The 121,896-nt window shown below is 37.6% G+C and overlaps 3 protein-coding genes across 6 annotated transcripts; 1 reads left to right on the top strand and 2 right to left on the bottom strand.

The window, feature by feature from the left end:
- Positions 1 to 426: 426 nt before the first annotated feature.
- LOC127649040 (WD repeat-containing protein 47-like) lies at positions 427 to 31,980 on the bottom strand. The gene is made up of 15 exons (XM_052133926.1): positions 31,841 to 31,980; positions 28,139 to 28,305; positions 27,789 to 27,872; positions 27,523 to 27,607; positions 21,566 to 22,356; positions 20,414 to 20,531; positions 15,361 to 15,542; positions 10,882 to 11,124; positions 10,705 to 10,765; positions 9,466 to 9,623; positions 8,097 to 8,266; positions 7,707 to 7,877; positions 5,613 to 5,744; positions 4,663 to 4,881; positions 427 to 2,434 (listed from the first exon to the last, which is right to left on the bottom strand). Exons 2-15 carry the CDS (start codon positions 28,294 to 28,296, stop codon positions 2,292 to 2,294), a joined length of 2,715 nt encoding a protein of 904 aa, XP_051989886.1. The 5' UTR covers positions 28,297 to 28,305; positions 31,841 to 31,980; the 3' UTR covers positions 427 to 2,291.
- A 3,278-nt stretch (positions 31,981 to 35,258) lies between these two features.
- Positions 35,259 to 113,255, bottom strand: LOC127648837 (calmodulin-regulated spectrin-associated protein 2-like). Of its 4 annotated transcripts, XM_052133611.1 has the most exons (20): positions 112,611 to 113,255; positions 85,215 to 85,474; positions 76,924 to 77,085; positions 63,578 to 63,655; positions 60,505 to 60,646; positions 58,926 to 59,065; positions 54,378 to 54,468; positions 54,202 to 54,286; positions 54,056 to 54,081; positions 53,862 to 53,931; positions 53,406 to 53,654; positions 49,696 to 51,538; positions 47,029 to 47,165; positions 46,480 to 46,700; positions 45,951 to 46,047; positions 45,667 to 45,732; positions 44,702 to 44,814; positions 39,721 to 39,839; positions 36,905 to 37,204; positions 35,259 to 36,536 (listed from the first exon to the last, which is right to left on the bottom strand). In XM_052133611.1, the coding sequence occupies exons 1-19, from the start codon at positions 112,762 to 112,764 to the stop codon at positions 36,908 to 36,910; spliced, it is 4,350 nt and encodes a 1,449-aa protein (XP_051989571.1). In that variant the 5' UTR covers positions 112,765 to 113,255; the 3' UTR covers positions 35,259 to 36,536; positions 36,905 to 36,907. The 4 variants fall into 4 exon arrangements, with proteins under 4 accessions (XP_051989571.1, XP_051989570.1, XP_051989572.1 ...); XM_052133610.1 differs by having other exon boundaries at positions 35,262 to 37,204; XM_052133612.1 differs by having other exon boundaries at positions 35,262 to 37,204; positions 53,862 to 53,928.
- Positions 62,752 to 74,135, top strand: LOC127648836 (sterile alpha motif domain-containing protein 9). The gene is given in 7 exon segments (XM_052133609.1): positions 62,752 to 62,826; positions 68,938 to 69,013; positions 69,172 to 70,465; positions 70,467 to 71,714; positions 71,716 to 71,946; positions 71,948 to 73,636; positions 73,638 to 74,135. Coding segments are annotated over 5 exon segments (4,959 nt in total). The 5' UTR covers positions 62,752 to 62,826; positions 68,938 to 69,013; position 69,172.
- Positions 113,256 to 121,896: the final 8,641 nt, after the last annotated feature.

The raw sequence follows: 121,896 nt of genomic DNA, 5'->3' as shown, positions 1-121,896 counted from the left end.
ATGTGTGGGCTTGTTTACATTTTAATTTTTGAAATTTGGAGTTTGAATTAACGTGCATTGTTTTGGCCTATTTGGATATTCCCTTAATATAATTCAATGGGATTTTTCAGATTTTGAAACAACCCTAAACAAAGTTTCCAAGCCAACATAATAAACACTGATTTTACTTTCCAGTTGGAATTTGTTTAGTATAACAAGGAGAGGCAAAAGTTCTACTGTGACCATGTTTCTCAAATTTGGCCACCAGAGTATCATGCATTACTGTGGAAATTATGAAAAGCATGACAATTTTACTGCACATCAAATATTTCAGGCTAACAAGCAGTATATTAAGATTTTCACCCAATTAATCAAGGGTGAAGGAACTAAAAGACTTTAATCAACCAGTGCTCAAATGTATGCACAGATGAACAGAGCTGTGGTAGAGAAGGACTTGGAGTTTTTATTTCACAAAACAGCAGCAGACATTTCCCATGAGCCTTTACTGTGATAGTCCCTTAAGTATGATTTAATAAAGGATACAGAAACAACATTTCACAACTGTATTTGACTTTAGTGAGAGCTGTTTTGTCACCATAACTATTTAGAATATGACAACAACATTTTGTTTTTGTTTGGCTTTGATTTAAAACCTATTTGTAACAGTAAAACTAATTAGGATTAAATAATAAAATCTACATCATTACAAAATATACAACACAGACAACCAAAAACAAAGTGCAATTCAAAATAAGAAAGGAATATAAGAAACAAAAAGTGCAAGATCATAGTGTCAAATGCCAAATATTTCACACAATAATTTGTGTATGTTTAACTGAATTTGCATAAATGCCCAAAAACATTTAATTTAATTTGTTTTCAGCACTATGTATATGTAACGGGACCTCAAGAGGTGCACTAGCGACTGACGCTAGAGGCTGTAGCCTCCTTGTAAGCGCACCCGCCTCCCACGCCGGTTCGAGTCCCGTTCGGAACGGGGCAATCAGGACCGGTTACAATGGTGCCGTGACCCGGATGGGAGTGAGGTTTAGGGGGGTGAGTGTGACGGGAGCCAGCTGGTAGATAGCTGTGCAGTGTGTAAACCTCACTCTCCTGACCTCAAGAGGTGCACTAGCGACTGACTCTAGAGGCTGTAGCCTTTAGCCTCCTTGTTAGCGCACCCGCCTCCCACGACGGAGATGCCGGTTCGAGTCCCTTTTGGAGCGGGACGATCAGGGCCGGTTACATATAGACTGAAGTCTTTATAGGATACTGTAATGAGGAAGAGGAAGCGGCCTGTCCGTGAGGATGCACGCTCGGCTTCAAATTGTACTAGTCGGCTAAAGACAAGCTGGAGGCGCCAGTTTGTGAGAGAGAGACACACATGCGCACGCTTATGTCATTAAAGTTATGTTGACTGTTCAGCCGGTTCCCGCCTCCTCCTTGCCCAGCTTGTGATCCCCGTTACACATACATATTAAAATACTTTGATCCATGCCATCAATTTAAGAGGCACTCACAAAGGCTGCTAACCCTTTTAAGCAAAAACAGTGAGATTCAAACATAAACCACTTAAAATAACAGACTTAATTGACAGCATTTACAAAGGCAGTTTACATGGGCTTTGCTTTTGATATTTGCACAGCAAGCAGCTGAAGTTTGATACAGTATTTGCAGGAGTTTGTATAATTGTCATATTTCAGCCAAGCACAAACTTTGGACACCTACCACTCAAACGCGCTCCATTCATAATGTTTGCATTGAGCGGGCATGTTATGCATTAGAAATTAATAACTTAAATAATAAATAATGTAGGACACTAAACATTACCATTTATTTCCAGAGGCTGTATTTAATCAGCAAGGTATGGATGCGCTTTGATGTGGATATGAATGCAGGGTGGACAAAGAGGCATTTTAAAATCCAAAGAAGGCCACAGTAGCACATGAAACCACTGCGTCTGTGTTTAACCAAGCGTTAGAGGTTAATGGAAGTACATGAATAGCAAAGGACACTATAGAATCAGATCCCATTATGGATCAGCGCCATTATAAATATCAGACATAGACACATGTACACACACAGACTCACACAAGTGGCACTGGCAATCAGATCCGATAATATGTACATTAATAGGGTTTACATTGAAGATCTCATCCATACATTGTGAAACAGAACACAAAATAAATCCATACTCACAAACCTATGTTTACACAGTGCCAAAAACATATGTACACTTTCACATTTCCATTCCTTCAGACTTCTTGCAGTGTATGTGAGCGTGTTGTCTCCCTCTAGAGTCGGTGCTTGTTCTACGTGGCCTGGGTCCAGAGTGTGACAGTGCGGTCAGCGGAGGAGGACAGAAAGGAGAGGTCGTGTGTGTGCCACCTGCACTGGATCACCTTATCAGCATGCTCTCCCACTACTGTCAATGGCAGCTGCTTAGTCAGGTCCCCTGCAATGCAAACACATAAATATTTACCAAGCTTAAAGCTGAAGTGTTTCATTTCTATCGCCACCTAATGGAATTATAAAAAAAAAAAACATTGTTTTCAAGCAGCTTTCTGAATACACTCTTCGTCTGCCTTAGATTTAACTAACAAATAGTCCCGATCTCAGTCCTGGATCACACAAACAAAAACAAACAAATGGGGCATTACTGAAAGAGCCAGCGATTATGCATTTTGGAGACATCTACCAACGAATGGTTTACAACTAGCCCTGCATATTAAGGTGAGATAGGAGAAAGTATCTGAACATCAATAATATTACACAAATTAGATTTGGAGTGGTGGTGGCATAGTGGACTAAAGCACATAACTGGTAATCAGAAGGTCGCTGATTCGATCCCCACAGCCACCACCATTGTGTCCTTGAGCAAGACACTTAATCCAAGTTGCTCCGGGAGGATTGTCCCTGTAATAAGTGCACTGTAAGTCGCTTTGGATAAAAGCGTCTGCCAAATGCATAAATGTAAATGTAGATTTAACGATGTCAAAATATATATTCATATGGCAATAGCCTACAATTTGCTTTCTATGCATTGCTTCTGGCACACTTAAAAGTATGTGGGAAAAAATAGGAAAATTATGCATTATTTAAATATATATATATATATATATATATATATATATATATATATATATATATATATATATATATATATAAAGTACTCTTTGACAGTTGATGCTAACTCATGAAGTAGACTCATGAAGAGACACATTTTTTAACAAGCATGCCCTTAAGTGCTTCCATATTCTATCGTACAGTATTAGGTTCAAACTCTGTCACTTTTCTTCCTTTGTAAAGACACTTTAATCATTAAAGAAAAGTACATAGCACATAGACTATTTAGCCCAAAACAGAGCATTTGAATTAAAATTAGTGCTATCAACTGATATATATATTTTCTTTTAATCGTAGTTAATTGCCAAATGTTTCGTAGTTAATCGTGATTAATCACAGATTTTGAAAGTGCTGAAATACTTATTTTCCTGTCAAACATGTAACAATATAATGCTTTCTTAACATTTTCCAAACAAAGCCTTCCACAGTATAAAGATAGAAATGCTCTAAAATAGCACCAATTCAAGTAACATTAAACGTTTCCCAAAGTCTAAGTGGGAGTTTGCCTAATTGAAAGAACTAGTCACCCCATAGGCTGTATACTCCACAAAATTAATTAGCCAGCAGACTGTGGCTATTCTCTTTGCTTCAGCAATCGTAAAGCCACATTCCCTATTTGCGTCAGGGCGCCAGCGTCAAGCGGCGCTTTGAAATCTACATGAAAAGCGCGGGCAGACAAAAATGTCTCATTCTGCATTTTGGTGAAAGTTAAGACTTGGCGTGCGTCTATCGTAAATAAAATGTGACTTATTTAGGCTGAAAAATACTTGATTTTTGTCACGTTCCATCTAGTCTTGTTTTACACAACAAATATAGATTAGAGCTCCTTTCCCCATCACTGCACACTGCAAAGGTTCCACCCTTCCAACCAGTGTTTATGCTGATTTATGCTAATTGTGTATTAATTGTAAATGCGCTAATCGCGATTAAGAAAAATGTATGCATTAAACCTTTTTAATTAAATCACATGCATCACACATTAATTTTGACAGCTCTAATTAAAATGAATTGGGAGAAATTTGAACACCCAATATGGTGAGTGTAGAAAAGTTACACGAGTAGTTAACTCAAATTGTGTTTTTTTATCTGAGCTAAAGCAGCACAATTTATGATACTAATGTTTTCAAATTTTACTGCTGATTTGATTGAAATCTTCACCAACCGTTTTCCCCATTCAAGTAGATAGGAGCTTGACTTTTATACTACTCAACTGACTTGCCTTGAATTTTTTTAATAATGAAACAAATTTTGTTATTTTTTGCACCATAATATGCGGAGGTTTCAGCTCCTGTAATGCAAAATATTCTGCTTTAATAAAAATGTATGTAATTTTTATCAGTTTAAAATAAGTATCTCTTGTTTAGATTATTTTGGTATCTAATACAAACCCATTTATATATATTTTTAGTGTGGCTTCAGTGTCATAATCCGTTTTGGGGACCACTGTGTATGTACCCCACAACTTTTTGTATTGATGTTCTTTGTGGGTGTTCAAGCTTTCATTAAGGAAGTCAGAGGCCAGATTGTGATTCACTTAATGGGGAGCTGAGAAATCACCTTGCAGGTCAGTGATGATGACCTTGTTGTCGTAAGATCCTGTGAGCAGGTAATGGGCTCCGGGAGAGAAACGCACAGATCGGACATCACTGGAGTGCGGTTGGTACGTCTGAACCATGCGTCCACCTCTGATGTCATACAGCATACAGGAGCTGTCCTCCTGCCCTGCTGCCAACAGACGCCCGCTTGGGTCCACTGCCACTGATGCAACGGGGCTGCCTGTGGCATCACACACACACACACACACACACACACACACACACACACACACACACACACACACACACACACACACACAATATACACAACATGAGCAAATATTCACAGAGACTTACTTTACAATTTTACAGCACCGCTGACCAAAACTAATTACACTGACGGTAAATGTAGTGAGAACATATATGTTGCATGTTGAATTAATGCTGAAACCTAAAGAAAAATTCTAACTTTCTGAATGGGGCAGAAAGGAGAAAATATTGTGAAACATTAGGTGTTGAGCAGCAAGTGAACATTGAAATATTAATATATAAAAAAAGGAATGCGCATTAACCAATTAGCACATGTTTGGAATAAAAACAACTGTTTGGCAATTTGGCACTTAACACATGTCAAATGATATAACTTAAGTTTGCACATTAGTATGTGATGGCCACACAATGTTCTTAGTGATCCAACTCATATTTAAAGTTTCCCTGCACTTTTTTTTTTTTTTGGAACATGTTGGCTGGTTTGTTGCTGGTCCATTTGACAAAAAGGGTCTACCATGTCAGTCTCTGCACCACCGGCTAATCGAGACCAGTTGATCAAGAATCTAATCCAGTGTAATCCACCTAACAATCAGCTTGGACCAGTAAGAAACCATGTAAAATCAGAAGTGGTTTATGGCTGGATTTTTCAGGCGGAAAGTGCTTAAAGAATAATATGATGGCAGTGAAGGATGTGCAGCCCACCTGAGCCTTGGAAGGCCGTCCCCACCACTCTCACACAGCTGGGCACCCGCAGGTCCCAGAAACGCACAGTCTTGTCCTGAGAGCCAGACGCTATCATCCAACCCCCCCATGTGTACAGAGACAGGATATGACCTGGATAAAAGTCACACACACACAAAAAAAACTATTTATGACCATGTGTGTGTTGGAATACATCGGAGCCCCTTAGGTGAGAATTCCTTTTCTGAAATAGTTTTGTCCTCGCAATAAGTTTTGCATTCCTCCCAATACGTTTTGCGTTCCCTCGAAATAAGTTTTGCATTCCCTCCCAATACGTTTTGCTTTCCCTCGCAATAAGTTTTGCATTCCCTCCCAATAAGTTTTGCGTTCCCTTGCAATAAGTTTGCGTCCGCTTGCAATACATTTTGCATTCCCTCCCAATAAGTATTGCGTTGCCTTGCAATGTTTGCGTTCCCTCCCAATAAGTTTTGCGTTCCCTTGCAATAAGTTTGCGTTCCCTTGCAATAAGTTTTGCATTCCCTCCCAATAAGTTTTACGTTCCCTTGCAATAAGTTTACGTCCGCTTGCAATACATTTTGTATTCCTCCCAATAAGTATTGCTGCTTGCAATGTTTATGCCCTCCCAATAAGTTTTGCATTCCTCCCAATAAGTTTTATGCCCTTGCAATAAGTTTATGCCGTTGCAATACATTTATGCTCCTCCCAATAAGTATTACGTTGCTTGCAATGTTTATGCCTCATACTTTGCATCTTCAAAATAAGTATTTGCATCCTCACAATCAATTTGTATTCCCAACAGCTTACGCTCCTCATAAGTTTTGCCTTTGCAATAAGTTTTTGCTTAGCAATACGTTTCGCTCCTTTGCAATAAGTTTTATGCCTTTGCAATAAGTTTCGTCCTTTGCAATAAGTTTTGCGTTCCTTGCAATTGTTCGTTCCTTCAATAAGTTTTATGCTCTCAATAAGCTTTATGCCTTCGCAATAGTTCGCTCTTCAATAAGTTTTATGCCCTCGAATAAGCTTGTCCTCGAATACGCCTTCTCTTGCAATAGTTTGCGTTCCCTTGTGATAAGTTTTGCATTACTTCGCAATAAGTTTTGAGTTACCTCACAGTAAATTTGCCATGGTTTTACTATAGTAAATATATTTTAACCTTAATTTCAGTGTAAAACCATAGTAATATTACAGGGAATTTAAAACTATGGTAATAAAAATCATAATTTTGTGGTTATATTTTTTTTAAATATAAATACCAAGGTATTTGAAGTAAAACCATTGTAAACACAATAATTACCATAGTTAATCTATAGTTACACCATGATTACTATATGGATACCAGTATACTGTTTTAAAACCCTGGTTTCTGCCAAGAAACATGGTTACTTAACTTAAACAAATACTACAAATATTACTTTAGTAAAACCATACTTAAACTATGGTATTTGTATCATAAAATATAATAACCAAAAAATTATGACTTTAATTTCATTTTCCTGTATTATTTCTATGGTTTCACTATCATGGTTAAAATATGGTTACTGTAGTAAAACCATGGTAAATGTATTGCTAGGGAATGCAAACTATTGTGAGGGCAAGCAAAACTTATCGTGAGGGCACACAAAACTATTTCAGAAAAAAAATCCTGCCTTGTCCTCTAAGGGGCTCCTTAAAATACAGTTATGATAGATTTCTTGATCAGTTGAGGACAAGGCGGGTACAGGTTAACAATCCACCTAAGTCTTTATTAATCATGCTTTTCAGCTTTACACATACAGTCTTGCTTTTCAGCCTACTGACACACACACACACAAACACACACTCGGCTTTGTGCGTCTCTCTCTTTCTCTCTGTCTCCTCTCCTTAAATACTTAAATCCAACAGTGCATGAATCATGAACAAATTTATGGTACTTTTCTGTCCTTGTAAATCTGTATGTTTGTGTGTGTATATCGTTGTATAAAAAAGCAGAAAACAAAGTGAGTATATATTTTGTCATTTTGCAAGACTAAATGTAAATTTTGAGGTGAACTTAAAATTTTTGTTTGTTTGTGTGTGTGTGTGTGTGTGTGTGTGTGTGTGTGTGTGTGTGTGTACCTGTGTGTCCACTCAGCGCATGCAGGCCCTGTCCTCGCTGGCAGTCAGTTGTGTAGATGTTACAATCTCCAGCTCCTGCACTGATTAAAATGGCTCCTCCACTCTCAGGACCCTCCATAAATGCCAAATCTCTGATGGTCCCATCATGCATACTAAACTCCAGATCAGGACCTGAAACAGAGTAAGAGGTTCCTTTAGCGTAACTGCTAGACACTAACAAGGTCATGGGTTCACAGCCTAGGGAACACACTTACTGTTAAAATATACAAGCTTTGGATAAAAGCTTATGGTAAATGCATAACTAAGAGAGGACATGAACATACTCCAATAAATGCACCAATTCATTTCTATTGACATTCATATTCTCTTCTTGCTTACAATCTCTCTCACCTGTAGCATTGCAGGTTTCTGGGTTGAAGGGCAGCACTTTGACAAATTTGTCATTAGAGCCAGTGGCCAATAACTGACCACAGTGACTCCAGGCCACACAATATATGGAGCCTTTGTGATGCTTGTTCCTCTTGAAGCGGATTACGGGAGGCTTACTTGCACCAGAACCACTGAGAAACAACAAAACCATAACACACATATCACTCTCCCATCACATCTACTACACAAAGACATCATATTATTCATCTATAATTTAAAGGACTTTTTCCCTTTCATCTTTTTGTGTTAAGGTTAACGTCAACATACTCTAAAATGGTATTTGAGTTATATTTGATATTCAGTGAGAAAAATAATACAATTGTGCAGGAATGTGTATTACGAAAGTCAGTTTTGATTCTTTGTTTACTTAAATGCTCACTTTAACTTCCCTAAAGAAAAACTACTTTGGTGGTACTATGGTATGGTATGTAACAAATGGTTACATCAAAGCAAAGCATTAACATGTTTAATGTCCAAAAACATGGTATTACGATGGTACCATGTCTGCAAACCATGGTAATATCATGGCACTTTTTGTAAGTGTTAATAAATAAAAAAGGAATAGCAGATGGCATAACTGTCAAGAGTTCAGCCACTTATGTTGATTGTGTTTTGTTGTTGTTGTGGCTGAGCTCTGACACTCTTGCTTAGTGTCTTGTCTAGTCTACTGTATATGAGAGTCCATGGCTTGTCCTTTTGGTGCTGTCATGCATTCTCTTGTCTTGTTGTTTATTGGCACAAGTGCATTGCTCTTATGTAATTTGTGGCAGGGCGGAGGGCGGGGCCGGGTCGTGATTCCGTACACCCGGCTCCTAATCAGAGTAATTGGCCTGAGGAGCCTGGCCACCTGGAAGCAGAGGAACGGCCACCGACCACGAGGGGAGGAGGGGCTCCCAACCAACCCTCTGGAGTGGTTACTGCTGCCAGGGGTGGGGGAGACCCCTACCGTACACCAAAAACGCGGTGGGGCGCTCCGTCCCTCGAGAGAATTTGTGTTATGTTTGTTTTCCATTTTAAATAAAAGCTCATTGATGCCATCTGTGCTTGGGTCCTTCTTTAAAACACCCCATTCTGTGACAATGACATCTGCTTTTTACCTTATTATTAGCATGATAGTTTGGAATGATGAATTAATGCACTTGCTTGTGCCACATTATCTGTAACGTGTCTGAGTCCAGTAATTCAAGCAGGTTTTAAATGGACATGGGAGTTTTACAAACTCAAAAGTGTTCTTAGGGCAGATAGTAACATTTTTCAATTTTTCATATACAACACTTTGGATTAAGTAAAAGGCCAATGTCTGTTTTAATGCAGTGTGAGGGCAGCTGACCTCATGTCCAGTGTATCAGGGTAAGCACACACACGGAGTGTCTTAGAGTTGGAGCCGACCACGTATAGTGACCCTGTGGGATGGAAGGCCACGGCGCGCACAGCCTGTGTATCCTCCAGTGTGTTCACCATCACAAACTTAGCTTTAGACTTCTCTATCTGAGACACAAACAAATAAACAAAGTATGCATGTGAGAAGGTTCATTTACAGATAACACCAGCCATGTATTAACGGCTATTTAATCCCAAATAATCCTGTTCAACAAATAGCATCTGTCTGGAGTGTTTGAGCTAAGAGGTTAAAAACACTGATTAAACCCACACTAAAGCCTACAGAGAAAGGCAGAGAGAGAGAGAGAGAGATGGAAGAAATGAAAGAACAAATATAAAGAACACATGGAGAAAGAGAGATTCGGCTTTGAACAATAAATGACAATTCACTCTCATTCATAGGAGCATTAAATCCCACACAAGTCATATACTCCATTTAAAAAGCAGTAAGTCACACAGATGTATGTGTGTTATTAGTGTATGTTAAAGGTGCACTCAGTAACTTTTGTCTTTGTCTCATCTTGGACTTGCACTGACACTTAGCGGCTTGGATGCAGCATAATTTTAAATCAATAGTTTTCATTTTCAGATGCCATTGCAGAAATTCTGTATTCACAGTCAGCCATGATTACTTTAACCAATGAGTAAAAGTGTCAAATAAAAGGATGATTACTGAGATTACGCGAGTAGTATTCGCCAGGTCATGTGATTCTAACATGGCAGCCCCCATAAGCTTTTATAAGGTTACTGATATGACTGGAGTCTTCACTTTAATGTGAGTGGTCATGATTTTCTGCATATATTGCAAAATTACAATTAATGTCTTTTAGGAATTAAACTTTTTTAATGAGGAAATAATTACTGAGCTGAAGTGTGTAACTTTTTCCATGTTAAAATAGTTTTTCTCTCCCAGTTTTTTATGCAGAGACCCCTATAAGTAAGCCATTTGTAACTTGATTTCCTCTAAAATTCCCAATTATTTTGAGCGACCTGTCCAGCCGACACAACAACATTGACTAAACCAATGGAGTGAGTTTGGGGTGAGACTATCTGTTTGTTTTATCCACGACAGACCATGATAGTGTTAGAAACAGCTGTTTAAAAACAATGTTTCTTTTTCCAATTATCTTTGGTGACACTAGTGCCACAGAAATCACACACTTCGGCTGAGCTGTAGAGGGCACTGTACCTCTGGGCCTTTAGTGGAGTTCAAACTGTCGTCATTCTCTTCAGTCTTGTCTTTCTGAGTGCTGCAAGAGGAAAAAACCCTCCTTAAGACCGCCCACACATCAAACACATGTGGATCAATCCCGTAAATAATCACTAGAACAATTTATTACCGAGCAGAATTAAATCCAGCTCTCACCTCTGGAGCAGCACAGGGGACTGGCTGGGTGGAGGGAGGGCTTCTTTCACTGCAGACATCTGAGGAGTGCTGTTGACCACATCACTGGATCCTCTGCCTCCCTCCTGTGTCTGTGGCATAGGTGAAGGATCTCTTGACACATTGATGTTATTACCACCTCCATTACACTGCTGAGAGAGAGCCTGCACCTCTTCTCCCAAATCATCCATCCCCACATTGAGCTCCTCCAGTCTTTGAATAGACCTGCACACACACAAAAACTTCAAGCTGGTCTCAAGTCCACGGATTGTGCTCTGACCATCTGATGCATACTGCACATAAAAATGGCAAGAGCTTTCCCAAAATCGTTAGCTCCAATTCTAGCTGGCTAACTTAGCACCTCAGTGCCCCCTCACCTTTTCAGGCATCTTGGTTCTGCAAGTATTTTCCCCATGCAATTTATCCAAAGGAATTTCATAAAGTACTTCATTAAAGAATTCTAAACCATGAACCAAACCAACCAGCTCTGGTGAAACACACAATTACAAGCTTCAATTTGAAGCCAAAAACTGTTTGTAAATCAGACGAAAAGACAAAAGGTGAAAGACTGTATACTTACAGTCTTTAATGAAGGAATGAACTACAATCCCAAGAAGCATTGTTAATGAATTGATCAAAATTATACAGTGCATCATGGAAGAGGATGGTCGCTCTTTTGCTGAAGTTTGTTTGCCACGACTCTTCATCAGGACTTCTGCTATTAAAATTGATTGTTTAAAAATGTAAGTTGAAATAACCTGGAGTGATGGCTTCAGCAGAAATATATACCATCATTTAACAAACTCGGATCTTATGGTAGGTCTGTCTTTAAAGGTTTACAAACATAGAGTAAATAATTGCTCTTCATTGTATATTCCACTTAGCACAAGACTTTTCCAATTTTTCACTTAAACATCAGTATTTTGGTCATGTAACATGTCACTCACATGGACCCTTCCTTTCTAAGTGGGAAGCTCTGGGCCAATAAACTGCAATGCAGACCATATGTTCCAAAAAAAAAGTATTTCAGCTCTGTAGGTCCATAAAATGCAAGTTAATGGTGGCCAGAAATTTGAAGGTTCAAAAAGTGTTTAAGGGCAGCATAAAAGTATTCCATATGACTCTGATGGTTAAATCCATATCTTCAGAAGTGATGTGATAGGTGTGTGTGAGAAAGAGATCAACATTAAAGTCCTTTTTTACTATAAATCTCCACTTTCACTTTTACTTCTTCTTTTGTGTTTGGCCATTTGCTTTCTCTGTGCATATTGTCACAGGGAGGAGAATTTATAGTCCTTTATTACTATAAATTCTCCTCCCTGCCCACTATATAGTAAAAAAGGACTTAAATATTGATCTGTTTCTTACCCACACCTATTATATCACTTCTGAAGATATGGATTTAACTAATGGATTCATATGGATTTATGCTGCCTTTATATTTAATTTATAACATTAGAGTTATTGTTCAACACAATTTTTAGTATCAATCTGATTTACTTTCTCAGAGGGATAAAGGTCGACCGAGGATGGCAGCGTGAGAGAGAGAGAGAGAGATTTACGGACAGCTGTCTGACACCTGTGTGTGTTTTTGTCTATAAATTTTTTTTTATAGCATTTTTTAATTTAGCATTTTTCCCCTGTTGGAATTTTATTGATATAGTGAACATAAATTATAGACCTATTATAACATAATATCTGATAGAAGCTTTTTGTTAACAAAATGTTATTGCTTGGCCCACATGCCCCAAATGGTTTTTTTTTTTCATCTGGCCCACTTGTCTATAAAGTTGAATAGACCTGGCACAAAGGGTGAGTAAATGAAAACATTTTTTTTGGGTGAACTATCCCTTTAACCTGTTCTTCTCTCTCACTCACTCACTCACTCTCGCTCACTCGCTCACTCGCTCACTCACTCGCTCACACACTCACACACTCACACACTCACACACTAAAGTTCATATAGCTAAAATATGTATGTTTGATTTCCTCAGGGATTTCTCCACCCACTTCAAGTTCTAAGGCTGCTGGTTGCACCATCTGTAGAAGAGTGAGGTTCATCTCATTAGCATTTTATTTGCTATTCACCCCCAACCCCCGTCCCCCTTAATTTCTGCCTCCCTCATTCTATATTAATAAAACACCACCCATCACAAAGATTACCACAACTGGTCATTTCCTTTTAATCAAGGGTTAGTCAAAATAAAGCAAGTTGCACAAGGCCAGTGTGAATGAAGAATCAACAATCATTTGTAGCATCATAATAAACGTCAAAACTTTTCCTAACACTGATATCTTCAAATTAATATCCTAAATTTCTGTAATAACTCATGACCAATAAGGCTTCTCTTGTCTGGCTCCTCTAAAAAGAACAATGAATGTTTCTTCTACTCTCCCCTCCCACACAATGCATTATTTATGGCTCTAGCCTTAATGATGACATCATCAGTGGAACTGCATGGCACAGTTCCAAAAGCTTCCTTTGTTTTGATTCTGTTTTGAAATTTTAACATTGCCACAGCAATAGAACCATAGAACAGTCAAAGCTGAGGAAGAGAACGGCTCTATAGTTAGAACTAAGCTGTCTGATTCCTCTGCTGTCCCATTCAAAATATGTAACTTTTTACAAACGGGGAAAACAGACCGCAATTTAAATGATAGCTCAAACAATTTATAAATAATGATAAATATATAAATAATACAGCCTTTCAGAATACCCTTCAAAAACATTTACCATTGACACTGTCAGGATTCGTGCCCACCAAAAAAAATAATATGCATACTGTATATTTGTTAATAAACATTCATATGCCATATTAGTCAAAAGAAGCTCAGCAGTTTAGGAGGGGTCATGGTATTGGCCTGTTTCATGTGACATCACTTATTTTTGGGATGTTGAAAAAGTCGGCAAAATCTTTTATTCTATTAATAAATGATACATGACCAGTGCCAAAATTCTTATTCTTTCAATAAAGTTTTATCTTTTAAGTGACGGCTTCATTTTGCCAAAGTTAAAGGGGACCTATTATGCAAAATTCACTTTTACATGGTATTTGTACACAACCACCCTACAATGTTAATAGTCCACCCACTCCTCTTTCTTATATTTCTATTAATCAAAAAGTGTCAAAATGAATGGTTTTCGCTTCAGGCCTCGCACCACGACTGATGACGGACTACACCCTCCTCCCCTGAGTGATCTACACACAGTCAGCCATTATATTCGGTGCTGGAGCAGATACAGTGAGAAGAATAATGTCTCAGCTTCGTAAGCATAATAAGTGTTCTGTTGTTGGCTGTAAAAGTGAAAAGTGTCTTCATGTACTCCCGGCATCAGAGCCACTGAAGACGCAGTGGACAAACTGGACTGGTAATCTGGCATAACGGGCATTTTCCCGGTGGGCCGATGCACTTTAGTGCTGATCAGGGGCGTACTGGCAATTGGAAGAACCGAGCCGGTGGGTTGGCTGTGAAATGGGCTGAATGGGCCGCGACGCACTAAAATGAACTGCCGCTTTATGCAGAACGGACCACAAAACGGCACCGCGATATGCAAAAAAATAAACCGAACAATGAGTCAAGCTGCGCTTAAATACATACAGATGAGATCATCACAGATGTTTTGTAATATTTTGACCAAATCAGAGCAGAAAACAACAAAAATATTTATAACTTCTGAATGTGAGATGTTTATGGTGATGTCCCGGGAGGCATGTGCACTCGCTGGTCACACAACAGACTCGCTGCCATACGGAGGTAAATCGTGGATAAAATATATTTAAATGTCTGCGAAAGTCAAATTTGGCAATATTTGTGCTGACCTCAGACCTGTATACACATTTCCAAGGACATGACATGGATAAAAAAATATTTTGAGGTTTTTCTTTGTATCTTGTAATGGGTGTTTTTCCATTCACCATCATTGTTTCCACCTGCTGATGGTCACATATATGGCGGCTGAGGGGGAAATGTGACATCATTGAAACAGGTCAACAGCCTACTAGTCAGGCTGGAGGAGTTGGGGCTGAGGCTCACTCATAAAAAAAAATGTCCTGGATCCAGTAATTTCAAGCAATGGATTGACCTGGTACTAAAACACTCACTATGCAAATGTGTTGCCAGCACACATATGTAAAACAAGTCTCAGAGCTTGTGTGTGTTCTCCTTAGGGATTTCTCCACACTTCCGGTTCCCTGGAGCCTCGCTTCACCATCTGTACAACACTGAGGTCATTCTCATTTCAACTCATTAGCCTTTCATTTGCTATTCAACCTACCTTCCTTTTTCTGTTCATCCCTCCTTGATTTTAGCAGGATCAGATTCCAACTTTTCTCTGTGTCTTTAAATAAACCGAAGATGCATTACAGTACGTCAGTGCAGGTCTGGTTACCACTAGTTCAATCAAACACTGACTTCTGACCTTGAGTTGTGATGTTGGAGGTGATGTGGCACTTGACTGACCTGGAAAGGAAGGCCTCTGTGAGATTGTGCTTGGTGGTGGGTGGTGCTTCTTGCTGCTGGACTCCGCCCTCTTGCAGCATCTGCTGGTAGAGTTCCCGCTGCTGCTGCTTCTGTTCAAGGTGCTGCTGCACACGCAAACGCTGGCGGTAGAATTCCTGAAACTGCTCAGTAGACTCACGTAGCTATACAGACAAACAAAAAGAGAGAAACATAGGGGACAAAGATGTTTACACCACTATATAGCATTGCAGAAAAAAGATGAACATGAGTGAACATGAAACATGAATAAAAGTGTCATTTCTTGACCACAAGCGAAACCAAAAAGAGTTGTAAAATGAATGATGTTTTTCAAACAGGTTTCCGGAACACAGGTGGAAGGCAAACAGATGGTCCTGCCCCAAAAATCACACCATTGGTTGAGGCAATGTTGCTGTTTTGGTCTATATGGTATGCTCAAACAAACAGAGCAACGTACTGATTGCGTCACCTTGGTGGATGGATTTCACACATCACAGCTCTATACTGATAATCATGGATTAAAAACCCAGCCAGGGAATTGCAAGTACAGAAACTGAGTGCGCGTCCTCACAGAGTTCACTGCCTCTGACTCACACTCACACATATGAGGAACTTAAAGCTACAGTAATCTAGTCTTATGCAAGCTCGGATATCAACTCATACAGACTCTGGACCACTCACAACAAACTACAGATTTGTTTTAAAACATCAAACCAGTCGTCTGGAATTAATAGCTTTTTAAGAAATACTGCAATCAAAGACCCCTTCAAAATAACTTATTTTACCCATAGATTCTGATGTGATGTTTTGAGCTTATTCATGTTTTATTTTGTAACAATTATTTTCTGAATAATTTCCATGAGCTATATATTTGAGCATATAAGATTAACTCATCCAACAGTCATGGAGAACAAATCTTGGATTGACCTCAGGAATTTCTTGTAAAACAAGATATGGGATGATGCACAGCAAGTTCTTTTGTCATAACTCATAACTCACATTATCCAGTGTGTATCTGTGCATTAGTGTGTGTGCGTGCACACATGAGTGTGTGTGTGTGTGTGTGTGTGTGTGTGTGTGTGTGTGTGTGTGAGAGAAAGCAATTGTAAAAAGAAAGAAAGTTGGGTGGGTTTCCTGATGGCAAGTGGCCTAATAAGGGTTGTTTTAGCTAGAGTGTTTGTGTGTGTGTGACATGGCAAACAGAGCAGTGTGAAAGTGTGAAGCTGATTGGCTGGTCCTTGTTAGTCGTCCTGAATACAGACAACTAGGGTTGTCATGATACCAACATTTCAGTATTCGTCATCGATATTAGTACAATTTCACGATTCCCGATACCAATTTTAATACCAAAATGGGCAATATGCTATTAAACACACTTTTAGTCTTTTAGAGTTAAATATCAATGTAAATAATACATTATAACAATTGCAGGCTTCCTTCAAGTGTTTCTTAATTAAGTAAAAATTCCATTCATGTTTTGAAGTCAAAAATGGTGTCTAATCAAATGAAAAATTAATATTTTTTATCAAAAGAAGTGCTTCTATAAAGATATTGCTTAAATATTTGTATTATTATTGTTATTATTAACATTTATAATAATAATAACTGCAACAAAAATAATAGTTTCCTATAACAGTAATATTACATTTTACTATACAGTAGTAATTTATTTCTGTTGCAAGTTAAATCAAGCTTTTATTTTGATGTTAAAAGGTGCAATATGTAACAATTTTCATGTAATATTCACCATTTTTTGCAAATGTGTGAACGGCTTGTAACGCAACTTCAAAAAATTGCCCATCCCGGACTACCTAGGTTGCCTATTAAAGCCTGTAGACTGATTTTCATGCGAAGGAATTGAGTCGCTTTTGCTGGGAAAATCCAAAGGATGAGAGCCTTGCCTCATTTCTTCCGCTATTCAACAGCGACAACCAACAAATTGCAACACTAGGTAACATTATCTAAGAGATGGAATCAAGCAAACGGCCGGCTACCAGCACAACACCAACTCCTACACATAAGCAAGAAAAAAAAATGTTTCTACTGAATCCAGTCTAGCTAAGCGGGAACATGATCGTGGTCGAGTGAAAACAGAGTGAACATCGGCAGGGGATTTGATTCCTTGAGGGACCTTTGTTCGTTTTGGGGATCAAAACCGACCCTGAATTGGCATTCTTCTTATTGGACAGCCAAGCTTATATAACTGCAAAGCATGTGAAATATAGTGCCATAAGGATTGATCTGTATAATTTTTACAAATTTGATCTTGCCTGCTAACGCTGACAAATTGCAAGCTACCTTACTTCGTAATTTTTTAAATAATTTAAAAGATCTTCTCTTTATAATAAGAGTCAGGTATACAGGATCAATTTATGCAAATATGTTGGTTTCTTCATAATTCGTAGTAAAACAAATTACATACAAAACATACAATAGTGCAACACAACAGTGCAACAGTAAACTGTCTGGTATAGTTCGGTAGTACGTAGCTGTATGTGTGTATCAGTGTGCTATGTTAGCTGATAAGTAGTTTTAGTTTAGTCTCAAAGTTTGTAATAAAACCATCATGTGTGTAGTAATTATGCTACCTCATCTGCCAGCATGATCCCAGTGAATCACGTTCAACCTCTTTGTACGTTACGTCATTGTTTTTTGGTCGATGCTCACTCGCGTCCCTATGGAGTGTGTGCACGAGCACAAGCAACAGGTAGCTGGCTGCAGTGGACTTAACGGCTACAGGTGTCATTAAATAACAAGGGTTTCTGAATCTTACAGTTGGTTATATGGCCTAGTGTGATTATTAAAGCGCAAAATGCTGCAATATAATTATATAAATAATATATAATCTGCAGGTGCTACATGTTTTACAGTGAATGAGCGCTCTGTTCTGTCATCAACTCCAGCAACAACAACAGAGCAAGTGATGCTCATGATGTGGTGTTTTCAGCGCTAGAACAGCTTCACACATTCACTGTGAAGCATGCAGTACATGCAGACAGTGTATTTATTCAATTAAATTGCATCCTTTTGCCGTTTAATAATCACACTGGGACATATCACGATTTTAATTTGATTACTTGTGCATACATTTTTCCCCAAATATGTCAAATTCGAGTGTGATCATTTAAAAGCAGTAATATATCATTCAGACAGCTAGCAGGTATCAAATTTAGTCTGTACTCTGTACTACCAGAATTAAAGAAACACTGGTGTCATGACATCTTTTAGTATCCACTTTGTACCGCAGTACTGGTACATTTGACATCCCTACACACAACCAAATTCACAATGTAATAATAGAAGTTGTGTTCAGCATAAACAAATACCTTCATAGTCTCAATTTGAGAACACTAATCTGACATCAATTACTAGAATTATACTGATAAATATTTGAGAACTGTGATTAAACTAAGAACTTCAATTGCTTAATATTCTAGAACCATTTAAACAAAAACATCTAGGAGGTCAACATTCTAAACCCCTTCAAACAAAAACAACATCTAGTGGTGGTCAACATTTTAGAGCCCTTCCCTTTAAACAAAAATAACCTCTAGTGGTCAACATTCTAAACCCTATTAAACAAAAACAGCCTTTTGTGGTCAACATTCTAGAACCCTTCAAACAAAAACAACCTCTAGTGGTCAACATTTTGGAACCCTTTAAACAAAAACAACCTCAAATGGTCAACATTCTAGAACCCTTTAAACAAAAACAACCTCTGGAGGTCACATTCTAAAACTCTTAAGTAAAATCAACCTTTAGTGGTCAATATTCTAGAACCCTTTAAACAAAAACAACTTCTAGTGGTCAGCATTTTAGAATCCTTCAAACAAAAAACAACCTCTAGTGGTAAACATTCTAGAATCCTTCAAACAAAAACAACCTCTAGTGGTCAACATTTTAGAACCCTTTAAACAAAAACAACATCTAGTGGTAAACATCCTAGAACCCTTCAAACAAAAACAACCTCTAGTGTAAACATTCTTGAACCCTTCAAAAAAAAAAAAAAACTACATCTAGTGGTCAACAATATAGAACCCTTTAAACAAAAACAACAACTAGTGGTCAGCATTTTTTAATCCTTTAAACAAAAACAACCTCTAGTGGTAAACATTCTAGAACCCTTCAAACAAAAACAACATCTAGTGGTCAACATTATAGAACCCTTTAAACAAAAACAACATCTAGTGGTCAGCATTTTAGAATCCTTTAAACAAAAACAACCTCTAGTGGTAAACATTCTTGAACCCTTCAAACAAAAACAACCTCTAGTGGTCAGCATTTTAGAATCCTTTAAACAAAAACAACCTCTAGTGTAAACATTCTAGAACCCTTCAAACAAAAACAACCTCTAGTGGTCAGCATTTTAGAATCCATCAAACAAAAACAGCCTCTAGTGGTAAACATTCTAGAACCCTTCAAACAAAAACAACCTCTAGTGGTTAACATTCTAAACCCTTCTAAACAAAAAACTATCTCTAGTGATTAACATTCTAGAAGTCTTCTTAGAACAATCAGACCACAAGCACATTACTAGCAATTCAAGCTTGGCGACAGCCAATCCAAGCCCTGTGCAGCTACACAGGGAGGTGGCTGGCAATAAATACAAACATTCAGCCTAGACCAAATTTGAGAGTGCGTCTACAAAAAAACAATACACAGACAGACTAATTAGAATGCATGTTCATGGTAACAGCTGTAAGCACACATCAGCACTTGCCACTAAATAAGGAATCATAGTGAATGTTGAGCTAAAATTTTACTATTTCTGTGACATATTGAATGTGCATCAACTGTCAGAATTTAGAACTAAATAGTTGGTCATGATGCCCCTCCAACTATGGGGCAGAATTATTTAACATATCTATACTATATCATACAGTGGCTTTTAATGGCAAATTCAGTCTAGAAAATATTTGGGATGCAGTTTAAAGCAGTTTATTTTAATGAATAAAGAATTTAACTCCTAGATATTTAACAAGTGCTTTATTCAAAGTTCAAACCATATTGATGGCTTTATAAAGTTAAGAAGTACCTCATTCTTTTCTGCAGAACCAGGTTCAGTGGCATCCTGACCTGGTGCAGAGACTGGTCGTGAGTTTTGAGGAACAGGTGAGCTCATCATTTTATCAGATGGAGTTTCAGTTCTAGAGCTGCAAGACCAGAGAGTCCACATTACTGTTATAGGCACACACCTGACATTTTGTAATTGCTTTGTTCTGAACAGATTCTGCTTTAAAGTTTTTTCTGCTGTGTCTACATATCCATCACAATTACTGAGAACCTTGAATGTGCAAACCATAAAGTTAGCATCCTACACAATGGCATATTTTCATAGGGTGTTTCAAACAATAACATGTGGGTGCTTGTTAATTATTTTAATACAACAGTAGGTGCCATATTAGCATAGTTAGTTTAGTATTAAGTTACATCATAAAGTGACATCTTTTAAATTCATGCATCTAGGGGGCCTGGATAGCTCAGCGAGTAAAGATGCTGACTATCACCCCTGGAGTTGTGAGTTCGAATCCAGGGAGTGCTGAGTGACTCTAGCCAGGTCTCCTAAACAACCAAATTGGCTCAGTTGCTAGGGAGGGTAGAGTCACTTGGGGTAACCTCCTCGTGGTTACTATAATGTTGTTCAATCTCGGTGGGGCATGTGGTGAGTTGTGCATAGATGCCACGGAGAACAGCGTGAGCCTCCACACGCGCTATGTCTCAGCGGTAATGCACCCAACGAGCCGCGTGATAAAATGCGTGGATTGACAGTCTCAGACACGGAGGCAACTGAGATTTGTCCTCAGCCACCCGGAATGAGACGAGTTACTACGCCAGCATGAGGACCTAGAGCGCATTGGGTATTCCAAATTGGGGAGAAAAAAAAAGTACCAAGATATTACCATGTTTTTTTAAATATGGTACCATTGTTATATCATGTTTTTGTGGGCATGTACCATGGTAATAAAACTGTATTCTAAGTGCCTTGGAGAATCATGTAAATAGCATGGAATACAAATATGGTAATTTTATACTGTGGTATAACCTAAAGTACCATGAAATTACCATTTGATACCATCACTGTGCCATGGTACCTGAACAGTACTTTTTTGTAAGGGTTCTTTTTGAGTAAGCCAGCCATCTGGGGATCCAACAATGCAGATATTCAGGTTTACCAGTTGATGTTTACCTCTCAGGTGACTCCTCAAAGATGCTGTGACATCCTGAGTTCTCCATCATCATACTGCGGTTCAGGTGCTGAAAGTTAGCAAACGAGTGCGACATGGATGAGGTTTTCCCCCCATCTGGTCCTGCACCTCTCTTCTCCTGCCCAGAGAGGCCAAAGGAAAGGCCATCCAATGCTGGATTCAGTGAGCGAGACATGTATGTGTCTGCAGACTGTGGGCGTCGCAGAGGGGAGGCGGGGTAAGGGGAGAGCTTGCTGATCAGTGGAGTAAGAAGGTCACCATATGCAGCCTTAGCAGGTTTAACAAGACGATCTACATGAATACTGAGCATCTTCTGCTCAAACGCACAGGAGAAGACATTGGGAGACAGATTCTGCATCCAAGAGAGCAAACTGAGGTCCAAATCATCACAGCCATTCCCGCACAACATGTCTATGCCCAGAAGAACCTCACTCTCAGTGATCTCCTCTTCTGTAGCTTTGCTCTGACAGAACTCCACACAGCACTCGTAAAGAACGCCTTTAATGAGCAGCTGGAATAGACGGTTGGAGCTGGCACGAAACCCCGCCTCGCTCAGCTTTCGGTCAGCCGGAATAAACTCTGCCACCATGACGCACGCCTCCTCGAAACACTGCACGCGTGCCGTACTGGGGTTCCAGTCCTTGAACTCGGCGTGATTGGTGAGGCGGGGTAGGGTCAGGAGTAGACAAAGCTTACTGTAGTCCTCTTTAGATGGGCAAAACTCCTCCAGAGAGTGTAGACACTTCACAGCCTCCTGCATGGTCAGCTCCAACTGAACATAGACACAGAAATAGAAAAGGTTTAGAAAGTTTGGCAGAGCCATTTGCAATGAAACACTTATCTGTTTCTGGATCGCTCACTTTAAGACCCCCGACTCTCTCAAATGAGCTGGGTAAAAAAAAAGATTTTCAAATAAATCATAATTTGAATGATCTTGATAATGATTCTTTAAAACAGACAGGGGTGCTCATTAAATCGATCGCAAAATTATTTTGACCATTTCGTTAACAATCACTTTTTATTTCATTATGTAGGATCCCACGCCCTGTGAGACTGACTGAAATGAGAGGTGGCTTATGTGAGCATGCTATAATCGTGTATGTGCTCCGAAAGCTCTCACAGAGCTGCGGTAACACTGATATGGGCCTTCACGTAAAATACATTCCAAAATTCAGTGAAAATGCTCGTCTTGGTGAGGTTTAAATGTAAGTCATTTAGCATGTCTAAAGTGACTGTAATAGAACAGAAGGACAAAAACTCTGATTTGTATCAGACTAGTGAAATTGTAGCCCAGTAGACCTTCCGCTGTCTAGTGTGTTGTTAATATTAACCGAACAATAACAAGAAAATTAGAAAACCACAAACTGATCTTGGCATTATTATACACTGGTGGCCAAAAGTTTGGAATAATGTACAGATTTTGCTGTTTCGGAAGGAATTTGGTTCTTTAATTCACCAATGTGACATTCAACTGATCACAAAGTATAGTCAGGACATTACTGATGTAAAAAACAGCACCATCACTATTTGAAAAAAGTAATTTTTGATCAAATCTAGACAGGCCCAAATTCCAGCAGCCATCACTCCAACATCTTATCCTTGAGTAATCATGCTAAATTGCTAATTTGGTACTAGAAAATCACTTGCCATTATATCAAACACAGTTGAAAGCTATTTGGTTCATTAAATGAAGCTTAGCATTGTCTTTGTGTTTGACTTAAGGCCAATATTAGGTCAAAAATGGCACAAAAAGAAACTTTTTATGACAATAGAAACAAGTCAATCATTGTTTTGAGGAATGAAGGCTATACAATGCTTGAAATTGCCAAAAAACTGAAGATTTCAAACAAATTTATACACTACAGTCTTCAAAAAAAGGACAACTGGCTCTAACAATAACAGAAATAACTTGGAAGAATTGCAAAAAAACAGACATTGGACAACAGATAATTGGAAATGAGTGTTATAGATCGTAACCCTCTGGGGTCGATGGATGCGCCGGCACTTCCTGCTGGATTTTTTCATCATTACAGCGGAACAACATAAAATTCTCCATCATTTTGGGGCATACGGATAAGTGTAAGGCATCATTAGAGACTATAAAGGGTCTACTTTTATTTGTGTACACTCACAATAACAACAAAACCTTGTGCTTTTGTAAAATAAAGAAAATAAAAAGGGTGAGCTGTAAGCAGTCTCTGGGTTTGCGAGCATATATCTGAAACACGTCACAAAAATTAACTGAAACTCCGCAAATACTTATCACACAAACATGAAACATATGTCTAAAGAAAGCTTAAAATGTCTAATTGTGTTTCTCCTGGCTCAGCAAATTTTTCCTAATGTGATCACAAACATGGGCAGGGGGCGCTATTCATACGCTAATGTGCTGAGGCGATCAATGCAAATGGTACACGCCCCCGACTGTGCCGTAAAAACAAAGTTCATTCATTTTCTGCGCATTTGAAGAATTTGTATTTTGAAGAGAGACTTGATCCAGCAGAGGATACAATTTCGGATGAGTAAGTAATTTAGGTTTCATTAGTTGACATGCTATTTTATATAAACATGTACATATTTTACTAGTGGGACTGTTTCCAGACTTGCCAGCCAGGATTCAGAATATTGAAATGTGAAATATGTCCTAATAGGCAAGTTTTAGTTACAGTTAAATGCTGTTTTGGCTAAAGCAGGTATTTAAATTGTATGCTGTATGACATAAATATGATATAAAAATAATATGAATGTTTAGATTATATTTTAACTAGTGTTTATGCTGCCTCATTATCATCAACAAAGCTTGAGTAAAATGCACTTTAAATATGCTCATATTAGAAAATCAGCATATTATAATGATTTCTGAAGTATCATGTGACACTGAAGACTACAGTAATGATGCTGAAAATTCAGCTTTGATCACAAATTGCATTTTACAATATATTCAGATAGAAAACTGTTTACAATATCACTGTTTTTACTGTATTTTGGATCAAATAAATGCAGTCTTGGTGAGCAGGAGAGACTTCTTTTAAACGGTAGTGTACGTCTAAAAATAAGTAAAGTCTTTATGTAAAGAAAATGTATAGTCAGATTACTTCTTTTAAATTAAAACTTGATTTTGATCATTAAGTCTCCTCACATGCATTCTCTTTCTGTCACATTCCTCATTGATAGGCCCAGGGGAGGGGTCTTTTGTCTCCTCAGATGTGAATTACAATCAATATTCATGATAATTCACGCCTCCTCGCATATAAAATTTCTAACACTAAAAGTGTCTTAAAAAACTTAAATTACTATATTGTTTTGCATGAATGAGTGATCAGGATGGTTTTCACATAATTTTGTAGCAAAAACTCTAGGCGACAAGATCCAGTTCTTAAAAGGCTTGTGGACAAATGTTTAGTATGTGTTATATGGCCTTATTTCAATGACTTAAAAAAAACTAAACCATGCATAAATGTTATTTTCTCAAAAATACAAACATGTACACACATGTTGCTCACATATTATTGTAGCCCAGATTGTGTTGAATACAGTGTTATCAGACTTTAGCCATTAATGTGTTTTTAAGCAACTAAGAAAAGCACAAATGTCAAGGCATGTCAAAACTTCTCCAGGGCCCAAAACACCATCAGACCCCAGAGGGTTAACCCTGTTGAGCTTTTGTGGGATCAGCTAAGTGAGTGTAAGGTACGTGAGAAATGCCCGACAAGACAGCCACTTCTATGGCAAGTTCTGGACAAACTGACAGCTAGAATGCCAAGGATCTGCAAAGCTGTCATTGCAGCACGTGGAGGATTTTTTGATGAGAACTCTTTGAAGTAGTTTAAGCCACTAGAGGTTTTTTTTTTTTTTTTCAAATTGTAATCATAATTTTTCATGTTATTAATGTCCTGATTATACATTGTGATCAGTTGAATGCCACTTTGGTGATTAAAAGTAACAATTTCTTTAATGTGCAAAATTTGCACATTATTCCAAACTTTTCGCCGCCAGTGTATATAGGCTATTATAATCATACAGTAAAGATGAGTAATTTAAGTACATTTATGTTACATTTCAATAATTATTTTTCATTATCTGAATATTTACTTGAATACTTGATACTGCTGTTTAAAACGCGTTCAAGCATTGCTCTTGATTTGTTCTTTGTTCTAATGTTTTATTTGTTTATATAACTGTATAATTGATTTGTTTCTTTGTTCTTATCTTATTTTTGACTTATCTTATAATTAGTTGAGAACTGAAACAATCTTTCCTCATTTTAGTTAGCATTTTCTTTGATATTGAGAATAATTTAAATGGTTTCATATGCAAGCAAAATGGACATTAGGGGCTCTATTTTTTTTAAGTTCGCAAAGAGCAATGGAGGACCAAATGTTACTAGATTAAAAATAAATAAACAAATAAATATATATTTTTAAAGAAATTTCAAAAATGAATAAAGTGTAGATATACAGTAAATAAATACTTTTTAAAACCTGATATAAATTAGTTTTTGCACTTTTATTTCCTTATTTATTTATTTCTACATTCATTTATTTCCTAATTTATTTATTTATATGGTAATGAGGGGGCGTGCTTTCTACTTCAGGCATAACAATCGAGCTCGGAGCGCTCTAGAGTGAAGCTTGGAGGCCACAGTGACAGCTTGTGATTGAAAAAATTAAATACCTCAAAAATAGCCAAAGATGGGTGTGGATGTGCATTGAGAAATTGTAAAATGTACCTGTGAGAAGAGCAGTTTGAACGGGAAATGAATTATTGCCTAATCGATCTCTTTTGGGCAGGTCTGAAAGAGCCCATTAGATCCATTGTCCCAGAACGTGGTAAGGATGCAGACTTCCAATCCTCATCCCAACCCAAGGACATGGGTACCCCTCACACAGAAGTGGACACCTCTGCCAAGCCCACTGCTGCTGATCACCAGGAGGCGAAGGCTGCTATAGCAACAGTGACTCTCACCGCCCAGAAGAGGGTCAGTCTGGGTTTTTGTCTGACAGGACCATGGCATTATCATCCCATGTCTTTCTTGTGTTTCATTGTCTGCCTTTTGTGCGAGTGCACAGTTTCGGTTGTATTCCCTGCTGTGCGCTCTTCTGTCCGTCTTGTTTCATGTCAGGAGCACAGTGTCTGGATCCTGACTTCCTGTCTGGTTCGGTTTCAGTCTGTGTCAGCATCCGGAAACTTGTGCTGCATGTCTGTCTGTTACTGTCGGGAGTGCATCGTGCTCATGACATCTGGAAGCGTGCGATAGTTTGTCTGGCTCTGGCGAACACGGGTGTGCTCGTGCCATTCAGGTGTTTTGTGGTCTTCCGAGAGCACGTGGCTGTCGTTTCTGTACCGCTGTGTGTCTCTCTGTCTTATGTCATACCCTGCCTCCTTGTTTGCCCATTATTTGTTTATTAGTCACACCTGCCCTGTCTTGTTATCCTGCTGATTTCGCAACCTATTTTAGTATTCTCATGTTTGCCGTCTAGTAATAGTTTGTCTTGTTTCCAGTCTGTTTGTTCCTCTCATGTCAGTCCAGTCAGTCAGTCTGTTTCCTCCTACCCTGGTTCCTGTAGCCCAGTCCGGTCGGTCCTGTTCCCTGTTTCCCCTGCCTGGATTATTTACCTTATGTTTTTCCCCTTTGGGTAGTTTATGTTTGTTTTTTCCCCATTTGTGGGAGTTTTAGTTTGTTTTTGCTCCTTTTTGTTGTATTTAATAAATCCCTGTTTTTGAACTCCGCGATTGGGTCATGTCTCTCTGCATTACGTAACAGATGATTATTATTTTTTCACTTGTTCACTTGTTTATGGAACTCACGCACACATAGAGTCACAAACAGGGAGATGTTTCTAAAAACGAATAAAGCACTGTCCCATCACATGTGACAACTCATCTGACAACATTGCTCTGTTACGCAGGCTGCCATGGCAACGATGCCATCACTTACATGCTGTGGCTCATCTTCAGCAGACATGGCGTTGTTCACACACAAAGCTTCGAGAAACTTCTGTTTATGAACAATGTACCGGAATCTAAGAAGACAAAGATAAAAATCAGCACAACAACCAACAATGTCTAATTTGATTAAAATTTGCACATAACTTGGAGCGCTCTTCCTTTTCAGCTACTGTTTTATTCCTGCCTTTTCATCAAAATTCAAGTGAACTCCTATTTGGGCATGACTTCTGGCTAGATTCTGAATTGATCACTCACCTTTTACTGTCAAATTTATCCAGACACTCAAGAGGCTGAATAAACTGCAACACTTCATCCCACTGCCCATCCAAAATGAGCTGTCTGCAGGGGGAGAAAGATTTTAAGAGAGAGAAAGAGGGAAAGAAAGAGTCTAAACTGGTTAAGTATAGCCCGACACTTCTACTAATAGTGTAATTAAGATATCCAAACATAATAATGCAGACAAATTTAAACTAACAATAAGTACCACCATTAAGAAAGTCATATGGTGTTATAACAACACAGGGGTGAGTAAACAGTGGGTGAATTTTCATTTTTTGGGTGAACTAATCCTTTAATTTCTGAACCTGGTGTGGAGTGTAGTATACCTGAGGAAGAGCATGTCATCTGAATACAGGCCGTTGATGACTCCGCTCTCTTTCTCCAGGGCTAGCATGCTAATGTGCAGCTTACGTGAGTTCAGGAAGTCAAGGATCACCTTGATGATCTCCACTTCCTTTACATTTAAGATCTCCATAGCCGTCATGATGGCAAGCTTTCACAAAGAGAGAGAGAGAGAGAGAGCGAGAGAGAGGAAAAAGAAAGAAAGCAGACATTTATTTTAGTGCCTTCTCATGTGACCAATGGCTATAGCTTATGGATAATGTCTTGCAGGGTTCAACCCAAGGCAGTTGCTTAAATTCATGGGGCCTGAGATTTGTGTACCTCCCCCTGATGTTGACCTAGGTTCGACTCAGAGAGCCAAAATAAGAAGTAAATGATGTATGGAAAATAACCATATATCCAGAAAACACGTTAACACATTAGATTAATTAGAAAAGTTTAAAACATAAATAGTTTTTATTTGCAAATAACGCATTTACCGTTAATATGGCATAAACCAGCATAAACACTAGTCGGACCAGGGCAGAACCTTGTGATATTGATGTGTCTGCCCAGAGTTATTACACTGACGCACACACTACATGATTCTGTGGTCGACCTATGCGGCCGACAAATGCGACCTCCGGATGATGCATCCTTCCAAACGACACACAGCACTGTCAAAGATCAAGTGATGGAGAAAGAACCTCTTAAAGCTATTTGTTGTACAAAACAAGTCCAGGTAGGACTTGTGACAGATCACGTACTTTTCAGCCCATGTTATGTGCCACTTAATTACCACAGAAGCATGTCAAATCTTAACTATCAAAAAACCTCAGTCTGCAGCACTTTTCATGTGGAGTTCAAAGCGGTGCTTGACGCTGACGTGAATCATGAAAGCGGCTTTAAGAATGCTGTAGCAATGCGGATAGCACAGTCTGCTGGCTGATTAGTATTGCGGAGGACGAGAGTTTAAGACATTTAATGCCCATATCAATAAATAGGCAACCTATGGAGTGGCTACTACTTTTAGTTACTTGAACTGGTTCTATTTTAGTGCATCTTTATACTGTGGAAGGTTTTGTTTGGAAAATGTTAATAAACGATTATGTTGCTACATATTGCTTTGTTTTCTTTCCGAAAAAGCAAATAAATGAATTTTTACAGGAAAAGAAGTATATAGAGTCAACTACTTGCAAAACCTGCGATTAATTGCGATCATCTATGAAAATGTATTCGATTAATCACGATTAAAAAATTTAATTGACTGACAGCACTAACAGAAATAACCAACTGATATAAAAAGTGTTCATATTTGTTATATAAAAAGTAGGAATGCACTGAAAATTTCAGCCAAAAGTTAAAAACAAAGGCTGAAAATATTGGCCGAAAATTTGAAGAGAAACGGTTACTTTAAGATCTGGTAACAGAAACACTCACATTATGAAAACACATAGTTTATTTTGCACATTAAAATCCACATCCCAGAAATGATATCTCTTGGTCATTAGTGCATAAATGAACACCATTCATTTTTTCACAGTCTGATATTGTTTGTTATTGTTTGTCATATACGTTACTGTCAAGCTCCACTATAACATTAAAGAATCACGAAAGCAGCATTTAAATAGTTATTAATGACTCGTGCATTATATTCAAAGTCTCTTGAAGCCATTCAATCGTTTTATGAATTGCAAAGGATGGATTTAATAATTAAGAATAATTTATTATAATAATTCAGTGAATGAGCGTTGCTCTGTCAAAACACGCACAGGCATGGCTCATGAAGCGCTACTGTTTTTAGCACAGCTCAATGTTCTTATAACTTGGCCAATATAACTGGCTTCATGTTCACTGAAGACTGAGGTGACTTGACATTCCACGTACAACAAAAATAGCCTGTTCACCTAAAACTATTCCATGCAATCTTACATTAAGTACCTTGAAGACGGTTTGAATGATCATCTCATCATTACATTTTTCATAAAAAGTTTAACTCGATTCAAAAAGTTACAATGTAGGTCTAACTTAAATGTTTGCTTTAGACAGAAGTCCTGACAGCTAGCAGAATGAGAAAACTATTAAGTAATATTAATAATTATTAAAGAAATAATATTATTCATTTGAAGTGTGATCTTATTTGGGATAAAGTGGGTTAATACCTTTTACAAATGTGTTACAATGGCACCCCACCACTGTTACAATCTCCCTTTAAGTTATGTACAGTATTTTCATGGTAATATTAGCTACTTTACATTTTACATTACATTAATGCATTGGGCAGACGCTTTTATCCAAAGCAACTTACAGTGCACTTATTACAGGGATAATCCCCCCAGAGCAACCAGGAGTTTAGTGCCTTGCTCAAGGACACAATGGTGGTGGCTGTGGGGATCGAATAGTCAACCTTCTGCTTACCATTTCTGTGCTTTAGCCCACTACATCACCACTCCACAGCTACTGTTCAATATGTTTTGACAAATACATGGGAAAATGTTCTTTATAGAAAAGCAGGGTATATATATATTTGTGGTAGTCTGTGAGTTATTAGATAAAAATGCAACAATTGCCACTGCCCCCCCCACACACACACACACATTTGTACTACAACAAGACTCACCTCCTGGGACAATGGTTAAAGGAATATTAGTTTCATTACAAGTTAAGCTCAAATCAACAGTATTTGTGGCATAATATTGATTACCACAAAAATAATTTAGACTTGTCACTACTTTTCTTTAAAAATAAAAAAAAGAGCAAAAATCAAGGTTACAATGAGGCATTTACAATGGAAGTGAATGGGGCCCATTTTTGGAGGGTTTAAAGGCAGAAATATGAAGCTTATAATTTTACAAGGCAGGACTTCTGAATTCTGTATTATTTGAGCTATAAAGCAGTCTAAATTGTTGTTTTTATGGTCGTTTTTGGATTTATAGCCTTACAGTACATCGTCATGGAACCAAAGGTTTGGATAAAACTTTATGCAGAAAAAGTTAGTACATGATTTTATCACAGTTAAATCATGTTAACAGGCACATTGTTTACGTCTTATGTATTTTGATAGTTACAGACTGGGCCCATTCACTTCCATTGTAAGTGCCTCACTGTAAACAAAATTTTGCTCTTTTTTCCCCTTTTTTTTTTTAAGGAAAAGGAGGAACACATCAAAAAAATGTTTTGTTGTAATCAACATTACGCCACACATGCGGTGGATTGAGTTAAACTTGTATTGAACCCGGAATATTTCTTTAATAGATACCTTGCTTAAGCGGACAATGATGGCAGATCATTGTTCCTTTTTGGGTTTAAACCTCCAGCCTTTATATTACCAGCTGATCTTTAAACACTAAGCCACACCTACCCATAACCTTCACTGTGGGAAACAGATTGCTTTCACATGCTTTCTCTCCACTGGACCTGCATGAGTTTATTGCAAAGCATCTATCTGAGCCTGGCATTATTAGGGCCGCACACACAGATCACAGATCACATCCACATCAACCACATTGTATATCATCAGGCTGTTAATTTACAAGCTAATAAACAAGCCGCGGACGAGGCCATCTTCTCAGATCCACAGTGGGCATATTTCGTGACCCGTGGGGGGAGAAGACTGTGTCATCCAGGCTGAGCAGCAGCCGCCTCCCCGGCCTCGCCTATGCTCAAAAAACGGCAATAATCGACGCGAACAGCGATTTAAACCTCACCTGGTAATCTCTACATGTAAGCAAAGTGCAGAAATCCTATTTGAGTCCGCCGAGGGTGTGTTGACACGGACCGTCTAATGGTTTATATTCCGTGGATCCGGGCGCGATCGGCTCTTGTTGTCCCTGGCGCTGGCTGGTTGTCAAGCACGAGCTTCCTCTGCGCGCACACGCACATCCCTGACTACCGCAAAACCCACCCCGAGCTGACCCGCACATATCTGCGTGTGATTTAACAAACTGAGGCTTATGTGGATTTGTGATTAGCAACATTGTATTCACATTATGCTGCATGTTCGTAAATAGATACTAAGCCGAGAGAGTGGCGCGAAAATGTTTTAGGTGTTAAACACGGCTTTGTTTTGAAATGGCAGGAGTTAAGTTTAAGTCTGTTGTCACGCGTCAGTGAATTGCAAATGAGACAACAACCAAAAAAAAAGAAATAAAAATGAAAATAAAATCAGGACCATATGTGTCATGGACATGAGTGATGGTTATTTTATATCATTCATATTCTCTGCTGACAGCTGGACAAAAGTGCCTTTTAACCTGGGAGGTTATATAGTTCAACATAGATGAGAAATCGATTTAGTAAATAGACTAATATATATCTGTATTACTGATAAATATGATATATCTATACAACTGACTATATTAAGGAAAAAGTGTGCAATGTCTAAAAGTTTAAAATGTTGCAAATATATTTATTTAAATGAGAATCCCTGAAATATCACATTTATTTTGCAAAAAAAAAACTTTTTGGTTTCAGTGATCAACAGGAATAGTTCACCTCAAAACAGAACATTCTCTCATTATTTACTCACCCTCATGCCATCCCAGAAGCATATTACTTTCTTCTGTTCTGCTGAACACAAATGAAGGTTTTCAGGGAAATATCTCAGCTCTGTAGGTCCTCACAGTGCAAGTCATCTGTGACCAGAACTTAGCAGGTCCAAAAATCACATAATGGCAGCATAAAAGTGGTCCAAATGACTCACTGGTTGAATCTATATATTCAGAAGCGATATCAAAGGTGTGGGTGAGAAACAGATCAATATTTAAAAGGGTCATGAAATGGAAAATAACATGTTCTTTAACATTTAGACATATAAGAGTTTGCTGCACTATAAAAATGTACATTTCAGAACTCAAAATCAGATTAAGGGTAAGTGAATAATGGGGTGAACTATTCCTTTAAGTTACACAGAAGAACTCTATTTACTTCAATAAACTAAAGTTAACTACATTTGATTAATCTATTGATATTTTGCTGAATCAAGTAAAAATATCTACTTTTGTCCAAAACTATTAAGCTATTGTAGTTTAATTATCCTAAAATCAAGATTTTCACTTCCAACCAAAGCAAACATTTAAATTTTGACTGTTTATTAAATTAATTATGCACTAACAATGTTAACAAAAGTAACTTAAGTAAATCTTTACAGCCTTATATTGTGAATTCTACAATCCTTTTGTGTCTTGTTAAATATATTGAACATTTATTTAATTATCATTGAATCATGTGCAGAAGAGCCTAAGTTCAAACCCCACTCTTTACCATAATGGTAACCCCAAAACTCCAGTAACAGAAATGTTTCTACATTTCACCGTAATTAAATATTAAACACTAACACTATCCTAGCACTTCATTTTAGCATATACTCTCCCTATCAAGTCCCATGCAAAGCATGCTGGGAACTAGAAATCTCATGCCCATGTGTTTTCCATTTGCACATGGGCAAATGTATCACCCCCTGATGATCGGTGTGCAGTTTTATAGAAGCCACACAACTGTTTCATTCACCCAACTGAAGATAGCACGTAAATACAACAACAATCTTGTCGAGTCGAGTGGAGTAGGGGTGGCGTAGTCGACCACCATGAGCAAGGCACTTATCTCCAGGTTGCTCTGGGGGGATTGTCCCTGTAATAAGTGCACTGTAAGTTGCATTGGATAAAAGTGTCAGCCAAATGCATAAATGTAAATATAAAATGATCTTTCCAGTTGTTCATTCTCTTCCCAGTGAGTTTCAAATATGGCTAAATTTGAGGTGCTGCACGATGTTAGCCAATCATAATAATGGCGTTTACATTGATGTCAAAAGAAGACGTGGAAGCCAAAATCGAGTGTTTCAGTCAGAGTGCCAGAGACAGGGTTGAAAATCATCATATATTACTAAATTAGGACTGTTTTGGTGCAAAAACCATTACTAACATTATCAGTTAACCTCAGGGAAGATAATACAATTATTAAAATATAGCAATTCATGACCCCTTTAAGTCCTTTTTTCTAAATCTCCACTTTAACTTTCAGATATTTCTTCTTTTGTTTCCGGTGATTCACATTATTTTGCATATCACCACCTACTGAGCAGAGAGGAGAAATTATAGTAAAAAAGGACTTCAATATTGATCTGTTTCTCACCCACAACTATCACAGCACTTCTAGATTTAACTACTGGAGTCATATGGATTACTTTTATGCTGCCTTTATGTGCTTTTTGGACCTTCAAAAATCTGGTCACCATTCACTTGCATTGTATGGGCCTACATAACTGAAATATTCCTGTAAAAATCTTCATTTGTGTATAGCAGAATAAAGAAAGTTATACACATCTGGGATGGCGTGAGGGTGAGTAAATGATGACAGGATTTCAATTATTGGGTGAACTGTCCCTTTAAAACAAATGTTTTTCAATAACTGTTCAATAAGTGAAAGTATGAGGTAAAAAGCCCCCCTTGTTGCAGGGGCTAAAGGCCCCATAAAACACCTTTTTTTTCTTAAGTGTGCGAATAGATTTGTTATGAAGAATGTTCAAAGTGGGCACACATTGACTGATCCAATCACAAAAGCATTATTAATTTGTTTATAGAATACTTGAGATGTTATGAAATTCCAAATGTGATTGAAATGAACAGAAAATGGTGAATAAGTATTATTACAACCTGCTGTCTCAAAATAATATGCATAAGTTGACACATTTTGCCCTATATCTATTGCCCTTATATCAACACAATTGTACAATAACCCCACATCCAACTTACATTTAAAAAAAATCAAATCAACCTTCTTTTATTATTTATTTTCACACAAATGATGTTGCTCCATCAATATTTAATAAAAATACATTTATTTTTTCTTGATGTACTTTCCAACCAGAATAAAAGGGCACATTTTCCTTAAGGTGTGCCTATAGCCCCATTGTACCCTATGCTATATATTTTTACAGATTGCATTTATGTTGTGTCATGAGTTGTTTTATGGTTTAAATATTGCTGAAAAGCCATTGCATAGCATTTGCCTATTACACTTTAAATACAAAACATCCACGTGTTGTGTATGGTGGCTTTTTGTACTGTTTTAGTACTATTTCCTAATTCAAAACAAAGGTATAATATTCAAATTAGTGCCAATAAAAAGCAGGTTCCTATTGTGACAACTTACCCCATGTGACAACCCACCCTAAAGGCTCATGTGTGTTTAATGAACTGTCTCTCTTTTTCCTAGGCAATAAAAATGGGAATGTTCAGAAGCTTTTTTTGAAGTCAGGGCAAGCTATGTGTATACAGAAATTGGCTTTCCAAAATAAACGTAGTAATAAGTACAGTAGCTCATACTAAGAATAATATTTGTTGTTGTTGACAAGTAGATAGTAATATTGGATCATAACAGAGGAGAAAAACAGCTCAGATAGGACAAAGTTTGGATGTAAATCTGTATTTATGTTGAGGTTAACATTCAAATACAAACAGACAAAGAGTGTGATGACAAAAACCAGCTGACATGACCTGGAAAAAAGATTAAACGGCATGTGGATATTAACAACTCTCAGAACAGCTTCCTTCTGCTCTCATCACTTGGGCCTTCTTATAGGACTGACCCATACTGTTAAACATCTTTTTCATATGAAAAATATCTGCAATACTCAATGGCTTAAGAAATATGCTTAGTATGTAAAACTATATCTGTACAGCATCAATAAATCCAAACAATGATTTACTTCACTTAGTAAAAATAACAAATATCTTTCGATTCTTTTGCACCAGACGAAAAAAATGTTACAATACTCTGCCTGCCAAATGTCCCAGCTCTTTAAAATGCACTTCATAATTAAAAATGAGTTACATCATTTAGCAATAATATGCACCATCTCTTTGAAAGCTTCATTATATGATATTCAATAATGTTTCCTCTGTTATATTCATACAGTATGTAAATTTACTCTAGTCAAACAGTCAGCTTAGCTGAACTGCCTAAAATGTATGTTTCAAACATACGCGGTACCCCAATATTTTGGGCTGTGATTCTACAAGTGATAGCAATATATCTAGGAATGTATTTAATAAATTCTTAAGCGAAAATGTTTCATTTTGGTCCTCAACTTCATCAGTTAAAGGCCCCATCATTACATATACGTCACAGATACAGAGAGACATGAGTGTTTTGTAAAAAGAGTCGTTTCGCACAAACTACTCTAACTGTTGCTAATTTTACACACACACATTCCTCCGGAGCAGCTGATGTTCAACAAGCATTACGAATCCTACCCAAAATATAAATGAACTCGGACATTAAATAAAGACAAAGACAGTTTCTGAGGTTCCAGTAAATGCTTATTCAGCTTCATGACCTTCTTTAACTTCTTTAGAGCAACGTTAGTCTTCAAGTGTCGTATGTCCCCAATATTGACCTGCATGTCTGCAAACACAAAAGCAGGTTGTGCATCTTCAAACAATGCAATGACTTGCTATTAAACTCATTAACTGCGCTTTAAGCATAGCATAAAAAGACAAGACAAGACAAGCATAAGGCCACACAAGTTTAACATCTAAAATAAAAATTTTCTAGAAGCATGTCAGTCAGTGCTGCAAACCCACACACATGGAATAATGTGTGTGTGTGTGTGTGTGTGTATTCTTGAACACTGGATCTCAAATTTGCCACATATGAACATCAAACAAAACCTGCATAAGTGTTTTCGTTACATTCAGGTTGTGCATCACAAGGTCCAATAGGCAAGTACACTTTGCAATTTCAAAACACTGCCAGTGAGGTGAGAATTTTGCCTTTTATTTGAAGAGTCTTTTGGGCGTGCTTTGTTTCTTGTTTTGCCAGAGGTGGCTGTAGATGGTGATGGCATCCACACTCGCAGACATAGTCTTGGCTGGGATCTTGCTGAACTGTTTCTTATCAGAGCTGTATTTATATAGGTTCTCAATCATTTTGGGCGTGATGTTCTTGGGCCCGATTCCAGCCAGCTTGATTATCTCCTCCGCCTCTGGGTAATATGTGTACAGAGAGCGAAACTGGCAGCCAGAGTCCCGAAACAAAATGAGGAAGCTGTTGGCTTCTGTTTTCTCCATTTCCTGTAGAAGTAAGACAAATACTTAATAATATGAAATAACAAAGTTTTCCTTTTAGTTAATAACAGAAATTCTAGGTCTCTCCATTAAGTTCATCAAAATAATTTATTTTATTTATTTTGTTTAAAAGGAAGAGGGCACCAAAGAGGACATTGCTCTTTCATCGACAGAAAGTTCAAGGAATATTCTATTGAATATATATAACTGAATATATAATATAATTTAATATATAGCTTGTATTGAATGTTCAATACAAGTTACACTCAATCGACAGCATTTGTGACATCATGTTGATTACTACAAAAATATATTTTGATGTGGCCCTCCTTTTCTAAAAAAAAAAACAATCTGGGTAACAATGAGACACTTACATTGAAAGTGAATCTATTGTGTTGACTGAGCTTAACTTGTTTTATACCAAGAATATTCCTTTAATGTATATATACATATAGTATATACAGTACATACATATCAGCTCAGAGTCTTAAATGTCTGTTTAAAGTAATTCTTCATAAACTGTAAAAAAAAAAAAAAAAAAAAAAAAAAAAATTAGCTTCATGTGGTAACATCTAAATATACTGGTTTTGTTCATTTCTAAAATATTATTTAATATACCTGAATCAATCTGACTACATTGGGTTACACTAACACATTTTTATTTTTTTATTTAATTTAAGTTTACTTCGATATTGTCTCTTTGTCAAATAGCAATGTCAAAAGTAAATCAAGTCAATCACTAAAACATCAGTGCCACCTTGAGTAGGAAATAACATGTATATTATGTATGTGTATACGCATAAATGCTGATAATTCACCATTGTTGATAGTTAATTGATTTACAGAAAGTAAACGAGATATAGTATTTATTTGTATGAATATAGTACTAATTTATCTTGTAATTCACAAAGAAATATATATCTTGTTATAGTAAACTTAATAAAAAATGTAAATAATTATTTAACAAAAATAATTTATGAAAGTGCAAAAAAAACAAAACAACAACAACACTTACATACCTTGGGTCTCTACTTTTGGTACTTAAACCATTATACATTTAATTATGAATTTTTTTGTTGTTGCAATTTTGGCATTTTCTGTGTGTCATACAAATAGTAAGAAATAAATTGAGGAATACTAAAGAGGTGTGGGCACAAACTCAAAAAATGGATTAGGTACAGGGGGTGGACTGAGGTCCCAGGTTTCTAAATACTGGAGGTATAAGGTTAAGGGTTAATAGGTTAGATCAAGTAAAAATAGATCCTTAATCAACTCTCGACTGTTGCCGGGTCCAAAAGGTGGCGCTATATTGTGAAAAAATGTTACGCTCAAAATCATTTTAAAGCTTACAATCTGAACTTTTCATAGATAACCATAATTTCTGCATTTATGTTACTTAAAATAACAAGTTAAGGCTTTAAAACATCAGGGTCGCAAATAAGCGCCACACAGTGGTTATGTGGTAGAAATATTAAGATTAATTTAAAAGTCTTTAAAATAGCACTTACGTAAATAGACAAATCATATATCAAATGAAAGCTCTCATTCTCAGAGATGTGACTGTACAGTTGATTTTAGTTGCCCTAATACCACCAGATAACTGCTGCTGTAAACCACAAACAGCTGAAAAATGTATATCTGCTTTCACCTTAGCCAGTTAAGCCATGTTTACTTGTCTGTGAGCTTGCTTGTTTGAATAATCCAATGTTATATCTTAGACGTCCAGAACAAAATATTCAATAATGCAGAAAAAATCATGCTAAACAAATCATCATAAATATATGTTATCGAATATTAATGATAACATGTTATACATCATCGCAAAGGGGAGGATCTCAGCTTTCTAATGCCAAAAGAGGTAGATTGAGCTTCTAATCCACTCAGAGGCCGAGATATTCTAAAGAAAATGAGGGTGGTGCATGAACTGAAAATTAGACTGAATGTCCATGAGCAAGCACATCTGTGAGGGCTAAAATGCACTATATCACCACCAACATTTCAGATTTTGTGATGGAAGGTGATATTTACTGCAATCTAGTGGAATAAAATAAGATTATTCTGAGGGAGATGGAGTGAACAAAATCAGAATTACTTGCTTACAAATTTAGAAAAACAAAACAAAAACAATTTTTTTTAATTCTATTCATCTTAAGATTGTAAACATACAAAATTTGACAAATTTTGGCAGTTAGTCCACAGTATGTGTTAATGGTGAGCTTTTAAATTTGAGCGTGAATAATTGCTGCCAGCAGCCCAAAAATGCTCCAGAGTTGTTTAAGTTGACAATTGCACATTACCACATTTTAAAGTCTAGTATTGCATAGTCCTGGGACCATTTCTGTGCTATTTTGCACAGTTATTTTAATATGCACTAAATTCAATTTATTCTGACATGCTGAGTAACAAATTTAAGTCACTTCCTCAATATAGTTTATTTTGAACCTGAAATGCAATTGACCAAAACCTCACAAACATAAATATCAGTTTCTATAGCTACCACATTTCAAAGATCTTCTTCTCACCTCTAAGATCTTGCTCTTCTGTCCCTCATTGACTCTGCCTGCAAGGCAGCAATGAGCCAGTGCGTTCTGGATGATGTATTTATTTGATTTAGCACTGGGCTCCTTGTACAGCTTTGGCCCTGGAGAGAAAGATACAACAGAATAGATTGACAAAAAAACCCCCAAAACAATCCTATATGTCAGTGGTTTTCAAGTTTTGTTTTGGTTAAGACCCCTTTGAAATTAGAAAAACTTTTGGGAGTGGTTCACGTGGCGTCATCGGATCGGATGTGTGAACGGTGAGCTCTGCGCACTTTGCTAGTTTTTAATACTTTAGATTTTTTTGTTTTTAATCGGTGAGATTGATACACTCTGTTCCATAACTTTTCTATGAAGACAAAATCCTTGGGCACTGGAGACATTAAAAGACAAATACGTGCTCAAGCTGACATCCCTTACAGGGCCGCAGACCAGGGACTCAGGGACCGCATTTTGGACGGTGCGGCGGTAGAGAACTTGCATCAACTGTCGAGCATGTCGGCAATGCTTTGCTGAGTTTGTTACAAGAATGCGGGATGGCGAGAGGTAGATCGATTATCTGGAGTCATCGGAAAGGGAATTAGCTGCTAACCCGCTAGCGACCATGACAGACTTGGATCCCATTTGGGAAAAGTTGGAAGATTTGTTCATCCGAATTGTTGAAATTCCTAAGAATGAAGAAGGACGAGATATGGTGAAATTCCTAGACAAGCTCTTCCCGAGTCTGCTCGACATAACAGGCCATAAGCTGGAAATCGAGCAAGCTCAAAGGGTTCTGGCTCAGAGATCCACGGAAAGAGACAGGCCAGATCAATTCTGGATACTAATAGATACTAAGGATGGCCACAAAATATTTACATGCCCACAGCAAGCATTGTCCTTCATAAAGTCAAAGGAGTGAGTAAGTTATTGTGTGATGCTCTTGATACAGCCAAGTGGACCTGACTCACTGAACATTCACTTGACCGTCCGAGGAAACTGGGCACCGTCTTTGTTTCTTTTTGTGTTTCCGCCAAGCAGCTGGTGTTTGTTTTGTTTTGTGGAATAACACTCCTTCGGGACAGTATGCAGATGTATCTGCACATTCTTTATGCTTATGCCTCCTATTGGATGGAGCTTGTTTTGAGAATATTTCTTGCAAATCATTAGAGTGATTAGGACATCTAGTCCACTCATGTAACGGCCGAACGGGCCGTCTCACTGAACATTAGTTTGACCGCCCGAGGAAACTGAAAGATATTTTTTTTGTGCTGGTTCCGCTAGCGGCTGAAGTTTTTTGTGTGGACTGGATGGTTATGTGGATGATTCTACATGTTCTTTGTTTTTATGCCTCATATTGGTTGGAGTGTTCTATAGATAATTTTCTGTTGTGTAATTCTGTCTCACAAAAGATGTATAGAAACACCGGACTCGAGCACTCTGACGGCAAAGTTGTACAAGTACATGGACTGTTTGAGTTTAGAGGGATGGATGACAGTTAGACGAGTGTGGGCTAGGATAAAAAAAAATAATTAAGTCTGCATCTAGAGATGCAAGGGTTCACCTTATGCAATTCAAGATTTTGCATATATTCTATTGGACCCCCTCTAGGATGTATAGGCTTGGTCTTAAACACACCCACATGCTGGCGATGCCAATCAGAAGACGGAGACACAACCCATGTCTTTTGGGGATGTGTTAAGATTCAAGAATTTTGGTTGAGAGTTGTTTGTGTGATGTTTTGGGCACTCAAATTGTACTTAGCCCCAGACTCTGTATAAACTCTGGATAAACATATAAAAAAATTGGGTTCTGACCAGTATCATGATTGGCAGACAAATTATTTTAAGGAGTTGGAATTAGGATGGAGTGCCATCATTTCCAGAGTGGTCAGCGGAGATGGGGAGGGTGGCAGCTTTCGAGGAGGTGGCAATTAGAAGACTGGGGTTTGGGGACTTGTTTGTTAGGATGTGGGGCAGTTATTTGGCGTTTGTCTCTCAGGCAGTGGATGTGGAAAGAGAAGTTTAGTTTAATTATTTATGTTACAAAATTTTTCTTAAAAGAAACGTCCTCTCACTTTCAACTGCTTTTATTTTCAGTACACTTAACATGTGTAAATATTTGTATGAACATAAAAAGATTCAATAACTAAGACATAAACTGAACAAGTTTCACAGACATGTCCTACTGGTGTGATATTCGGATGTACCGATCCTGTGCAGGTGTTGTTACATGTGGTCTGTCACTGTGAGGATGATCAGCTGTCCTCCCTGTCTCCCTGTAGTGTTGTCTTAGGTGTCTCACAGTACAGACATTGCAATTTATTGCCCTGGCCACATCTGCAGTCCTAAGGCATGTTCACGGAGATGAGCAAGGACCCCGGGCATGTTTCTTTTCTAAGATATTCATAAGATATTTAGGCTTTTCAGAGAATGTATTTTTAACATGTGTATTTTGTCTTACTGTACTGGCAGAGTTTATATAGTCAAAATAAATGAAAAAATCTACCAGTGCTGAAGAAGTAATCCAAAGTATTTAGATTATGTTACTGACCTTGAGTAATCTAACGGAATACGTTACAAATTACATTTTACAACATGTATTCTGTAATCTGTAGTGGAATGCATTTAAAAAGTAACCCTCCCAACCATGATTATATGTTTATGAAGTGGTGCAAGCCTGCTTATCCTTGAGTAATCATGCTAAATAGCTAATCTGATACTAGAAAATCACTTGCCAATATATCAAACACAGTTGAAAGCATTGTCTTTGTGTTTGTTTATGATTTGCCACAGTATGCAATAGACTGGCATGTCTTAAGGTCAATATTAGGTTAAAATCGGCAAAAAAGAAACAGCTTTCTCTAGAAACTTGTCAGTCAATCATTAAGGAATTTGAGGAATGAAGGCTATACAATGATTGAAAATGGCAAAAAAATTATTTCATATAAAGGTGTACACTATAGTCTTCGAAGTCAAAGGACAACTGGCTCTAACAAGAAAATAAAGAAATGCGGAAGGACAGATGTACAACTAAACAAGAGGATAAGTGCATCAGAGTCTCTATTTTGAGAAATAGACACCTCACATGTCCTCAACTGCTCAACACCAGTTTCATGTACAACAGTAAAGAGAAAACTCAGGGGTGCAAGGCCTTTAGAGATGGCAAAGAAACACAGACATTGGACAATAGCTAATTGGAAAAGAGTGTTAGGGTTCTTAACCCCATTTAACTTTTGTGGGATCGGCTAGACTGTAAGGTGTGTGAGAAGTGCCCAACAAAACAGCCATATCTACAGCAAGTGCTACAGGAAACGTGGGGGGAAATGTCACCCGAGTATCTGGACAAACTGACAGCTAGAATGTCAAGGATCTGCAAAGCTGTCGTTGCTGCACGTGGAGGATTTTTTGATGAGAACTCTTTGAAGTAGTTTAAAAAGTTCTGAATTACAAAAAAAAATGACATTTAATAGTAATTTTTCACATTATTAAAGGGCACCTATTATGCCCCTTTTTACCAGATGTAATTTAAATCTTTGGTGTCCACAGAATGTGTCTGTGAAGTTTCAGCTCAAAATACTACAGATAATTTTTTATACCATGTTGAAAATGCCAATTGTTGTGTGGGAATAAAAACAAACTGCTTGTGTCTTTAAATGCAAATGAGCTGGTGCTCTCCGCTCCATATCCAAAATAGGGCGGAGTTTTGACATCTCTGCTTCGGATAACTAGACATCAATAGCAATATGACTGACAGTGAAAATAGTGTTGTTCAGTCCTATATGTTTGAACCGGAGTCAGACACTGATGAGGGAGAGACTCTGTCAGAAGTAACAACTTTGAAAATGAACCAGGAAGTTTCCGAATGGTTATTTGATAAATGTATTTATTTGTTGTAGAGTTTTTTCAGCAGGTTTGCAACGATGGATGAGCAACACACACACACACACACACACACACACACACACACACACACACACACACACACACACACACACACACACACACACACACACACACACACATGTTGGTCTACCTATCATTATGAGGACTTTCCATAGACATAATGACTTTTATACTGTACAAACTATAGATTCTATCCTCTAAACCTAACACAACCCCTAAACCTAACCCTCACAGAAAACCTTCTGCATTTTTACATTTTCAATAAAACATTGTTTAGTATGATTTTTAATTTAATCTGCGAACGGCTTGTACTGAGACAGTGCTTATGATTAATGGGGATTAAAAAAAAAGACTGGGTGGATTTTTAGCATTATAAGTTGGTTGTATACACACACTGCAAACACACATTTATGTTCGAACACAATGTAAAAGTGAATTTTGCATAATAGGTCCCCTTTAATATCCTGACTATATATCGTGATCAGATGAATGCCACTTTGGTGAATAAATGTACCAATTTTTTTCCATAAGAGCAAAATCTGTACATTATTCCAAACTTTTGGCCGCCAGTGTACAGTATATACAAGATATTTATTTATGAGAATTAAATTGCACTTGACCCAGCCCATTAGCGCTTTGCGTGCGAAACTTCACCAAACCCACTTGTGACTAGACTTCTCGCATGCTTGCACAAAAATACCAAAACTTCATGGCGATGCCCATTGACTTTACATGTATGATTTATGGCAAAGTGCTGTGCATAGAGCGAGTGCTCTTAAAATAGGGTCCTGTATCTTTTGATCTGATTTGCTCACATTGCTTTTCAGATAAAAAAATTAAATATGCCAGAAACTAGCCAAAGACCAAAGAAGATTTTTTTACTAGTATTTGGCAAATGTTAATATAGGACCACGCTCCAAAGCATTAGAACCTCATGACCAAGACAAATCCAAAAGGACAGAATCAAATCCTACAACATGAGCGAGGCATTTTCTCTAAAATGTAAAAAGTTGTTCCAAATCCACCACAATTGTTCCTTCCTGAGTGTGTTTAATGACACAGTAAACGGCATACTGCACCTGTGTATTCTGTATTGGACGCTGCAGATGATGTCGTCGATTCTAGTTCCCAGTTCTCCCCATTACCACTTACTGATGGACATGGTGACAAACAGCCCTCTGTAGTCTCTGGCCTGAGAATAAACATACACACACACACACACACACACACACACAAGTTTTGAAGCTCCAATTTGATAAAGACTGAGGGACTAATTTAGCAGGTGGACACTTTTTTCTACTGGAAAAAGACTCAAATATAAAGTACAATAAAGAGCACACTGTAATGCTGAGAAGCTGAAAGCTGGAAAAAACAAATCACAGAAGCAGAGCATGGATGAAGCAGCACAAACATATTCATTACACCATGTCCTAACTTGGTCTGACACGACAAATGATTTTTCTGTACACACTGCAAGTGAAAGTGCTGCACAACAACACAAACACAGCCAATGAGGTCATACTTCTGGACCAATGAGATTTCTCTGAGGGCGGGGCTAGCGATGAGCAACCAATGCGAATGACTAAACGTCTTGCCGCTCATTGCTTGTGCCAGTTGTGGCTGGTTAGGACATGATGTTACAATAAGTCTCATAAACAACATGTGACATTCTAAAGCTCATTCAAGTTATGGTCTAAATGATTAGCCATTGTCTGTTGATGTTATGATATTGTATTAATTAAATTCTGCAAAAAAGGTTAAATAATACAAAAATAAAATACGGTAAAAAGAATATAAAATGAATACAACAAACAAAACATGAACAAAATTGTGTAAACAAAGGCATGTTGTATTACATAAATAATTCAGATAATTTTTAAAAGATTATTGTATTACAATTTGGATTTGTGTGCTCTTTAAATAAGCAATGAGCTGATTTAATCATAAACTGATGTCCAAGCATATGAGTTTGACTTGCACCCAAGCTAAAAATGACAGCCTTAAGCACCTTATGAGGTAATGACATGGGTCTCTGCAAACTGACCTTCCCTTTCTTCCTTTAGAGGAGTTGAGAAAGAAACACAGACTGCCAGGTGACAGTCTGCTGCCTCTGAGCAACCAGCACAGAGAAAAGACAGAGATACCATAGACAGAGGGAGGCAGAGGGTTACGAATAAGACTGGTTTCACAGCAGTTAATGTGAGTCTATTATTAATAGGTCTGAATATTCATATAAAAGCACGTTTGTAATCTCGACAACTTTCTGTCTTTTTGAGCAACCTCTCACATGGAAGATAACAGGGGATTGAAAAGGAGAAATGGTCTCACCTGGATGTCCTCTTATCTGATTGGACACTCTCACTGTCTGCCAAGTTAAGGGAGGCGAGTGACAAGCTGGACACGGAGTATCCACGTGGCCGTGACCCTGGACACACAGATAGACACATCTGCATATGCATAAACATGATTTGCATACATTTTCTTTTAGAAGCCAAGAAACAGTACAAAACAGATTGGGAAACAACAAATTGTATGTTTCTATAACTAAAAGCATTGCGATTAAGTTGCATATTATATGCTCCAAAACCTCCTAAATTTAAGTATTATCTGAATCTTGGTTAGAATATTTTCAATGCCCGAACTTGCATTTCTAAGCATTATTCAGAGATGTTTAGACTAAGCAATCAGTAGTATGCAGTTTCTCTAGATTTAATTTTATATACGTAAAACTCAAGGAATATTTCTCATATTTTTATTAAACAAACTATACAGTCGAAAAAGTGTTTTCCAAATGGAGTTATGTAGAATTCACTGAAGAATAAACTAAATGACTGTCACCATGGCTGAATCAGTATACCTGTGGGTGTCCGTGCTGGAGGTTTTGGAGACTCCATAATGTCTCTGTGCATAGATTTGGGGCGTGGCTTTTTTAGTTTGACACTTGAAGAGCGGGGCTTAATGACACTGTCCATGTCTTCCATCAGTTTGAGCTGCTTCCTCCTCAAATACTCATTTTTTATGTAGTCCCGTCTTGCCTTCTCCTCCTCTTTCTTCTGACGTTCCTCCTCCACTTGTAATCTGATCAAGTAAATAAAGAACACATGCATGTTCCTTTAAACAAATGCAAGTTGATGTTTTAAATGTATCGATCAGCTTTAAACGCAGAACTTTCTATCAGTATATCTAATCATCTACCAGAAGTCCATTTTCATGTATAGTGTCTTCATGATAAAGTACTAAAGTTCACAGACCACAGGAAAACCAGTCATTTTATAATTTTCTGTTGTAAACATCACAGTGTATGTGTTTTCTTTGAATATGTGGCATGTGATTTGTGAGGGTATCTGTTATGGCCAGTAGATTTTTGTTGTTTTCTCAGTTTGTGAGGTGTTATTTCTTTAAATACTTTGCTGCTTCTTTCTTCTGTTCCATCTCAGCCTCCTGTTGCTGTTTCTTGTTCTGCATCTCTCTCTCCCTCTGTAGCCTTTTCACCATCAGAGCTGCTTTCTTCTGTGCAATATCCTCCTCACCCTTCAGGTCATCCTATATCACAGCACACACAAATACATTAATAATTAAAATATAAATGCTGTCATATTTTTAAAGCACAAGCACAGGCATCACAACATATGCTGTGCTCCATTCAAGTCGTATTTGGGATATTCCTACTAGATATCTCTGATCTCCGACCATAAAGGCATTCCATTGCCAGATGCTCAGAAGGTGACATGTAATGAAACAAAACTGTAATGCCCCCAGGTGTTTGACTGTCACCAGAGACGTCTCCTAGCAACACAACTGATAAACAATGCTGCAACGCTAGCATTTGTGCTACACTTGTACCATTTTGAAAAGATAGTATAATATCCCATGTTTTATCCACCTGTTTCTGCAGGTGTTTGTTAAACAAGGTTTATTATCATGTTATGTAGGAACTAGTGTTGTCAAAATATTCGGTACTTCGGTACCAAGTCGGTACTAAAAAAAAAAAAACCTCTCGGTACCAAGTACCAGTGGTACCGAGTACCCGGTCAAAGTTCGCGCATGCACGCACAAAGCGCGTGAAGTTGCGTCCTCCTCATGAAAGCGCTGAGACATGGCGACCGTCGGCGCTGCTGTGGTGACTGCACTTGTTGATAAGAAAGGAGGAAAGAGCCATGTGTGGAAATATTTCGGATTTGCGGCTGATGACGAGGGGAACATCATAGATCATCAAAAACCAATTTGCAAACGATGTCATCGAAGTTTTCTCTCAAAAGCATGAAACACATCAAACTTGATAAAACACCTTAAAGACCGACACCCGGAAAGAGTTCAAGCAGGTAAGTTTCAAATTAATTTCAAATTTAGATGTTCTGTTTTGAGTTATATACCATATTTTAATTTGAATGTCGGATTGAAATAAACACAATGTTAGCCGTGTAGTAAATCATTAGCATAACGTTACTTGGTGCAGCTAACGCAAATATAATGAGTGTTAGAATTAAGCTTCTTTATTAACTATTTAATGCTACTATACATTTTATTAGGGTTAAAAAAAAAACAGGAGGACATGAAGGTTTTTTTTATATGACACACCAGAGGTTTTTTTAAATGACCTTTTAATTTATAAAAATGTTTAAGTTTATAAATATAACACTGAGTGTTTATTCAGTCATGGCTTATTGTTGTGTTTTTTAGGTGTGTAATTTATTTTCATTTATTAGTTGTGGAAAAACTTGAAACACAATTTTAAATAAGTATAAAGAATGGCATTGTTTACCTTTATTAATAAAAATAGTGTGTTGTTCAATTAGCATGTTTTTGTGTTTTGCTTTGGTACCGAGAACCATGGATTTTTTCTTGTAAATTTAGTCTAAATTAAACTTTGGTTTGGTACCGAAATTGGTACCGAGAACCGTGGATTTTCACTGGTATCGGTACCGAATACTGAAATTTTGGTACCGTGACAACACTAGTAGGAACATTGACTCATATATCGATATTACTTAATAAAAGTGAATGTTTATAAAAAAAAATCGGAGTTTGAAATTTCCGCATGAGTTTCCCAGTTGGAATTCCGACTTCCAGTGGCATTCTATTGCACTTGTAGGAAGTTGGAAAATTCAACCTTCCGAGTTGAATGGAACGCAGCAATAGGACGGGTATTTTAGAGCTCCTTGGACAGTATGCATACACACAAAAGTAAAAAAAAAAATCTTCAAGAATGATGCGTTTGCAGGTTAATGTACGTAACTGATTTAACTGCATAAACTGAATGATTAGAAAAAATTATGCAATTTCTCTTTATATCTTTGAAGAGGTTTCTTTCAAGCTGTCAAACCACAAAAAGACAAAAAACATGTAACTGAAAATACATTGTCTAGGCAATATGAAAGATGCATATATACAATATATCATCCACTGATGGCTAGAGTAAATAATCTTTGTCCTTTGATAATGATTTGGGTCGAATTTAATGGAAACTATGCGAGTTACGCTCTGTAGCACTGCAAATATTTTAAGCAGCCTAGAGTGTCGGCAAGCCTGCAGTGTGTACATAGATACCTTGATAGAATTTTTTTTTTTTAATTTTAGTATGTGCCCTGTCGACCGCCAGACAAGTCCAGAGTGCAACACCCTTTAATTTAAACTGCCGGTCATGCTTCAACAAAGTTGTGTTGAGAAATATGTTTGAAAAGACTATTGTGCAAAGGGTAGCCCTATTTATATAAAAAAAACCACATATATATATATATATATATATATCGATAATCATCAAGAAAATCTTCCAATTATTGATGCCTGAAAAAGGCATCGATCCCAAGCCTAGTAAACATGGATATAGACTTTTTTAAACATCAAAATATTAGTTTTACTTTCTTTAGGTTTCCGTATATTCTAATTACTTTAAAGTTTTTTGCCGTTCATCTTTAAATTCCTGTGTTCTGATAAATATTTTAAGAAAAAAATAGTACAAATATTGCTTTGACAAGTTTCAGTTGTTTAAGCAACTTACAGTATCTCTAAAAATATATATGAATGCAAGTGCTCTCCATATTTCTTAATATAATAAGCATAATATCAGTCTCACCCTGTAGAAGAAGCCACAGCAGATCTTCTGGTCTGGTCTGGATTCTGATCCAGTCTCTGTTTCTTTGCTGCTCTCCAGGTCATGTCCATCCAGAGGCTTCAGCACAGAGAGTGGAACCTCAATCAGATACTTCTTCTCTTGTGACTTGGCTTTATTTGTGTTCCCGATGGCCATCAAATGATCTGCTATTGTCTGAGAAAACAACTCAGATTCCATCTCTGTATTCTCTCCATCTTTGAATTCCTCTTTCTTCTGTCCTTGCTTCACCTCAGCAGATGGCAGATTAGCAGCTGTTTGGTTTTGAGTGTTTGCATCAGATGATGGCTCGTCTTTGGACTCTTGCTTGTGTGATTTCCCTTTTGTTGTGTTGCCCTCACTTGAAGGTCCCTCGTCATGTCCCAGGTAGGCAGAAGAGCTTGTTTGAGTTTGGCTTGGCAAGAAGCGTCTAAGTCGAGGCAGGCTGTCAACTGACTGCGGGGTGTTGAGCATGCGGCTGAAGGGGGTGACCTTAAGTTCATTGGGCCTTGGCGTTCTTGGAGTCCTGACATGGAAGGAAGCTGACTTCCTTTTTATGGTCGATGGAGAACGGTGTGTTGTGCGTGGGGAGCCTGTGGACGACATGATGGGGGAGAGTGACCCCACAGAGCCACGGCCCACCACACTGCTGCTGCGCAACTCACGAAATGGTTTTCGTGGCGATGGATCTGGTGGAGAGATCACCCAACTCTGCTGGTCACGCATTTGCATGATGCATTCTTGCTGCTGGGCCAATCGCTGCATCTCTGTTTGCAGGAAGCTCAAAGATGTATTCAGGCGTTCAATGGATCGCGTGTAATCTGATAGGTCCACCTCCAAGCTGGCTTCCTCCAGGGGTGACTTTGGAGGTGCACCGTCTGGTCTACACCGTTCCAATGAAGAACTGGTGTCCATTGTATTTGATAGAGTCTTTTGGGGTTGAGGGCCACTGGCCCTCTTTTCTCGATCATCTGGGCCCTCGCTATCGCCCCCAAGTGGTGACACGACCCCTTTGCGTCTGACCACATTAAGAAAGGCTGTCTTGCCCATGCGCTGCCTGTGATGTGTGAAAGCTGCTTCTACCTTTTTCTTCTGGGCCTCAATAGCTCTGCGTTTCTCCTCCAATTTCATCTTCAACTGCACCATCTCTGACGCCAGAAGGTGTGAGGGGTCGCGGGGTGACGCGAGCAGAACTGGGCCACGTGCATCAGGAGTAACAGGGCGTGCTGTACCAGTCGCTTCCATATTTGTGACATTTATCTCGCCACTATCAGGTGTGTTCCCACCACTTCCACTACTGCTGCCATCACCGTGGTTCAGTTTACGGAACTTCTGCTCAGCAAAGCTGGTCATACGCACTGCAGAACCCAAAGAGGAGGCCATACTGGTTGCCAGAGAACGCATTCCCAAAAGGCTTAGACATGGACTACCGTCTGTCTCCAGAAGTGGACAGGAACGAGCCTCATAGTCTTGGTCCATGTCCGAGTAATCCTTCAAGGATGAATCCTCATCTTGTCCATCTTGAATGTCCTCAGTACGGACGTGGATTCCAGTATCCATGTCAGTGGAGGTGGAATTCAGGTCAGCGTCATCTACTCGGGCCTTGGAATGGGAGTCCTCTGGATTATTTGCGTCAGCAGCAGCGCTGTTGGGGGACGTTGGGTTGTGCAAGAAAAAGGTGCTGTCCCCAGATGGGGGCTGCAGGCTGCTGTGGGGTCGCTCTGAGTCGTGGATGATCTTCAGGGCTTCTTCTATACTAGGGGTGCTAGGCTGAGGGCATGGGTCATAGGGAGGGCTGGGGTTATCTGTCAACACACCATTTGAGTACCTGAAACATGGAATATTCTTTCAGTGACCAAGAACCCTTAAGATAAAAATGTGGATAATATATATTAAATAAAACAGCTTATAACTAAACTACCATGTTACCAAATTACCAAATCAAAGAAAGCAGTAGGGATAGGAACTGTAAGGAATTTAATGATTCTGTTTCAGGTTCTGATTACATCATGATTCCATTATCAATTTATTAAAACAAAATTCTGTTCTGATTGTGTATATTTACCTACACACCGACATACTATATCAAATATCAGTAATTACACTGATTTAAGTCTTACAAGCATTAAGTAAACAAAACACAGTTCACAGTTCATAGTTCATTTTTAATCAGATCTGACTGAAGGTGACTTGTGGTTCAGTGAGTGAGTCAGATGTTAATTCAGGAACTGCTCTGACTGATTTAATGAGTTAGACTAATTCAAACTAACAACATTTGAGTACAAGATTTATGAGGCCTTTGACTGATTCATTATAAAGGACCAGCAAACAAGAGTCATTAATTTGCAAATTGGACTACAATGATTGTGCTGTATACTTATTTATTAAAATTTATTTTTTTTTGCTGTAGATTTAGTAGTGGTGCAGCAAACACTATACTATATAACAATGTCAGAATATTTTGGTTGTGGTAGAGTTTCGTCCACATCAGCAAAAGAATGCAGATCATCAATAATCATTAATGGAACTGAACACCATGAAAATCATTCCGTTTATGTATATTTTTTAAATAAAGCAGAATAAATAAATCTCAGAAGCTGATATGCAATGGAAAACACAAATGGCATCAGACCAATGGCCTAGTGCAGTGGTTCTCAACTGGTTTTGCTTCGGGACCCAGATTTTACACTGTACATCAAATGGCGACCCACCATAGTAAAAAAACATAACCTGTATTTAACGTATACTGGGTCACATTTTCTTTTATCTCGCATAGTTTTGTTCATGGTTTTCAAGGATAAATGCATTCATCAAGTGACATTTTTTTGATGCTGATGTCAACAACAAAAAATGTTCTCTTCCACCTCTCTTCCATCAAAGTTGATGAGTATACTGATGAGCCCATTATATTTATTTTTCAGTTTATTTCCTAATAACAAACATCATTCTAACAGAACATACAGTATATTACACAGGAGGAAAACTTTATTCATAATTTGTCCACAAGTCTTGGAGGTCCAGACTTCAAAGCCATTTATGTATTTGCCCTTATATTTACAGTGTAATGATATATTAGCACAGGCATAAGACCATGATGGCCCCTCATCACTATGGCTATAGGTCAATGTAGCTAGTTTTTCTAATAATAATAATAATATAATAATAAATTATAGTGTTAATGAAAAACTGGCTGTTTGAGAGGTTTGACTTCCTCCATAGCGATTTAAACTAGAAAAAATCTCACTAGAATTCAAATGGCCGTTGAGGCGTGGCATGTGAACTAGATTTACAGTGGATTAGAGAGCAGATCATTGGCGCGAATTGTTCCAATACACTCGAGCGAAAAACAAGCTTTAATACCACTGTGAAAATATCGCATTGCAGATGATAAGCCTTTTGCATTTATAAAGCGCTGAAATTTTACTTAGGCGGCTGGCAAAAAATGCTCAATGGGAGAATCATGCATGTTCTTTCCCTGCTGTCCGCGACCCAGTCCGAATAGACCTGCGACCCACCAGTTGAGAAACACTGGCCTAGTGGTTAGCATACATGGCATTCAGCTGTGGTGCTCATGTGGGCTATGCAAGTGCCTTTCCTCATTACATTACTCCTTGTCTCTTCACTTTCTGTTCTCTCTTGCCTGTCATTAAGTGTCCAAAAATTCCAAGTAAAAAAAAAAAACTCAAAAGATGTACCCAGTGTAGTTTCCCTGGCGATGTCTGCCTGGTTGTCTGTTGAATTTCTCATCATCTTCCTCATGTAATCTGCTGTGGGTATTTCCATTAATTGGCTGGAATGAGAGGTTCCTCCGCACGCCTCGGGCCGCGTGGTGAACTTTAAAACCTAAACCTTCAGTGCTCGCAGATCGGCTCATCCCACGACCTGAAGCTGGACTCAAGTTGTCATCAAGAGGAATTTCAAAGGATATCCCATGAGCTGAAGACCTGTGGTGAAGAAGAGGAGTTATTCTGGAGCATGAAAAGCATTGAAACTGGAGAGGAAATTTCTGCTAGTGGACATAATCTTACTAGTAGAAATATTCCTGCAAAAATATATTTAAAAACAGCCTTATTTTCTCAGTTACAACATTTTAACATCTGACCCGATCTGATAAAACAATTAAATATTAAGAGTTAGGAGAGAACACAAACCGTTTCTCTTTTGGCCATGTCCCCATACACCCGTCCACATAAGACATGGAGGATGGCCGCCTGATAACTGCTGTGAGAGAGGAAAAACACCAATTTACCTTTACAAAAAGCTCCCAATAGCAAATATTTATAGTTATAAGGGCCTTCTCTTATAACTTTCTTTTAATAGTGCCAGGCTGCATTTGAACTCTTACCCGAGTTGTCATTTGTAGGTTGAGAACTATGGGAAGAAAATTGAGAGTTTGAAAAACTGTATAAAATCAGATTCAAATAATCTGCCACATTTCTTTATGATAAATGATTTAAAAAAATTATTCATTGTGGAACTGTGCTCACAAACCTTGACTGGTCTGGACTTCCTGGTCTGTGGATCGGGTTTTGTTTGGTTATGGGTGCCATTGTATTGGATTCTGATGGGTTGGAAACTACAGAAAGAGGGATATAAATAAACTTGGTGTTAGCAAAATGCAAGACATATGTCTCAAACATAATTGGATGACTCAATATGAACCTCACCTTTGGTATTGACTGTGCGGGGCTGAACAAAAGATGGTTTCACAACTTCACACCACCAGAACAGCTCTGCCATAAACACAAGGTAGTTACTCTGAAAGCACACAAACACACACACACACACACTTACATGAATAGGGAGAAATGGTACATAGAGCAAAGACAAAGTCACCTTGAAGAGACATTCATGGATACAATTTGGGTACTCTCTCTTGAAATTCCGCCCCTAGGAACTGAGGGGAAAAACTAACGAAGCGTGTCATGGAAGAGAAGTAGCTCTTCTCTTGTAATGTCTCACAATAACCACAAGGTTTCTCTGTTCTCTAGATTCAGACAGCCTTTTCAGACCCTTTCAGACAGTTAAGAGTTGTTGTTTGTTTGTTTGTTTTTTTTTTATTCAACAATTGCACAGTTTACAGGAACGTTCATCTCCATTATAAAAATAATACATTGTGCAGTTTCCAACATTGCGGGTGTTTTAACATAAACAAAACATAAACAAAAGACTCACATCATCACATTTTGCCAGGGATGTACGGATTTACAAAAGATATCAAATTGTTTACACACATTCACAGTTTTTGTTGCCTTTTGATTAAGAGAATACTTAAGCGTGTTGACATATTGCTTGACCTCATTGTTAAAAGCAATAAAAGATGTTTTGGAATCGCAAACTTACATTTATGAATGTAAAATTTTGCCAAGAGAATAATGAGATTAATAATGAAAGTTTCATTAGGCCTAGTCTTAGTTCTGTTGAGGTCATAAAGGCCAAAAAGAACATCCTTCCAAAACAACTTGAAATCTTTCTAAATTTTTTCTGCAATAAAATTACAAATATCAGACCAGAAACTTTGGACAAAAGGGCAGTGCCAAAACAAATGGGTAACTGTTTCAATACTCATAGAGCAGAAAGTGCACATTACATCAATGTCTTTTTCATTTTTAACAATATGATCATTAGACGGATAAAACTTATGAATTATTTTAAACGATATTTCTCTAATTTTGTTGGTCAGCAAATATCGGTTGGGTAAGAGCCAGACCTTCTTCCAGTCAATGTTTTGCACAAATTAATTCCAGTATGGAACCACATATGGGACTGTGGTAATATCTGTTTTGAACAGGGCTCTAATTAGTTTATTGTTCTTACCATTGTTACAAGAATTTGTTTTTTTTTAATGCCATGCCAGCTTCTATGGCTATTTCCATGGCGAGAAATGTGTAAGGAATTCTATAAAAGGTTTAAAAAATATATTTTTGACTGTTAAGAGTAAGAACAATTAAAATGTTTGCAGTGATGCTTGCAATAATAAGATCCTAAAAATTGTGCTGATGAAGATGTTAAATCAACAGGTTGAAAAAGACTAGACACAAAAATATAACTTGTCATTATCAGGAGCCTGGATATGGCTGGATGGTTAATACAGTCCTGCTTACTGTCATTTGTCTAAATGACAGTCCTGCTTACTGTCATTCAGAAAAAACTGACCTGCACCATTCTGTGTTCAGCAGAAGAAAGAACGTCATACACATCATGGATGGCATGAGGGTAAGTAAATGCTGAACTATCCATTTAAGTCTGTGTTCATTAATATAGTCCAACTGCAAAACACGGCTGGTCATGTGATCTCAACATGGCAGCCATCATTTGGCAGTGACTTTCCTTATTTAAAGAAAATAACTAGAGACTTAATCTTCTGTGAAAGTCATAATTTTAAAATGTATCGTCAAAATTACCATTAAGTGTAAAAGGTTACTTTATGCACATTTTAAACTCTCAAAAGCATACATGACTGATAAATACTGTTTAGGTTGTCTTTGACAGAAAATAACACAAGCACAAGCTTAAGCTATTGAAATGCCATCATATCTGTGCCAAAAGGAATTGATTATACTTAGTGTATAAAGCTTTAAAATTTACTGCATTGAAACCAGTGGCACAGCAACCTTGAGGAGAGTCTCTTTCTGTAGAGTGCATTAAAGGGTTTTCTGACCTGACAAGAGCAACAAAGCAGCCGGGATTGGCTGACACAAACAGAACAGACCCAGCACTCTCTTTTTCTGCTCTCTGGTGAATTATTCGGTCCTGACACCTTTATTTCAGCACAGTCAATGGCTGTTACACCTCGTGAAAAAGGCCTCACATAGCAATTACACCACACAAGGTCTAAATCACCAGAGAATTCATCAAATGTGACTTTGCTTTACTGGAAAGCAAATGATTGGCTGAGGCAGCTTAAAAGCATTTTGAAAAGCTGAAACACATTATAATTTAGTTTACATAATCACCCACAGCAATTGTGCTTATCTGAAATTATAGTAACTCACTGGCTATAAATCCACCCTTGCTAGTCTGAAAAATGTAATGCATTTCACCCCAAAAATATGCTCAATAGCTAGTGTTATGACCAGTGGTGGTCTGTCAGAGAAAGCAAGGGAGGCTTAAGCCTTCTGAAAATGTAGCTTATTCAAAATTAAGCCAACACTTTCAGTGGTAAAATTAACTTTTGTTTAGTAATTACAGATTAATGTGCATAACTCGAATATGTACGTACACCTACATATTATTACGATCAAATCAGCCAATATTGTGGCAGCAGTGCAATACATAAAATCATGCATATATGAAAATATTTTATCTCAGTTATTTGGACCGTGGCATGATTGTAGTTGCCAGATGGGCTGGTTTGAGTATTTCTGTAACTGCTGATCTCCTGGGATTTTCATGCACAACAGTCTCTAGAGTTTATTCAGAATGCTACCAAAAACATCCAGTGAGTGGCAGTTCTGCGGACTGAAATGCCTTGTTGATGAGAGAGGACAACAGAGAATGGGCAGACTGGTTCAAGCTGACAGAAAGGCTATGGTAACTCAGACAAATGCTCTGCAAAATTGTAGTGAGCAGAATAGAATCTCAGAATGGACAACATGTCGAACCTTGAGGCGAATGGGCTACAACTGCAGAAGACCACATGTGGTTACACTTCTGTCAGCCAAGAACAAAAAGCTGAGGCTGCAGTGGGCACAGTTAAAGACTGGAAAAGAATAACCTGGCCCGATGAATCTCGATTTCTGCTGATGTACACAGATAGTAAGCCCACAGCAGCCACTGCATTGTGAAAGTGTGTGTGTATTTGTGTGTGTATATATATATATATATATATATATACACACACACACATGAATGCCAGAGGAAGATGAAAGTATAAAGTCTTCACTTATGTAAGAAATTAAAATGCCATAATGTTATTTGCTACTGTCCTAAATGCACCCAAAATATCAAAAGGGAGGCATAATTAAATTAGCATTCTTCCACATAAACAACCAATCACATGTGTATTTGGCATAATGAAGGAATGGATGATGGAGTTCCTATAAACATACACGATTAAATGTTAGATAGGGGCCCTCTATTCATTTATAAATGTTTGTTATGTATTTGGTCATTGTCAGTAAATGACACTGCATGATTTGTTATATTTGTTTATTATACTGACAAGTGTTGGGTTGGTGTTCAGAAAGATTATAACCGCCACATAACTGTTGGTGTGTGTGTGAAGTAATGGCTACAAATTTAGGACTGTTTTTATCTAAAGAAACCACACTGCAAACATACAGTAACTCACAACTCTGTCAAAGTCGGCCCACTTGGCAGCAGCTGGAAGAGTGTTCTGGTATACAATCCAGACACACACATACACACATGCACACACAAACTATGACTCAGTCATCCCAAACGGTCAGATTTAAAACATGCACTGGTCATTTTTCCCTTCCTGCATCAACCCCGCTAAAGTTCACTGAAATACTCCAGTAATCACTCATTCAGTCATGGTTTTGAACTTGAAGGTTTTCAGTGGAAAATCACCATAAAAGTGCAATTCATCCCACAATCTGCATCATAGGAACCAACACATTATGTTGAAACACTGAAGACTCTCTCTTTTATAAAACAGTGCAATAAAATCTGTACACAAAAATTTTTGTTTTTCATTTCCAGAAGAAAATATGGTGTTTTGCTGTCATGTAATCATCCCTTAGAAAAGTAAACAGCACAACAACAAAAACAAGTTCCACAATTTGTGGCATCATTCATGTCCGTACTGTAGCACAAATAGTTCAGAACGAGATTCACATGCATTTACCCATATTTCCCTACAAAGGCAAAACACAGTAACTACTCAGACACTGCACCTAAGAAAAATGGCTTCAAAGTTACTTAGTTTAAGTGTGAATTTCTTTGCTACTGCGATTTTCAAACTCCGTTTTCTCTGAATCTGAGTATAGTTAAGCCAAACCAATCGGTCACAGCACAGATCATAGTCTTAAGAGACCTGAGATTTCTGTCATATCTCAATTACGACAAAATGTGAAGTTACTGGGATGTGTCTTAACAGGGCAGCATAGTAGCAAGTCTAGATATACAGTCAAGACATTCATATAGAGTACCGTATCATGCAACATACAAATCTCAAAACAAAGCACCTTACATCACGGCTCTTCAAAAATGAAATGGTCAGAGATCAGAATGTGGACATCAGGCTTTACCTTAATGGTGCTGGAGGCATAGAGCATATCCTCCAGTGTGAAGTGACAGCAGTTGTTGAAATTTTCTCTGCAGAACTCCTGGATCAGCTGAAGATTGTACAGACTGTCAGCCAATGACATTGTTTCTTTGATGCAGATATCTATAAGGGGAGGGAACAACACAAGTAGAAGCCAATCAAGTTTCATAAATGTTTGTAGGGGCGGGAACAGAATGTGTGATGTAATGAGCAGACTCCCTAGAGTCATGGGGCGGGGATGTGTTTGTTTATGTTTGAACAACTGCTCCACTTTTCTCACTCAAACTTCCATTCACTCACTCCTAGTTTGTCTTTTCCTTTCTCTAATGTTGTCTTCCACCCTCACATACTGTGAATACTTATAATAGCTCTCTTTCTTTCTCTGATTACACAAATGTATTCTCTAAACTGAGCGTCTCGGACTCAGCAGCCTAATGCAGCATTCCATTCAACTCCATTCAAATTCCATTTCCAAATTCCTACTAGGAAAAATGCAATGGAATGCCACTTGAAGTCTGACTTCCAAATTGGAAACACATGCAGAAATCTTAAACTACGATTTCGCAGAATTGCAGGTGTGTGAAGTCACACAAACACATCGGCACCCAGGGAGATGCAAAACATTAATGATAAACATTCACTTTTATTAAATAATATCGATCAATGAGATAAAGTTCCTACATTACATGATATTAAAGCTTGTTTAACAAACGTTTGCAGAGACAGGTGTAGAAAACATGGTAAATTAAACTAACTTTTGATAATAGCTTCATTGTTTATAAATTGGGTTGCTAGGAGATGGCTCTGGAGACAGTCAAACACTTGCTGATTTGTTTGCTTGTATGTCAACTTCTGAGCATCGGGCAATGGAATGCCTTTATTGTCGGAGATCGGAGATATCAAGTCTGAATTTCCCATATCCGATATTGAATGAAACGCACCATTAGCCAGTACAGATTTGTTACTTCTATAAAACAGACTTACAAAGACTTACTGTACCTCTAAGTCTATAAGTTCACACAGTAAAAGTGTTTGTACAGAAACAGTAGCGGTTTTAACCACCACGCAAACCACGCAATTGCGTGGGGCCCCAGAAGTCAGTTCTCACCCTGTGGACTGTGTAGGTCCTAATGCCCCAGTATAGTGATGGGTACACTACACTGTAAAAAGTCACTGTCCTTTGGATGAGATGCCTCTGAGGTCCTGACTGTCTTTGGTCATTAAATATTCCAGGACACATTTCAAAAATGAAATTCCTCCATTGGCCCATATCAATCATGGCTTCCTAATAATCCCCATCCATTGAAGTGGTTCTATCACTCCACTCTCTCCTCTCCACCAATAGCTGGTGTGCAGTGGGCATACTAGCACACTATGACTGCCGTCACATCATCCAGGTGGATGCTGCACACTGGTGGTGGTCGAGGAGAATCCCCTGTTCACTGTGTAAAGTGCTTTGTGTGTACTGTCAAAAAAGTGCTATTAGTGTATATTTACATAGAAAGATCCATATCCATATCCATATCTCCCAAACCATAAACAAATGCTTCCTGCAACAATACCTTCCAGTGGTACTGCATCAGGACAGTAAAAGTGAAACAGCGCAGCCAGTGCACAGCCATCTGTGTTGTCCTTCAGTAGATTTTCCACCAGAGGGAGACAAAGAGCTGGGCGTGCTTTAGAGTCCTCCCTCTTGACCCACTCCTGTGGATTACAAACACAGCTCAGTTGCTATGACAGCAAAATTGTTAAAATGGGAATGCATCATAACAAGAGCCACATGAGTCTCACACACACATACACACACAAAATGTTGGGTTTCTGCATTTTATGGGGACTTTCTAGAGACATAATGGTTTTTATATTGTACAAACTTTATATTCTATCCACTAACTCTAAACCTACCTTACCCCTAATCTATCCCTCACAGAAAACTTTCTGCATTTTAACATTTTCAAAGAACATAATTTAGTATGATTTATAAGATGTTTTCCAGATGGGTACCGCCAAAATGTCCCCACAACGTCAAAAAGGTCGGGTTTTACTATCCTTATGGGGGACATTTGGTCCCCACAAAGTGATAAATACACGCTCACACACACACACACACACACACACACACACACACACACACACACACACACACGTTGTGTTTCCATGTTTTATGGGGACTTTCCATAGACATAATGGTTTTTATACTGTACAAACTTTATATTCTATCCCCTAAACCTAACCCTACCCCTAAACCTAACCCTCACAGAAAACTTTCTGCATTTTTACATTTTCAAAAAACATAATTTAGTGTGATTTATAAGCTGTTTTCCTCATGGGGACCGACAAAATGTCCCCACAAGGTCAAAAATTTCGGGTTTTACTATCCTTATGGGGACATTTGGTCCCCACAAAGTGATAAATACACGCTCACACACACACACACACACACACACACACACACACACACACACACACACACACACACTCGCTGATTTCCCTGAATGGACACATACTATAGACTTATATTGTTTTTAATATAAAGCTAACAATAATAACTATAAACTAACCCTAACTAACACCCTAAATCTAACTTTAGATCTAACTTTTTGCATTATTAAAATAAAAAAAAAATCATGATTTAATTTATATATGGACTATTTTCTCGGGATGATAACGATGATCCCACAATTCAGCTCACTTTTGAGTATAAGTTTGTTCCCAAATTAAGCTAAGCGAGTACACATGTGCACACACACGCACACACAATTACAGAACACAAAAACCCTTACACATAAAGTGATGTATACCTCTCCCACACAAGGCATGCAAGTTCAGAGGATGTAATCTTGTTTTTAGTCACTCAAACATGACCGAATTCAAGTATATTGTTCACAAATAAAATTCACTAGAGCTATAAAAATTGTAAAGTTGATCACAACCTCAAAATACTTTGCAATCGCTCCACAATGGAACTGTATATGTGATAAACTCAGCCTCATATTTCCATAAATATAAAACAATAGTTTTTAGCTCTAAGCAGAAGCATTTGTCATTGTTGTGATGGATGTCTATTTATTTGTAAAGGTATTGTTTATATACTGGCATAAATTGACAATCTAAAGAGAAAGAAAAGCTCCCATTTGTTTTTATGATATCTGAACCTGTACAAACACACACAATACATGTAAGTTTATACAGTGTTTGTGTAATCTTGTTTTTTGTAGTCTCACTCAAACATGACTTTTGGCAAGTACATTGTAAATTAATAGATTTACCTAAGGAAAGTTTCAGCTGAAGTAAATGTTGAAGTAAAAAGTTGGTTTGAGACCATATATATTCATGGTAGGACAAAAAGAGCAAAATATAATGCTATGATGCATCAGCCAACCAACAACATTTGTTTTTCTTTTTATGATTCGTTCTTTCTTCTTTAGCTTTGGTACACAAGCCATCGTCACTTTTTCAAAGACTCAAAAGAGTCTTTTGAGCATCATTGTTAAAAATGTAAATAAATATGTAATAAACAACACTGCTTTGTCTTTTTCTGACACAATAGCCTTGTTATAAATTGTACAGCATGTACTTTTGTATTTTTGTTTTGCTTTCCTGCAAGTAATAATTGTTGAGAGTTGTACCTGTAAGTTCTCCACCCCACATTACTATGTTTCTGATATGTTTGCTCTAAGCATATCTTTCTTTTGAACCTTGACCCCACCTACGCAACATATCGAAATCTAGTGAACATAAAGGTGAGACAGGGTAGTCTTTGTACGTGGGGGTAGATTTGTACGCGTTCCTCAATACAGTGCTTCACTGTGGTTTTACTTAAATATCGACAAGGTGAAAAACAGAAGCCAAAAGAAAAAAATCCCAAATAGAAGATTCATATTGTAAGTACACCTGAAGTTTCTGTTTTTATGTTTTTTATTCTTCATATTTGTCTGACGTAGAATAACATGTATGCATAGACTGTCACTGCATTTTCAAAATAATTCCCTACTTATATCCTAAGGAACTGAATTCCTTAAAATATTAAATGTATTTTGTTCATGGAGAGATATTACATTGCATTTCAGAAACATTGCAAATGATATATAATAATAATAATAATAATAATATATATATACCTTAAAAATACTTTCATGAAATCTAAACAATGGAGTGAATATTTGGGGGAACTTTGGTAGATTGCATCCATGCTGATTCAGCTGTACTATAAGGACATGCATAACATCTATTCCTAAATGTACTAATTAGATAATATGTACTAAATATATAATAGTACCATCTTTCCAGCTAGTTAGGTGCACAATACTTTTTTGGGATAAATTTAGTGCCATCTGTCTGTGGAATAAGGTAGGATTTGTTCAGATGTGTTGCTTAAACCAGACAAATAATTTACATTATATTGTACATTGAAATTTAATTCTAGCATTCCTTAAAAACACTGAAATCCTGAAAAATCATAACCTATTTTCACATTAACAGGGGTATAGATAGAAAATGTAAGGAGAAACCTTTTGTACTACAAGAAAACTTAAGTTCATAACTTAACTGGTCCGTTTTAAACTACACCAAAAACTCCCAAAGAAACAATCATTTAGTGGTGCAGGCTCAAAATTGTAATGAAAATAACCTCACCTTTTGAACTGTGCAGAGTTCTCCTGTATCTGCAATTCTCTGTTCTTGGGCCAAAAGGTTTTTAAGATGTTCATTTACCTGCATTAGAAAAATGAACACATGTAAAATAAGCATGTACCCATTCACACACTAGCACAATTAAAAACACATTTATGCACAAGTATTAGATATTGCTCTTTCAGACAATTCACATTGTTATAAACGTCAAATTATCTACAATAACAGGATTGTGCCAGAAGCTTACAGGATTAGTTCACATAAAAATTAAAATTCAGTCATTGTTTGAAAAAAATCTGTTGTGCTCAGTGATGTCATACACTGGCAGTTTATGGTGACCACCTCTTGAAACTTCAAAAGTCCACAAAAGTATTATCCAGAGTTCTAATAAATGATTGTATGCGGCTCATGTCTTGTTCTGAAATAATACAATAAGGTTTGTGTAGGGCTGCAACTAATGATTATTTTGATAATCGATTAACAATTATTAGATCGATTATTCGACGATTATTGCAGTGATTAATCAATAGCTCTTAACCAATTATTCAGCTTGTGCCCCGACTTAATTTTAAGTTGATTTTTAAAATGATTTTAAACATGCTTACTAACAAGTACAAAATCATTTTTTTCCCATTTGGAATGCCCAATTTTTAATGCACTCTAAGTCCTCATGGTGGCATAGTGACTCGCCTCAATGCAGGTGGCAGAGGACGAATCTCAGTTGCCGCGGAGACATAGACGGAGAATACACCCATTGATGACTCGCATTTAAGCAGGAGTGTAAAGTACCGAATTACAAATACTCACATTACTGTACTTAACTATTTTTCCCCAAGAATAATACTTAATTAAGTACTTTAAAATGTTTATTCTTTTACCTTTACTTTAGTATATTTTAAGTGCTGTAACTGTACTTTTACTGTGCTATTTTCCCACCGTCTGTGTTCGCTACTTCCCTGTCCTGATTGTATTTTTATTAGGGCTGTCGAGTTAACGCGTTAATAACGCGCGATTAATTCTACAAAAAATAACGCGTTAAAATAATTAACGCATTTAATCGCAGTACCACCTGTATACTCCAGAGGGCAGTAAGTGAAATGTCAGCTGTGTGAGCAACACACAGTTTATACAGTGAAGAAACCACACCGATATGCGTTACTAAGGGTTCAAAAGCGAACTAAGGGATCTCAATATGTGTTTAAAGATTGAGTATTAAACTATATTTAACTTGACACAGTGACCTAAATGTTTTATTTTTATGACGCAACACACCCGAGACGCGACACAAGCATGTCTGACGCAGGTCGTATTGTAGGGTGACCACCTGTCCCCGCATTTTGCTTTGTCCCGCGTCCTGCAAGTCATAAGCAGTGTCCCCGCATTTAAATTTTGTATGTAGAATTTTTTATCTTTATTATTATTTTGGCATAATTTTATTTAATCGTCCTTTAATTACAAAATCACTATAAAAAAAAAGTTAATAAGAAAACACTGAACATGCGCAGCGCAGCCTTTTTTTCTTGCCAGAGCGGGAAAACACTGGGAAAAAAAAACTGAAAAATGGGTCTATCCGGAGCTCCCGAGAAGAAAAAGTGTCTTTGTTCGTTTAATAAAGAATTGGAGACAATATATACATGGTTAAAACCAGTTACAGGTGACCCTAAATAAGGAGAGTGCAGGGTATGCCACCGAAGTTTCACAGACAGCTCTGCTGAAGCAGTTCAGTGCCCCAATCATGACAGCTCTGATATCTTTGGCTTTGCGCATTCCTGTCACCAACGCGTTCGTGGAGAGGGTGTTTTCACTGATGACCGCTGCGTGGACAGAGACAAGTAACTGAGCATCTGTGGACCTCATCAAAAGTGAACTCCTGGTGAAAGTGAACACCTACACCTGCCAGGAGTTCTACAGTCATAATGAATGAGAAGGCCCTACTCGAAGCAGCCAGATCAGACAAAAAAATTTAATTCAAGATGCACTAAATCTAGAAAGATCACATTTAATCGTTCTAGTCTTTAATAATGGAATTGATGTGCTTATTTGGAAATGTGCATCTTAACGATTCAATTATTATTTTCACTTCATTATATTTACATTGAGTTGGTCTGAGCTGTTAAAATGAGTTTGTATCGTAGACCTTATGCCAAACTGAGTGACGTTCACAGCGCCGTCATTAACATTTAACATCACTGCAAAAATACATCTAATATAAAATCAATATTTATACACCTAGTACAATAATAGTACTCCCACTTGTCCCGCAAAATCAGGTCTGTTGACCTGCAACAGAGCAATAGCCAGGTGGTCACCCTATGTATACCCCTGGCTTGTTTCTAAAAAAATAAAACAAATGTCTGACACAGGTGTACATTGACGGTTCTTAAACAAACCCTCATAATAAATCTCCAACTGATTGACAAATTCACTTGTGAAATGGATTGCTGTGAACTGTGTGCCAATGATTGTCTTATGATCAATAATATGGTAGTAAACAATGAATTAATAGTAAAAAGGAGAATTAATAGTAAAAAGGAATTCATTATTGATCTGTTTCTCACCACATCTATCATATCGCTTCTGAAGACATGGATTAAACCACTGGAGTCACATGGATTAGACTAGTTTTATGCTGATTCAAAAGATTTGTAGAGCTTCAATATTTTAGCACCGATTCACTTTCATTGTATGGACCAAATGAGCTGAGATATTCTTCTAAAAAAATGAAGAAAGTCATACACATCCAGGATGGCATGAGGGTGAGTAAATGATGAGATAATTTTCATTTTTGGGTGAATTATTCCTTTTTACGCGTGATGTAGCCCCTGTACAAAACAACTTTTCCCATGTCTGCTCTACCTCTATTGTGCATGACATGACGTGCCAAGTGATTCTGCTTATTTAGCATTTTGTTTTTGCATTCCTTGTATTGTTTGAACATGTTTTATGCACAACAATTGAGTTCTGTCGGCATTAAGGGAAATTTAGACCATACACATTAACTGATTTTAATGTAATTGTTTCATACATTAAGATTTAAAATGGTGTTCAGTGTATTGAAAATACCTTTTTAATCTTTTCATTTCTGTTATCATGTCTCCCTTTTATTTTTTGGAATCAGATAAATGTAGTTTTTATCATAGATAAGTGATGTATTTTAAAAGTTGACATCCAGTGTTCATTATAATGGGGCATATGTTTTGCAACTCAGTACTCAATACTCACTACTCATGAGTACTTTTAAATGAGCTACTCTTTTACTCTTACTTGAGTAGTTTTTAGGACAGCTACTTTTACTCTACACACATAAATTGTTTTGGGTTCCCCTTCTGTCACTCACTCGACGTTGTGTCAAATGAACTGACACAAGGGGTCTTCCTTGGGAGCCTCGCGTACTCCTGAACTTGAGAAAAGGCCAATGTGAAATTGGCAGACAGAATGCCCCGCCCCCGGACATATGGGTATAAAGGGAAGCGGGCGTACATCTGTCAGTCAGAATTTTTCTTCGTAGCCGAGCGGTTGTGCAACAGCAAAGGCGAGTTCACTCACCTCTACTGGCAGCATGGAGCACTGCTTGCCTTGCGTATCTCATCTGCGTGTTATGCCTAAGGGTTTCCAGCTCAAAAGAATCACACTGCAGGCATGAGCGTCCTAGCGTCATGCGACTGGTCTCATGCCTAGCGTATCACTCTGGCTGTAGATAGTTCATGACCACTGCGAGCATGACGTTAGTGGTCACGGCTCTCCTTCCTTAAGGTGAATGCCACTTCAGCCACCCCCCTGCGTCACTCCTTATTCCCACGGGATTGAGGACGACCAGGCTGGCGATGAAGGCAATATGGGGATGCCGACAGACTCGTTTTCACCAGGTAAATCCCCATGAACCACCCGCCACCCAACACACTCGCTCGCTTCCATCCGAGCTTGGGATGAGTGCGGCTCGCCTCACAGCCAGTCGGCATTCTCCCTTGAGCCTCTGGAATTGGATGACGACATCGCAGCAGCATCAGAGAGTGTCCAGGCGTCTGACACGGAAGACACGACTGGGCTGCCGCCTTCGGGCCAGCCCGCCCAGTCTGAGGCTGACATGCAGATAGCCGTAATGCTTGCCCGGGTTGCCGTGAGCGTGGGCTTGGACTGGAAGCCTCTGTACTCCCCACAGCCTTCGCGGCTTGACGACTGGTACCTCGGCTCAGGGCGCTGCTCAAATCCACGGTACCATTCTTCCCGGAAGTGCATGACAAGCTGCTGTGGTCATGGAGGCCACCTTTTACTGCCCAGAACTGACCCCTCCGCTCGTCCGCTCTCACTACCCTGGATGGCAGGGCAGCCCGTAGGTAGTGGTACACGGAGGCCCGCCAGGTGGACAGAGCGGTTGCGATCCACCTGTGTCCTGAGAACGTCGCCACCTGGCAGGACCACCTGGTACTCCCCTCCAGAGCCTGTAGGATGATGTCATCATTGACCTCGAAAGCCTACAGCGCCACCGGACAGGCCGCCTCAGCATTGCATGCCATGGCTCTCCTGCAGATCCACCAGCCAAGGCACTCAAAGATCTGCACCTGGGTAGTCCCGATCCCGACGTGCTGCAGGAACTGCGCTCTTACGAGAAAAAAAGCCAGCGCCTTACAAGCAGAGATCACGATTCTGCTTCTCAAGGACGCGATAGAGCCTGTCCCTCCAGCCTAGACGAAGAAGGGTTTCTACAGCCCTTACTTAATCGTACCCAAAAAAGGCGTCGGGTTGAGACCAATCTTGGACCTGCGAGTTCTCAACTGGGCTTTAATTTTACCATAGTTTTTATTTTCCTTTTTTTGCTATGTTTTACTGTAAATGGCTGAATTTACGGCCAGGCGTATCAGTACAGGTCCTCTCCTTCGGCCTGTCCCCTCGCGTCTTCACGAAGGTCGCAGAGGCAGCTCTTGCCCCGCTAAGGGAAGTGGGCATCCACATACTCAACTACCTCGATGACTGGCTCATCCTGGCTCACTCTCGAGAGTTACTATGTGCTCACAGGGACCAGGTACTCAGGCACCTCAACCGTATTGGTCTTCAGGTCAACTGGGAAAAGAGCAAGCTCACCCCAGTTCAGAGCATCTCTTAGACTCGGTCTCAATGACAGCACGCCTCACCAACGACCACGCTCAGTCAGTGCTTATAACAGAAAAAACATAGCCTGCTAATTATTGATGTTAATATGATGTCACATTTAAATGTTTTAAACATTGCTTTTAACTGGTGAAATATTCTGATTATTTGGGATTGTAGTAAATCAAAGCCAAAGTGTGGTGATATGGACCTTTAGTGACAAAATTGTGAATTACTGCATGTGGATGAGACATCTCTTCCTGTTGAATTCTTGACAGAGTGCTTGGTAACACAAGATGAAAAGAAAACACCAGAGATGGAAATAGCTTAGAACTCTTTCAAACTCAAAGACAGGTAAGATAAAACTACTTAACGTACAATGATTTGTATTTTGATCTTAGAAGCAACCTTGAAGATATTAGTTAACAGCATGATGCTAATTAAGTTAAAACATAATACTATATGACATTAGAAACATTAAAATAAGACATAACGTAGAAATGTATTTTCAGTATGTCAACAATGAGTGAAACAACAGATCTTCCTCATCGAGTGGAGGAGTGGACGAGAGGTCATGTTAATTACTGGTTAACTGAGGTGATTAAAGTGGATAAAAAACATGTAGATAAGCTGTATGAAGAAGAAGTATCTGGGAAGGAACTAGTTTGTTATCAGACCAAAGATCTGCAGGAACTTGGAATTAAGCATGGCCCGGCTGTTAGAATTATCAAACAATTCAAAGAGTTCAAAGAGCTTCATGAACATGGATCAAATGATGAGCCTTCTGAACAATCCCACACACAGCATGCCGAGGCCAGGCAAGACACAACTGTGAAAAATGAAGACAATGTTTCAACAGAACAAAGACAAACAACTCGACATAAATCTAAAAAATCTAAAAGAAAATCCCACAAAAATGGAAAATCTGAATTTAGGCAAGATTGTTCCCTAGAAAAACCAATACACTTGGGAGAAGATTCAATAGATACCACTGGCACTCAAAGCACCACTCAAACAGAGAACTTGAAACCAAATGAACCTTTAAGGGTGCCACATTCTCAAGATAAAAATATTCAGCTTGTAGAAACTTCTGGAAGTCCATCTTCCAAACAAACTGAACAAAGAGAGTCAGTTGACTCTAAAACATCAGACATCAATGCAGATAAAGTGACTGAAAAAGTAAAGCACATAAGAAAGCTAAACCAGTGTAGTCTCTATCCATTTGATCAGAATTCTGCCTGTCAACGATACATTCAAAACTACATTTTACCACCAGAGACAGGACCTGGCAACCTGATTGATCCAGTTCATGAGTATAAGTTCTTGGGCAGGACAGATGATATTCATGTGATAAAGAAGAGTTTCAATAAAAAGGTGTTCCAGTTTGCTGCAGGGTGTATGAACAGTCGCACAAATGGAACCATTCACTTCGGTGTTGCTGATTCCAAGAATTCAGAATATGCTCATGGTGAGATCACTGGAATCAAGGTTGACAACAGGGACATCATCATTGATCACTTTAATCAGGGCATTAAACCATACTTCGAAGAACACTCAGATGATGCAAAGGGATGTATCAGACAACCACGCTTTGTAGAAGTGTTGTGTCCTGACCACACATTATCTGAAAAATACGTTATAGAGGTAGATATTGTTCCATCCCATAATGTAGTTCATGATAAGCTATTTTATATTCAGACTTTGGATGAGGACAATCAGTGGAAAAAAAGCAAAGGAAAATCGCTGTTCATCAGAGATGGAGCTGCAACCAGAGATGTTTGTAAAATTGGTAACCCAAAAGACTTACAATGTGAGACTGGCTCGAATAAATACACAAGTGAAAGTTCTGGACAAGAGGAGAAAGGAGGCAGAAAAGAGACCTGAAAGCAAAAGAACATCAAATCAGGGTGAAAAACTAAAGAATCTGTTGACATTTGAAGGAAATCGCCTTGGTTATTACCATTACTATATCATTGTCACAAACAAAAGCCACCCTGAACAGCTCAAGCACCTTCAGTTCATGACAACATTGAAACTGTTCTGTGTATTGGACTTTGATCCAAACTCTGCAGTTAGTGGTTCCTGCCACAACTACAGAGAAGCTCGAGTTGCAAATCTTCATGCACCAAGCCAGTTCCATGGGGATCCAGGAACTGTCACGAATAATCTCAATTTGTACAAACAAACAAGTTGGGTATCTTGTAATGGCAGAGAAGACCTCAAAACTGAATCTGACAGACCACTCCAGCCAAGGGAATGGTTAGTTCACAAAGCAGGAGAAGTACAAGATATGATCTCATTCCTCTGCAACCCATACACTCTTCAAAGAGGAAGATTCTTAGTTATATTTCTCCTTCTCTCCACTGTTGAAGCCATGAATGAGCCCATTTTTGACACATTCATGTCATTTTATAAAAACCTTGGGGGTACAGAGAGCATTGTAAGTATTTGCACATCAGATGCTTCCTTTCAAAAATGGAGGGATTTCATTCAATCCAGATGTGAACATGACATTAGTCAGCATAGTGTATATGACCTGGAGCTCAGTGAAATCAATGGGACAATACTGAAACTGGGCCAGGACAAGCCAAATACTGAGAGACTTCTTCCATCCGCTGAGGGAAGTTCAGTGGTTTTCCAACAGATAGACGAGGACTCCATGCCTTCTCTTGATGTCCTTTGTGAAAATGAGTGTGAGAATGAGTATGATGAGGATAGTACAGAATTTCAAGAGTTCAGAATCAAAAAAGAAGCTGAATTCTACAGAGGGGACAAAGTGAAATGGTGGAACTTCTATTTCTCTGAGAAAAGTACAGCAAAACCATTCATAAAACGGGACAAATATGACCAACTCAAACGTATGATTGAATCTAGCACAAAAAATTCAACAAGCACATGTGTCATGCTAAATCTATTTCATCAACCTGGTTGTGGAGGCACCACTCTAGCCATGCATGTCATGTGGAGTCTGAGAAAGAATTTTCGTTGTGCAGTACTGAAGGACAACACAGTTTCCAAACATAATGTAGCACAAGAAGTTGCCTACTTGGTAAAGTTGTGGAAAAAGTGAGACCACAAAGATAATACCAGCACTTTTGTTAGTTGATGACTCAGAGGAGACAGAAAACACAGAGGAGCTTCAACACATTACACGAAAGATTCTTGATGAAATATGTCCCAGTGCACTTGTAGTTGTTTTGAATTGTTTGCGTTCAAATAACCCAAAAGCTAGATTCTTAAACAGTGTCATTGAGAGTCAGTTCATCACAGCAACACTGTCTAAGGATAGAAATGGATACCTTTAAGATGAAACTAAAGGAACTTCAAGAAACTCATGAAAAACCAGAAAATTTCTATAGTTTCATGATAATGAAATCAAACTTCAGTCACGAGTATGTTACAAATGTTGCTCGTAATATTCTGAAAGATTTTGATATTGGAAGAAAACAAGCACAACTCCTCTCAATCCTGGCATTACTGAATTCCTATGTGGCTGAATCAGCCATTTCTGTGTCACTGTGTGAAGATTTTCTGGGGATTAAAAGAAGATTATGGGGAAAGCAAACAGTTTTGGATGAAATGGAACCTCAGTCATGCTTGCTCATTGAGTTTGAAACTGAAGAATGTGGAGTGTACAAAGCAATTCGATTTGTTCATCAAAGTATTGCAACAGAGTGTCTCAACGAGCTTGAAAAGTCGCACAACAACCCGAGATCTGACATAGTTTGTAATATGCTGCATTGTGACTTGTTTTTCAAAAGTGGAATAGGAAAAGATAAGCTATTGCAGTCAGTAAAAAACATGTTAATCACTCGACAACGTAAAACTGAAGGTGATGAGAAAAACACACTGTTTTCACCTTTGATTGAGGACATCAACAAAACTGATGGACTGAAAAAAGTCCAAGACATCTTTACAGAGGCGTCAAGACGATTTGATAAGGACTTTGTAATCCCTCAAGCTTTAGCAAGACATTTCTATCTGAATGAGAAGAACTTTGCTCAAGCAAAGGACTGGGCAAACACAGCTAAAAGTATCAAAGAGAATTCATACACACTCGATACAGTTGGACAGGTGTCTAGAAGTGAACTAAAACATAAAATTGATGGCAAAAATCAAGAGAACAACCAATACACACCGGATGACTTGAAAGAATATCTTGATCTAGCCAATGCTGCAATAAATGCTTTCCAAAAGGCTCAAAACTTGGCAAAGACAGATGATATTCCTGATTTGGATGAAGTACCTCATAGGAAACCAAACACTTACAATACATCTGGATATATGAACGAGATTGACATTGCAATGACAGTCTTTGACATTGTGAAGGGGCTGCCATTGTTTGAGGAGGGGGACTGCATGAAAGATAATTACATCAAACAGATTTTCAAAGGAAAAATATCCATAGCAAATGTTCCCATATTCCAGAATGATGCCAACAACAAAATGGTTGATATTCTTAAGGAGTATGAATCATTCCTTGTCTCTTTGAGACCACAAGTAGACAATGCTTTTAGCTTCTTTGAAGTTTACTTCACTTACACAAAAGAAAAGGGAATCATTGATAAAGAAAAGCAGAATAAAAACAGGAAAAAGATCTCTGAGCACTTTCAAAAATACATCTCCTTGTTTTGCTCTTCATCAGAGGAAAAGTTAAGTGAGAAAACCCGTAAACCAAAACTCAGCATGAACATAGAAATTGAGGAATGTCGAATGTTCTTGGAAGAGAACAGAGCAAACAATTTCCCACAAATTCTTCAATTTCTAGAATATGGAAAAAACATGATTGTGCAAATAGTTGAAAAACATTCATTCATTTACAAGAACTGTATGACCAAAACACTCAAGGACAAAACAAATCATTTGCTTGCACACATAATTCTTAAGCTGAATAAACCAAATTCACAATTTGCAAAAACCCAGAAAGAACTCACAGATCTTCTGAACGAAATCTTGCAAGATGTAGGAATACAACATCCAGCATCCAGAACCGTATTACCTTGCTCTGTTGCTGTTGTGGCCTGGAAACAAAGTCCCTGACCCCCAAATAACTACATATGTGGAAATGATAAAGAAATCCTCCAGAAAACAACTCTCACACATTTTCAGAGTTAGAAACTCAATTGCCCACTTCTATCTGGGAAAGTCAGAAGGACTAGACCGACTGCTTTCTAAAGCTGCTCTTGACAGTGTCTTTAGTAAAGTCAAGTCAAGAGACCGTAATGTTCTTTGGCAAAATGCAGACATTTTCAAGGAACAGGTGATTAAAGACAAGCTCCTCAGAGTACATGGAATCATTGAGTTTGGTGAGCTTTGTGCTGAATATGGCAAACTGAAGATTCCTGTGCGCCCCACCTACCTTGGTGGACTAAGAAGTGGTCACAGTACAGAGAGAGTGACCTTCTACATTGGCTTTGCCATTGATGGTCCACTTGCCTATGATATTCAGTATGTGGACAGGAATATCAATACGTGAGCCTATCATTTGCCCATCATGTAAATATTATTTGAGGCAGATAGGATCATCTTCCTAACCAGAGTTTGGACAAAAACATTTGTGCATGATTATGTGTGAGGTTGTTGCAAATGAATGCTTTGGGATGTTTTATAATCAATTTTGATTTAGTAGTGTGCCTATATCTAGGAGCAAAATCTCCAATGATAACAGTTATTTTATATAGTATGTTAAACATAAAATCTTATGTAAACTATTTGTAAAGACATGTAATGAGATGCAAGCACAGTCACTCATCTTAGATAATCAGGGTTTTTTCTTTTTCTTTTCTGTTTTTGTGATTAGCTGCAGTGTAGTTGTTTTGATAATAAACATTGTTTCTGGGATTAGTTCCAGTGTAGTTGTTTTGATAATAAACATTGTTTTTGGGATTAGTTCCAGTGTAGTTGTTTTGATAATAAACATTGTTTTTGGGATTAGTTCCAGTGTAGTTGTTTTGATAATAAACATTGTTTTTGGGATTAGTTCCAGTGTAGTTGATTTGATAATAAACATTGTTTTTGGGATTAGTTCCAGTGTAGTTGTTTTGATAATAAACATTGTTTTTGGGATTAGTTCCAGTGTAGTTGTTTTGATAATAAACATTGTTTTGGGGATTAGTTCCAGTGTAGTTGTTTTGATAATAAACATTGTTTTTGGGATTAGTTCCAGTGTAGTTGTTTTGATAATAAACATTGTTTTTGGGATTAGTTCCAGTGTAGTTGTTTTGATAATAAACATTGTTTTGGGGATTAGTTCCAGTGTAGTTGTTTTGATAATAAACATTGTTTTTGGGATTAGTTCCAGTGTAGTTGTTTTGATAATAAACATTGTTTTGGGGATTAGTTCCAGTGTAGTTGTTTTGATAATAAACATTGTTTTGGGGATTAGTTCCAGTGTAGTTGTTTTGATAATAAACATTTTTTTTGGGATTAGTTTCAGTGTAGTTGTTTTGATAATAAACATTGTTTTTGGGATTTGTTCTAGTGTAGTTGTTTTGATAATAAACATTGTTTTTGGGATTAGATGCAGTGTAGTTGTTTTGATAATAAACATTGTTTTTGGGATTAGTTCAAGTGTAGTTGTTTTGATAATAAACATTGTTTTTGGGATTCGTTCTCGTGTAGTTGTTTTGATAATAAACATTGTTTTGGGGATTAGTTCCAGTGTAGTTGTTTTGATAATAAACATTGTTTTTGGGATTAGTTCCAGTGTAGTTGTTTTGATAATAAACATTGTTTTTGGGATTAGTTCCAGTGTAGTTGTTTTGATAATAAACATTGTTTTTGGGATTAGATGCAGTGTAGTTGTTTTGATAATAAACATTGTTTTTGGGATTAGTTCCAGTGTAGTTGTTTTGATAATAAACATTGTTTTTGGGATTAGTTCCAGTGTAGTTGTTTTGATAATAAACATTGTTTTTGGGATTAGTTCCAGTGTAGTTGTTTTGATAATAAACATTGTTTTTGGGATTAGATGCAGTGTAGTTGTTTTGATAATAAACATTGTTTTTGGGATTAGTTCCAGTGTAGTTGTTTTGATATCAAACATTGTTTTTGGGATTAGATGCAGTGTAGTTGTTTTGATAATAAACTTTGTTTTTGGGATTAGTTGCAGTGACGTAATTAAACATTATCATATTTGGTGGATATTTTCAAGAAATTAAAATTGGCAAACATTTGTTAAGATGAATTGAATAATATTAGATTGACATGTATGGAGATAAAACAAAAACATAGCCCTGCAAGTTAAAAAAATATTTAGTAAATAAAGATGTTTCACTTGTCACTTGTTTGTTGTTGTTTTAATATTTTACTAGGCAAAGTTTATTTACAGAACATTTGTTACAATGCATGACAATTTAAAGTTTAAAAAATCTAAATTAAAACAAAAACAAAACAAAACACATATTCACCTTATGCTCCAGAGAAATTAGTGCGTAGCTATCTTGAACATTTTGTCTCTGAACTTCCATTCTAGCAGTCACTATATAGATATGGGGTTGATGTAAAAGTGTACTTAGCTAGCGAAGTGGATTTACAGGTTATAGAGTTGCCAAAAGCTATCAGGAGTATTTTAAAGTATTCAGGGAATGTCATAACACCTGAAAACCGAGTGGGAGAATTTAAAACAAGAGTACTACATTCATAAATCCACAAGATCCTACCTTTATGCTGTGAACATACTGATATTCTTCGGTGCTTATGAAACTCCAAGAGACAACACAAAATCAGTAAAAATATCTCTCTACGACACCTCTGGCCATCTTTTCGTGACATTCACACATCGTGTTTTTGTTAAGGTGAGCAGATTTTTTGAGTGTTAAACCAGAGTGAATTGTTCACTCTGAAGAATCAAGAAGTTGATTCTAAAAATTAAGCTGAATTACACATATAACAATTAAACGATTGTATCATGAAAAAGTGCAGTGTGTCATAGCTGTCTGAATGTGATCTGCCAGGTCCAATTTTCCTCAGTTGGTGTCAGTCAACATTTAGAGTGACATAAAAATGCCTCACTAGCATTTTAATGTAGTAGAGGAGTGCTGTAGAGTAGACCCACACCATCAACTCTTGATGAAAAAAAAACTATCTGTGTTCCCACACGTAATCCATTTTGATCGATTCTTCTCAGTATCTTCAATTCAAACAGGAAGATAGATTTCAAAATTCAGAAGAGCGGAGTGCAGAAAAGGTGCAGGGCTGAATAAGGTGAAAAGATTGACCACTAGTCTCTAATCAATATTGTAAAAGCTGTGGGATATTCTCACCTTATTGATCCAAGTGGTTATTGCCTCTTCAGCATCATAGGGAAAGTCTTCCTCAGGAAGGAAAGGAGTAAATTTCTGTATGCATGTCAGTACTCTCTCCACACTGACCATTTCAACTGTGTACGCCATCATCAAGGTGTCAATCATCGCCAGGTGAGAAGTCTGGAAAAAACAAACATTTTCCTATAACACAAATGTACAGTTTCTTCTTGACAGGCATCCGAATACATAACTGACAAGGACATACATAACTGTTTCACAATATGCGATATTATGTAAGAAAGTACTAGGGCAAGAGAGGAACAATACAAGTGTTTTTTTGTATTATTATTGTTTTTGTCCAAATTATATGAAAACAGATCTGTCTGGTTTAACATGTAATGCATATACTGTAGCTCAACATTAGAATGTCATTAGGGCCATTCTTCTTTGACTGCTGTGCTACGTCTCACAGACTTTTCAGCATCTCACATATGAGCGTCTTGTTTTAAGGTACCGCATCAAGTTTAAAGAGCTTTAACTTTTAAAAATGCATCTTGAGACACCTGTATCGGTTCCATCTGTTGCACTTTATCTAGATTTGTCAGCTTGGCCCTGTAAAATAACTGAATAAAATGTACTGCTGGCTATCATACATGCAATGACACATATTTTTATGACCATTTAGTCCTTGTGGTGATATGAAAATGACCACAAAACAGATAATTAATATAAAATGTGAATATAGTATATAATGAATAGAATACCTACACTGGCGGCCATGTACAGATTTTGCTGTTTTGGAAGGAAATTGGTACTTTAATTCACCAAAGTGGCATTCAACTGATCACAAACATATAGTCAAGACATTACTGCTGTAAAAACAGCACCATCACTATTTGAAAAAAATCATTTTTGATCAAATCTAGACAGGCCCTATTTCCAGCAGCCATCACTCCAACATCTTTTACTTGAGTAATCATGCTAAATTGCTAATTTGGTACTAGAAAATAACTTGCCATTATATAAAACACAGTTGAAAGCTATTTGCTTAACATTGTCTTTGAGTTGCCACAGTATGCCTGACTGACTGACTTGTATGTCAAGAAACATTGTTTTGAGGAATGAAGGCTGTAAAATGCTTGAATTTGCCAGAAAACTGAGGATTTCATACAAAGGTGTACACTACAGTCTTCAAAGACAAAGGGCAACTGGTTCTAACAAGGACAAAGATGTATGGAAGGTCAGATGTACAACTAAACAAGAGGATAAGCACATCAGAGTCTCTATTTTGAGAAATAGACACCTCACATGTCCTCAGCTGACAGCTTCATTGAATTCTACTCGCTCAACACCAGTTTCATGTACAACAGTAAAGAGAAGACTCAGGGGGGCAGGCCTTATGGGAAAAATTGCACACAAAAAAAAGCCACTTTTGAAACAGAAAAAAAAAAAAAAAAAGTTAGAGTAGGCAAAGAAACACACACATTGAACAACAGAGTGTTATGGATCTTAACCCCATTGAGCTTTTGGGGCTTTTTTCAAGACAGCCACATCTATGGCAAGTGCTACAGGAAGTGTGGGGTGAAATGTCACCTGAGTATCTGGACAAACTGACAGCTAGAATGCCAAGGACCTTCAATGATGTCTTTTGAAGAATACACCCCCATTTGGAGATGTCGTCCTGCAGCTTCTGCTTGCTAGATTTCGCAAGGCCATGTCCACACTAATACCGTTTCACTTGAAAATGAAAACATGTTAATATTGCTACATTTTCAGCTCTCAAGTACACTGGAAAATGTGGGCATGGCCTAAATTAGAAGACATTCAGATTAGATTTAAATCCAAAGGCTGCAAAAATGAAGTAAAGACGGAACACACATGTGCTATCAGTATGTGTTCGTATTTGCCAGAAAGACACTGGCAGCTGTCTTGATAAAATCTAATTTTATTTGCAGATGTCTCCTCTTGGATACACACAGATGACGAGCATTTTGGACATCTTAAGTTTTACACTCTACACATCTGTCTGGGCAATTGCTTAAGTCCAAGAAGCTTACCAAGCATTTAACACAAGTTCTCAAAATCTTTCTTTGGATTCCACCCAGGCGGTCTGCATTTCCAACTTTGCTGCCATACAAAACTGTGACTGGCCATAGAGCTTGTGTAATAATAAAAACAACCAAACAATTGTTTCAGTAGCCTTTTGACATTTGTATTATAGAGGAAAGAATAGAAAATGATGTGGAGAAAAAGGAAAAGGGATCATGAAAGTATGATTGCATATAAAGCTACACAATATGAGGTATCGTTCATGTCCATAGCACAAAAAGCGCAGGACGAGTTATGCACAAAACTTAAAAATTTAGGGTTAGGGGTCTGTTCAAATTCCTAACCCTTAGTATGAGCAATAGTAATAGTTATGCTTGCTTTAGCACCACCTTTTCTGACCTCTTACTTGCTGCAATATGATAGTCATTCTGTAAAGTGGAATACAATATGAAAAATATCTACAGTAAATACACTCACTGAGCTCTTTATTAGGAACAGTATGGTCCAAATAAAGTGCCCGAGTTGGTCTTCTGCTGTTGTATTTAATCTTCAAAAATTAACATGATTTCAATTAAAGCATAGATCCAAAGGAAGCATATATCATGGTGATCTTTATCCCCGTTGAATCAGGCTCTTGATTTGAGCACTCATGACCTGGGCCCTAAAAAAACAGCCCTGTACAGTGTGTAGCAACAGGAAGCCAAATTCACATCATCAAAGACTTAGAGTGGCAGGTCTGGAGCTGCTACTGAGAGCTCCGGTATCTCTCAATGAAAAGACACAATGTGTTGATGTATTTTGTGCCATGTTCACCGGGTTCATGCTTTGCTATACAAAACAAACATGTTTTTCTTTCTCTCTCTCTACATAAAGACCCTCTATGTTTGTTCTTTATGCTGTAAATCTAGCGACTCAGGGTGGAGCACTGCCGGCAAAGATGTGAAGAGCTGTTTGATTCCCCTATTGTCTGTATGTACTCATCTGCTCTTGAGTTAACTTTAAAGAATTGTTCACCCAAAAATGAAAATTATCTCATAATTTACTCACCCTAAAGCCATCCCAGATATGCATGACTTTCTTACTTCTGCTGAACACGAAGAGTTTTAGAACAATCTTAGCTCTGTAGGTCCATTCAATGCAACTGAAAGGTGGCCAGAATTTTGAATCTCCAAAAAGCACATAAAGGCAGTATAAAAGTAATCCTTAAGACTCCAGTGGTTAAATCAGAAGCAATATGATAGGTGTGGGTGAGAAACAGCCCTCTTCTGTGCATTCATGAGAAGACTTCTTCATCTATTTTTTGCTATTCAAATTCTTCCTGCATATTTCCACCTACTGGGCAGGGAGGAGAAATAAAAAAGGAAGGGATAAAGGAAAAGAAAATAATAAATAAATAACAATTTCCATAACAGCCCATTAGATGGCGATATGCATGAAGAATGTGAATTGTCAAAAACAAAAGAAGAAGACCTCTGGTGAAGGCGCATAGGTGGGCTCGTAAAAATTGACATTTACAGTAAAAAGGACCTAAATATTGATCTGTTTCTCACCCACACCTATCATATTGCTTCTCAAGACATGGATTTAACCACTGGAGTTGTATGGATTACTTTTATGTTGCCTTTATGTGCTTTTCGGAGCTTTAACTTTCTGGCCACCATTCACTTATATTGAATGGACCTAAAAATCTTAGTTTGTGTTCACCACATAAAAAAAGTCATACACATCTGGGATGGCATGAGGGTGAGTAAATGATGAGAGAATTTACATTTTGTTTGAACTATTCCTTTAAAGGGTTAGTTCATCCAAAGACAAAAATTCTGTCATCATTTACTCACCCTCATGCCAGCCTAGATGTGTATTTTATTTTGTGGGTAAATTCTCCCTTTAAGACCCACCCTTAATAATATAGCAGTACAATAAATTAAGGCTGTCAACATTAACATGTTACATTTTGAGATTTATTAAATATGCTGCATGCTTTAAATTAATACAGTTAATAGACCTTCTTAATCTCATATTTTATAAATAAATTAATGCTATATAATGGATGCTGAAAGAAATGTAAAATGAGTGAGACAAGTGGACATTTATATACACTTGAGTTGTAATTAAATGAATATGCTCCTCCTCTAACTTTCATTCAGAACACACACACACACACACACACACACACACACACACACACACACACACACACACACACACACACACACACACACACCTTCTAATAGCAATAAGGTTAGCTATTACAATCTTTGCTGCATCTGGCATGCAGCCGAGCATGTCTGTGAAGTTTTCACTTCTCTTAAATATGCTGAATAAAGAGAATTATATCAATGCAGATATTCACAGCAGCACAGACCAGAGTCAGAGACACACACACACACACACACACAGCATGGCACAGAGATACACTCCTCACACACTGCCGCAGTACTAATCGCCATGCCAACAGCCGCACCCATCCATGTGCACGCATAAAAGTGCGCTCATGAAAAGAAGAGAGCAATATATTTATTTGGATGTGTTTTAGGACACAGTTAAGTAGGTACACTGTACATGTGTATGTGAATGGCAGTGCGTAAGAATGTGTATGTGTTCTGCAGTTTTGCAGACAGTTAGACGAAGGTCAATTCCCCTAAACCTCATATCACATGTGCAAGTCATAGCCGAACGACCCTGTCATTCATAAACACACACATTGTTACTGGTGCATGGAAATATCTGATATCATTCAGATATGTGTTTTCATTATGAAGCTTATCTACTGTATATAGTGTGACATTGTGACTGTGAGGTCTTGTGATGAGATTACTTTCACTCTACGAGGGCACTGCAAGGCTGTGGAAGTGTTTGTTTGCGTCTGCATGTGAGTATTGTATCTATATGAAAACAAATAGACTAGACCGAATGCCATACTTTCACAGAGGTAAGAGCACCTAAATTAAAATCTGGCATACCTACTGTAATTACAGAGAAAGAGAGACACAGAGAGAGAGAGAGAGAGAGAGAGTACTGCAATGCAGACATCAGCATTACCTCATTTTGCATGTCCAGTTCTCCTCATCCACCCTACACTCTACACCCTTAGATGACATTCACACTGCAGCTTGCACATAATGACAAAATATGGCACAGTAAGCATTATCAGTCCATTACCAGTGACTTCATGTTATGCCTTAACCTAGGACAGTTACAGCAAGGATAACCTGAAGAATATTACGGTCAAACTCAAATATTTCCCATACATGTATGTAAGGCCTAAACACAACTCTGAAGGCATTACAACAGACTTATGAATGATTTAGTGGGTACACATGAGTATAAAACTGATGTGTGTAATCCCAGCACAAAGGAATATTCCAGGTTCAATACAAATTAAGCTCAATCGCTAGCATTTGTGGCTTAATGTTAATTACCACAATAATTAATTTCGACTTGTCCATCCTTTTATTTAAAAAAACAAAAACAAAAACAAGCAAAAATCTAGATTACACTTACAATAGAAGTGAAGAGGGCCTATCCCTAAATGTAAAAAATACTCACTGTTTCAAAAGTATAGCCACAAGACATAAACAATGTGTGTGTTAAAATGATTTAAGTGTGAGAGAATTGCTTTCTTACCTTTTCTGTGTAAAATGATATACAATTGGACTTTGTTGCCATGATGACATAAAAACACATATTTTGAGTTTTAACTAAAGAGATAATGTAAGTGCTTTGATAAACTTATTAACTTTTCTGCCTTTAAACCCTCAATTCATGTCAACTGAGTACAATTTTGTGTTGATATGACAAAGCAATCAAAAGTTATAGCATTACAAATATAATTTATCCTCGAGTCCAAAAACGTCTCCAAGTGTCCAAAAGCCTCTCCAAACAAATAGAAAATAATAATTGTACATGAGAACTAATTACACATGCAAATACAACGATCACTAAAGGTATGCTCTCTCTCCAAAGCATGCAAGCATGAGTAATGAGATCTCATTCGGTTCCATTCTTAGGACCCTATGATTTCAGCATTGGGGAATCACGGCATCCAGTCATAAAAAACTGAATTAACTATAAAACGCTGAATGTCATAGAAATGTGTGAGATTCAAAAGGCTGAGATTTAATTAAACATATACCCTATACGGTCTTATACATGGCTATACGGCTGAGCTGTGAGCTTCAAAAGTAAGTGAATGTGAGCTGCTTAGACAATAACCCCATCATTAACATCATGTGCACTCTGTGTGTATGAATGACAACAAACGGTGCACTTTAGTATTTATTCATATAATTAAATCAAAGCATTTTGTATGCATTTCCGGAGGGGAGTGGTGTGTGGCGTAGTGGGCTAAAGCACATAACTGTTAATCAGAAGGTTGCTGGTTTGATCCCCACAGCCACCACCATTGTGTCCTTGAGCAAGGCACTTAACTCCAGGTTACTCCGGGGGATTGTCCCCGTAATAAATCCACTGTCGCTTCGGATAAAAGCATCTGCCAAATGCATAAATGTAAATGTAATGTAAATTAAAAGTCTGGCAAAAGAAGTCAAGAAGTCTCCGCCTAAAAGTCCCTTTTAACAAAAAAAAAAACCCAGAAAAAATGCGACAGAAATACATTATTTCTGTACAGTAAAATGTAATAATTAATGTAAGTAATAATAATGCTAATAATACATCAATAATTATTAAGCAATATCTCACAAGCCAGATTTTATTTTCTGCTTTCATTGAAACTGTGATGCTCTACTGTGCAGCTCTATATTTGACAAAATAAATAAATAAACCTTAAATGTTGTGTTGTGGATTGTGCCATGACAATCAGTATAGAAGTTCTTCATTAAATAAATAAATAATGCAATGATATGTTGAAAAGTAATTGTTCGGTTTTCCTTTGATTAAAATTCTATAGATTAATTTGATTTGTTTTTTAATGATGACATGTAATTAAACTTTAAAACATGGAATTCAAAATAAAATGGAAAACATGGAATTCAAAATAAAATGGAAAACATGGAATTTGGGGAAAAATTTAATTTAAATAGGAAAAAATAATTAAAACGGATTTCATAGGGCCTATATATTCGGAGACATTTGAGCAAACAAGTCTGTGTCTGTGTCATGTTCTTGGCGCCATCCCCTGGTGGCCATATGTAATTATTTTGCACAAATTTCTTTGCCCATATTTGGATGACTTTCACCTCTGGTTCCAGGAATCTGAATCCTAATGCGAACGGTTTAGCGTTCATGACGCTGGACAACGTAAAACATAATTTCAGATTAAATCATCTGATCAACGAAAGCTAACATGTTTTAGCCAGATAGCACATTATGTGCTGTGTGCACATTGTGCTTTGTGTGGACTTTGCATCCAATTATGTTGTGTGTAGGCTTGTTTTAATGTGAATACCTTCCTCTAAGTAAAGTATTTTATGTTCTGTTTATTTTTTGTGAAGTTATAAGTGAAAATGTGGCTTATAAGCAACACCTGTTTAATAGTAACACGTATGTCAAACACATATACTTAGCTATTACTCTCAATATTTTTGTCTGTTAATAAAACAAATAGGCTGTTTGTATTCTACACTTTGAGAGCTTTCCAATGACATACTGACACATGGCTATTTGATCAGTTTGACATTTTTACTGATTACAAAAATTTGTACAAAGCTAATTAATAATTAGCCATTAATAAATTATCAAAATGGAACACTTCGCAACCGCTTCTAAGCTTTAAAACGACACATATTAAACGTCAAAACTGTAGTTATTAATATATCGATAATTATTTCAGCGGGCACGGGCCGAGCCAAGCTTAAAGGGTTATATGCAGAGTTAACCAACCACAATCAAAATGTTCCTCTATTATTTAGAGCAGCCTATCCAGCCAGACACAGCAAAATGCTCAACCAGTATTGTGAGTTTGTTTTAGGAATTTCTTCTCTACACCGAAGACAGGTAAAGTTGTATTGAATCTGTTGTAAAATTATTAATTTTGCAATTTCATGTGCTGTCACTATAGGTGAAAAAATTATCATAAATCTGAATGTACGTCAGTTCTACAACAGAACAATCAAGGCTCAATTATATTTAAATTGTATTTGCCAGATGCTTTCATCCAAAACAACTTATTCAAGCTATGCATTTTATTAGTATGCATTCCATGAAATTAAACCCATGGCCTTGGCATGGCTAGCACCATGCTCTACCATTTGAGATACAGGAACACCCATGCCAAGTAATGCCAAACTTAAGTCACTTGCCATCTGTATGGGGGTCTTGCAGAGGTCTCTCTCGGTAACAAGTCTCTCCTGGTCAGTGACGTAGAGTCCTTTCTGCGCGAGGGCCTGAATGACAGCATTATGACCCAGCAGAGGTTTAGCCGCGTCGCTCCTAAGAATCAAACTCCCTGCACGGCAGTACAGCTCTGCAGAAAGCAGTAGAGACACCACAGGCGGCTTCACATGCTCCTGATCATACTGGTCCCGATAAAATGGATCCTCCAACTCCATAGGTACACAGTCTAAAGAGAGAAACAGAGGGAGGGATGTATCTTGGGACAGAACTGCAAGTACATTCTCAATGAATATCTTTAAATTGTTAAATGGGATGCAAAAATCTGCATGCACTGAACGCTAACATGAAGACTCAGTTCTTTGCATCCGACCAACTAGATCTTGAAACTAATCAAAATATGAATCAATGATGAAACAAAATTATGATTTAGTGAATATTTAAAGATAATTTGTGTAATGGTTTTGATGATAAAATGCTCTCATATCCCAGCTTAATATGCAGAGTCAACTGTAAGTAACCATTTGTAGGTTGATTGAACAAAAAACATTTTAAGTGGTCTTGGACATATCTGATACTCCTATTTAAGCATGAAGCAAAGTCATACATTTCCAATTACTGATGCCATTGTAGATACCAAATTCACTGGCAAATTTGATCCTCGTGATTAATTTATTCCACAAATGAAAGTGTCTGATAAAACGATTGCAACTTTTTAAAGGTGCACTCAGTACTTTTTCTTTTATCCCCCAAAGAAATAGTTAATACTTTTAAAAATTGTGTTTAAATGATGTAGTTGAATGAGATGAAGACTTCAGACATATCAAAAGCCTAATAAAAGCTGTTTTATTTCACATGACGCTAGTCTGGCTCATGGGGGGCTGCCATGTTGAGATGACATGACCAGCCATTTGGTAACACCAAAAAATATACTTTTGTCTTTTGTTCACAGAACAAAGTAATCATGGTTGACTGTGAATAGCTCATTTTTTACAATGGTATTGCTTTACAATGGCTTTTGCATGATGCTGCATCCACACTAGTTATGTGTATAAATCCAATATGACTGCCATATCGACCAGTGTAACCTTAACAAATTAGTGCACCTTTAAGTGCACCAAAAAATATTTTGTGTACCTAATACCTATAAATGTATTTCGTAGAGACAGATGTGAGGCCAATACTACATGAAGCCTAATTTATTCAATAATACACACTGTGCCATTAAAATTAGTTCGTTTTGGAAAACAAATAAAGAACATTACATCCAAACCACAACCACAATTTTATAACCAATCTCCAATGCTCTTTGACTAGCCATCAAGATTTTCAGAGATGTGCACGAGAAAAAAACAGAACAATTATCACCAAACAAACACCTTACCAGGTAAAAAGGTAAGTACATTTTGTTAAGATATTAAGGCAATATAAAAAAGCCTGTTTGCCCAGTATGTATATATTAGCCTTGAGAGAGAGAGAGAGAGAGAGAGGGAGAGAGAGAGAGAGAGAGATGGAGACTTAGTAAACCTTTTCAGATTAACACTACAGACACACACTTCAGTCACAGCACCAGACATCATGTACAGGTACAGGCATGCAAACACTCATGAGTCATGAGCACATATACACACAAAAAACACTGCAGCTAATACACAAACAAACAGAATATAACAGGACTGTGTGACTGATGCTAAATAAACAGCACTCTAACATCTGCTTTGTGTTGTGAGGATATCGGAGGTGTAAGTTGTATATGTTATTGAGTGTCTATATATGTAACAGCAAGAGGTTATAAATATATGTTGAGTATGTTATTGTGTGTTTATATGTAATAGCAACTGGCTGGCTGACAGTTCATCCATTTCTGACGCTCAAATGTGACTGCACATGTCTGAAGTACAAAGCTAGAAGGCCAAGAAAATGGCATTCCAATATGATTCAGTGTGTGTCAGACTACAGGCGATGTAGATTCCTGCTCTTCCCATGTCATTTCCTTTCAGCATGTCTTTGTGTGTGTGTGTGTGTGTGTGTGTGTGTGTTCTTTTTTCAGCGGCAGGAAATTTCTGTCTTAAAGGAGCAGTAAAGTTCCTACAGGATAATCTTGGACATGCTAGCACAAATGTCTTGAAAAGAATTTGAGGATGAGAGCATGTCACGCAACTTTTCCATGTTGGCATCTACCTATTTTGTTAGCATCTACCAAGTGACAGATTAATTTAACAAAATAATGTAGAGTTTGATTACACATGAAGGATTTGACACCAAATATGGGAAACGTGGAAGACAAAATGAGATGTTAGGGATTGACAGCCTCAGTCAGCATTCACTTTCATTGTATGGGAAAAAGATGCAATGAAAGGCAATGGTGACTGAGCCGGTCTGAAATTCATACAGGCTTGGAACACATCATAATGAGAAAACATAAACAGAATTTTTATTTTGGGTGACCAATCCATTTAACACATTTAACACCCCTTTACAACATCAAAATCATGCAACAAACATTACAATGCTGACTTTTATGTGTATCAGAACACTCTTGAAAACATTCCCTTAATCTCTATGAAAAGCTGCTGTGTCAGTGGAAACCCTTTCTCTGTCCTTTCTCTGCCAAAAGAATACACAAACACACACACACACACACACACACACACACACACACACACACACACTTTCTGTAAAGCTCTGGATTTTCCTGAGCAAGCTCATAAAGAGCTGCCTGGTTCGGGAAAGTATTTTTCCCGTTTCATCCCACCTAGAGTGAGGACAGAGGCAGGAAGCAGCTCTCTAAGGCACGACAGGGAGGAAGTGAGGGGTCAAACAGAGAAAAGCCTAAGGCAGCATGTCACCAAAACTCACAAAAGCCTTTCAAAAGTTCAAGTCTGCACTATTGTGTTTGAACGTTACAGTAGAGCAACATAATTCCTTAATAAACTGTTCATCTTAAGATCAATTATTGAGGTCATTTTTGTAGATACTGTCTTATTTTTTTATTATGCCTTTTTTTTTTAATCCCCTTTTTCTCCCAATTTGGAATGCCCAATTCCCACTACTTAGTAGGTCCTCGTTGTGGTGCGGTTACTCGCCTCAATCTGGGTGGCAAAGGACAAGTCTCAGTTGCCTCTGCTTCTGAGACAGTCAATCCACGCATCTTATCACATGGCTCATTGTGCATGACACCGCAGAGACTCCCCATGTGGAGGCTCATGCTACACTCCGTGATCCACACACAACTTACCATGTGCCCCATGGAGAGCGAGAACCACTAATCGCGACCACAAGGAGGTTACCGCATGTGACTCTACCCTCCCTAGCAACCGGGCCAATTTGGTTGCTTAGGAGACCTGGCTGGAGGTACTCAGCACACCCTGGATTTGAACTCGCGACTCCAGGAGTGGTAGTCAGCGTCAATACTCGCTAAGCTACCCAGGCCCCGAAATTACCCATTTTAAATGAACTTATCTTTGAAGAACCTGCTTATTAAAGTTTAATTTAATAATATTTTCTCCTATACAGGGCTCCAGACTAAAAAAAATTACTTAGGAGCCTTTAGCTCCTTAATTGAAACATCACATAATTGCTCGATTTAGAATGTTGTTCAGAAACATGATAGAAAGCAAAAGAAAAGGAAGGCAGCTGATTACCCATTAATCAGAGGTTTATTAAACAGTATATATTGTTGTGAAGATACGCAAGTTTGCATTTCTCTTTTATTCACACCCCTTTCATAATTTATACAAATATAAGTGATTAAACCATTTTTTATTTAATACTGTCCTTCAGAATCTACATAATCAGATATTTACATAAAGCATGGTGTGCATATAGCAATGTGTTGTCTTCTTGAGCATCAATGAATGTTTACACCTTGTATAATAGATGAGTATGAGTCCCTCAATTGTCCAATGTGTCAAAAGCTGGACCTCATATGTATCTATAAAATGGTGAGGGACTTTTAATTATAAAAAAAACCTGAAATACACATGGGACTTTTATTTTGAAATGCCTGTGCTCCCAGTTGTGAACACACTGACGGATGATTCGCTGAGAAAGTGAATCTGATTCAAACTACTAACCTGAGCTTCTGAGTTTACAGCTTCAGTTCTTTTCGGGTGATTCAAGAAAGAGTTCAAAAGAGTCATTTGGTCACGACTTTCTCACGCTGGGTTTGTTGTTGCGTGTGGTGAAAAGCGGTGCAAGACACACTGGTGGTGCGCACTCTAAAGACGTATTCAATAATTCACAAGATGATATCTGACGAAACCACGTGTGAACGTGCACAACCCAACTGTCGCCAATGGTTTTTAGATTTTAAATGATTGTCACAATCAATTATTTTTGGTTGCATTTGCTACCATTTATAGTTGCAGTCTGGAGCCCTGCTATCCCTGTTTAATTTTGCAGAGACAACTTTGTAAATCATTTGTAGGATGATGTCAGAGAAAATCAAGTCATGTTTCCATCCAAGTAATGACTTTAATATATGCGCAAAATCTGAGTATTGCAAAAACAATTAGCAAATTCCCATGTGTTTATGAGAACAAAAACATAACTTTTGAGGAAATTGGTGCAAAACAGAGGCAAAATGAAAATGGAAGTTAAAGCCACTATGGCTTTTCATTCAATGTAACGATTAAAGATGATTTTGGTAATAATTCACACAAAAATGGAAATTCTCTCATCATCTCATCAGAAGTGAAATGATAGGTGTGGCTGAGAAACAGATCAATATTTAAGTAAATGTTTGCTAGAAATTCTCTGAACTGGCCAGCAGGGGGTGTATATGCATGAAGAATGTGAATCACTAAAAACACAAGAAGAAGAATGTGAAGGTGAAGGAGGGAGGAGAATTTAAAGTAAAAATGTACTACAATATTGATCTGTTTCTCACCCATACCTATCAAACTGCTTCTGAAGACATTGATTTAACCACTTAAATCATATGGATTACTTTTAAGCTGACCTATGATATTTTTGGTGTGTCAGAATGTTGGCACCCATTCTATTGCATTATATTGACCAAAAGAGCTGAGAAATTCTTGTAAAAAATCTTAATTTGTGTTCTGCTGAAGACAGAAAGTCATACACATCTGGGATGACATGATGGTAAGTAAATGATGAGAGAATTTTCATTTTTGGGTGAACTATTCCTTTAACTTGGCGTTTAGAGTGTGCAGACAAAAAGCTATGAAGAACTTCAGAATGTTAGTGTTCAGCAGCAGATGCCTTATGTCTGGGAGCAAAAGCATAGCAAACAGTTCTGGGAGGTCAAAGTAGCCAATCATTTTGATGACAGGCTTTGTGTCTGGCATTTTTAGAATAACCAGAGCAACATTTCTGATGCTGCAATGATATTGATGATATGTTCTAAGCATATTATGTATTAACATGGCTTGTTGATGGAAAACCACAAAACATCTATATTCCTATAAAAATTCTATACTTGGAATCTATTCTGTAAATGTGTTTTCATCGTAGCAGTGTTTCCCACAGGAGTTTGTGAGACTGTGGTGAGTGGACCTCGAACCCTTTAGGTGGTCCCGGGGCATGCTCCCCCTGAAGAAAGTTTTGTACATTTTAAAGTTAAATGGACGAACTTTGTGGTCTTGTAAACAATTTTGTGCTCTAGTAGTAATTTAATCATAAACACATTGGTTGTATAGATATGAATGGTGATGACATGGTAAAAAAAGTCAATGACTGACCGGGAGGGATGGATGCTTTGCCGAAGCAACGGTGCAAAACACAACGTTAGGGATATTTTATGTTATAATGAGAAGTGTACAAATATAATAGTGGGACAAATAAGACTGTGGCAGTTATTAATATGTAGATAATTAATGAGAAACACTGTGTAGTTTATGTGCATGTCTTCTTATCGAATAAAACATTTATCCAACTCAATTGAGCATCTAGGTTATTTGGAGATTATATTTGTATGTTGGTTGCACATCAAGCATTTTGATGTGATATCCCAAAATCTACATAAAAATAATTGCGAGCAGCCTGACACACCAACAGTGGCTCAACACTGAGCCCAAATGAGTTTGCAGTGTGACTATATGTTTGTCACATCAATGGAAGATTGGGAAACGCTCAGATATTATTATTGCAATTCCGTTTGCTTACATTAGTGGCACCCAAATTACACACTTCTCCTTTAAAATGACATTTGCCAAAAAAACTACATTACCAAACATTATCCAACAACTCATCAATTTTTACTGCTTCCCATAAAAGTTAAACAAAAGTTTAACTTTTATGAAAAAAAAATATATTTCTAATGGCAGAGGAAAACATTAATTCATTGAGTCTCCCACTCATAGATACATTTTTTGACACTATCATTTTAAGGAAGAATATAATTTAATCATTTTGAGAGCACCTTTCCATGTCAGATGTCGTTCTTTCTCACATTCAACCCTCTGGATTTCTCCTGAGTACTGTCCTTTTATAACATAAACATGTGCCATTTTATTGTCTTTAATAACAGTTTCCAGAGTGCTGAATCCAGTACAGGGTCACATGTGAACCGAACACTGCAATGCCCCTCAGGCTTCAGTGATGTAACAGAATCAAATGCTCTCTGTTGTGGTATGTGCAGTATGCCACATATGTTATGCTGGGAGGAAATGCAGCTTAACATGTACAACATCACCGTGAGGCATGCAAAGAAACATTCTGAGCAAATTATCATCAACAGACATCCACCTGACTCTATTTTAAATCTGAGGATGCCTTGCAATGTTGGGGATCATTTTCCTGTGTTTGTTTCTTATGCTGGTCAGCAGTTTCATTCTGCCTTGAAGAGCAATGACTGATGGGGATATGGTATTGGATGGAAATATTTGGCCCCTTGATATACAGTATACTATTGTACAAAATGATTACCATATTCATGTACCATGGTATTTTAATGGAATTTTAAGGTACTTAAAAGAATCCAATGGTACTACCATTGAACATATGCAAAAAAAAAAAAAAAAACGGGATTATCCTGGTACAAATCCAGAAAACCATGGTAATACAGTGGTACCATGTCCAAAAAATATTAGTACAGTGGAACTATTTTGAGTACTTTAAGACTCAAACAACAGTCCCTTTAGGGCAAGACAAGTCAATCGGCAGCAATATTCATAATGTCTCCAGCCACCTATTTTCATTCATCTAAGTACAGCTCCTATCTCTACCTGAATAAAGACATATTTCCAAAATTGGTCAAGACTGAATTAAAAGAACATATTTCAAATCAGCAATAAAATCTGACAACAATAGTATCATATATTGTGCACTGTAAACTGCTGCACGATTAATCATATTGCAATCGCGATGTCAGCCTGTGTGATTATATGACGGCAAAATGCTGCAATTGTTTTAAATAAATAAGTGCATGTGTGGAAGTGACGGTCCATTCTCTCTGAGAGCTGTTTTCCCATTTTCTACACCGTTAATAAAAAGATGACCAGTCTATAATGATGACATGCGAGGCGAGAGGAGTGCTGCAGCTCGAGTGTCTGATAGAAACACAGATCACAGCATGGCGATATATCTTTATTTCATCCTTAATTAAGCTTCAAATAATACGGGAGCGTGACATGTAAATAAGCACAAAATCCAAAACTGTCATTCTGTGTGCGGTCAGAGCTGCTTCAACCAATCTGAGCGGGAGTCAAGACCGGGAGAGATTTAAAGTTCTGCCGGCTGATGCACGCACTAACACGGAGACGATCGTCTCTCACCCCCGCTGTCTGCAGCTCACAACGTCATCATCATGATAAGGTCAATCTTATGTGAAAAATAACACAAAAAATATATATATTGGTTTTGGATGGACAAGATTGACAAATGCTTATCAATAATACTCTAATGGCTAAAATGTTTACAGTGTTCAGTGACTAAAATATCAGTATGACTAAATGTTACTAAAATATTGCTAAAATGTCAACCGTTTTCACTGACTAAAACTACATAAAAAATGCTCAGATTTTGTCAAACAAAACGACTAAAAACAATAAACAGAAATAGGATATGGTTGACTAAATATGGTAAAAACTAAAAAGGACATTCGACAAAGGATTAAGACTAAGATTAAATAAAAATAAAACAGCTGACCAAATTAACACTATTATTCAGTTGCCAGGTCATTAGTAGTGTATTAATACAAAGCCAACGTTTACGTGTTTTTAACATCACTTTTTTTGATCAGTATGGTACCACCTCTGCCTCATTTTGAGCCAGGAAAAACCCTGTTTATATGGCGATATTTTGGCTTTAATCCAAACTTTAATCGACACTGAGCAGAGAGAGGTACTGTGCAAAATTAAAGTTGCTACATCACGTGGCAACACGACAAATTATATCAGCACCTGAAACAGCACAGAGAAAAGTAGAAAAGTGAAATTTCAGAAAATGATCCACACACTGGACAAGAGATACCAGCAATAAGTAGAACTTTTTAGAAAGAGGATTTGGAAATAGTTGGTCATTTAAAAAAAAATTTTGTGGTTTGATTGAGTGAACCACACTTTTATATCCAGTTTCCTCTTCAAAAGAGTTTACAGAAAGTACATGTTTCATCCTGCTTAAATGTTCTTCCTGTTTGTTTGGACAATCTTATTTTCATGAAAATTTCTATGTTCTTATTTATTGTTCCATTTTATTTAGGTGTAATATTGAGAAAATAACAAGTCTGCAGTAATGCAAAGATGTTACTTAATTTGTTTTAAATATTATTTTAATTTGAAAACACTGTCCATTTATAGTGTTTTTTGCTAGTTTGTATGTTTGAGTTGTGAACTACACATTTCAGCATTATCAGTAATCTATTTGTAAATTTTCCTTGATAAACAAGCAAGTTGACTCATGATACCATTTGTTTATTATATCACAATCGCATATCGCAAATAGTCATTACTGGAAAAATCTATTTGTCTTAATTGAACATTACTTGAAATATCTCAAATATCCAAATTCCTTGAACTTATTTTTCTTCAAAATCCATAGACTTAAGACCATAAGTGTTAATAACTGTGGAGGTGAGGATGTGGTCGAGCGCCAGTCTGGGGAGAGAGAAAGCGGTAAGGACATCCACTGAGATGAATTGTGACTAATTACCATTTCTATGTTCACAGTGAGATTCAGGGGAGATAAAAGACGGCCATTCCACAGGAAGAGAGACAGAGAAAGGGTGATACAGACTAGATAATTTGTGTGTGTTCTAGAAAGTGTTTTGTTTGAGTGCTGAAAAGCCAATACTAATGTGTGTGTGCTGAAATGCCCCTCTGTTGTTGTAAAGCTGAAAAGCAATTGAACAAGTATTAAAAGTTGACTCATGCGGACTATAAAACCAGCTCCCGCTTCCTCCTTAACCATCATACAACCAACTTTGTTACACTAACTTTAACTATTGAGTAAAAAATGTAGGCTATTGGGAATACCCACAATGCCCTGTACTTAAATAATTTCATTATGATTCCTTGGTGAAAGGGAACACACATGGGCATTTAAATTGTTGTTATTAAGAATTCATAGAGGTTTTAGCATTTTTGTAGTATTATTTATATAGTTTTGTTGAAAATAGCTGTTATGTGTGATGTCACTGTTAGGGTGATAGGGTGAATGACTGACCTAGAATCAGTTATAATCTTTATTATTTAAGCTGTGTTGTTGTATGACCTGAATTTGAGTCCATTAAATAAAAATTATTAAGATGAAATGACAACATTTATATAGCAAATTTGAGTTAAGTCTACTTAAATCTAGATACCTTAACTTAAAATAGTTAAGTTTATTATATATGAACACTAATTTAAGTGAACTTAATTACACAAGTTTTGGAGACACCATTACTCAATTCAATTGAGGAAATTAGTCAACTTATTAGGGGTTTCAGTGTGTTTGATAAGCTCAAATCAAGCAAAAAGAAAAAAAAAAAATGCAGCTGATCCACATGGATGCTCTTGAATAAACAAACATACAAACAATCAAAAATGTGATTGTGATGGGAATTGGAAGTCCTATTCTTTTCCGTGAACCGATTCTTTCAGATGGTTTGTTTTAATTGAACAGGTTAAAAAAAACAATTCACCAGTTCTTTTACGTCATCTCATTATGACGCCACGGTACATAATGCTAATACCACGGCATCATGGAATACACACTCAAACACATTCACTAAAGGCATTTGTCTTATCTTGCTGATTATTACATTTTATCAAATTAAGTTTCATCAGTGTTTCATTCAGTGATCTTACATCATCACATACAAGTTTTGCACCTAAAGCACGCAATACTGACACCGATAAACAAACGCGGATGTTCAACGTGTCTAAAGCATATAAAGTGAATAAACTAGAAACCATGATCCATCTCATAACAACTTCAAATATAATCTGCATGCACAATACTCGATAGTAAAATGTATTTACATCTCTCAACTGAACCGTTTCGTCCCCTTATTCAAGTCCTCGGTTCTCACATGCTCATCAGCAGCTTATCAGTTCTCAGTATGTCAAAAACAAAGGTGATACTCAATACAGTGTACTGTTGACTCCAGAACTGCTGCAAGTGACTCATTGTATTGCTGACTCGAGAATGGTTGGCAGTTCGATTTGTGAACTATTAGGAGTGGTCCATTGCAAAGAAAAGTTAGGAAAAGCAGATATCACCAGTTCTAGGATAATATTACTCCCGGTTATTGGCTCATTTAGAGTCGGAGTGTCAGGCAAGTCCGAGAGACAGGTTAAGATAGAGTAACTTGTGGATAAGTGTTGACTCAAGACGCAAACTGTTTCAAATGATTCAGTCCGATTTGATAAACTGAAAGAGCCAATTCAGAAGAACGGTTAGTTTACGAACTGGACATCGCAATTTTAAATGCAAGGTGGAACTTCTGTAACATTGAGCGTTATGATGCCTCAATAAAAAATTTGATTAGCCCTATTAACTTTAAAGTGGGAAAATGGCCAACATTGGCATTACGATACCTAGGATACTACATGGCATTACGATACCTCCCATTCATAAGTACATGAGTCTCTGCTCAAACACAGTGGATTTAGAGCCATCTGGAATGGAGATCAGAGTAAATCCATACTTTATCAACCACATTAGAGTTCATGTAGACCAACAACTCCAATGAGAAAACCAGACTTTATACAAACACACACACACACACACACACACACACACACACACACACACACACACACACACACACACACACACACACACACACACTTCTGTCAGGGGTCTCCCATCTTGGCCCTGTTGCATTGCTCTCCACAGGCTTCTCTTATTGGGCTGGGCTGCTGTTCCAGCCAAATGCAACAGCGCTCTGTGTCTGGGTATGTCTGTGTGTGTGTTTGTGTGTTAATTTCAGCATTGTCTATTGGGAGCTATTTTGGAAAATTAAATCCCATTACTGTGTGTTGTGTGCAGAAACAGAAAAGGGGAATCTGCTTTGAGGATTTAGCATTCATTACTGACTGTGGGGACAGAGTCATAAACCAGAGAGTGGCCTTTCATTAGACCACTGTATGTTGGGATCTGGGCTAATGTCTTCTGCAGACCTGGCAAAGGCTACAGCACTATGTAGATACTGTTTTTTCCACAATTACTCATACAAACTAACTGTTTGTAACATCTGTATACTGCTTGACTCATGGATCATATAGGCACTAGTATAAAAGCTTGCAATCTTTTTCGTGATCTGCACAGAATAACACCTTAAAAAAGTACTGTAATGGTACAGTGATGGTATGAGATGGTAATGCCACAGTACTTTGGTATATACCATGTACTTTAATTATGATAATAATTTACCATGATTTACATGGTACTCCAAGGTACTTCAAAGAATACCATGGTGTTATGGTACCCTAAATGAAGTGTACAGGTTTGCTGATGGAATTTCTGGCATACTTTTAACTCTTATATTACATTTGGGTAATATTTGACCCGGGAGAGGTAGATAATAATTTTTAAATACCACATAGTATTTAGTACGGGAGCCAAACAATGTGACATTATCAAGACTATGAAACTATACGTAGTACTTTTTTTATTTAATTTTTTTAATCAAATTGTCAAAGTGGTATCATTTTAATTTTTTTTATCTTTTGCGTTCACAGGTCAATTTTGACCCAGGCATCAATTGTGACTTTTCACAATTTACATGATATTATGTAGATTTTTTTGTACATCTATAAATAAGATTTTTTTTTATAAACACTTCACTTACATTTAGCCTCTTTCCCATAGTCTCTCACTCACTTTTTTGTCTCTCACTGGGACTTCGGCAGTTCATGCAATAAACAGAAAAGATTTAGCTTAAAAACATAGTAAAGAAGTATTAATGTTGTATACTGGAGTTGTGCAGTTGTTTTGATGATGTTTATTTGAAAAAGATTACGTTGGTTTCAAACTTTTGAACACCAATTTGTATGACAGCAGGGGTTCAATCTCTCATTGGCTGGCAGGAGCCGCCACTAGCGGATCACGTGACCTGCCACCAACCACTGGCAGATGTTGAGACGACAGTGGCAGCACACAAGACCTGCCAGTCCATACTGGCAGGAGGCAGCCAGCTGTTGGCAGGTCACGTGAGTGAGTAATCATGCTAAATCGCTAATTTGGTACTAGAAAATCACTTGCCAATATATCAAACACAGTTGAAAGCTATTTGGATTATTAAATTAAGCTTAAAATTGTCTTTGTGTTTGGCTTTGAGTTGCCACAGTATGCAACAGACAGGCATGCCTTAAGGTCAATATTAGGTCCAAATTTTCAAAAAAGAAACAGCTTTCTCCAGAAACTCATCAGTCAATCATTGTTTTGAGGAATGAAGGCTGTAAAATGCTTGATTTTAACAACAAACTGAAGATTTCATGCAAAGGTGTACACTACAGTCTTCAAAGACAAAGGACAACTGGCTCTAACGAGGACAGAATGAGATGTGGAAGGCCAGATGTACATCTTAACAAGAGGATAAGTTCATCAGAGTCTCTAGTTAGAGAAATAGATGCCTCACATGTCCTCAGCTGACAGCTTCATTGAATTCTACCCGCTCAACACCAGTTTCATGCACAACAGTAAAGAGAAGACTCAGGGGTGCAGGCCTTATGGGAAGAATTGCAAAGAATAAACAATTTTGAAACAGAAAATATTAGGTTAGAGTTGGCAAAGAAACACAGACATTGGACTGCAGCTAATTGGAAAAGAGTGTTATGGATCTTAACCCCATTGAGCTTTTGTGGGATCAGCTAGAATTTAAGGTTCGTGAGAAGTGCCCAAAAGACATTCACATCTACGGCAAGTGCTACAGGAAGTGTGGGGTAAAATGTCACTGAGTATCTGGACAAACTGACTGCTAGAATGCAAAGGATCTGCAAAGCTGTCATTGTTGCAGGTGGATGATTTTTTTGATGAGAACTCTTTGAAGTAGTTTAAGAAATCCTGAAAAACATATTTTCAAATTTTAATGGTAATTTTTCACATTATTAATGTCCTGACTATACATTGTGATCAGCTGAATGAAACTTTGGTGAATAAAAGTACACTAAAATTAGTAATCTACACATTATACCAAACTTTTGGCCAACAGTGTATATGCAGCTTTGGATTGTCCAATTTATTTTAGTAAATCAGTTTGTTCTGATTTTTAATATAATGTTAACAAACAAGTTCAAATAAATGATTCACATCTCAATACTACATGTTTTATGGGAATAATATTTTGAACATGTGAAACTTGCACATCTTTCACTCATTGCAGCGTGTTTTCAGAGATGCTTTTACAGAAGATGGGTCACTGGAAGGCTGGGCTGTTTGCAATCCTCAGCAGTGCATGCAAGGTGATGGTGTGAACTGTGGGCTATTTGTTTGTACTGTAAGTTTTATTTCTCATCTAAATGTATTTTTTTCTATAAGTGTGATCTTTTCAGTTGGAAACCAGTTCGATTTTATTTCCGAAATGGAAGCCAAAAACATGGAAATGAATGTCTATGCTGAAGTCAGCTAATACATTTGCATACATGTTTACCATGCTACAAGCATGTTGGAAATATATGTGGCAATTAAAGTAAGACAAAAATGTGTGAAGATTATATTATACAGTAATAAAAGAGAATATCTGATTAAAACGCACATTTACTACTTGACAGGACTTTTTAAGTGAAACAAGAAAAAAAGAAGAAAATGAAACGCCTGCATGGCCCAAGACATAATGGCCTGTGTTTACAAAAAAGAAAAAACATGAAAAAGGGGTAATTATCTATGAAGTGTGCACATTTTTATGTGAATCAATTGTAAAGTTTGCAATGCTCTGTTCACTTCATCTATACACTTTTTTAGAACCCTGCATCCACACATCAAACAAATACAATGGGATCATCGTGACCTATGCAACAGATGGTTACACACAGACTGCTGGAATAAACCCTACAACAATTTCAAGTGACACTTCCGCTTTGTATGCAATCTAACAGATGAGTATTCTTATGAAAGGTATGAAACATAGCCATTACACAAATATATGATCACATTTATGAACATGTGGAACTACTAAGTGATGCAAATGTCTATTTTACAGCGCACTCATAGCTTTGAAATAAGGACGAATGATTGACACATTGATGAAGGATAAAAAAAAATTATGGTAAGCTTTATTATTTATAACTTTAAATTAAGTATCAACTAAACATGTTTATTTAATGTATGAGACATTTAAGAATGAATCAAAATAATCCTTTAAAAAAATAGAAACCAATACATGCAAAAGTTATAATTTATATGTTGGGATAAAATTACTGCTTTCGTTTATTTATTTATTTTATGCACCATGACCTCACATCTGGTGCTGTTACATCACACAGAATGTTTCTACATAAATAATACAGTTTTGGACCACAATCGAACTAATGGAACCAGAGGATCTCTGTTTTTGATGGTGAACAGGTACAAATAATTTTTATTTTAAAAATAACAATGGCTTATTTACATAATGATCTTTACATCACCTTCCTTACAGAATTAATATACATTTCATTTTCTTAATGGAAAGTGTAATAATTTTTAAATAATTGAAACTCAGTTCAATCTCTTTTAAAGACTAATATCTTTGATGTCTTTGTCATAGACTGAGGCATGCTTAAAAGTATGTACAGCGTTATGATGCTGTTCAGGTCAGAAGTAGTATGCACTTCTGGTGCTTTGAAAGTCATGACACCAGGGGTAAAGTACAAAATATTATGAAATATTGGATAAATTCAATGGAACATATGTGTATTATGGTTTTCAAATTGAACATATCTGTCAAAAACGTTTAATCTTTCTAATATATAATAAGAGATGGGGGTTCCATAGATTCCAGGCAGATATGGCCTTTGCAACCTCAGGATTGTTGGAATAGTATTTGTAATAGCCACAAGAACCACTATCACAGTTGTAATACCAACATTTAAAAAAAAATTCTTAAAAGAAAAAACATCTGATAAATAATTTTCTTAGTAATGTGAGAATCTATTGTATAAAAGAATCTGAAAAGAGTTCTGTCCTTTGCTTCATGTTCGGAACCTCTGAAAGGTTCTACATGGACACATTTTCCAAATTGGTTCAAAGTCAGAGTTGGAAACATTTTCAAAGTTTCATGTTTTTCTCTCCATAACTTTGTCATTATACATACAGTATATTATTTTCATCAAAATCTAAATTCTAATTTTCTCTGTCAAATACATTTGTTCTTACTGATTTGAGAGTAAATGATTAATGAAATCATAAAATAATAACTGCATTTGCTCGTGACCGCAATGTTTTGGTAGTAACCATAATATTTTGTTTTCAAAGTTATAACATATTCCCTCAATTTGTTGGACTTCTATTAATTCATACATTGTTTTATGTTGAAAATATCACAAGTACAAATATTTTATGATGCTTGGTTGTACATCTTATTTTCCATACAGATGAGGCATCGTTTAAAATAATAACTTTCAGTTTTCAGTTTACAAAAGAAAAGCTCAACAATAGCATTAATATTAAGTCTTGGCTGTCTGACTTTCTGGACTCTTTGTTAACTAATTAAAGTCAAAGAAAAATAAAACCGGGAAAAGAGATGACATGCCTATTCATCGTGGCCATATGGAGATAAATTAGATCCCATGATGAAGTAAATACTCCACAGTCTGAAAATCAGTGTGTAACTCTAAGAATTGTCACTACCGAACACTCTCTGCAATTAAATAAGCTTTTTTGGGCTTTAATCTAAAATATTATTATTTTTGTGTTTGTACAACTGTTCAGAGCCTTGATTATTTCCTTAAAATTAGTGGTTTAACATTACATTTTATCACTAATAAAATTGGCTGGGTTTCCCGATAACATTGCAACTTAAGCTTTTACGATCATCTTAATGATGGCTGTTTCCCAAACCAGCATGTAAATCGCTCGTTATAAAGTCAGAACTTAAGTGTTTCCTTATGGGAGCTGTCCAGTCCAAAGGTGCTGATCACTTTGGCCAGTTTGTCCAGAAGTTTGTCTTCTCAACATGAAAATAATGTGGAATACTGACAAATATGGAAGTTGTTTGTAACCTTGTTGTGGTTCCGAAATGTATTAACTATTACAGAATTCAATTATAGAATGATGGCTTTAGTAAAAACAGAGTTTCATATGTACTGGTCCTCAATCATAGAGATTAATGAAAGTGACACAATAAATGCATGTAAAGTGAATGTACGCGATGTGAATTATAAGCGACTTTCACGTAGCCTAAAGTTTTTTTGTCTGGAAAAAGAACAAATGCACACAGAACAGGATTAAAATGATGGGCATCAGTAATGAACTACTCATAGACCTATCTAAATAATAATAGAATATCTGGTTGCCCGTCTGTCACTCACTCGACGTTGTGTCGAATGAAGCGACACTAGGAGACTTTCTTGAAGGCATCAATGGTTGATATCCACCTATGTCCAGAAAACACCCGGTGCTCCCCTCCAAGGCCTGTAGGATGACTTCGTCACTGACCACCAAAGCCTACAGCACCACCGGACAGGCCGCCTCCACCCTGCATACCATGGCCCACCTGCAGGTTCACCAGGCCAAGGACTTAAAGATCTGCAATTGAGTAGTCCTGAACCTTACGTGCTGCAGGAACTGCGCTCTGCGACCGACCTCGCCTTCCAGGCCACAAAGGTCACAGCGCGGACACTCGGGCAGACGATGGCCACCCCGTGGTCCAGAAACGTCACCTGTGGTTGAACCTGGTCAAGATGCGGGAGGTAGACAAAGCCCACTTTCTCAATACCCCCGTCTCCCACCTCAGCCTATTCGGCAACACCGGCGACGACTTCGCCCAGCAGTTCTCGGCCATTTCCCACATCATGCCCCACCGCCTCCCTGGCAAATTCCCCTGAGGAAGGACCTTCTTTCTGAGGGACGGGGTACCCTCTGGCATCCGCGCCCAGACCTTTGGAACCTCCACATCTGGCCTCTAGATGAGATGCGAAAAATCTAAGTGGCCTACCACCTGCCGTTGTAGACAGGATCAACCAAGCCAAAACTCCATCTACCAGGCAAATTTAAGCCCTGAAGTGGCACTTGTTCGCAAATTGGTATTCTTCTCGATCCGAAAACCCGCAGAGATGCGCAGTCGGTTCGGTGCTTCCATTTCTGCAGGAGAGTCTGGAGGGGAGGCTGTCCCCCTCCACCTTGAAGGTTTATGTAGCTGCCATATTGGTTCACCACGACGCAGTGGACGGTAAGTCCCTAGGGAAGCATGATTTGATCATCAGGTTCTTTAGAGGCGCCCAGAGGCTGAACCCTCCCAGGCCATGCCTGTTCCCCTCATGGGATCTCTCCGTGATCCTTTCCTGCCTTCAGACACCCCCCTTCGATCCGCTAGAATCAGTCAAGCTCAGTGCCCTCTCCTTGAGGACGGCTCTCCTGATCGGACTCGCTTCCATCAAGAGGGTTGGGGACCTGCAAGCATTCTGTGTCAGCGGCACCTGCCTGGAGTTCGGTCCGGCAGACACCCATGTCGTCCTAAGACCACGACCAGGCTACGTGCCCAAGGTTCCTACGACCCCCTTCAGGGACCAGGTAGTGAACCTACAAGCACTGCCCCGGGAGGAGGCAGACCCAGCCTTTTCATTGCTGTGTCCGGTGCATGCTTTGCGTACCTACGTGGACCGCACGCAGAGCTTTAGATGTTCTGAGCAGCTCTTTGTCTGCTTTAGTGGACAGCGGAAAGGGAATGCTGTTTTCAAACAGAGGCTTTCCCACTGGGTTGTTGATGCCATCGCTTTGGCCTATCACACCCAGGCCATGCCCTTGTGGGTTCGAGCACACTCGACAAGAAGTGTGGCATCCTCATTGGCACTGGCCAACTACCAGACATTTGCAGAGCAGCGGGCTGGGCAACACCCAATACCTTTATGAGATTTTGCAATCTCAGGGTTGAGTCGGTATCGTCCCTTGTTCTCTCAGGTCCGAGCATGTAGAACACAGGAATGCGGAATGTCTGACCGGGTGTTCCGCTTGCACATAACGCCTTTCCCCTCACGTGATCACATGCGCTCTTTCGCCCAGGATAGTCCACTAAACTCACGCTCCCTGGACGCAGCCTGTTGATTTGGCATGCAACTGCCTGCCTGCACCTATGTCAGCAGCTCACGTACACGGTTCAGCGCATGGCATGATTGAATAGGGACACCTAGTGTCGCTTCATTCGACACAATGTTGAGTGAGCGACAGACGGGGAATGTCTAAGTTACTTTTGTAACCTCCGTTCCCTGATAGAGGGAACGAGATGTTGAGTCCCCCGGCTACGACGCTAAACCGAGCCACTGTAACGGCCGAACCTTATTCTCGGCTCCTCAGTGCAAAACCTTAATGAACAGATGCACGATTCCCTCCTTTTATACCTGTATGTCCGGGGGAGGGACATGCAAATTCTGTCTGCCATATTCTCATTGGCCTTTTCTCAAGTTCAGAGGTAACCGAGGTCTTCAAGACAGTCATCAGGGAACGGAGGTTACAACAGTAACCTAGACGTTATAGTTCAAAGCACAGTGTACTTGTAGCCTTACTGCATCATGCAATTAGTTACTGCCTTGTAAAAAGACTAGAGGCAAGCTGATTTGAACCAGCCATTGGAAGAAGTAAGAAGAGGAGGAGGATAAAGAGAGAGAGAGAGAAAGAGAGCAAGAGACAATCTCTCATTGCACACTCTTGTTCTAATCTCTAACCAAATTTGTATTATTTATTAAGGCATATTTATTGAAGTTTAAAAAGGCATGGTCCCATTACTCACATATGTATTCTTAAATAATCTGTTTAATAAAGCATTTCATCATTCTATTGCCACTACAATTATGCTTATCAATGAAGGCTAATCTAATGTTATACTGTATAACGTGTCTTGTAATTTAGATCTATCACGTCACATGAGCAGACTGCAGAGGCTGCCTTTTGATTTCATAGCGATTTTTTCAACACTCTTTACCCTCTGCAATTGTTAACAATGGCTTTCCAATAGGGATGCCGATTTAATGCGTTAATTCAGTGCGATTAATTTGAAAGCAAATAACATGTTAAAAAAATTTACGCAAATAATCGCACTTCCCCCAGACCATAATAAGGAAGAGTCCTGAGAAATGCAAGCTTGTAGTACCACCTGTTTACTCCAGAGGGCAGTAAGTGAAATTTCAGCTGTATGAGCAACACACAGTTTAAGAAAACAACCTTCAGCAGCAACAACACAAAGATGTGTTACGTTCTTGAGTTCAAAACACTTGGAGCTCAAATGCGAACTAAGGGATCACAAGATGTGTTTAAAGATTGAGTATTAAACTATATTTAACTTGACACAGTGACCTAAACATTTTATGTTAATGATGCAATGCACCCGAGACGCTACACAAGCATGTCTGACGCTGGATTGAGATGGTGCAAAATTTGGAAGTTACCCTTAAATATTTAATCACTAATAAAATCAAAATAATTTCCTTCAAACTTATTTGTAAGTACTACGTCACAAATTATTTTGTTGTAGAGAGATTTAATTGTGATGTCGATATATTCTGTACATTCATTTTTTTCATTTATTTTGGAGTTGTCCCTACTCGACTTGTTTTTGGTCTGATTTCTGCAAGATCATATTATTCCCTGCTTTCAACTTTGTTTTGAAAATGTTTTATTTGTTTTTTTTAGCTATGACATGTCTCTTCATAAGGAATATTATTTGATTAATGTTCTGCTTTTGTTGGCAAAGTTTAGTATTCATAAATGTAAGTAAGGTGGTTATAAACCATTAGTTTTCATTTTTAATTAAGAGGTTCAACAATACCCAAGAACAATTTCAAATTTTAGTAACAAGAAAGCTGTAAAGTGTATTGAAATATGTAAACAATTTGATATTTTTATTAAACTGTTTATTTATTTATTTTCCTTTTTATTGTTGTTTGTTTTAATATACCTTTTGGCTCTAGATGTAAAAGTTTTGTAAAGTAATCAATTGTAAAATAACACTGCATAGTTTATCATAGATAGATTAATGCTTATTAATGCAGAAGTTATTCATTCAAGAGCTGTAAGTGATTTTCTCTTTGCCTTTTGTTGTTTGATTCGCAGTAATGGCTCAATCGTCACATGTTTAATAGACAGCTTCCCCTTTAAGACCAAGTTCAGATCTAATAGGCTCCTGATGCAGCATATTTTCTCCCCAACTATTTCCATAACTACATCCATTTAAGACATAAACTGTGTTTAAGTGAATCTCCAAGCCGGTCGTTTTGACATATTTTTGTGTATATTTGATCGTTTAGACGCATGAAACCCAAAGTAGTCTATACTTTGCTTGTCTCTTTATGGTGTGTTTCGAGCACGCTGCCTTGGAGAACGGTATCTCTTGCGCTCTTTTTATTATTAAACGCGTCCGCAATTTAGCAACAGTAGCATTTTACAACAATCACCGATCGTGCTGATTCTGACGTCAAGTTTGAGTTTTAGGGAGAAATGTCAGTGCACCGCTGTGAAGGGAAGGAAGTTGTGCTAGACAGAATGTGGCTTATGTATAAATATTCTTTTTATAATCTTTGGAAGGCGAAATCTAAAATAAAATCAGACTAATAATCACAGATCTAAACCAGGCTATGTCTGAATGTTTAGTTCTGTCACTCATTAAGCAGGGCTCGTTTTGTGCTCGCTGTGGCACCGCGTGAGCGAGTTCTCTATCTCTCTCTCTCACACTGCGAATAGCTAAATTGCATCACAGACGAATGGTTTCATATTATTATACATAGAAATGGCTGGTGAGATAAAATAACTTTGTCTTTATAGCAATAAAGAATGTATTTTCTTAATTTCTCCAGTACCGACAGCAGAACCGATAACGTCCGAGCTTACCAAAGCCAGTCTTCAATAGCCTATAGTGCGTTGGTATATTTGTATTACTTATTTCTCTGCATTGAGTGACAACCCTCTCAAATATAAGACACACAAACAGAACAAATAAAAGTCTCAGATTCACTGTCTGTAATTGCAAAATTCTTGCTTACTTATTGTGACATGATAGCAACCCTTCTGCTGTGATAATGCAACTTCAACTACACTATCAATATCCAAAGTAGCCGAACGTCATGTCAACTATCGCGTTTGTCACGTATTTTCTTGAAGTTGGCAGTAACTCTAAAGAAGTTATACAAATTTAACCCTTACTGTTTTCTCCAAGGAACTTAGCTCCTTCCTTAGGCACTGGATGAGGTCTGCTCACTCTGCTGGAAAATGACTCTAGGGGCAGCGTGCGTCGAACACGTGTTCCACAACAACACTAGGCTGCCCACAGATGCGCCTGCCTAATAATCGGCTTGATATGCGTGGATATTGGCCGATGCCGATTATATAAAAAATGCAAAAAAACGGCAGATTAATCGGTCGACCTCTACTTTGCAATTATCAAAATATATTAATACAATTTATTAAATGTCCCATTGTCTTTGATAAGCTGTGAAAGATGACAGAAAGATATGTTTAAGTTGCACTTAATGGAATTAAAGCTCTCGTTAATTTACTAACGTTTTTATGAACTACTTAGATAACGATTTTGCTTTTGGGAAAAGCACCTTAGAGATTAAGTACTACTTATGTGCTGCTAACGTTCTACTAAGTGCTTCAGGAATCCCAGCCTAATCATGTTACTATGATATCATATGTTTCAGAGTGTTTATGTTTTGACTTTTTTAGCTAATTTTAATTTGAGCTCATTTTAGCTTGTGATTATTGAGAAATAATTATAAACATTGAACAACTGTACCTTCAGAAAACATCATATTTCAGATTAAAACCCAAAAATGTGAATATAATTGCAGAGAACCTTTGTTTGGTATTGACAATTCTTAAATGTACACACTGATTTTTCTGACTTTGGGACACATTCACTTGAGTGGAACAACTCGTATATGTATATGGCCATTATTGTCTCACTTCCTGTTCCCGTTCAAAAATGCAGGCTAAAATCAGGCTCAGCCAATGGACTACTAAACATTTCTGTATTTCAGTAGTGACATGAAAATGTGGGACAGCCGTGCCTGTTCGTGTGGGTTTCCACCAGGTGCTCTGGTTTCCCCCACAAGTCCAAAACACCAGTATGAGTTTAAGTGAAATGGAGACTCTAAATTGAGTGAGAGTCCCCCAGCCACTGGGGGTTATGTCAGGAAGGTCATCCAGCATAAAACCTGTGCCAAGTCAAATATGTGGATCATGGATGGTCTGCTGTGGCAAACCCTAACAGAAGCACCCAAAAGAAGGTGTGTGATTTAGAGGTTGGAAAATAGAAAGTACCCTATAAATTATGGTTTTGTATATATTTTAACGTACTATTTAAATCAATGCCTTGGGTTTAAATAGATCATAACATATTAATACCCAATATCTCAATTATTTTTTCTTTTCATTGCGGGACACTGTTTGAACTAATTCAGCAGAGTGACCCATATAGAAACTTTTAGGCATTCTAAACATGGATTCATAACACACAACATATTTTTTGGGTTTCGTCTTTGTTTTACAGCAATTTACATTTAAATTAATATGTTAAATAAATAGATCATACAAATACAACAATACAAAAACCATATAAAAACACATTTAAGTAATAAACACATTTTTTATAGTCTGGATTTACAATAATAAAAGCAATAATAACGATAAATGAAATAAAAATAAAAATTAATGAATGATAAAATAATTAGGCCTAAATCAATTAAACATACACGAATTTGTGTGCATTACCACAATTTATATTATTTTGAGGGATTTTAATGTAAGGAATATTGCTAAAGTTATGGTGGGCTGAACTGACTAACCAGTACGAGTGGAATTTTCCTGCCTGTTGGGATCACAGTCATTAGACAGCTTTAATGTCACAAATACAGACAGGATGGCTTTGGTGCATAAGAACAGATCCATACGAACAAAATGATGTTATTCATTGGGAATGAAACTGTAAGGAATATTGCAAAAATCAGGTTATAACGCAATCACGGCGGGCTGAGCTGACTAACTAGTACGAGTGTAAATTTTCTGCCAGTTAGGATCATGGTCATTTGACAGCTTTATTATCACATAAATACAGACAGATGGGCTTTGGTGCATAAGTATAGATCCATATGCACAAAATAAGATTATTCTTTGGGAGTTCAAATGTAAGGAATATTGCAAAAACTGTAGTTATTAAATGCAATAGCGGCAGGCTGAACTGACTAACCAATACAAGCGGAACTTTTCTGCCAGTTGGGATCATGGTCATTTAATGTCACATAAATACAGACAGGACAGCTTTAATGCATAAGAATAGATCAATAAGAAGTCATTCATTTTATTCCTTGGATTTGATAATGGAAGGAAAATTGCAAAAGTCGGGGTTAATAAACGCAATAGAGGCTGGCTGAACTTACCGACCAGCGCGAGTGGCTGTTTCTTACCAGTTGAGATCATGGTCATTAGAGAAAAATAAATTCTGTAAAAAGACTTACATGAATAATTCCATAAGAATAAATTAATGTAATTCCTTGTAGAGAGCGGAAGGAGGAATACAAAGTTAAGAGCTCTTAAATGCAATAGCGGTGGGCCATTGATCATGGTAATTTGACCGCTTTAAAAGCAATTTCTGTAAAACAGCATTAGGTCCATGATTATACCCAAGATTAGATCCATGAGAATAAATTATTATAATTCCTTGGAGTGACAGTAGAAAGAAGGGAGCAAAATTCAGAGCTTTGTAAATAGATTTAATAGATTAAAAATCCTCATGGGGGAGCCTGGGTAGCTCAGCCAGTAAAGACGCTGACTTCCACCCCTGGAGTTGCGAGTTCGAATCTAGGGCGTGCTGAGTGACTCCAGCCAGGTCTCCTAAGCAACCAAATTGGCCGGTTGCTAGGGAGGGTACAGTCGCATAGGGTAACCTCCGCGTGCTCACTATAAAGTGGTTCTCGCTCTCGGTGGGGCGTGTGGTGAGTTGTGTGTGGATGACACGGAGAATAGCGTGAAGCCTCCACACGTGCTATGTCTCTGCGGTAACGCGCTCAACAGGCCAAATGATAAGATACGTGGATTGACAGTCTCAGACATGGAGGCAACTGAGATTCATCCCCCACTTCTTGAATTGAGGCAAGTCACTACGACACTATGAGGACCTGGAGCGCATTGGGAATTGGGCATTCCAAATTGGGGAGGAATAAATATATAAATCCTCATAAATCTGACATTTGTCAATGGTTCCAGCCATTTGATGAAGTGGATGGTCATGTGGCCTGCCACTTCTGCAAGTGCAGACTGGCAGGTCTTGTGAGCTGCCACTGTCATCTCCCCATCTGCCAGAGGTTGGTGGCAGGCCATGTGAACCGCCATTGGTGGCTCCTACCAGCCAACTAAAGATTGATCCCCTTCTCTTGTATGGACTACTTGCACAACTGCTTCCACGTTGTAAGAAGTGCGGCTCAGGTGTTTCTGGTTACAGTGTTCAGAGCGCCTACGTGCAGAAATTCATTCATTGGAAGGCATATTATTTTTTTTTAGGGCAGTCAGTTGATTAAATCAATAAATCATATTTTTTGCTAACGTGACATCTCAATTTTGTAATTTGCCTCTAAATAGATTTGTTCCTTTCCAAATATAGCTAAACTCAGCTCCTGAATAATAAATCAAACATATATAACCTGCAGCAGTCTGGCCATCTCATTATCATCCATTTCAGTCATTAATGATATTTCATACCAGTTGAGATTCAACAATAAATCCTTTTCTTTGGATAAATGTCCCATATGTATTTATTTGTAAATACTTTAGCTGTTATTTTACTCTGACCATGCTTTAAAGTCACTCAGAACAGAATGCAGCAGTTGTATTCTCAAATTAACTGAGCTAAAAACATATTTAACCACACTACATATATCTAATCTATTAACATTATAACTCATTATCTTTAGCAGCTATTACTTATGCATTTGCATGTCAACATTTATCGATATACAGTAATTATCAGTGAAACAGTGATACAAAATAAAGATTAAAACATTTAATAAAAACAGGTTGATGCATGCATTCACCACATCTTTCTCCTTCCTCACACATTAAATATGGCAGTGACTGAACCACGTAGTTGTTTAAGTCAATGAGCGCTGCTGGTGCCGACACCCTTTGTCTCATTCCACCTTTTGCAATTTGTGTTTCAAGCTGATCTGTGATTAAATGTTTGCTACAGACCTCCTACAAAACTGCTCTTCCACTGAATTTTGAAAAAGTTGTACACGGTAATGTTCCGACTATTTCTTCTCCTATCTCTGAAAAAATCTTTACTTTAAAATCTTCTTTCGAACACTCATTTTAAGTGGCTTTCAAGAAATAGGCAACTACGGTGCATGTAAACACATTCAACCGGAAACTAGTGGAACGCACTATTTCAAAATGGAAGTAAGTCATGAGGCTCAGTGCAGGTAATCCAAATAGTCCATTGAGCAAGACTTTTATCTCTGCAGAACAAAAATGGCCGTTTTCAAACCATTGAGATTCTCTACTTTCATTGGTTAGGTTAGAATAGCCCATCCCAGTTTGAAAACACCCACAGATTTTAAAACACCCATTACTGTTCTGCAAAGACCAATACTTCAATTGAGCAGGGTAGTGTCTAGAAGGTATCCCTCTTTTGTCAACTTCTCGCACAGGCGCAGTCTGTTATGTATAGTCTAAGTATGTGTACTACATTCATCAGTTAACAATGTTTATCAAAAGAACGAAACATAAAGTTAAAGATTAGATAAAGATGGATTGCATAATAACAACAGCATGTTCATGAACTGCTTTTAATTTTAAACAACATAAGCATTAATTATACAGTGTTAAGAAGATAGCAACATATGTGCAGCAACATACGTTCAGCAGTGAAGTACTTGAGGAATCTCTAATGGGCGGCTCGTGCTCTTTTCTAGTGGAATCCCATAGAAAAATGCAGATGCGGATGTAATCTTTGTTAATTCTATTTTAAATAATTTTATCCCCTTTTCTCACCAATTTTGGAATGCTCAACTCCCACTACTTTCTAGGTCCTTGTGGTGGTGTGGTACTCTCCACCTGGTGGCGGAGGGCAAGTCTCAGTTGCCTCTGCTTCTGAGACAGTCAATCCATGCATCTTATCACGTGGCTTGCTGCGCATGACACCATGCAGACTCACAACATGTGGAGCCTACAGGCTACTCTCCACGATCCAGGCACAATTTGCCTTGCGCAAACCACTTTGTAGAAACCACGAGGGCGTTACCCCATGTGACTCCACGTTCCCTAGCAACAGGACCAATTTGGTTGCTTAGGAGATCTGGCTGGAGTCACTCAGCACACCCTGGATTCCAACTCGTGACTCCAGGTGTGGTAGTAAGCATCAAAACTCAAAATAAAATTTAACAGAAATGTTGATAAAAAAAGATATCTTCACATGTATCAAACTGGTTTTGCTGTAATTAATGTATACATTAATTACAGCATATATATATAATATTTTCAAACGTATGTATACAATGATGCTCAATAGTAGAAAACAGTAGAAAAACGCAACAGTTTGTCTCTGTTATCATGCTCTAGTTTAGTTTTTATATTTAATTCCTGCTATTATTGAACAGTTTATTTCAAAACTAAATACTGACACTGCCCTAGGCTACTCTGAACCCACAAAAAGTATGATTTCAAAGGCACCCCGGGCCCCGAGTTGATCATAACAGGGACGTCTACCAGATACACCTTTATGACCCGCATATCCAACTTAACGTAACGTTGCATTTCTTAATTTATCAAGATTTAAACCTTTAAGCACCACCTACCCGAACCAAAGGCTTTGGCAACGAGCCATGTCAAACTGCAGGAGATCTTGGCCCTTGTAAAATCATAGTGATCAAAAGATTTGATCGTAGGGACGATGAACGTGTTCTTGATCTCTGCGGCATCACCCATCTTGACATACACGCGTGGCTGCATCACATCCCATGGGCAGACACACACACATACACACGACTATAAGATCAGACCGGTAATGGCATTCCCATAGTGCGCCAAATCTGACGTGAAATATAACGGATCGTAGGCTCGAACGCCCGTGTAGTTAAATAATCCTCTTCTCTCCTCGTCCGAAATACGTTACTTTATTATTATGCCTGTATATATATATATATAAAAAAATAAAAAATCCAGCTGCATCACGCGCTGGATTCAATATCCAACAAGCGATTCCAGGCGACTGCAGTAGTTCTCATCCGTTTTCCGGCATTATATCCTCAAGTTGCTTTGGATTCTTAAAAAAAAATCAGTAGGCCTATTTAATAGGTGACGCGAGCACCATGTTGAGGGATGTCACATTCAATAGCGAGGAGAGACGGTTGATGAGATTATAGTCTCGTGTCATGATTTTTCCTCTTCTTTAACTTTTGTAACTGTCCTTCCTAAAATCTCTCTCTCTCCCTGCGGTCCCGCCTGCCGCACTGGCCTGGAAAAGGAGAAAGATTTGTGCGCATGCGCGAAACGCCCATACGCAGACAAGCACTGCTGGCAAAAACCATTTCACGCAGCTCTCAAATAAAATGAGATTTATTTGATCTTTTTTAGCCACAACTAGTATTTATTTTACACATCTATCCTGACAATTTTCTGGTCGCCTATCTGAGGCTATCATCTGAGACAATTTTCTGGTAGCCTATGTTTGCACTGCACATTCTGTAACTCTTAAGAAGAAAGGTGAACTATTTTTTTTAAAGGATAGTTCACCCAAATTCTCTCATCATTGTTTATGACTTTCTTTCTTCTGCTGAATACAAACGAATACTTTATTTTTTTTAAAAGAATATCTCAGCTCTGTAGCTCCACACAATGCAAGTTTATGGTGTCCAGAACACTGAAGGTCCCTATAAAAGAGGTCCATATAACATAAAAGAAATCCCTACGACTCCAGTAGTTAAATCTATATTGTCAGAAGTAATATGAAATGTCTTCAAAAGTCCTTCAAAGTTCTGGCCACCATAAACTTGCATTTTATGGACCTACAGAGCTGAGATATTCTTCTAAAAGTCTTCATTTGTGATATGCAGAAGAAAGTCAGTCATGCATATCTGGGGTGGTATGAGGGTGTGTAAATGATGAGAGAATTTTCCGCTATGGGTGAACTATCCCTTTAACTGTAATCTGCATATTTCATCCAAAAATGACAACTTTGTCATCGTTTCTTTTCCATGTTGTAAGAAATACTTATGGCTTTTTTCTTCTTTGGAACACAAAAGGAGATATTAGGGAGAATGTTAGACTCAGTCACCATTCACTTTTATTGTATGAAATTAAGATGTAATGAAAGTGAATGGTGACTGAGACTGACATTCTGTCTAATTTCTTCTTTTGTATTCCACATAGAAAATAAATATATAGGTTTGGAACAACAAAATGGTGAGTTTTGGTGAACAGAAATTTCCTTAGAATTTCTCTTCATGTTGAAGAAAATGTTGTTTTGTGTATTATCTGGGTTACTCAGCAGCAGGAGTCATGGATCAAATCTCCCAGACAGGAAGGGGTGTGACCACTCCTGTGGCAGATTCTGACTATCTGCTCTGGAGAATAGCTTTAATTACTGCCCTCTACCCACATACACAACCCTTTCATCAAGCGCGCACACACACACACACACACACACACACACACACTACGCTTTCATCTGAGAGTTAGACTGTTAGCTCTAGAGAGAGAGAGAGAGAGAGAGAGAGAGAGAGAGAGAGAGTTCTATCCAGATGTGACTAATCTCTCCTCACATTGGGTCCTGCTTATTTTAGCATTTTGGGTTCTGTGCGTGTTTTACTTACATAACTCCTGTGAAAACATGTGGAATAAATCGGGGTTTTGACTAAAACAGTTGCTATAGTCATAGCTAATAAGTCACCATATTTTGATGTTGATTCACACAAATGAAGCTGAACTGTTTACGTTTTCATGTTCGCGCTTCCTTTGCATTAAAGACTAGTGTGAGCAAGAACTTTGTCAACTGTCAACAAAGAACAACGTTGCCCTCTAGCGGATACTGGTGCACACTGTAATGGTTTATTTGGAATAGACGATAGACCACACGTCCTCTATCTCTCTCTACCTTTTCAGAGAGAGAGAGAGAGAGAGAGAGAGAGAGAGAGAGAGAGAGAGAGAGAGAGAGAGAGAGACCATAGCGCTTTAGCCTGATAAATCAATAAGGTAATAATGCGATCACACTTTAAAATACGTTCCAAAAACTCAGAATTCTTAAATAGAACATCAGTTTCATTAGACTCGCGCTTGTCATTTTAAATAATTGAAAACGTTGACCATATCGAGACAATATCGTATCACACTCAGTCAAATGTAATAAGTATCAAGGTAATTAGGCTACAATGAATAAGACGGATGAAAAGAACATAATCGAAATATTTGTTGTGTAACCTGTAAAGCTGTCACTTACATGTAAGTGGCAAAAAAGTCAGAAAACACAAAAAGACAAGAACACGTTCAGGCCATGCATGGGAAACCACAAACACTCAATATATATATATATACACACATATAGGCTATACATATACACAGTATTGTGCAAAAGCATTACTCATACAAAATATTATGCGACAGCCACAAAAGTTCAGTGGAGAGAGTTTGTTATAAAAAAAAATATATCTTCAGGGCATTAGGCCTACACATTGGCATGGCAGGAGGATTGAAAAATCTAGTAGTGTATAAAATTGTTATTTTATGTTATTATATTTTATTTAATGGAAATTCATTAAATGTATTAAAGGTAAAATTTTGGAGTACATGTGAATAATGTGTTTTGACTATTCATTCATTAATAGTGGACATTTTCTTCATCTAACTTTAGATTATCTCATAGAGTGAACAGCCCACAAAGAGATTGCGTTTCTTGTATTTGTACCACTAGATGGCAGCATCTATCAAACGTTTAAATGAAGTTGCATCATAGTAAAAACACACTGGTCGTACTTGAGTTTTAATTCTTACTATAGAAACAAAATATAAAATTACTTTTGTTGTTTCAAAGTAATTTAATTTACCCCAGTGTTACTGTTAACTCATTGTGAAGGTTAAAAGGATATTTATAGTACTCTGAATCTTTTGGTTTGTCTATACAGTGTATATTGTCAGATTTAAATAATAATAATAATAATAATAATAATTATATATATATATATATATATATATAATATATTTTCAAAAAACCTTGTGCAAAGAAATATGAAATTCAACATTTAGTTCTCATATTAGTGTCCTATGTGATCATGGATTTATCTTATGGTTCTTTATTTTTATTTGAATGTGTCTATGGTAAAAAAAATAAAAAAAAAAATGTGTCTGGCATGTGGAAAAAAAACTTAAAAAGAATAAAGATTCAGCCAGCTGATGTTGTGTAAAAGGTTAAATCCCAGAAAAATAAAAAAGGTAAATACTGTAGGAATAATTTGTATTTATAAGCTTGATATAAACATTATTTGATCTTTTCTTGTCCTTTTCTTTTTTCTTCTTGTGTATAAATGATGGCAGATCAAGTAAAGAGTCCAAATACCCCATAAACATTCAAAGAATGTTTTATGATTGCGTACATCAGTCCCTTTGATTATTCACATGACGTTCAATTGAAAGTGTGAGCCATTGTCATGCTAAATGCTACCAGCCTCATCCAAACCCTTTTTTATACAAAGATGTCTTCACACAAACACAACACATGCTTTGTTTTTCCAATGCATCCATTCGCTGACACCCACCCCACCCCAACAACCCCCTACTCCCACACACACTCTCACATAATAAGCCCCATCTTCATGAAATACCATTCAAAAGTATAGTTCAGGCAATCACTTTATGAATGTATATGTGCAGTGTGTGCTTTTTGCTCTGTAAGCTGCCAAACTGCTTACAGATCCAACCCAGCTGACGTTAATGCCAGTCCTCTGTTATCACAGATACTCCCTCTGTTTGCCCACAGTAGTCCTACGTAGCTTTACTTATGAGCCCTGCTAACATTTACAACAGAGAACTGTTTCATTTGCAACATTTGATGGAGACAGTACTGATGCAGAAGCAACAATCTTCGCTTTCACTTATCAGTCTCTCTTGCTCTTTTTTAAATATTTACATATTGAGATAAAAACACTGGAACTCTTACAGTATAAGTATAAGGGTCTTCTTACGGTCATATTTTTATTTGAATGACAATCAAGCCCTCATTACTGTAATGCAAATAAAGTGTAAAAAAAAAAATTTTTTTTAATTAAATTAAGTGTTTATAGATCATTTTATTGTACTGCCATTAATGTAGGGTCATTTAAATACAAATATAATTTTGTATTTCATAATTTTTATTACAGTATTACAGAATTGAGAATCTAATGAGAATCACCATTGAGAACAATTGAAATAACTCAGAAGAATAAGGTCAGGATACATTACAGTAATGAGAATATGCTTATTTGTAATGAAGATAGTGTCATCAATGTTTAAAAGAAAGAAAAAAAGTGCTATAAATAGACTTTATATTATGCAAATATCTTATTCAAGCGATTATCTAATCAGCCAATCCTGTAGCAGCAGTGTAATGTATAAAATCACACAGATGCGGGTCAGGAGCTTCAGTTTATGGGTACTTCAGTCATCAGAATGGGGAAAAATGTGATGATAATGATTTTGACCATGGTATGATTGTTGGTGCCAGACAGGCTAGTTTGAGTATTTCTGCAACAGCTGATCTCCTGGGATTTTCATGGCCAATAGTCTCTAGACTGTAAAGAGAATGGCGCAAAAAACAACCAATGAGCAGCAGTTCTGTGGAAGGAAACGCCTCTTTGATGAGAGAGGTCAACGGAGAATGGCCAGACTGGTTCGAGCTGACAGAAAGTCTACAGTAACTCAGATAATCACTCTGTACAATTTTAGTGAGCAGAATAGCATCTCAGAATGCACAACATTTCGAACCTTGAGGCGGATGGGCTACAACAGCAGAAGACCATGTTGGGTTTCACTTCTGTCAGCCATGAACATAAAACTGGGGGGCCTGGGTAGCCCTGACAGTACCCGGAGGGATCTTCTGCTGTTGTAGCCCATCCACCTCAATCTTTGACGTGTTGCATGTTCAGAAATGCTTTTCTGCATAGAACTGTTGTAACATGTGGTTATTTGGGTTTCTGTCACGATTCTGTCAGCTTGAACCAGTCTGGCCATTCTCCTCTCAACAAGCATCAACAATCATGCTGCAGGCTAAATCAATAAGATCAATTGTTTTCCCCATTCTGATGGTTGATGTGAACATTAACTGAAGCTCCTGACCCATATCTGCATGATTTTATACATTACACTGCTGCCATACAATTGGCTGATTAGATAATTGCATGAATACGTAGATATACAGGTGTACCTAATAAAGTGGCCGTTGAGTATATATATGTAATCTTTTAAATAAACAATTTGTTCTTGTTCACTTCAGTTGTTTTTGGCCCTGAACGATTCAGTGTTTAAAACAATTCATTTAAATCAACGATTCAGTAGTTTCACACCTTCACACATTAAGCCTATTGCAGAAAATTAAATGCAATTTTCGGTTCAGGGGTCTTGTTTGAACACGACCCATTCAAAAATACAGGTACATTTTGCACAGGCTATTTCCTTGAAAAAAGTTGTGACATTACCTGAAATATTTATTTATTTATTTATTTTTAATTCTCCCCTTTTCTCCCAATATAGGATGCTTAATTCCCACTACTTTAGTAGGTCCTTAAGGTGGTGCGGTTACTCACCTCAATTGAGGTGGTGGAGGACAAGTCTCAGTTGCATCCGCTTTTGAGACAGTCAATCCGTGCATCTTATCACGTGGCTTGCTGTGCATGACACCGCAGAGACTCACAGCATGTGGAGGCTCATGCTACTCTCTGTGACCCACGCACAATTTACCACTAAAAGCACTAAGAGCAAGAACCACTAATCAAGACCATGAGGAGGTTACCTCTGTGACTCTACCCTCCCTAGCAACCAGGCCAATTTGGTTGCTTAGTCACTCAGCACACCCTGGATTCAAACTCAGGACTCCAAGAGTGGTAGTCAGCAACAATACTTGCTGAGCTACCCAGGCCCCCTTGAATCTACCCAGGCCCCCTTGATTCAAGGTCAGTATGTGCTGACATAAGATGGCGATGATTCTGTACTCTTGAGTAAAATAAAATGTCAGCAAACAGGACAGATAGCGAAATTATTCCATTTAGTTAGAGGTTGTGAAAAATATTTGATGTTTTATAACCGACAACAAGCGAAGCGCTCAAAGTGGAGAAAACTTTTAACCTCCAACTCGTGTCGCAGTCTCCATCTTTCCACCCAAGTCTGAACACAAATGCACTTGGTCTGTTTCTTTTGAGACTCAGAACAGAGAAGCAGTGACAACATCTGCAGCAATCCCATACTTACATGTTTGTTTACATATGTCACGTGTCTTCTAATACGGGGGCGTGTGTTTCCACTTGAGTTTGTGATTGGATCAACTTGACAGCTGGAATAATCCTCAATCGTTTAGTTTGGATTCCCACTTTTTGTGTGTAGCCATTTACATTGTTGGTAAGTGTGTGTGACACCTAGTATTTTTAGATTATTTTCTGATTTCAGAAGTGGTGTAGTGTATCCCAGCCTTAAAGTGCTTTTCTTCATCTGAGCAGATGAAGTAATTTGTCGATTGATAAAATAACTAACTACACTGAGTTTAATGACATTTTGGTGCTGACACTTTGGTGTGCAAATGGTTAAAAAGACGGAAACCGTTGCATGTGTGAATAGCAGATGTGGTACATTTACTAGCAAAAGTGATCAAGCATTTTTACTGCAATTTACCAGGCTGCATGTGTGAGAGAGGCTAATGACTCACTCATTGAACACATAAAATGCTCATTTGTAACCAGTCATTGTTACGTAGAAATGTGAGGTGCTGATTTAATGTATGACTCGTGTGTAACAATGATCAAGAAAGTAATATAGACATTATTTTGAATTTTTGAGTGGAAAGGTGTTTTAGAAAGTACCTTAAAAGTAAAGTAATTAGTAAAGTAATCTGATTACAATTTTTGAGAAATGATTGATAATTTGCAATTTATTACTATTTTGAAGTAGCTTACCCAACACTGGGTCCCACGCAACTTAGAAATTAACAACTCATGTTTGCCTTTTTTTGTTGCCAAAATTTTGTTTTTGTGCTTCACAAACACATTTGAAAGTATTTATAATTATTATAAGGCAGATATCTCATGTAGACCACATTGCAGCTGCGGTTTTAAGAGAATGAGAATGAAGGGAGGAGACGCAGTATGCATGGAAGTCTGGATCACTCTTTTCCATGGGTCAGTGTGGGGTATTTTTAACACACATAAACCTCAAGACTGTATTTAGAGGGTGGGGTCACGCTGGCCTGTGCTTCCCCCATTGGCAGAAGAAACCTGTATTTATCTGAATAAAATCCAGAGGGGAGTCTGGACCATATGCCCTTAGTTTATCCACTTTTAAATGCTGTGACTTTACAACAGTGGCATAGAAACCACGTTAAGGCTTGCTCTTTCTAGAGTTGATTTGATATGAAACAATAGGAGACTCCACCTTGCTACACCATCTTTTTTGAAAGCACACTCAAACTCAACTAGAGGTTGAGATGTTTATGTGAGAGGATTGTAGAAATAATTTCTTATGGCAGTTAGGGTGTTCATCAAGATGCTCTTTCTAGGCAAGCATCGGAGTTACTGTAGATCAAACTTAGGCTTTGGGTTTTTCCAAAACCCCTAATAAAAAGATACTTGAAGCACCATTTGGGGTCCATCAGAATACCACATTGGCAGCACACTTTTAAAAAGGGCAGTTCTCCAAGGAGCTTACAAAATGCAATCCAGAAGTTCCTGCAAGAACCCTAAAGACTGTCAACTGTTTCTCTAGTAACCCCATTATAAAGGCTTGGGGGAACTTGATATATTGAAATTCCTTAAGTACACAATGGGATGTTTCTAAAAGTTCTCCAGTGGGTTCTACAAGTGTGGCAATCTGAGGACTCTTAATTGTTTTATTAGTTTATTAATAGAATTATCAGCAAATAAAAAATGAATGGGCTAAAACAAAATCTTATACAGTAAAAAGGACATTAAATAGAGATGCAGGGAAGGAGAGAATGACATGGAATCAAAGAGAGAGAGAAAGAAACGGAGAACCTGCATACTGTAAATGCCCTTGGGAGTTCTGCTGTTCTCTTTCGTGTCTTTTTGTGCATGCGTGAACAGTAAATGTATTTTTCGCTTGCTAATTAAAAGTTTGGTTGTGTTTATTTCATTTGTGCTGCTCCAGTTCTGCTTACACATTTACACTTGGCCCACATTTCTCTGAATATCTTTCTGCTCTTCTCATAAACTTTCTCTTCTCTACTCTTTCAGAACTCAAAAACATCCTCCCCAGTTCTTCTGTGGAAACATGAACACTGGTTTGGAACATCATGAGGGTGATTTGATTTTACAATGACAGGATTTAAATTTTTGGGTAAACTATTCCTTCAGCAGTTTTTGCAGAATATATTGGATTGTTTTATGTTTTTTTGAACAGATTAAATTTAGAAATGTTTTTAAAATCTAGTTCATTACACACATGTGAAATTTGTTGAAATGTAATATTTGTCATGTCAAGTCAACATTTATTTATAAAGCACATTTAAAAACAACAGAATTTGACCCAAATTGCTGTACAATCCAGACGAAAAAGAAAAGTAAAAAAAGATACTAAAAAGTAAAACAGAACATACATCAAAAATGTAAAACAATCATTGATAACATTTTGCGTCACATTGAAAAATGTTCAGAAGCTAGAAAATAAAAATACGATTTAAGGGAAGATTACGTTTTTTTTTTTGCCAACTTTTATTACAAAAAAAACCCCCAACAAGTTAAAAGTTATAAATTACTGTACCTTCCTTGTGCCTTGAATACATGTGAGTGTACACAACTTAATCATTCATTAAAGTTTTAAATGTTTATTTATATTTATTTATTTGCTAGAAGACTTAAAGGTCCAAAAAAATGCCCGTTTTACAGTCAGAGA

This window comes from Xyrauchen texanus, chromosome 9, assembly GCF_025860055.1.
Source record: "Xyrauchen texanus isolate HMW12.3.18 chromosome 9, RBS_HiC_50CHRs, whole genome shotgun sequence".
NCBI lineage: Eukaryota > Metazoa > Chordata > Actinopteri > Cypriniformes > Catostomidae > Xyrauchen > Xyrauchen texanus.
The sequence above is the reverse complement of the archived record's forward strand: the minus strand, read 5'-3'. Positions and strand labels throughout refer to the sequence as shown.

Bases quoted from the DNA above. Each gene is read 5' to 3' on its own strand.
- LOC127649040 (XM_052133926.1), bottom strand. From the start codon at position 28,296: ATGACGGCTATGGAGATCTTAAATGTAAAGGAAGTGGAGATCATCAAG. The intron at 27,873-28,138 runs GTATACTACACT...CTCCCCCTGCAG, and splicing joins GATGACATGCTCTTCCTCAG to ACAGCTCATTTTGGATGGGC. The intron at 27,608-27,788 runs GTGAGTGATCAA...TTGTCTTCTTAG, and splicing joins GATAAATTTGACAGTAAAAG to ATTCCGGTACATTGTTCATA.
- LOC127648837 (XM_052133611.1), bottom strand. From the start codon at position 112,764: ATGCAGCCACGCGTGTATGTCAAGATGGGTGATGCCGCAGAGATCAAG. The intron at 51,539-53,405 runs GTACATCTTTTG...TCCATGTTTCAG, and splicing joins CGCCAGGGAAACTACACTGG to GTACTCAAATGGTGTGTTGA. The intron at 45,733-45,950 runs GTGAGACCATTT...CTGGTTGCTCAG, and splicing joins TCAGATAAGAGGACATCCAG to AGGCAGCAGACTGTCACCTG.